Genomic DNA, 144,179 nt, shown 5'->3' on the forward strand with positions numbered 1-144,179 from the left:
CAGGCAGGTCCCTTCCTGTCTCTGCTCCTCAGTTTCCGAAGTCTGTAAATTGGATATGATAATAGCTAGTTTTTATTCTAAATTTTTTTCTTGTTATTTTGAAATATTTTAGGCCTACAGAAAAGTTGCAGAGTTGTACAAAGGATTGTATAACAAATTCCCACGTGCCTTTCATGTGGATTCCCCACATACTAACATTTGACTATATTTGCTTTGCTTTGTCATTCTCTTGGTATTTATTTATGCATAAACAATTTTTTGGAACTGTTTTGAGAGTAAGTTGCAGACACGATGTCCCTTTCCTCTAAATACTTGTGTGTATTTCCTTTTTAAAAAAAGGGATCATTTTCTTACATTACTACATACAACAGTCCAATGTAGGGAATTAACACTGATACAGCACTCCTATCTAATGGACAGATCTTGCTCACATTTTAGCAGTTGTCTCACTAATGTCTTTCATAGAAAAAGACCTGGCCCTCGGCCATGGTGTCTCTCAGTCTTTTTCAGTCTTTGGTCTCCTGTCTTCCCTTGGCTCTCCTGTTGTTTGAAAAGTCCAGGCCCGTTTTGTGTTTTGTTTTTCTGTCCCATGTGCCCTCATGAATGGATTCAGACTCCGTATTTTGTCAGGACCACCTCAGAAGTGTTGCTTGTCCTTCTAGGTGCCGCACAGGAGATCCGTCGTCAGGCAGGGTTGTTAAACGGGGAGCACCCAGGAGCAGGCGCGGGTGGAGCGGGGACTCTGAGCGTTGGGAGCCGGGACGCTCGGCCAGGTCTGGGAGCACCTGACAGGCCCGAGCTGGAGACGCCTCCGGGAGGAGGGAGAGGCTAGAAGGGGGATCCGTGCAGAGCCTGGGGTTCCTGGCTGGTGCCAGGTGTGGACAAAATGGGCTGCAGGGATCCGCCCCCCCCAAACCCTCCTCCCCAGATCTGGGCTTCAAGGACCTCACGCTGCAGCCACGGGGCCCCCTGGAGCCCGTCCCCACGAAGCCCGGGGCTCCCCAGGAGCCGGGGCGAGGGCAGCCGGACGCGGTGACAGAGCCCCCGCCGGTAAGCTGCCGCTTGCGCGCCCCTGCGCCCCCGACCCGCCCGTCTGTCTGGTCTCCCTGCGCTCACCGCTTCTCTGTCCCCAGGTGGGCTGGCAGTGCCCCGGCTGCACCTTCATCAACAAGCCCACGCGGCCCGGCTGCGAGATGTGCTGCCGGGCACGGCCCGAGGCCTACCAGGTCCCCGCCTCGTACCAGCCGGACGAGGAAGAGAGAGCGCGCCTAGCCGGCGAGGAGGAGGCACTGCGCCAGTACCAGCAGGTGGGCGCGGAAGTCCCCGGACAGACACCTGCAGACTGGACGGGGGAGGCATAGGCCAGGAAGGGAGGCATCACCACTGCATTGCCGCTCCTCCCCCCTGTTGCTGCCCCATCCTGATCACACCGTTGGTGGTGACCTTGCACTTGACTGTGACCGGCCTCTCCCTGAGGTCTTCCTGTCGCTGAGACCCTGCTCCCCGGCTGTGATGCACATCCAGGCTTATCTGCCCCCCGCTCCCCGCAGCGGGCCGTGGCACGGCCCCTGGCTTTGACTTACACTCTCATTGTGCACACGAGAGTACCTGGCTCTGACCCCAACATCCTAGCTGAGACCGTGACCCCTCCCCCATCCGCCAGCCCTTGATCCGCCTGTGACCTAGCTCTTGCTCCACTCAGCCCTGACCTCACCCTGAATCCTTATTCCTGAGCTTCCCTTCCTCCCTGGCTGTGGCCCACCCTGACGTTCTAGGACCCTGGTCCTAGCCCTTCACTGCTCCCCGGGAGGTTGACTCCGCCCTCTGTCCCTTCCACAGTCCCACCCCCATCGCCTTAAGCACACGGTGATTACACAGATACCTAAACCTGAGCGTTCCCCTATTCTTTTCGGAAGCCCCCATCCCCCACTTGGACCCAGTGCTGCCCTTGTCGCACCCCGGCCGTGACCTCACTGCTGGTCCCATCTATAACCTTGGTCTGGACCCTGTTCTCTCTCCCGCCTTGCTCTGCTCCCTCACTTTATCACCAGCCCCCACATTCCTGACCTGTTCTGTGACCTTGACCCGGTTCTGCCTTCACCCGCTGGCCCTAGCCCAGCCCTGCTTCTCGGCAGAGATGGGAGCCCTGCTACCCCTGACTCCCCACTCAGACCCTGGCCCGGTCCTTTCCAAACGCCATCGCTCCCTGGCTTGACCCCAGGTTGCATCCTTAACCTGCTCCTGCCTGGCCCGCCTCCTGCCCTACCCCAACCCAACCCCACCCCACCCGCCCTGTTTCCTCGCCTCCCTGCCCTGCTCCTGGCCCCCCCCCCCCCAGCATCTCCTGTGCCTGCTCACTGCCTGCCCCCTAGCCCCAGCCCCAGCCCCACCTAGGACCCTGTCCCCGCCCCCCGTTTGCTCCCCCTCCACTGGGTGGTCTGACCCATTCCCTGGTCCTGCCCCCTTCCTGCTTTGGCCCGCCCCGAGGCCCTGACCCGCCCCGCGGCCCCACCCCCGTGTGCCCAGCGGAAGCAGCAGCAGCAGGAGGGGAACTACCTGCAGCACGTGCAGCTGGATCAGCGGAGCCTGGTGCTGAACACCGAGCCCACCGAGTGCCCTGTGTGCTACTCGGTGCTGGCGCCCGGCGAGGCTGTGGTGCTGCGTGAGTGTCTGCACACCTTCTGCAGGTGCGGCTCTGACCCCACCCCCGCGATGTAATTCCTCACAGCTGCGCAGTATCCGTGGCTGAAAGGGGGTGGGGCGCAGTGCTCTCACATGTCTGGACGCCCACGAAAACCTGCGAGGTAGGCACTGTCTCCCCATTTTGCAGAGGAGGAATGTGAGGTACAGAATGGCCAGCAACTTACTCAAAGCCACACCGCTCAGGCATTCCAGCGCCAGAGCCTGCGCCCTTCTGCACAACCGCCCAGGCCCCTGCAAGGGCCGTGAGGCCCTGGCCCAGCAGCCTGTGCCAGCCCCCGCCTGCCCCTCGCTGGTGGACAGTCTGCCCTCTGAGGCGCCACTCCTGGTCCTGGGCTGTGGAGAACGTGTCCTCCTTAACAGCACCCATTTGATGAGCTGCTCTGGGTGCCAGGGACTGGGCTAGGCCTGGGGATCCAGGAGTGACCAAAAAGCTCGGTTTCTGCCTCCTGAAGCTTATGTTCCTGTGGGTAGGCCGATGTTAATCAAATAATCACTGATACAATTGTAAATTGTGTCAAATGCTAAGTACCAGTGGATTATAATAAAAGCAACAGAGGCCCTGCCCTAGAAGAGGTCAGGGAAGCTCCTAGGGAGATTGCTCTTGAGAAGACCGGGGGTCCAAAGTGGATGTGTGCCTGGCCTGCCTGTGGCAGCAAGGGGTCAGTGTGGCTGGAGCAGAGGGATGGAGGGGGTAGGGGATGGGGACAGAGCGATATTAGGGAGGGGAAGTCACCAGGGCTCTCAGGTTTGCCCTGGGCCGGACGGGATGGGATGGGAGGCTGCGGGGAGGGACATGGTAGACCGAGGGAGCCAGTGAGGAAGCTCCTGCAGTCCTGCAGGTGAGGGGTGATGGGACCTGGGCTGGCGCAATAAGGGTGGCAGTGGAATGGACGGAAGTGATGGGTTGGTGGGAGGGACTGGAAGGAAGGGGGGTATTAAGGAGAAGCCTGCCTGGGGTCAGGCCTCACCATGTGAGGGCTGGGGTCCTGGGGGATGCGGTTCAGGTGACCCCTAACCTCCACCCCACCCCCCCATCCCTCCCCCAGGGAGTGTCTGCAGGGCACCATCCGCAACAGCCAGGAGGCCGAGGTGGCCTGCCCCTTCATTGACAACACCTACTCTTGCTCGGGCAAGCTGTTGGAGAGGGAGATCCGAGCGGTAAGCCCTGGGGGAGGGAGGGGTACACCCTCTGTCCCAAGGAACTGGGCCTCGAGCTGGCAGGGGGGAACGGGTTTGAGCGTCCCAGTCTCAGGCATCAGACATTTATCAAGAGCCTTCTCTGTGTAGGATGCTGGAGGCCTAAGCAGCAGGCAGGACAGGAACTGGGTGAAATAGCTAGTAAGGAGACCACCCTTATGAAGAAAAGACAGCAGAGCAGTTAAGGCAGGGAGGGGGGGAATTCTGGGCCCAGATAGCTTGGTGATCTCAGGTCAGATATGCAGCCTCTCTGTGCCTCGATTTTCTTGGTTGGGGTCAAAGAGTTAGTTTCTGTTTCAAGGGTTATGAAGATTATAGTGGAAGACATGTATGAAGAATTCAGAGTAGTGCTTGATATGTGGTAAGTCCTTGTATCAGTTAGCTTTTGCTGTGTAACAAATTACTCCAGACTCAAAAAAAATCACCATTTATTTGGCTTTTGAATCTACAAGTTAGGAATTTGGGTTGGGCTTAGCTGGATGATTCATCTGGTCCAGTTGGGCCTGGCTGAGCTCAACTGGGCTTAACTGGCAGGTCCAGCTAAGTCATGGACTGGTTTGATGGCCTTATCTGCAATGGCTGGGATGACAGGGCCTCTTTCCATTTTGGTCTCATCCACTTGAGGCTGGCCAGGGCCTACTCATGTGCTCGTGCGGGGAGGGACATAGTAGACCTAGGGAACCAAAATGGAAAGAGGCCCTGTCATCCCAGCCATTGCAGATAAGGCCATCAAACCAGTACAACAGCACTATCCAAGGCTGCTCACTTGCTCCTGTCCCTTTGGCCACACGCTTAAGCCCAGAGTTTGTATGGGAGGGAACCACCCAAGGGTGTGGAGCTGGGGCGACATGAACAAATTGGGGCCACTCCTCCAGCAGCCTTTCACAGGGCTGTACATGTCTGCATGTGTGTGTTTGCTATTATTACTGTTATTAATGTCATTATTATCGAGTTATGCCCCTGACTGCTGGTCATCTTGAGCAGGTGCTCTCCCTTCTCTGGGCTTCCATTTAGCCATCTATAAAGTGGACTCTTGGGCTTGATCAGTGGTTTTTAAACTGCTGGGGAATGGCCTTTCCAGAATTGGGCATCTTGGAATTGCCAGGCCAAAACATGAAGCAGGGCCAAAGGTGGCTGAGGTCCAATTGGGAGACCCCCACCACCACAGATACAGGACCTCATTTCTCCACATCACTTCTGTCTGTTTCCTACGTCGCTGCTTCTCCTCAGAACCCCCTAAACTTTACCAAGTATTTCCTGGAGCCCAAGGGATTCTGCCTCTGGGGAAATAGGGAGGACAGAAGGGGGTGGGCCTTTGGGAACTCCCAGCCTTTATACTAAGAGAAGCCCCATTTTTAACTGTCGTTTGTGGAGCACCTGAGAAGGGCGGCTCTGGGTAGTTGTTGAGTCTTCCTCACTCTAGCCCAGAGAGGCCCCAAGACGTAGATCATTCCATATGTCCTGGTGCCCTCAGTTGCTGCCAAGAGGCTTTCCCTGTAAAATCCACCCCTGCCAAGGGCTCTGTGCTGGGGTCAGAGTTCATGCCAAAGGGCTGCAGGGCTCAGGCTTCTCTGGAGCCCCTGGGCGTTGGCCCAAGCCTCAGAGAATAGTCAAGTGTGGCAGAAAGAGGAACGGCAGGGATCGGCAGAGTCATGCAGTGCAGGTGGTTTTACAAAAAACATGCCTAAACCACATAGAACCAGAACAAAAATCAAAAAGAAAAATCACCCACAACCTTGCCATCCCAGGAAGTCTCTGATTGTGTTTTCTCCTGTTTCCTTTGGTGTCTCTGGACAGACGTGTTTTTGTTTTTTTGTTTTTTTCCTTTTTAAATGAGCTATTATTAGGGTATACTTTGCACACAATTAAAATTCGTCCGTTGCAAGCATGCAGTTAAATGAGTTTTGACAAACGTAACTCTTATGACTACCACCCAGTCAAGATACAGAACATAGGCATGGTTTTTACCTCATTGTTAACAGTGTAGGTACAACAGCTTTTGCTATTTTGCTACAAAATCTTTCCAAAGATTATTATAAATCTCTGTGGCATACATCTTGTTTAGTTCTCTTAATGATTCCAGTTTCTTGGTTTGTAAGGAATACTTCAAGGAACATTTTGCATGGTTTCTCTTCCTTCTTATATATTATTTTCTTAGGATAAGCTTGTAGAAGTAGAATAAGTTTCAAAGGGTCAGAAAAGTTTGGGACGGTTGAAACATTATTGCCATGTGGCTTTCTCAGAAGTGCGATGTGCCAGGATACTAGTTTAACCACATCTTTCCAGCATTGCTTGTTATTATTTTTGTCCATTTTTTCCCCTTTTTAAAACATTGTGATAAAATATACATAACAAAATTTACCATTTAACCATTTTTTAAGTATACAGTTATGTGGCATTAAGTATAGCCATATTGCTATGCAATCATCCATCTCTAGAACTTTTAACCCACTTTCTGAATGAAGTTTTTAAACACTGCTGTGTTGGGTTTTATGGGTTGGGGACTTCCTGAGGGATATTTGGTGGCCAGGAGGGCACATATCAGGTGTTGTGAACCCCGAGCACCAGGGTTCTGGTCTGCTGGCAGCTCCTGAGCCCTGAGGATTACCAGCGATTTCTGGACCTGGGCATCTCCATTGCGGAAAACCGCAGCGCCTTCAGTTACCACTGCAAGACCCCGGACTGCAAGGGATGGTGCTTCTTTGAGGATGATGTCAACGAGTTCACCTGCCCTGTGTGTTTCCACGTCAACTGCCTGCTTTGCAAGGTGGGGACAGGGACCCACACTGCCCAGTCACTCTGGTCCTGCCAGGAGTTCACTGCAGTTCTGAGCTTGTTCTCCTGGGAAGGGAGCTGGGATACTGACCTGGTGGCCATGACTTAGAGCTGCATGTCAGTGGCTGAGCCTGGCTTGGGCCCTGACATGAGCCTAAGCATTAGCCTGAGCCCTGACCCCAGACTGAGCCCCGATCCTGGCCTCTGACTGAAACCCAGTATCAGTCACAGGCCAACCCCCACCCTGGCCCCAGACTGAATGTCAATCCCTGTCCTGAACTGAGCCCTCACCCCAAACCCAGACTGAGCCCTGCCTGCCCCTCACCTCAGGTCGTCCCTGCCCTTATCCTCTCAACAGGTGACCACTACAGAGACTGGTCTTGAGCTAATAGACAGGGCTGAGCCTGTTCCCAGCCTGGAAGCTCACTCTCAGGGCGTTAGGCCTGTAGCTGTGGCAGAATCCAGCCAGGGACGAGGGGCTGCGGCATGGGGGAGAGGTGGTTTAGGGACTTCTTTGCCTATCAGGACTTAAAATAAATGGGTATATATATTTATTATCATATGTGATGACCCTGGCTTCACCTCCCTAGCCTCAGTGTCGTCTTCTGTAAAATGGGTGTGTGGTTTACAAAGGAAGCCTCCATCATTGACACCATCCAGAGGCATTAAGTGCTTGTGTGGATGCCTGCTCTGGCCCTCACCTCTCTAACTTCCTGGGGAGATGTCTCACGAGCGCCTCATCCCACTGCAGGCCATCCATGAGCAGATGAACTGCAAGGAGTACCAGGACGACCTGGCGCTGAGGGCTCAGAATGACGTGGCTGCCCGGCAGACAACGGAGATGCTGAGGGTGAGGCTGGGTCAGGGCTGAGGGCCAGGGATTTGAGTTTTGGGGAGGGATGGGGCTTCTCAGAAAGGGTTGTGGTTTATACAGCCCTGGAGGCCCTGAGCTCCTGCTGGCATCACTGTCATCCAGAGATGGGACTCAGGTCACGTGGTCAGGTGGTGAGCAGCAGGGAGCTTCCAGCTGGAGGGAGGAGACTGCAGATGCAGAGGAGAGGAGGCTGCATGCAGCTGGGCCTGGGCAGAGCAGCGTGGGAGAGCGATTCTCTCTGCAGTGGGGCGGGGGGCAGGGAGCGAGGCTGGGCCCAAGGTCAGCACCTGCTCTGCTCCAGACCATGCTGCAGCAGGGCGAGGCCATGCACTGCCCACAGTGCCAGATCGTGGTGCAGAAGAAGGATGGCTGTGACTGGATCCGCTGCACTGTCTGCCACACCGAGATCTGCTGGGTCACCAAGGGTCCCCGCTGGGGCCCCGGGGTGAGTGCCCCAGGAGCAGAGGGCTCAGGAGTGCTGTGGGAGGATGCCTGAGAGTAGAGATTGGACAGGTCAGTCCACGGGCCAGATCTAACCCCACTGCCTGCATTTGTGCAGCTCGTGAACTAAGAACGTTTTTCATATTCTTTAAAATGGTTGAACATATCAAAAGAAGACTATTTCGGGACATGTAAAAGTTACACGAAATCCGTGTTTTAGTGTCCATAAGTAAAGTTTTATGGGAGCCCCGCTCACTTGTTTGCACACTGTCTGTGGCTGCTTTTGTGCTCCAAAGGCAGAGACCGTCTGGCTGACAGAGCCTCAGGTAACTGTCTGGCTCTTTACAGAAACGTTTGCCCACCCCTTCCCGAGGACAGCGGCCAAGGGTGCAGGCCGGAAGCAGAGGTGGAGGATGGGTCCCGGCTCTGGCACATGTTGACATGTGGTTAGGCTGTTACTCCCTTCTCTGAGCTCAGTTTCTTCATCTGTAAAATGGAGATGATAGTAGGGCCTATCTCAGGCTTATTGTCAGAATCAAATGAAAAAATGCAAGAGCAGTGCTTAGCATGGTGCATCTGTCACAAAGCGAGCACGCACATGGTGGCTGTCATCGTGAGGAGTGTTCCTGGAACTGGAGCTCGTGTTGTTATGTACAGGCGGACAGTGAGACAGGTGGAGGCGGAAGGAGCACACTGTCTCATGCCACCAGTGTGCTAACCCACCCCAAATATGCAAAAATCCATCAGGTCCTTTCTGGCTTCAGGTCTAGGCCTGGGTAGATGGAGACCACATACCTGAGGGTGCTTTAGGAGCCCAGAAAGGCCTTAACGGTTGCCTCCATCGGGTGGCTGAGAGGGTCATTCTTAGCAGGGGAATGAGCCTGAGTAAAGGCCCAGGGTGGGAGTCTGCTTTGGGGGTGTGATGGAGTGCACGGGGGAGGGGGAGCGGCCCTCTGTCTTCACTGCCCTGATCTTCTCTTCTCTCCCTCATCCTCTAGGGCCCGGGAGACACCAGCGGGGGCTGCCGCTGCCGGGTGAATGGGACTCCTTGCCACCCCAGCTGTCAGAATTGCCACTGAGCTGAGGATGGCCTGGTCCCCATGCTGACCCAGACCCACATCTGCAAGCTGCTGTGGGACAGGGCTGGTGCTTTGGCTCTGATTTCTGGCCTGGGAGATGCCTTTGCGCTTGGCTGAGACAGGGGTGCTGAAGAGGCCAAGGCCCCTGAGCTGCATGGATGGCCTTGTTTGCTGTGGACATTGCAGGGGCCCTGCCTGAGCTGGCAGTTGTCCACGGCTGCATCTGCCCCAGTGCCTTTGCCCTTCCCCTGGGGCTTGCCGGCCAGACCTTCCACCTCCTGTCCGCGGCTCCCATCTCTGCCTAACCCAGCCTTAGACACAGCCCTGGCCAGAGGCCTTGCTGGATGGAGCCTCTGCGAGCCCCATGCGAGCCCACACTTCCCTCGTCTACCACCCTCGTCTGCAGGACGCTGAGCACTCACAGCGTGCCACCTCTCCTGTTGGCTTTCTGAGGGTGACTTTTCTCTGGCTTTGCTGTTGGAGGCCTGGGGCCTCTCATAATTGCTGCTAATTCTGCTCAGAGCCGGGAGGGAGACCTGGCAGTTTCTAAAGACAGCCAGCTGGTTCAGCTTCCGTATCTCCCTCTTTGCTGCCTGTGTAAACTGATTAAAATGGTTTTCCAGGAAGGGATGAGTGTGATGTCATGAGAGGGAGCAAAAGGGTCATGGGCTGGGACTCTACACAGAGCCAGGCAGGATCCCAGGCTCTCCAGGAATTGCAGCCGATACGTTGGCCCCTGTCAGTGTAGAATGAGGGTGCGGCTGAGCACTGGGGTCCTTGCACCAGACTTGGCACCCCTGCGCCCACTTGAGGGGCAGGATGCCCTGGGTCAGGGTTGTCCTGGCCAGACAGCCTGCAGTGTGTTGAGAGTCCCCAAGGAAGGGTCTGCAGGTCAGCGTGGGCTTCAGGGGGAGGAAGGGGCTGAGACAGCAGCTGCAGGCTGGCAGGAAATTCTTGCTGCAAACTTCTGGCCTCTCAGTGGGCATCCAGTGTTGGAAACAGAGAGATTTCAGGAAGAGGTGAACCTGCTGCAGTTGCAGGTGAGGTGGTAATCCTAATTTTTAACATCTCAGACAAGATGGCACAGTATATGGTCCAGTGCTATTCACTAAACCCACTCTGGGCTGGTCAGAGATTAATAAAACATGGTTCCGGGCATCCATTCTCTAAGTTTTTACCTCATTCTCTGACCCCTCCTACACCCCTCCCAGCCCCCACTTTGAAGGCCAGCACACTGTCTGAACCAGGATGTGGATCGTCATTACCGTAGGCGGAGGGCATCTCTACAATCCAAGGTGTGGGCTCCTGGGAGCAAGAAAGTCAGGCAGAGCCACTGACGGGGGGAAATGGCAAGCTGAGCAGAGTTGGGCTGCAGGAGAGCGCAGGGCCCAGAGCAGGCCCAACCGATTACTCTCTCCAGTCCCTCCCTTCCTCTCCTGCCAGGGCCTGTCCTGGCGAAGCTTAGGGGCCTGTAGGGGAGGAAGGCAGACCATTCTCTTGGGCACAGGTAGGTACAAACTGGTAAGCCACAAGCCACAATCTACCCAGTATTGTTTTAGAAATTTGAATTGGTTGCCAGTATTTTTAAATTGGAGATGCTACATTAAAATCTAGATGCCCAACTTCTCTTGAAAAAGTCAAAGCTTGGTCATCCTGAGTCCTCATTTCCACATGGCAAGTCCAGAGTCACGTGATGCTCTTTGTCCAGTTCGCCACAGTCCTCATCACCCCAGCACTCCTCACATGGAAGCCTTTCCAGTGCCCTTGCACCATTCTTTTTCCAATGAGTACTAGGAAGTATTAAACATTTCTTTACCCATGGCAGTATCAAAATCGAGGACAAGGACTTCCCTGGTGGCACCATGGTTAAGAATCCGCCTGCCAATGCAGGGGTTACGAGTTCAAGCCCTGGTCCAGGAAGATCCCACATGCCGTGGAGCAACTAAGGCCGTGCACCACAACTACTGAGCCTGCGCTCTAGGGCCTGTGAGCCACAACTACTGAACCCACGTGTCACAACTACTGAAGACCACGAGCCTAGAGCCTCTGCTCCACAAGAGAAGTCATTGTAATAAGAAGCCCACGCACTGCAACTAAGAGTAACCCCTGCTCGCCACAACTAGAAAAAGCCTGTGCGTAGCAATGAAGACCCAATGCAGCCAATAAATAAATAAATAAACAAATAAATTTATTTTTTAAAAAACTAAGGACAAAACAGGCACAGCGGGGGCACTGCATAGGCTGCATCTTTCGCTTGGCCCACTCCTTCTACACCAAGGTGGGCAGCAAGTTTATATCTGCGGCAGCCAAGTGGGGGGTCAGGAGGAAATGGAGGGTGCATGGCTGTCCCAGGGTTCTAGCCTCCAGTACCATACTTCACATGCCAGTGGGTGAAGGATCTAAGATGGGCAGGCTCACAAGTGCTCTCTACTGCAGGGACAAATGGAGGTGCCTCCCCTTCCCAAGGAGTCACCCCAAACGGCACCAGGACCAACTCTCCAGGGCGGACTTGAAACCAAACCCCACACGCTTTGGACTCAGACCATCTACCTGAGGAAGCAGCAGGAGGTCCCAAATGTACTTGTGTGACACAATCTTTCTCTCCAGGGACGGGGGAAGGTGAGAGGAAGCACACTGCAGATAAAGAGCAGCTGCTAATGTGCGCAGGAAGTGGCAGATGGGCCCACTGCCCGTGTCACAGTAACACGTGTCTTCTTCTAGTGTCTGGGGCTGCCACGAAAACCACTCACTTAAAAAGCAGGAAGCTGGAGGCAAGCCCACAGCCTTGCCAACTCACAAAAGCTGCTTGGCAAATCCCAACTATATGTAAGTCTGGAGAAAAGACTACTAGCAAGTAAAGGGTTTTTGTGAGGACAGGAAAAAAGGCAGCAGGGAGCCACCAGCAGCAAACACGGAGGGGACGGAGCGGATGGTAGGGCAAAGGGAAAAAAGAAAGCCAGGCTGAGCCCCAGGCCCCATCATCTCTTAGTTGGAATAGGCCTCTGGCCTATTCTTCCTTTCAGTCACCACTTAATCCAGGGATGAGCTCCCGGGGCCCAAGTGCAAGGCTGGCTTAAGGCATTTATTGATCCATAAATGTTCACTGAAATGGAATCAAAACACTTGTGCAACTTCAGTTGGTAAAGCATTTTCACAAACATCAGTTGATTAAGCCATCCATGTGGGATGGGGCTATCCCTATTTTACCGTCACTGACAATGAGTTTTAGAGATGTGGTGACTTCGAGAAGCTCACACAGCCAGGAGGGAACACGTTTGCCATCATGTCGCCAGGAACCCTCTCCAAATTCAGTTTTGATCATAGCCCATCCTCACCCCCCAAACTGCCTACAGAGAGAGTCCCAACTCCCTTCCACAGAGCTCAAAGTTCTCCTTGGCCTGAGCCCCAAGTACCCTTCCACTGAAATAGCCCACTCCAGCTCTCTACAAAACACCTACACTTTTTATTCAGCTATTGTTTTTACACTCTTTTCCCCTTAGCCTTGCATGTTGTACAGTATTTTCTGACACCACTTCTCTGATTCTCCAACACCACTGGGTGTCCAACAATTCGATTCAGTTCTGATGCTAAGTACCTGGAGTTAGCATCAAATGCCACAAGTTAAAGGACTCAGTCCCACAAGACTGTCCCACTTCAGATCCAGCTGCAAATGGGGTGCCCAGACCACCCACAATTCTGCCGACCAACTACAAGTTCAGTGGCTTCCACAAAATCCTCTCAGGTTCAGTAATTTGCTAGAAGTGCTCATAGAACTCAAGAAAGCACTTTACTTACATGTACTGATTTATTATAAAGGACACAACTCAGGAACAGCCAAACAAGAGATGAATAGGGGAAGGAATGGGGGGAGGGGGTGCAGTGTTCCCAAGCCCTCTGGAGCCGTGTCATTCTCCCAGCACTTTGATGTGTTCCGCAACCCAGCAGCTCTGAATCTCTGAATCAAGAGTTTTTGCAGCGCTCAACGTCCAGCCTCCCCTCCCCTCCCAGGAGGTCAGTGGTGGGGCTCAAAGTTCTCACTCTCTAATCACTTGGTCTTTCTGTTGACCTGTCTCATCCTGAAGCTATCTAGGGAGTCCCACTTTAACTTACCTCATTAGCATAAACTCAGGTGGTATCAAAAGGAAATCATTATGAACAACAAAAGAAACTCCTATCACTCAGAAAATTCTAAGGGTTTTAGGGGAATTGGGGACAAAACCCAAATATTTATTGCACTACACGTATCCTTCCTTCAGTTTTCCATTTACCAAAATTCTCTTTATATTCAAGCAACTATGAAACTGCCACTGAAAACAAATTGCTCCTTCAATGCCACTCTCTGGTGAGTTCCCAGAGGCAGGGCGGTGTCCTGGCCAGCCCTGTGTCCTCCACGAGTCAAATCAAAGGACAGCAGGGGCTTCCTAGGTGGCGCAGTGGTTGAGAATCCGCCTGTCAATGCAGGGGACATGGGTTCAATCCCTGCTCCAGGAAGATCCCACATGCCACGGAGCAACTAAGCCCGTGCGCCACAACTATTGAGCCTGTGCTTTAGAGCCCGGGAGCCACAACTACTAAGCCATGTGCTGCAACTACTGAAGCCCACGTGCCTAGAGCCCGTGCTCCGCAACAAGAGAAGCCACGGCAATGAGGAGCCTGTGCACCACAATGAAGAGTAATCCCCACTCACCGCAACTAAAAAGAAAGCCCACGCACAGCAAAAAAGACCCAACACAGCCAATAAAATAAATTAATTAATTAAAAAAAAACAAACAAAAAACAAAGGACAGCATGGGCAGCTGGCCTACGGTGGTGGGACACGGTTAGGGAGCCAAGCGATGCCTGCCCAGCCTTCAGCCCCCTTGTCTCCCCTCTGAGCCAAGGAAAGAGCAAACCGAGGCAACGTGGGTTCCTGCCTCAGGAGAAACAGAAACAGGACTGTAGGTATTGTCCAAGCTCTCTGGGCAAGTCAAGGCAACCAGGAGTCCACACAGACTATGCTCCAGGTCAGGGGTGGAAGGGAGGGAGCATCGAGGCCAGATGTCTAAAGCTAGAGCCACTCCAACAAGGAAGGAACGACAGAAGAGATGAGTAACCACATATGGCTGTTTATTTCATACAGGGCTCTGTACAAAATATTTACACATATTCTTTACAGAACAGTAAACCATTTGAAGGTAAAAAGATAATGCTTTCTTCTCATTGGCAGGGGATAATCCTGATGTCAGCAAAGCTATAAAACAAACAAACTTTCTCCTTCCTAGACCACAACAGAAGCCAATGCCACCTGCTTCCTGGAATCCAAAAGGCCATGGCCTTGGGACCCTGATCACATGCACCTCCCTTCCTCTTCCCCATCAATTCCTTCAGTATTTACAGACAGGCCAGAAGGTTTGTGGCAGAAGGGGCTGATGCTGTCCATTTGGAAAGATTACAAGAGGACAAACGTTGCGGGAGAAGACTGGGAATATCTGCCACATCAACTGGATCCTGGAAGAATTTTCTTTGTCTTGATGAATCTACCACTTTATACATCAATCCATCCACATCACACTAACCCCTGGTGGGACTCCTGCTATGGAGGATGACCCACCACTCTGAGCTTTTTTTGGTTGTAAAGTGCTCAGTGTAACAGTGTAGACAAATGCCTCTCCTAACCACCTTACACACCGTGGGCATACGGGGAGGATGTGGAGGTCTGGGTGTGGTGGGGTGGAGTGCTTCTGGCATGTCTACTTTAGGAAAACACCTGCCAAGAGAACAGTGCCCATGACAGACCAGGAACATAAAAGTACATGGCTGCTTCATACTATACACCCCAGTTCTTCCAAGCAGCAGAAGGCACTTTTTTTCAAGCCACAGTTAATATAAAACAAACCTGGCTTCGCTTACAGGAAAAGCTGTACCAGAAGAACTGAATATCCATCTTGTTCCCTAACGCCTGGAGAGGCCTCAGGAAGCCAGCAGCAGGGGGGCTGGCTGTCCCAGGCTCCCACCACACTTCAGGCTGCTTTGTCCCTTTCTGGGTGCTGACAAGTTTCCAATGACATTTCCAACCAGGAAGGAGAGACTAGCAGTTGAGGAGATAAGTCAAACCCAAAACACACAAAGCTGAGGTTGTGAGTGGATGCCTATTTGGGAGGGTGGCCTATTTGGGAGTAGAAGGATGACTGGGGGAAAACAAGAAAGAAAGGAAAGGAAGCTGGACAAGAAGTGGCCACTTTGGAAGTGTGAGGCTGTTTACAAATAGCAACTCTGGCTAAAGTGAAATGTTAAATAATTGAGTAGAAAGGAAACTTCAGGGTTTTAGAAGTTCATCCTTCTGATGAGAACTATTTTTTGTCCCATGAAGGAACTATTATTTTCAAAGTGAGGGTACTTTACATGTTGGGTGTATGTAATTCTAAAAATAGTAGTAAGTGTCTTTTATAAGCATCATCATGTGGCTTGTGGAAGAGAATAAGCAGGGGGGAGAAAAAGGCAGGCAAAAACCAGCCTATGTCTGGGCTCTAAAACTTAGCATTCCTTCCTGTTTGACTGGAAATGCCCAAGTGATTTCTAGGCTGAAAATAGATACGATTTACCTAGTAACCTAGTTTCTCATGTGTCTCTCAGATTTCTCACCAGCTATTGGAGCTGTTTGTAACAGGGGCCAATCTTGCTCCCAGGACAGCCTCCTCTGCCCCTTTGCCTTCATTCCAAAGTCTCACTTCTTTAGCAGCAGCTCCATCCTCTTTGTCCAGCTGAAGCAGACAGAATGGGAGGAGCTGCCAGGAGGGCATTCAGTGGTCCAGCTCACTTACTACCAGCAGCCAAGACGCTCCCCATCAACCAGGCCCAGCAGGTTCCAAAGACAGCCGGGGAGCTCAGAAACCCACTTCCTTCAACACAAGAGGAGGCGGCGAAGAGCCCACTCATAAGCCCACTGTGAGGGAGAAAGAGTTCTGTGCTTGGGCCCCCAAGTGCCCAGCATCACACAGGCTCTGCTACTGGCCTCTGAAGCAAAGGCATCCTTGGGGGGGGGGAAGGGTGCAGGAATAGAAAACCCTTGACAGAAACCCTTTTAATAAAGGAAATTCCACCCCCTCCCAGTCTGTCTGTGGAAGGGTGAGACCTTGATGTCATGTAAGAGGAAGTGTCTTCTCAGGCATTTAGGGAAACAGCTGCAGCTGAAACTTTGGGGCCCACTCCAGGGCACTTTTCACCACAGCCAGAGCAGCCGCTCCAAGCGCCACCGTCAGCCCCATTACCGCCAGCTTCACAAAACGGTTGGTCCTTGGTTTGGTCAGGACATCTTTTGTTCGCTCCTCAGGCCGCAGAAGTCCCCGAAACCGCTGCCGCAGTACCATGTCAGGCCTCTGCTGGGCTGATGCCAGCTCAAAGTCTTTGAAGGTAGAGGCTGCTGTTCTGCAGAGGAAAAGGAGACAGAAGGGAATGGGATGAGAGAAGAAGGGAAAAAACCAGAGCCATCCATTGCTCAGAAAACGCCTCTTGATAAAAACTCATCTTGATAAAAACTCATGAAGTCTCAAGTGGGGATTCCGCTGGCATAAGCATACGTCTCTGGAAACACCACTCCCAGCCCTGTCCCCACCAGACACAATCTTCCATCATTTCTGCTCACTAACAAACACCCCTGTTCAACCAGTGCCTTGGCCCCACTCACTTCTCGGCTTGCTGTTGGGCAGCTGCCTCCCGAGCAAGTTCGGATGGGGGAAACTGAACAAAGAGGTCTCCTGCTCTACTGATCAGTGTCTCATAGGGCAGGTCCTGAGGGATCTGGGACAACAGGTGGTGGACCGAGGCCATGTCGCAGTCACAATCCAGGACTTCCTGCTCTCGATACAACACGATCTGTGGGGAGCAAGGCCTTGCATCAGAGACCAGAACATACATGGCCTTGGCCACTTCATTTCATTCTCCTTGGAGGTGAATTTAAATTGGTACCAAACAGGGCTCACCCCCAAAGTGCAGCAAATTCTTGTATCCATCTAGGAAGTAATGATGTACATATCTGAGCACGTTTCCCACTGGGCTAGCCCTTCCTACTAGAGGCAAATTTGCACCCCATGACATAAAAGGCTGACCAATTAAATGAAGGAGGTTCTTTCAGGAGGAAGGAAAGGAGAGGGATTACTGGAGATTCCTAGAGCTCCAGCACAGAAGAAATGGTTCAAAACAGTAGAAAGAATGGTCTTGCTCCCTTTAAAGAACAATGAAGAGCGCTGTGAGTCCCCACCTCCACCCTCACATCCGATGGTTCAGGCCCCTCTAATAACCGGCGCCCCTCACCCCCGACGAAAAGCCATCTCAGCTTTCTATCATAATACCACACCTCTTCTTTTCTTAAACCCGGAGTTAGCCCTTTGTACTAGCTCCAGGAGTTGTCAACAGAAACCCTGGTCACAATGCACAAGAGCATTTTAAAGGTTCAGAAGAATCAAGCAGTAAACAAATCTAACAACTCTGTTTAACCAGCATTACCCAAACTTATTTTTACACAGAGCAATTTTTTTCTCCCACATCTCTGCCCTTAACATTCCACAGAATAGTGTCCAGGGATGGCAGCCCAGGAAGTGCTATCTTTTGCATCTTTCCATAATCACCAGGTTTCCCTTTAGGGAAGATGATCAAGCTGGACTGGGGGCTGCACACCAAAGTGCTGGCTCATGGTCTGTACCTACCACAGCTGCAAAGTAAATGGGCATGAGCGGGTGGCAGGCCAGGAAGAAGTCGTATAACCGCACGACGTGCCTGAAGTCACACAGGACGTGCCCAAACCAGGTGATGAGCCAGCTGAGCGCAAAGATGGTCCCCACCTCGGCACTAGAAGCAAAGAAGTTCAGATGTTAGGTTCCCTGCTGAGGCATCTCTTCCCCTTCTCTGGGCCTTCTTTGTTCTCAGTGTTGTGTGAAAAAAGCATTTGGGAAACACGCTTTCTGGAAAATTCAGCACCTTTTCCTCACAAAATAGAAAGTACAATATACCCAACATAACGACACTAATAACACAATAGGGTCCTGGCTGCCTTATCTCCCTGGGTGCTCTACTAATGGCCAACAAATGTCAAGGGTCAAGAATTAGCTGTTCTCAGAGAACCACACCACCATTTGCCTTCTGAGAAAGTCACATCCTTTGGGGGGCACAGGCACATATTCTCAGGCTTGAAAACATAACTGAATTAGTTTTACAGCTAACAAGAGATGACTGAAATACCATAAGACACAGCCTTTTTTTTTTTTTTTTTTCTTTTAAGAGAGGCAGACATTGGCGAAGGACACATTTCCAACTAAACAGAAGAGAAAAATCACACAAGAACTGCAAAGAAGTATTTCTTCTCCTTGGTACGTGGTGAATATAAAACAACCCCCAGATGGCCTTGTCTTTCTCACCTCCGGATCCTATAGGACTCTGTACTTCTGTTGTAGCAATAACCTCAAAGTCTACCGTACTTACCTTGTCCACCTCTCTCCACTAGATGTAAACTCCTCAAGGACATGGGCTGTGACATCTCTTGTATCCCCCAAAGAGCACAGCACCCAAAAAGTGTTCCAAGACTGTGTACAGAACTGAATTTTCCAGATTGCTGGTAACTGGAAAGGACAACTCAGAAGAACTTAACACTAATCAACATAAGATGATGGTGCAATTGAGCCAGACTTGTGAGGAATAAACAAAGGCTAGGAGAAAGCTGAAGGGTGTGTGTGTGTATGTGTACACACATAAATGCAGACACATATATACCTCTGCATGAAGTCATGGAGTTCTGGATTCACCTGGTCAATGATGGGCATCAGATAGTTTAATATATGCTTGGTGTTGTCCATTGTTGGATCCATGAAATCCCTAGAAGGAGATAATTCAACAAACGTGGTCAGACCAAACACTTGGATCGGGGGGGGGGGGCGGTAGGGTGGAGCAGTGCTCAAACCATGGAAAGCACTGACTAGAAAAGGCTGAGGAATTATCCCCAGGGGGACTTGAGTGATACCCATCCTCTTAGGCTCCTTTGTGCTGGTACCTGAGGTGATGGGTAGACAATTTTTCTACCAGGGATGTTGCCAGCTTCTCACCCACCACCAGCAAAAATGTGACCACGATGTCGTGGTAGCCCTGGTAGTAGTGCAGCTGAGGGTTGCGCTCCAAGATGAGGAGGATGATGTCGATCAGTTCTTCCTGGAGCCCTTCTCTCTGTTCTTCTGGCATGCCTGGGGAGTGGAGGGGAGGGGAGATGCCCTTGAACATGGCAAGCAGCCTATTAACATGGAGGTTAGGAAGATGGTCAGCCGTGGACTGGCAGAGAAAATGTTTAATAAGAGAAAACTAACTACAAACAACTTGGCAACACACTCAAGATCCACACACTGTTGATACCGCCTGGCATGTAGGAAAGAGTCACAGACTGGCCACCTTACAGTGGGAGAACCCAGCCAACACCATCTTAACCAAGTCTCCACAGGTCATGCTGCCAGTACTGTGACTACTGGACAGCATGTGCCTCCTGATGTGCTGCAGTGAAAAAAACTCAGCATCTCTTTGGTGGAATTCCTATCAAGAGTGCATCACCTAAATCTTACAAGGAGGAAATACCACATAAACCCAAACTGAGGGAGATTTTATAAAATAACTGGCTTGTCATAAAATACAAAGGAACTATTCCAGAATAAAGGAAGCTAAAGAGAGATGAAGACTGAATGGGAAATGCATGAATTTGTATTTCCTTTTCCTGTAAAGAACATTATTGGAATAAATGGTGAAATCTGAATAAAATCTGTATATTAGACAGCAGTATTTTTCAATGTTGTTACTGATTTTGATTGTGATTGTGTAATAAGAGCCATGTTTTTAAAAAACATGCCCTGAAATATTTAGGGATAAAGGGGTGCCACATGTGTAATTTATTCTAAAAACATTTATGTGTGAGCATGGTGAAGGAGAAAGAGAGAGCAATACTAAAGCAAATATAGTAAAAGGCTGACATATAAGGAAATCTGGGTAAAAGCTACCTGGGGAATTTTTTGTCCTATTTTTGCAACTTTTCTGTAGGTATGAAATTATATAAAAGCAAAAAATATAAGAGATGTAGGTTCCCCTCAGAACCAAACCAAATATCACAGGAAATACTAATCTTGAACCAAAGATACAACTGGAAACAGAGAAGCCTGTCTCAGGAACTCTTGCAGCACATGCACCTAGTTCTGGCAGTGGTCTATGTGGCTCCTCAGCTCATTTGGCTTTTATTTTTTTTACTTATTTATTCAGTTATTTATTTATGTATTTATTTTAAAAGGAAATGTATTCTATTTTTTTAAATTTATTTATTCATTTATTTATTGGCTGTGATGGGTCTTCATTGCTGCACGTGGGCTTTTTGTAGTTGCAAAGAGCAGGGGCTATACTTCAGTTGTGGTGCGCGGGCTTCTCAGTGCGGTTGCTTCTCTTGTTGCGGAGCACGGGATCTAGGCACACAGGCTTCAACAGTTATGGCACATGGGCTCAACAGCTGTGGCTCGCAGGCTCTAGAGCACAGGCTCAGTAGTTGTGGCACATGGGCTTAGTTGCCCTGAAGCATATGGCATCTTCCCAGACCAGGGCTTGAACCCGTGTCCCCTGCATTGGCAGGTGGATTCTTAACCATTGCGCCACCACGGAAGTCCTCATCTGGCTTTTAGTATAAACATGCCAATCCTTGGCCTCATGACCTGCTTTAGAAGAACGGCACACAGCACAGCTTTCCTACACCATTAGGTTTTCCAGTCAAAAACAGATCTTGTGAGAGAAAACAGCTAATGCAAGGGCCCAGACTAAACTGAACAAAGATTTTTAGGTGAGAGTGAAGCTCATCTCTTGTCCATTTTTACCCGCCCCTTCTCAAAAAGGCATACTCTAAAAAAGAATACATGGAGCACACCAAGTATCATGCATAGGTAAAGTAATGAAAGTAGTGAGAGAAAGAAAGTAAACCTTATTTGAGTTTTCAGTATACAAGTGGTCAGCTAAGCTCAGAAGAACATGAATGTAAAAAGAATATGAAACCACACGGAAAGCTCAGCCTATGAGAATAACATGTCACTGATATCACATAAGTGGAAGACGAATAGAGGGTTCAGGGGGAAAACAGATTACCTAGGGAAAAATATGGGATGCCTCTGTCCTATGTGGTCTCCTCAAGACCAGCAGGATAGGAAAAGGGAGCTATAGGCATATGCGCTTTATCAAAACCAAGACAGCAGGCTACTGGCTACAAAGGAATCACAAGAGCCTTTCCAGGGACCAAGGGTGCAAGCAAGAAAGAAGCCCTTTAACAGACAAAATCTAATGCCAGAACATGGGTTCAGAAGAGTGAGGCAATGGGTTTAGAGGCTCTTGTTCCCTCTAGCAACTCTCCTCTTCACAGCCCTAAAGGTGGAGTTGCCAAAGAGAGAGAAATAGATGAGGCTTGCTGCCCGGTTTCCCTCAGTGTGAAAGTGGAGACAACGGTCATTCTTCTCATTATTCCTGAGAACGGGGAGACAATTTTAGGGAGAGATTCTTTAAACATGTAGGGATTGGCCATCCTTTCCGTCCAAGGGCCCCAATATATGTATATGCAAGACACCATTATTGATATATGAAGATATTAATAGTTCTTGTTAGTGACCATTTCCAAACCAATCTGCTCTTTAAAGCGAGACTGATGGCTCTTGCAATCCCTATGAAGTCTCCTCTGTGGCTCTGAAGGGGGGAAAACCCCTCTTCTCTCATTTACCACCTCTAGGCCAAGAGAGACTATTTTGGGCTCAGGCCTTCACAGTGGGGGTCTGAAGGGACTGAGACAATGAAAGAATGACTCAGCAGACTGGGAGCACAATGGGTCCCTGAGGAGGCAGGCTCCTGCATGTGGTCACACTCTGTGCTGGAATGGAAACTTCCGGGGACAAGCAAGCCCCAACACAGGAAAGTAAGTGCAGCTGGGACAGAAGAACCGCCCCCACCCCCAGGAAGACTCAGAGTGTGTCTCACCAGGAGGGAACCGCCGTAAAGACCGTCTGACATCCAGGAGCACTTGCTGGTAGTCCTTGCTCATCTGTCGTAGGTTTTTCCCTATTGGACGAAAAAGGACATGTTACTGCAGGATTGTCTGGGAAGCCACATCAGGAGCAAAACATCCTGGCATGACATAAAAGCCCTGAAAGACATACTTGGGCTTTTTCTTGAAGGGGACATGACTCTAGGTACAGTATTTGGAGAGGAATTCCTGGTTTAGTTCCAAACATGCTGTTTCACGCAAGTCATGATGACAGTAAGAGGAGGGACCACAGATTATCCAGGAGGCAATAGAGAGACGTGCAAAGAGCAGCAGAGGAGAAATCAGGAGGCCGGAAGCCCTGTGCAGGCTGCTACTGTGTGTTACCGGGAACTGCTCTGAATTTCAAAGTACACAGCTGCAAAATGGGGATTATTCCCTTCCATAGGTACGTCTCAGATTACTGTAAGGATCAAATAAGACCATGAATGTGGAAACCACAGACCTCTGGAAAAACTCTAACATCTGCAAAGTCTAGGGAACACTAAGCTGTTCAGAAAGGAGTATTAAGATAAACTCATGTAGAGAAGAACCTAACCTCTCTTGACCCTGCAATTCTAAAACTAAGACACTGCAAACAGGACATAGTACTTATGTCCACCTGCTAAGACCAACTGAAAGTAAGGAGGCAGTCTCTAATATATATAACAAGTGTGCATTTCCTTCATAATCAAAATCAAAACTTACCAGAGAAGCCTGTACATAGTTTCCCACACACAGACTTCATTTTATAAAGATATGGGAAATCTGGAATCTGACAGAACACCATCTCAGGATTTAGAGTGTGAATATAGCAATGTCTTTTCCTTCCAACAAAAAGATCACTGCTCTGAGGTAACCCGGTTCCAAAGATAATAACATGCAGCAACTTAAAACATCTACTTGGCTGCACCATGACACTGTGAACTTTTTATCAGCAGAGGCTGCTTTAATCATCTCTAGTACCTGGCACACATTAGGAGCACAATTAGTACTTGCCAAATGAATGAAAGAATCCTCAGCATCTGGACTTTTGCCAAACATGGCAGGAAAGCAATAAATGTTTGTGGAGTGAATGAATGACAAAGTGGAGTCACCATTTTGCTGTACTTTCTTTTGTATTCTGTACTGTATTCTAAGGAACTCTTTTTTTTTACTACATGGGTCTTGTGAATAAGTTAAGTATACTTGTCCCTTCGTATTCGAGGGGGATTGGTTCCAGGACCCCCAAGGATACCAAAATCCACAGATGCTCAAATCCCATACATTAAATGGTGTAACATTTGCACATAACCCATGCACATCCTCCTGTATACTTTAAATCACCTCTAGATTACTTATAAAACCTAACACAATGTAAATACTATGTAAATAATTGTGCCAGAGCACAAAAAATTCAAGTTTTGCTTTTTGGAAATTTCTAGAGGTTTTTTTTCCAGAATATTTTTGATCCATTGTTGATTGAATCCTTGGACTTGGAGGGCCAACTGTAACAGCTTTTCATAGAATTACAGAATTTCAGAATTCAAAATGGCCTTAGTATTTCCCCAGAAAAAGTTTTTTGGTTTTTTTTTTTAAGGGCCGTAGAGGTATTATCTCTCCCCACTACCCCATGTTTCTCAAAATGTAGTCCACCTGCATTAGAATTAGGTGGGATTCTTGTTAAAATACAGATTCCTACAACCCACTTCTAAGTGAATGTAAACTGTAATGTACATTTTGTCTGTTCGTTTGTTTCTTGGCTGCGCTGCTTGGCTTGCAGAATCTTAGTTTCCTGACCAGGGATTGAACCGGGGTCCCAGCAGTGAAAGCGTGGAGTCCTAACCACTGGACCACCGGGGAATTCCCGGAATATACATCTTTAATAAACTCCCCTAACTAGCCAATAATAGCTAGCTACCTACCTGCCTAATAAAAGCTCATTCCATTTTTTTATTAAAATTCTACTTACCAGTTTGGTCTTACTTTCAGAGTAGGCCCAAGGATATCCTAAAATGTTTTAGGAGTTCATCTACCCTTGGTCTGAAATGAGCATAAAAATCAAAGACCCTGGAATTCTCTTTCCCTGCCTCCCCTCACAGCACCTCACCTCCTAATTACCTGATATAGGAGGCGGATCATTGGTGTTGACATTCAGGAGCTTGGGCCACACTTTCCGCCTGATCTCATCAGTCAGGAGCCCTCCTTCACTGATAGCCATGCGTCTAAGGGCAGCCACATCAGCAGGATCACTGCTCAGAGCCTGGTAGATCTCTGCCACTTTCTTTTTCCTTTTGCCATTAAAGTCTGCAAAACAGAAGGGAAAAGGGCATTAGGCACATATTCAGTATGTATATATTTTCTATTCAGGGCTCAATCTCCTTACTTGGTTTGACGTAAGGTAGGTATATTTAAAGTCAATCTACTGATATTTCACTAGCACATAGTGTGTAAAACAATAAGGAGATATGCCATATAAGTAACAAAAAACGAATTACAATTATAATAAATGCTCAGTACATTCAGGCATATCTAACAGTTAATGTTTATGTTTTCCTAATATAATGCTTGTGCTTTCTTAATGCTAAACTTTACAGAGCATACATATCTCTTTAATATAATAAATTTTCTCTGTTTATAGAGGAAAAACTTATATACATGTCACCAAAATTCAATATTACATTTTAAACAAAACCACATGTGGAAAAAGTCTCCAGTTACACGCTAATACAACTGGTAAAACATCAGAATCACATGGAGATATTTTCCAAAGTAGAATGTCAAAGGGTATACTTGGGTCTCCAGCATGGTCAGTGGTAAGAGAGGCATGATACTGCATACAAAGCAACTGCTTCTCAAGAACCATATTAATTACTGATGATCAGGAAGCAATGTTTTTTTAATATATATAGGATTTTTTTTAAAGATTTATTTTATTATTTATTTATTTATTTATTTTTGGCTATGTTGGGTTTTCATTGCTGCACATGGGCTTTCTCTAGTTGTGCCTAGCAGGAGCTACTCTTTGTTGCGGTGCGAGGGTTTCTCATTGCGATGGCTTCTCTTGTTGCGAAGCATGGGCTCTAGGTACACGGGCTTCAGTAGTTGTGGCACGTGGGCTCAACAGCTGTGGCTTGCAGGCTCTAGAGCACAGGGTCAGTAGTTGTGGCACACAGGCTTAGCTGCTCTGTGGCATGTGGGATCTTCCTGGCCCAGAGATCGATCCCGTGTCCCCTGCATTAGCAGGAGGATTCTTAACCACTGTGCCACCAGGGAAGCCCCTGGAAGTAACATTTTAAGCATCTTACATCCTTATGTGTTATTTACACACTGGCATTTTGCTGTGTTTAAGTTACTTTTTTAGGAGATTGGTTGAGAGTCTGTGGTTAACATGCATCATATTATAATTTTTCTATTTAAAATAATGGGGTAACAGGCTGTCAGAGTTTTCATGCAGTATGTCTAATTTTAGGAACAGCAAACACAAGAAAAGTAAAACCAGACAACACCAAAGAGATGTCACAAAGCAGTGCACTATAACTGCCCAAAAAAGGTATGTGCAGACACCAAGAGTTCAGATGGCAGTGGGTCAGGCTAATCTGAGAAGGCATTACTGAAGAGTGCAATTTAAAAGGAAAGAGAAGGATTCTGAGAAGCTGGGAGGAGAATAGAAGAAAGGCTTGGAGACAGAAACATAGGCCCTTTCATTTAACCTATAAATGAACTCACTGAAAAATATTTATGTAGCATATACTAGGTGCAGGGCACTGGAGTTACTGTAAAATGTAAGATAACACTGGAAGGTAGGTTAGGCTTTAGAAGTGACTCACATCAGAAGGTAGATGAGGTTTTAGAATAGACACTAGGCAGCTCTCCTCAGTAATGTTCTATTCTGAGGCACGTCTACAAATTTTTTCCATGACAAAGCTGCACATTATTAACACAAATGAAAGTTGGTACTAATGGCCCTGGTTACCTATCAATGAGAGTTGTGACATAAACCATATAAACAGAGGCACCAACTGGTTTGGAGTTACATGCAACTGGAGGTATGGACAGGACCAGGTGCGTTTCCATCCAGGTAAACCTGTTCTCCTGGCTAGCTGTTATCTTCCCTAGTGACCTAGTAAGTGACCATCTGTTCCAGTTTGTTTGAGAGATTTCTGGTTTACACCTATAGTCCTGGCATAATTGTTCATAGCAAACCCCTCCTCCCATCCGCACTTTCAAAAATGTCCCAGGTTGGATGCTAAATTAAATGGTTACTTTACCTAGAAATCATGAAAAATCAAGTCCCAATTCCCTGTCAGCATGGCACCTAACTAGTCAAATGTTTATTTACAAGGTGCTTCAAGTTCTTGGCCTGGGTGTGTCTTCCCATCCATCCATCTTTCCATTAATCTATCCATTCATTTATCAGTCCTTCATTTAATGAACAACTACTCGTGGTAGGCACCACACCAGGGATAAAAACATGAATGACTCCCTCCCAGCACTTGAGAGGCTCACAGCAGGGAGGGACATAATTATTACACATGATATATAACAGAATCATGAAGAATCATGAAAACCCAGAGGAAAGATTGACTACTTCTGAGGCAATCGGGAAAGGCTTCGCCAAGAACATTTTGTGGTACTTCCCTAAAAAAAAGTTTGCACATGGAAGAGTGTGTTGAAGCGAGAGCATTCCAGAGAGTATGTGCAAAGACCTTGTCACATGAAAGAAACATCATGCCCTGAAAAACAGACAAATTCCTAGAGGCTGAAGTGTTAGGTAAAGGAAGAGAAGAGAGGCTGGAAGGACTGTAGTACATGCAGATAGCAAAAGAATCTGGACTTATCCTGCACTGAAGAGGAAAATAGGGAGGGATTTTACTCTGGGTCAAAGCACCATCCTTTGGAAGAGAAGGCTGTATGTTTCCAAAGCGGGATCACAGACACACAGGAAACAGAAGAGACTTTATACAACATAGGCTGAGACACAATATGAGCAGGAATTGAATTAATTTCCAACAAAGAAAACAATCATGTACTAAAAAAAAATTTTTTTAGAGTGTTCTTGTACTTTCTATATGTCATAAATTTAGAACACTTAAATGGTAATACTAAATATTTCTTGAGGTAGCTGACATCTAGAAACCTCGTTAACCTGTTTGCTAAGAGTATGGGAAATTTTCCTCACTTTTTTAAGACATGTATCTACCCTGCCTCTCTTTCCACTTAAGCTATTCAGCAATCTGGGGGAAAAGGAAAACCACTGTTTATATCTTGGAGGAAATACCACTGCAATCAGCTGGATTTCCAGTAGATTTTGGTAAATAATATGCTGAAATTTTAACTAATTCTGAACCCAAACCACAGCACTAATACTTATTTCTCTAAAAATTCTGTTTGGGGACTTCCCTGGTGGTGCAGTGGTTAAGAATCCACCTGCCAACGCAGGGAACACGGGTTCAATCTCTGGTCCAGGAAGATCCCTCATGCCGAGGAGCAACTAAGCCCATGTGCCACAACTATTGAGCCCGCATGCCTAGAGCCCATGCTCCACAACAAGAGAAGCCACTGCAATGAGGAGCCCACGCACCACAATGAAGAGTAGCCCCTGCTCGCTGCAACTAGAGAAAGCCTGTGTGCAGCAACAAAGACACAATGCAGCCAATAAGTAAATAAATAAATTTTTTTTTTTAATTTAGGAAAAAACAAAAAACAAAAGAGAATCTGCCTTCCAATGCAGGGAAAGAGGGTTCCATCCCTGGCCAGGGAACATAAGATCCCACGTGGCGTGGGGCAACTAAGCCCGCTGGCCACAACTAGAGAGCCTGTGTGCAGCAACTACAGAGCCCACACACTCTGGAGCCCTTGTGTCACAGCAGTGGATCCTGAGTGCCACAACTAAGACCCAGACAAAAAAATATATATATAATAAATTAAATAAATATTAAAAAAAATAATAACTCTGAATTCTACTTAATTCCTGCATTTCAAACTGTACTACTATCATCTTGATTCTGATGCTCTGTGGGAACTCAACACATATGAGTGGAACAGAACAAATAGCTTGGCTATTGTTCCTCCGGAAAAATTGGCCTACAGTAAATGGCACTATTTTCCCCATATTACTGTTAAGGATATCCACACTGTACAACACCAAATAGATTTGTAGGCGTTTTGGCCTTTTTCTAAAGCTACTGGTGATTCCCAGAGCAGAGTGCTACTCAACTGTGGATTTTAGCGGCTGTCTGCTCAGACCCCGATATCGCCTTTCTCAATCCCATAGTTAGCGATTGAATGTTAGCGGCAGATGAAGAAAGCACTCCTACGTGTACTACACCCACAAACAAATATTTCATTGCACCTAACGTACATACAGGCTTTGATTGTGACATTAAAAGGGAGGAGAAAAGAGAAAACTCAAGTGAGCTAGAGATGTATAAATTACATAGTGATAAGGTCAACTGCTAGACTACACAGTGAGCGAGAAAAGGTTATGCAGAGTCTCAACTGAACAGCTAATTTACACATATCCTCTTCACCTCAGAGAGAAAAATCAGAGCTATCCTTGGGATACCTGGAAAAAGGTTAAAATTAATGTCTAACTATTTTAAGATAAATTTTACATATGGATTTTGGGGTAGGACACATTTCTGGACTTAAGAATGCTATATTTGGGCTTGGGATAAAAGCCCACATTTCATCTAGAGATAGTATATATGTAATTCAACCCCCCTTGAATCCTTTATTCTCCAATTTTTTAATTGCTCCACTTAGAAGAGGGATGTATTACATATTCCAAAGCTGATACCTCCCAAATTCCTTTATAATAAAGGCCTTGGCTTTCATAACCACGACAGGATAAAATGACTATCCTACAGCTGGCTGCAAAATATAAGACTCTGCTATAAATAAATCCCTGCTGCCTGAAAAGTAATTCACTCAACAAAGGAAAAAGGAATGATATTGGCACTACTTGGCCTGCTCTCCATTAAAATGATCATTTAAATAAGGGGCACTGAAACAGTAGTTCTTAACTACTCAGATAAAGATGGGTGAGTCTGTTATTATCTCAAACCTCTCCCTACTCTGGCTAAGGAACCCACGTAAAGATTTCTGCTTCCTCAGAGCAACAGGTATCTCCAAGAATCTGGCTTGGGGAACTTAATATACAGGAAATGACAATGGCTAAAAATGAGCACTAGCTATGCTTCCTCTAGAAGTTTTTCCATATCAGCAAAATATGTATCAGTGACTTAGATCAGGTAAATGATCTATACACTTAATAACTGAATCTTATGCGCGAGCATAAAATTCCATAATGATTATTTGGTTGAAGCTTGCATATGAAGAAATCTTTTCAGACTTTAAACAGAAGTTAAACTAATATAAGCAATGCTAGCCTTAATCAAAGTAATGAAAGAGCCAGTCAGAGAGAGATCCTCCCAGACAGACACCCCCTGCTCCAACCCTTGAACTCCTGATGTTAACACTGGAAATTAACTTAAAAATTTATGCTTGAAAAAAAAATTTATGCCTGAACTTCATATCTGTACAGAGAAATACAGGGGGAGAGGAAAACCTTACCTTATTCTGAGTAAGGTTTCTATTAACAACAAAATAAAAGAAACTCTGTTTTGGGAGATACTAATTAGTTTCAACAAACAGTATCCAAATTAGCAGAGACTCATTTAACTACCTGAAAAATAAAGACAAGCATGTATAAAGGCAGGCTGCTCTACCCCCAACATGGAGAAAAATATTCTAGAGAGTAAACCAATTTAATCATAACCTCTACAAAGGAGATTTAATAGCATTAGTAACTTCACCAATTCTCCAATATGATTAAAAACAAAAACATATGGACACCAAGTGGGGGGGGGGAGGGAGATGAACTGGGAGATTGGAATTGCCATATAGACGTTACTAATAAGAAAAAAATATCAAACCGTATGCTTTAAAAAAAAACAAAAAACAAGAAAAACAAACAAAAAAACCCCTCCCAAATCTAAAGTCCTCCCATTTATCCAGAGAAGCCAAATCAAGGAAACAAGGATAAAGTCTTGCAATCTAAGCACAGCTGCACTACAACAGGTCACAAGACCCATACCACTTGGGGCAATGCCTATTATGCCAAGAGGACAGATGTCATACAAACACCAGCAAAGGGTTACAAGGCCAAAGGCTCCAAAAGAGTAATATGAGGAATGAGCTTCATTTCCATGCAGAATTAGGAGAAAAAGAATAACAAAATGGACCCAGAGAAATAGAATGAGAAAAACCAGGTGCTTCATCAAAACCTGGGTTGAATATGTGGTTGGTTCTATTATGGGCATCACCCACCAGAGGATGGAAAAGTGGAAAAGATACCTTAGTCTTCCCCGTGTATTAAACTGTATGTAAAACATATGTGAAAACATAGCGCCCAACGAAACCATGATTTCATGGAAATTAACATAAGACAGTATAAACAGAGAGACTCGCTTTTTACACAATTAGATAACATTAAAATAGGTGGCACAGGATTGAGACAGAGGGCCGACTGGTGGTTGCAGGGAGCTGTGGAGAATGGGGCCTGGGGAGTGACGGCCTTTCTTTTTGGCATTAGAAATGCTCTGGAATTAAGACAGTGCGATGGTAGCCCCACCTTGTAAAAATGTACTAAGAACCACTGAACTGTACACTTTTAAGGGTGAATTTCATTGCAATTAAAAGAAATATGTGGTCCACAGACACCGCGTCAATGCAGACGGCGACCGATGAATGAAGTTTGGGAAACCGGCCTGACCACTAGGGAGCCTGCGGACGTGGCCGGACGGTCTCGGTCGGGGGCGAGGCTCGGCCTCGGTTCTCAGGGAGACCGAATTCTCCTCTCCAGACGCGACGAGGTGGGACGCGGGGCTCCCGCTCGCCAGCGCCGTCCTTCCCACTGGGGGCGCGGGTCTGCCGCCAGGGTTCCTCCGGTCCCCTCGGCATCCGCGGACCCCCAATTCCCGGCCCTCTTCCCCTTCAGACGTGGCCCGGGCCTTCAGCCTCTTCCTCTCGCGCATCCCGCGCGGTCGCCCCGGGCCCCCAGGCCCGCGGCCCCTTCCTCCGGCAGCTGTCCCCTGCCCCTCGGGCCGCCCCTGTCCCTCAGGCCGTCCTCGCAGGCCGCTCCTGGGCGCCCCGGCCGGCTTCCGTACCTGCCTTCTCCGCGCCGCCGTCCCAGCGGCTGGAGGTGGGGCCGTCACCCTGCGCGCTGCGGACCGCCATGTCCCGGGGGCCCGGGCCCGGGCCCGAGCCCCGGCCGGCAGCGGAGCCGACAGAAGACGCGACAGGGGCCGCGGGACCCAGCGCCGGCTCCGCGGGGCCAGCTCGGCTCGGTCAGCCCGCGGCGCGCAGGCGTCCCCGCACACGCCCCGCCCCGTGCCAGCACGTGACCATCCGCTACGCCGGGCGGGCGGCGAGCGTCTGGTCCCGCGCGCAGGCGCCCTAAGCGGCGGGAGGAAGCTCCCAGGGAGCGCGCAGCGGAGAGTTAGTTCCATCTGAATTTGTAGAGTCTGGCGCTGTTGAGGAAATGAGTTCAGGAGCAGATTTTATCATTTCTCTTGTTTCTCTTATCTGTACAATGACACTGAGAATTTTAAAAGTACTGAACTCACAAGAGTTCTTGGGAAAGTGCTAAGACTACCAAGCATATAGCAACTACTCCAAAACTGTATACTCTGTTTTTGCTTACCAAGAATTTTACCTCCTGTCCCACCTCACCAAAGTTACTCCTGTTATCGTAGTTGGTGACTTCAGGGTTTAGCAGAACCATCGCATACGGTTATACATGTTGTGCACTGCACAATGCCAAAGGCGCCATTCACATATTTGGTTATGTAAGCAGCATTCCCTTTGAATTGTACAAAACTGGCCATTCATCCAAAAGGAGCATCTGTCTTAACAGGTCTTTGACCTCCTTGTCTCCAGTAACAGTCCTTTTTCTTCAATAGGCCACTTATTCCCTTGGCCCTATTGTTGTGGCCAGAAACTGCCCCACCTGTTAAATCTCCAGTGCTACGCCTCCCTCGTGATTCTGGTTGCTGGTTGCTACCATGACAATTCTTTATTCTGAGGCGTCCATTGCATGGAACCCATTACTACTGTCCTTCTCGGTTTCACCCAGATTCCATGGTTCACCATCACATTGTAAGTCCTTTTTAAAAAGGACCACTGGGTAGCCTTCATGAGCAGAAAAGACTCTGAAATTGATTTTTAAAACTAATATTCAAATTATTAAAATTAGAAATCTCCAAACCTTGTTTTCCCTTAATTGCAACTGACAAATTTTATAATTCCATTCGTAAATCTAGTAAAGTTTATTTTTACTTTTTTATTTTTAAAAATTAACTTATTTTTGGCTGTGTTGGATCTCCGTTGCTACAATTGGGCTTTCTCTAGTTGCAGCGAGTGGGGGCTACTCTTCATTGGGTGCATGGGCTTCTTATTGTGGTGGCTTCTCTTGTTGCGGAGCACAGGCTCTAGGCTCGTGGACTTTAGTAGTTGTGGCACATGGGTTCAATAGTTGTGGCTCGCGCAGGCTCTAGAGCACAGGCTCAATAGTTGTGGCACAGGGGTTTAGTTGCTCCGCGACATGTGGGATCTTCCCAGACCAGGGCTCAAACCCGTGTCCCCTGCATTGGCAGCCAGATTCTTAACCACTGCGCCACCACGGAAGTCCCTAGTAAATTTTAATTATCACTTCTTTGGTACTGTAACTAAGCAGGACCCTAAGGGACCTTCTCAGGGCAGAGACCCTCCTCCTCCTCCCCCTACCTCTCCCCCTCCCCCTCCTCCTCCTCCTCCTCTCCTCTGCCTGCCTCTTGCCTGTAGAAAAACTTTAGCCTCCTAGGCCTTCCTCAAGTTCCAAAGAATAAATTTAATCAGAGAAGTGAGACAAATTCAGAAAGAAAGGAAAACAAACAAGAAAAAATAATAATGGTTTAGCCATCGAACAAAGTCAAGGACCTTTCGTTCCTCCTCAAGGGCTGTAGATAATATTCTCCAGCCATATCCTTTGAGTTGTTTTACAGATACTGAAACCCCCACCAGGTGAAAGAAATTAATTGTATACTGCCTACAAGCACGTAGACCCAGACCGGTTGGAGCCAGAAGGTTGATGATGTTGACTCCTGACGACCTCACCACCAACCAAGCAGAAGAATGTCCACAAACTAATCATGTACTGCACAACTGCCCTCCCTCACCCTGTCTTTAAAAACCTTTCCCTGAAACCCATCAGGGAACTTGGGTCTTTTAAGCACCAGCTGCTTCGACTCCTTGCTTGGCGCCCTGCAATAAATGCTGCACTTTCTTTCACCACAACTGGTGTCAGGAGATTGGCTTTACTGTGCACGGGCAAGCAGACCCAAGTTTAGTTTGGTAACAGTACCATTAATAAACTCAGTCAATTAAGTTCCTTTGAACATTTGAAAATGCATTTATAAATTTAATAATTCATCTTCCTTTTTACAATACTACAAAAATATTAACACTGGGAGTTTAACATTTCTAGTTTTGATTCTAAATCATAGTTGAGGTTAAAAGATGTTTATTGCTTTGAAGAAAGAATTAAGTCACCCCAATTTGGGAGTAACATGCTCAAGCAATTTGGGGTATTTATTCCCTTCTCAGTTACTGTGCTGGCCAGTGAGCCAGCTGGATTCTTGTCTACAATAGTGATGGGACAGTGACTGACTCCCTTCTCCACCATCACAACTCTAGGGCTAAACAGTGTGTGGTAATTGTGAGGCTTGGGCCAGCTCACATCCTCTGTAAAACAGGGAAATGGCTGGCCCACAGGGAAAAGGGAGAGAAGGCCAACTACTGTGAAATGCTCAGCAAGATGCAGAACAAGGTGTCTGTTGGAGATAACCAGTTCCTCTCCCAGGCTGGTACCCCATCTTCTGAGCAGCACTTCTCTCCTTCCTCTTTCTTTTATACATCTTTCTTGGAGTATGATTGCTTTACAATGTTCTGTTAGTTTCTGCTGTACAACAAAGTGAATCAGCTATATGTATACCTATATCCCCATATCCCCTCCCTCTTGAGCCTCCCTCCCACCCTCTCTATCCCACGTCTCTAAGTCATCACAAAGCACCAAGCTGATCTCCCTGTGCTATGCAGCAGCTTCCCACTAGCTATCTATCTTACATTTGGTAGCGTATATATGTCAATACTACTCTCTCACTACGTCGCAGCCTCCCCTTCCCTCCCTGTGACCTCAAGTCCCTTCTCTACGTTGAGCAGCACTTCTAATTACAGTCCACCACCATGGAGCTCTAAATGACAAGATGAGCAGGAATGCCAGTCATTTTGCCTCATAATTCCCCATGCCCACACTTGCTGAAAGAAGATTTAGGTGGCAGATGAGAATTTTTAAAAAGCCTTCCTGGGCCAATAGAAAGTAGCCTATGATTTGAGCACTGTGATGGTCGTGCCCACTGCCCTGTGGTCTGGGCTTGGAGCTTGCCGGTAAGCCAAAGCCTGCTGGGCTGGCGCCACTGACACCAGGAAACATTAATATCTCGGAAGACCCCAAATCACAAACATGGAGGTTAGTGAATCCACTTGTTTGTTCAATAAATATTCATGGTCCTTCCCCAGACCAAGCTCATGCTGGGACCTAACATAATGAAGCTTTATTCTCTGCTCTCCAGAGAAGCTTAGGTCGGTAAGTGAGATGGACTCATCAAGGGTGACAAGTTCTAGGAAAGGGAGATGCGTAGAGGGTGATATAAGCCTAAAGCGAGGGACCAACCACATGCAAGGGCAGAAGAGAGTGATGAAGGAAAATTTCCTGGGGTAGTGATTTCTAAACTTATATAGCGGGATGGGTAGCCGTAAGTCAGCTGATGTAGGGAAGAGCATTCTAGGCTGAGAAAATAGCACAGGCACTATCTTGAAGCTACCAGAAAGCAAATCAAAGTCTAGAAACTAGAAGTGGTTTAGTGAGGGCAGAGAAGTGTACAGGGACAAGTTAGAACCTTTTAAACCATATTCAAAGAATTTGGACAGGATGGAGCCAGCAGGGTGAATTAAATAATTTTTTAGCATTGAATGTGATCTTTGATGTCATCTGGATTAATCCTTATCTCCAATAAGAGTCACCTCCACAGGACTTCCCTGGTGGTCCAGTGGTAAAGAATTCGTCCTGCAATGCAGGGGATGAGGGTTCGATCCCTGGTCAGGGAACTAATATCCCACATGCCACAGGGCAACTAAGCCTGCGTGCCGCAAACTACAGAGCCCTTTGGAGCCCGCAGGCCACAACTAGAGAAGAGAAAACCCGCATGTCACAACTAGAGAGAAGCCCACGCGCTGCAGCAAAGAGCCTGCACCCAGCAATGAAAGATCCTGCATGCTGCAATGAAGTTCCTCTGCAATGAAGTTCCTGTGGGCTGCAACTAAGACATGGAGCAGCCAAAAAAATAAAAAAATTAAAACTCGAGGTTTGGGGGGGCGGGGGGTGAAGGGGAAGCTGAGACGAAGTGAGAGAGTAGCACAGACATATATATACTACCAAATAGATAGCCAGTGGGAAGTTGCTGTATAACAAAGGGAGTTCAACTCGAGGATGGAAGGTGCCTCAGAGGACTGGGATGGGGAGGGTGCGGGGCAGTCGAGGGAGGGAGGAAAAATGGGGATATGTGTATAAAAACAGATGATTGAACTTGGTGTACCCCCCAAAAAATAATAAATAAATAAATAAAATTTAAAAAAATTAAAAAAGAAAAAATATATTAAAAAAAAAAGAATCAGGCAAAAAAAAAATTAGGAAAAAAAAAAAAAAAAGAATCACCTCCACTTATCCATACACCAGATGTTTATGGAGCAGACAGCTAGGCTATAAGGCAGGCCGTAGCGTGACAAATGTTGAGTTGCTCAACTTCTAAAGGGGAAGAGACAAGTAACTAGGCAATTGCAAAGCTAAGTGAAAAGAGGTCAGACAGAGGACAACCTAGAAATCTGGGAGAATATGGAAAATCCCAGAAACCAAAAGATTTATGATTGAATATAGGGCACAGGAGCATCTGTTACGTCTCTGTGGCAGGCAGGATTCTAAGATGATCCCCAAGCTTCCCACCCTGTGGTGTACAGGCCTGATTAATTCCCTCCCCTTGAGTGTGGGCAGGACTTGTGACCATAATGGGATCTCAGTCTCATGATTCAGTGATGTTACATTGCAAAGATGAAGGGATTCTGCAGAGGTAATGAAGGTCTCAAGTCAGTTGGCCCCGTAGTCGAAAGGAAGATTGGCCTGCGTAGATCCAAACAAGCAAGTCCTTTAAAAGAAGGAGGTGCAGGCCTTCCCTGGAGAAATTCAGAGCAGCAGATATTCTCCTGCAGGACTTTAATCAGTTTGTGGTATTTTGTTACACAGAAAGTGAAGGAAAATTTCACTCTCCCCACCGCCCCCTGCCAAAAAAAGGCTCCTGCAAAAGATTTATTGGCTCACATAACTGAAAAGTTCTTGCCCTTCTGCATCTCCTCTATCTCTCAGCTGCCCATATCTTCAAGTTGACTGCATTCTCCCCCAGGCCCTAGATTCATAACATGACTCTGGCAGCTCCAGGTCTCACATAATTTCTCCATCTGACCCTGAGAAATACAGCTGAATCGTCTTTGTCTCAGCATTTCCAAGAAAAGTCCACAAACCCTGGGGCTCAGAGTGGGAAATAGGTGGAGATTAATGTGATTGCCCTAGGGTTTATAATACATAGTTAATCAATTTGCCTTCGAATAATATCCTGCTTTCATGGACAGTAGAAAGACCTCACAACAATAGATTCCCATTTCCTCCCTTCCGTTCTTCATGCTGTTGTCATATGCTTTGCTTTGCTTCTGAAATCCCTTCCTTCTCTTCCCCTTCTATCCTCAACCCTGCCTCACCTTACACACCTCACACTTGCAGACTTAACTACATTCTGTCACTAGATTGGTTTGCGTTTTCTAAAATATTATATGGATGGAATCATACAGTATGTAGTCTTTTTTGTCTGCATATTCTCTCAGCATAATTATTCTGATTGATCCACATTGTTGTACATATCAAGTTTATTACTTTTTATTGCTTAGTATTTCATCATATGGATATATCACAATTTATTCACATTTTTAAATTTTAACAAGTTATAAATATACAATTCATTGCTAATATTTTTGCTTTAGACCTAGGTCTAGCAAAGAATGACCCATATGCATGCCCAAACCAGCTCACTGACTGATTTTATATGGCCATTGAGCTAAGAATGGTTTTTACAATTTTAAATTACTGCTAAAAAAAAAAAAACCAAAGTAGAGTAATTTGCAGCACATAAAAATTATATGGAATCCAAATCTGAGTCCACAAATTAAGTTTTACAGAAACACAACCATGCTCATTTACCTATTGTCTAAGACTGCTTTCATGCCACAACAGATTGCTTGCAATAGAGATCATATAACTCACAAAAACTAAATTATTTATCTGCTCCTTTACAGAAAGTTTGATGACCTCCTACTTTATACTTGTTATTTTTTTAAGGCAATTAAATTTTGTAAAAAATTTTACTTTCATTTATTCCATTTCCAGTCCTCTTAATTTCATTGTGTAGATCTAAGTTTGTCTGCCATCATATTCCTTCTGCCTTAAGAACTTCCTTTAATATTTCTTTAATATTTCTTCTGGCAGTATATTCCCTCAGCTTCTTTGTCTGCGAATAGGCTTTATTTCTCCTTTATTCTGAAAGATATTTTCAGTGGGTATAGGATTCTAGATTGACAGTTTTGTTTTTCTTTCAGCACTAAGGTCACTCCACTGTCTTCTAGCTTGCATGGTTTCTGATAATTCTTAGCTTCCTCTGCATGCAATGTGTCATTTTTTTCCTCTGGGCTGCCTTTAAGATTTTTGTCTTCTATTTTAGCATTTTAGATATACCTAGTTGTGTGTGTATAAATTTGCTTGTTCTTAGAGCTTCTTGGATCTCTCTGTGGCTTGGTGTCTATACTTTGGCCTCTTGTGCCCCAGCAATCCACCCTAAGAACGTGCCCTGGGTAGTTGCCGCCAACTTCAGCATGGGACCCAGAAGGAACTATATGGAGCAAACCTGAAACCAATCAACAACAGCAGCCCAGTCCAGCCCAGTCAATCCTCAACCTGAAGCAGAGCTGCTTGGCTGAACCCAGTTTAGATCAGTTGAACTATAGTTGACCTAGAGATCAGCGTGAGGATAAACGTTTTTTGTTGAAAGGACCAGAGAGCAAAAAGCAAGAGAAAGAAAGTTTATCTGTAATGCCTGGTTAGAAACCTGAACAGGAATTCCTGGAAGCACAGCTATGCAAAGGCAGTCCAGGAAGCACAACTAAGTAAGACAGATGGGTTCTGATCTCAAGTGCGGGCCCTGGCAGATCGAACTAGCTAAGGCTGTGCCTCTCTCAAGCCAGCTCCAGCAGCCCCTTCAGAAGGCTTTCTGAACCATTCTCCCTCCCCCAAGAGTTCAGGACTTTCTTCCTAAGGAGTTTTTCTCACAAACTCACTTCCCAGAAGCAACTACAGCTGATATTTTGTTTTCTTCTAATCTTTTTTCCTGGAGGCAGCCTTTTCAAGTGCCAGAGAATTATTTGTTTTTACCTTCAAAGGCACTGCGGTTGTCCCCCATCTCCCTAGGGGCATCCAAACCCTAGCCCCTAGCCTGAGGCCCATCTGTATCCAAGCCTGGTGTCGGGGGTGCACTGTGATTTCAGTACCCACTTACCTTCAGGGTAAACTGTCTTCCTTTCTGCCACTTGGGAATTTCCACTTCTTTCTTTGAAACTGGCTAGTTATTTGAAAGTAAATTACGTCAGTTAGCATTCTCACATATTTGGAGCGGGAGGTGGGTACCTATCTGAGTTAGCTCAATCTACCACGCTGAATAAGAATATGGCTTTTTCCTGGGGAACAATCTGTTTCTTGCCTTTCTGTTTGACAATAACACATTTCCCCATGGTCTTGCGTCTCATCTCTCCCAATCTGCAGTGTTTAGCATAGGATCAGGCTCACAGACATCAATACATGTTTGTTGAGGGGCCTATTTTATAAACAAATTTTGGAAGGACCAGTCAAGATGAGTCCATGAGGAACTCTGATTCTGGGCTGAGGGGACAGAGCTGAGTGGGTAAGCAGTGCACAGAATGAGGTGTGGAGAGCTGTGGGTATTTAGGTTTCTTTATAGGAAGTTTACCATGGAGTTCCCAGAACTGCTCAACACAGAGAAGCAAAGTCCTCCCTTTTTAGATAAGTCTACAAATGTTTATCTATAGCTGAGACGCTGACTCACAGGATGAAATCAGGAAACTACCTGCCAGCTGTTGCTGCTTTTCCTTCTCATCATTAGAGGAGCCAAGAAAATTTTGTCGAAGCAGGTGATGCAACAGTGAAGCTGAATGAGAAATACCCAATCCCCTCAGGAACTTCTCTAAGAAAGGGATTGGCCATCCTATGAACTCCCATCTGGAGGTGCCTGGGGAAGAGCTTCTTATATTGAAGCCAGTAAGAATCCCTGGTGATTATGACCACAGGGAAGCAAATCCAGACTGTAATTTGCTATAGTGCAAAAATATTTGGCTTTCAGCAGAGAAGTTAAAAATTCAGAGGAGACAAGAGTGATAGAATCGTAGAGGGGAAGAGTGAGAGGGGATGAGAACAGAGCAATGATGGCTTTCATACAAATTAGAAACAACTTGCATGTGTTGAAAACCTGTCATATGTAATGCATGGATTTTTTTTTCTTCTGGAACTAGATACTTTACAGCCATCTACTGTAAAACTGTAGAAATAAATGCACAAATCTATGGCATTCCTATAGATGTGGCATCTTTTTCTGCACATAATTTGCCACAACTATACAATTCAGAGTGGAAATGAGTATTTAGGCCAACTCTACTATGTGCCAGACACTGTGCTGGGCACTTTCCAAACATTTATCATCTAATCTGAATAATCACCTTATAAAATAGGTATTAACACCCAATTTCACACATGAAGAAGATATTCGAACGTCTGGGGCAGGAAGGAAGAGAAGAGGAGCAGTAGGGGCTTCATCTGTATTGGTAATATAGACTTAACTTGGGCCATGGGCTCATGAGTATATTATAGCCTCTTTATAACTTGGTACATCTAAAATGTTTTACAATAATTAAGTCATTTGTGAGGATTCAGAAAGGTTAAGTTACTAATCTAAAATGACACAGCCTGACAGAACTCTCATTAGAACCAAGGCATTTGTAGTTCTATTAGGTTGCTTCTCTGAAGTGCTTAAATTTAGCACAGAATCATAGTAGGGTAATAAAATCTAGAAAGCACTTGTCCACATTAAGATTGACTCCATAACCAGACTACCTTGTGACACCCTCTATGTATCTGTTCTACTTGGAGCACAGCCTGAACTTCACATTAGTAAATACCAATGGTGGAAAGCAGGGATACTGTAGCACCTAAGTCTAGGGTCAGGATCATTGCTCAGCCTTCAGCCCCTTAAAATTTCACCAAGGGCTCATTAAATTATTAAATAATTTAAATAAATAAATAAACATTAAATAAATATCTTGTCATGCTAATCCAGTCTGGCCTGTGGCTTATAATTATAGCTGCAAACCTATGAACAAGGGTCTTCTGATCTTGAGATGTTCTTTACAACAACACTCCCATTAACTTGTGTGGGGGGGGAGGGGAAGGTGGAACTGGGAGTGGAGGATGGAATTACTATTTACTGAGCATCTATTATGAGCCTGGTATGGTGCTAAGCATTTTCCTTGTGCTACTCGGTCTGATCCTCTTTAATTCCGAAGGATATTCACACACACACACACAAAAGGGTTTTTATGAAGATGCACAGATTAGTAAAACATACAAGGTCATCAGGGAGTTTACATGCAGGTGGGGAGAGACACAAAAATAACATAAGTTCAGGTGTTACAAGGAAGAAGGGCACAGGGGTAGTGACGGCAGTGGTGGAAGCAGAGAGGTGACTTTCTATAGGGTGGAGCATCAGCACAAGGGAAGAGGAAATTACCATCAGGGAAACAGGCAAGGGCTGTTAAGATTAAACAACTACACAAACCCAATTCCAATCTCAGGAGAGAAATCTGCTGGTGGGAATGATGACAAAACTAGATTTTTTTTTCAAGAGATACTCAAATGGTCAGTTCTAATTGTAACCACATTTGACAACAGGGGAAACAAGATGAAATTTAAAGATGGAGAGGAAACAACACTTTGAAATTGTCAACCAATCCACAATTTTCTCTACTACTTTAGGACTATAGTAATTAGTCATATCCGGAAGATCTAATTTTACAAAATATATTCCTTTGTCTCTAATAGGCCCATTCTAACAATTTAATCTAATCTTGCTATCTGTCTCATGGATAAAATAAGAGTAAATGTTAGAAATTCATGTTCATGTAAGTCAGGCATTTCAGATACAAGATATTACACAATGGTTCCTCTTATCTAAACCACACTTCTCAACTCCCAATATTAACAACATAGGGATGCACTGGACATTTAAAGGAAACTAGGAATTTGGGATAGCAGCATTTCCTGATTTCAACTTTTCAACGGTGGTTAATTGAGAAAGAATAAATGACAATTCCAGTATATACTGTTGTAGAGTTTATTCATTTGACATTAATAAGCAAGTAAACTCTGTTTCACCTCTTTTACCAGCCCTTTTGATAGTTTCTATTAAAGCTGCCAAATATGTTCCCATAACCTCACCAGCATATCTTCATTTCAGGCACCAAGACTGCAAGTTGCCTCCTGCACTGAAAGTATCTCCTCCATTCACTGAACACTGGTCTTTTCTGCTAAAGCACCAACTGTCTCTATGGACCTCTGTATTTACACACCAATTCAAACTTTTTAAAATCAGTGTCAGAGCTGATAAGGAACTCAGAAAACATCTCATCCGGTCTGCTCTGACTGAACACACACAGAGGTTCCAAAAGAGCCAGAGGAGAGATCATACTGTGAATTACTTGCAAAGTCAGGGCCAAGGACTAGTCCTCCATACCAGGGGCTAGGGGAATTAGATTTAACAAGGGCATAACAGGTGCCAGATACTTGACATTTACTCTCAATTAATTCCAAAGAAGCAGTGGCAACATTGTATACATGATGAAACAGATTCAGAAGTAACCTGCCAAGTAGCCAAGTATGTGATAAGGGGAGGAATGAAACCAGTCCTGTTTAGCAACAACATCATGCCCTTTTCACTGGATGTCAGTGTCAAAAACTCCTACACTTCAACCAACCTTAATCCATCCCACTTCACATTTCCATCAACCCAGTTCTAAATTCAAAGCACGTGAGAACTAAGCCATCTATCACACGACGTCGGTTGGAGAAGCATATTGCTCAGGCTGCAGGGACATTTCATTTGTTTAAATGTTTTTATTAAAAAAAAATTAAAGACCTTCATGGCACAACTTCTTCCCAGCACAGTTATGTTTTTAGTTATACCAATTACAATACAATTACAACCAATAAATCATCAAGGTGGGGAGGGGGAACTTATGACCTCAAACTTAAAAAGGGGGGAGAGGGCACTTCAAACAAAGTTAAAAAATACTTAAAAAACCTTTCAGAGTAATTGCCAACACAATTGTCTTAGATTGGCATTCCATTTCCTGCCATCTACTCAATGCAGAGGCAGGTAGTGCTGAGAAATGAAGTGTCCCAATACAAGGTGTACAGATGAGGTAATTTACAACAACGCATAAGTTGTTACTCTGTAAACCCTTGCCAACCTTCCCCCCCCAACACTGGGTCTTTTTTTTTTTTTTTTTCATGCTTCTGCAATGACTCCTTAAGTAGCATTTTAAAAACTTCTATTTCTTTTAAAAGGCTCTTGGGTAGCATTTCAGAGTCCTCAGCATTTACTTTCCCTTTCTTGCAAGGTCTGATGCATGTTAGGAGGTCTGGCTGTTTGCAGCTCCCCACATCAGCCTCAGCTACATCTAGGTTCTCTGAGCTACCAGGGTGGGACATGAAGTCTTGATTTACAACCCTCCTCCCCACCTCAAAAGAAAAATTCATTAGTCATAAGTGTCCTGTTCAAATCACAATCCAGTGCAAACGTAATCACAAATTGCATCTCTGGCACATCCGGTGCTTTGAGCTTCTGCACAAATTCAACATGGTAACCCCCCCCCACAGCATTCTAGGGCATAAAAGGGTCAAGAACAATAAATATCCACTATAAGTGGCCACAAAGAAGAAAATCACCCTGCCACACAGTCAGAATGTTTTCCCTACAGTTGAGAAGCATTACAAAGGAGGCTTTAGCTTCCTCTACAGTTTACCATTATAATCACTAAAGCCACCACCTTGATAAAGTTACTAGAGCCAAGATGGGTTACAAAGTTAGATAAGTTCATTAAATTCAACTCCTCAAACAATTATGTTTATCTATGACGCCCGGGTGAGAAAGACTTGTGAATTTATAAAGGTAGGAGAATGGGGAACTAAGACTTCAGGCTTTAAAATATGTTGGAAGAATGTTTCCTAGTCCCCACAAGCAGCTACTGTAATGAAATAACAGGAGAAAATACAGAGCTGATGGTTTCGCTATTGTGCTTAAAAAACTAGGCTTCCTCAGTGAAGCACCTGATAAACTTAGGTGGTTGGATTACAGTGGAAAATCCACTTTACACACACACAAACACACTAAACTGGCGACTTTTCCCATCCCCAATCCCTGCACTGCTGAGACACAAAATGAATTTTATGGCAAAGGATCCTTAATCCCCAGAGACGCTTTGGCTTGTGGTGCTTTTTTAAGGCCTCTCTGCCCTGCCCGGTACCATGGGTCGAACGAGGGATGTATAAAAATGGGGGCCTTGGGAAGCCTCCACGGTACAGGGCTGCAGGCCCCTCAGATGTGAACGTGAGACACCCACCCAGCGAGACCTTTACACAGGGAACTTAAATCTAACCTTGATAAATAAAACCAAACGTTTATTTACACCAAAGAATTTCAACACGGGATCTTTCACACATGAAGGACAAAGTATTATATATATACACACAGCAAGGGGTGGCAGGGCTGTAACAAGAGTTTCGTTTTCCCACAATTACAGGTCTACCATTTCAGTTTCACTGGAGATAGTGGCTCTGCTCCTACCTCTCAGATACATTTAGGGGGCAGGTCTTCTCACTGGATGGCATGTGAGGGAAGGGGAAGGTAGGAGGAAAAGAAGGTAGAAAGCTTAAAATGAAATGCAGTAGCCACATCTCTCATCAGCTCTTAAAGAGATGCTAGCATGAAACCAACATAGACTGTTTTTTTTTCCTTTTGTAAAAAGCAATAAGTTACGCCCAGTAACTACTGAATTCAAAAGGGCCAAGTCAAAGAAAACTGAATTTTGCCTTCCTCCTCCTACCAGCTACAGAGCATGTTGGGAGATGAAAGGGGAGAGGACCAAGGTAAGGAGCCCGGGAGGGACAGTAGTGAAGTTTTAAACTAAACTGAAACTAAATTATAAGTGAGTTGGATTTAGGTTAGGTCAATAAGACATGATTCATACTGAACAGAAGTTTTCAGGACCTGTCTACACTTTGGGTAGATTTTCAGCATCTCAGTGTAACTAAGACATATTTCCACTAGATTCACCAGGATAACCTCACTGAAGCACTTTTGGAGTAAAGTGATATAAGTGACTAGCAGTATACTGCTCTTACAGGTTGGGTCCTCCCTTCCTCCTTCCTTCCCACCTCCCTTGAAGAAGCTACATTTTTGTAATCTCTGGAGAAGAGCATGAGATACAAACCCCCCAAAATGTGGGATGGTAGGGGAGCAGTGGTGGGCATGAGAAGAAATCTCCACCCAAACGCAGCAGCCGGAATTGAGGCTGGTTTATCTTTGTTCTTTAGAGATGAGGAACTGAATGTGGAAGGGGAGAAAAAAATTTGTCCGTGAAATATTCCACCTGCAGATAATTTTTCAGGGAATCCCCTGAGTTATGAAAAGTTCAAGTTAAAAAAAAAAGAAAGAAAGAAAGAAAGAAAAAAAGAAAAAAAAAAAGAGTATCAGCCTATTATAATTTTTTTTTTATGACTGAACTACTATAAATCCACAAGCAACGGTTCAGACACGGTGCTTCTGAAGTATGTCACCCCTCCCCGCCAGGCGCAAGCTGCATCAAGGGAGAGACTGGACTCCCCAACCTCTGCTCAGGCATCAGGAGACAGAAGGGGCCATTACTGCTGAGCGCCAGCGGCAGCTGGAACAGGCATCCCAAGGGGGTTGGCAGCAGCAATCACTGGTGAGCCTGCCAGAGGTCCAAGGGGTGAAGGGGTTGGCACTGAAGAAATCCCTGAAAGAAAACAGCTGACAGTGAGCTAGAGACACCAACCATGGGAATCTTGGTCACTAGTTTTTCAGAGGACCAATCTCAAAAGTGACACAATAAACAAATTCTCATTTTATTGAATACCTCTTCTTACATTTTTACAAATTAAATCTAATTTCAAATTAAATCCTCACAAATTAAAATGACAAGTTCCAATAAATTTAATAAACAGGTAAAAAAACCTAAGTTTGGAGAGTTTAAGCAGTTTGTCCAAGGTGGCAGCTACACCTGGATTCCAACCCAAGCCTGTCTAGGGCAGCAATGTCCAACCAAACCGTCTGCTCTGTAATCTGTACTAACATGATGGCCACTAGCTACATGTGATTACTGAGCACTTGCAATGCGGTTAGTGTAACTAAGCAACTGATTTTAAAATTTTATTTGCTTTCAGTTAATTTAAATAGCCACGTGGCTAGTCACGATGAACTGAACAGCAGAAGGTTAGGTCGAAGCTCACGCGCGTGACCACATTGCCTAGAGTTAGCCGGCATTTTCAGAGCAGGAAGGATCGTTTTTCATCTTCTAAATAGTGTTTTAGGATTTATTTCCATTTAGTTTCTTCCACCCGTGATCAGATTACCTGTTAGATTACCCTTCATCAGCTAGTTCTTTACACTTTCAAAATGTTATATATATTTTCTGAATAGGTAATATAGCCACAGAACTCAAAAATAGCTGAAAAGAGTATACAGTGTGAATTCTCCCTTGCCCTGTCACTTGGCCAACTTATGGCACCATTTTTGAAGTGTATCCTTCCAGAAATACTTTATGCATATACTTAAATATAATTTTATAAAAATATGCACATAAGAATCACATATAAGAATGTGATTATATATTCTTGCCCATTCCTAGTCTTGGACATGGTTCTACATCTTGCTTTTTCCATTTCACATTACTACCTTGGAGTTGAAGCTAGAAAAGAATAGGAAACAATCTTTTTCTGGCTATATAGCATTCCACTGAATGGATGCCCCATAATTCATTTTATCAGTTCCCTACTCTACAGGGAGCTGTTTTTAATATTCTGTGATTACAGATAAGGCTAGAATGAGTAACCTTGGATATATATCATTTTGCACATTGGCATGATACCCAGAGGATAAGCTCTAGAAGACAGCCAGTTCTTTAGAAAAAGAACTGAGACAACAGCAATTCTTTGACGGTTTCTGAGTAAGTGCCCTCACAATCTCGAGTGCATCCATGTGGACGCTGCCTACAAATATAATTCTTAGGGGACAGGCCTATGGTTTCTTCTGGGTAAAAACTCACTCTAAGTCATAATGACTCAACAACAATTGAAAGTAATTTCATATAAACCATTATGATTTACTAGGCACACCATAGTTGCTCTGGAAAAACGCAGAGAACCATTCTTATATGCCTATATACCCATGTACAAATCCCATCTCTGTTCTCCCTCATTTTCTCGCCACCTACTGTCACTGTAACCTGTGAGATGAAAGGATCTCTTTACTCTTCATGGCTTGTTGAGACTTTCAAGTCTCAAATAATTTTTGTGATTCTGGCCTAGAAGAGACTGTTGATGCTCTTACTCAAGGCAGAGCCACTAGAGTATACCAGGTTTCAAAACCATCCTGAAATATGGTGGGAAGAGCCATATGGGTCAGTATGTCAATAAGGTAATCATTATAGAGAAGAGGGAGGGCCACAGAAATCAGGCCACAAAGAGGGAGCAAAATTAAGAATAACTGCTATCTTTTTTTTTTTAAATGGAACTCTTATTGAGATATAATTGACATATAATAAACTGTATATATTTAAAATGTACAATTTGATTATTTTTTGATATTTTTTTCTTATTAGTAATGTGCTATCTTTTTTTTAAAAAAGAAATTTACCAATGAACTGACCTGACATCATATTGGCGCTGCTGACAGGCGTACTGCCCCCTGGCATGCTAGATGAGCCCATTCGAGCCTGGTCCTTCACAACAGTGTCTAGAAAAGAGATGAAAAGGTTAGATTCTGTTATGCCTGAAGGATTAAACTAACAGTCTGGGGTCTTAAAGCAGTCATCCTCATTTTTTAAATTTTATTTACACTCCATATTATTTCCTTAATAATAGAATTAAGGTGTCAACTGCCTTCACTATGAATTGAACAAGTAATATAAAATAGAACTATCTTCCCTGTCAAACTGTGGTAAAAGCCAACTATTAGAATAAATAGTAGGAAAAGGAGGTAATTATTCATAGTAGAACTAATTTAAAACAAAACCAATCTTGTTAAGAGTTTAATGAGATAATACAATCTACCCTTACCTAGACAGTAATATATTATCAGTGAACTGGTTTTACTGCAGTTCATAGCTCAGCTGGTCAAGCACGGTGCCAAACAGGCCAAAACCACAGCTTTGTGCAAGTTAGTGCTATGACCACAAACTTCACTCTCCGTCTCGATCGGCTTTGTCAGTCTGCTTCAGGTATGGGAGACTGAGCAAGAGCATAACTGATTCACCAAAAAACCATCCGCCTGCTCCCCAAGGAACAAGCTAACACTGAAGCTAACACCACAGCGAGGAGGGGGTAGAGCTAAGTGGCATTTTCATTCAAGACAGCAGTTAGCTGTACTTACAAACCTAGGTCAAGGTGTTCATACAACAAGGTTTTCAAGCCTCTTTGGCTCTCTCCGATGAATGATTAACAGGACACATATAGGGCTGTATGTTCTAATCCAACCACTTCAGACTAGCCACTGAGAAGGGTAACCCACACAGTAGGAAAAGCAGTTTATTTAGGCGTGATCATGTGTCAGGTACTCTGTTAGATAAGAATCCTCTCCACAATTCTGCAAGACAGTTGCCATAACTGTCCCCATTGAAGAAACCAAGGCTCGTTGTGGGTGAAGTAACCCTGCAACAAGCTAAGTAAGGGAGGTTGGGATTCCAATTCTGTTCTGTAGGGCTCTGGGCCCAGAGCTTTCTTCACAGCATATATTCTCCCCTGCCTTGTACATCCTCCTGGGCAGGCCTGCACAGGCTCCGTGGACTGAACAGCTGGACTCACAGAAATAGGGGTGCTCCATGGCCTCTCTTGCAGTGAGCCGTGACTGGTGGTCGTACCGCAGCAGCTTGTCCAGGAAATCCAAGGCCTCAGGGCTGACAAGGTGCTGGTTTTCACTGTGGACAAAGCGTTCCCATCGCTTACGGGAATGTCTGCAGAGCCAAAAGGGGAAATGAGAAATGGACCAAGGGGCAAAGAAGCCCAACATTTCACTCCTACATTTTCCTTAGTGGCTAGGATTCCAGCAAATCACAAAAAGATATCAAAACTCAAGAGACTAGTCTTATACCACTCTGCCACTGGAGAGACAACAAAGCTAATTGGAGAGACTGGAAATAGCAGTGTTGCAGAAAAAAGAAATCTGGGTCCCCACAATTTTGAAACAGTTCAGGTTACTTTACAGAACTGAATGCTTCTGCACAGCAAGGAGAGTCAGGTGGCTGGGCTAACCAGGCCTCCCCCAACCCTTTCCTGGCATCTCTGTCTCTGGGCCAGCAAAAGCCTCTGTATCAAGAAAGTCCACCTCTTCCTGTTAAGTGATGAATGAATTAGTACTGTGCTTAGTCACTATTTTTAGAGTCTGTTGTCTGCACATCAGTCTTGAAGCATGTAATTTCTATGACTATTTCTTTCTCTTAGAGAGGGTTTTGTCATTTAGAGAAGGAAGCTAAATCAAGAGATTTTGATTTCTGACTCAACTGTAACCCCTTCTACTAGACTCTACTTTGCGTTCTGTAGCAGCGGACCGCAGACACCTCAGCAGTGTTGGCAAAGAGAATGTAACTATTTTCGGGATCCAAAGTACCAGCTTATACCCAAAGTGCTTAAGGTACAGATGCAAAGATTTTGTTTTATGACTTACCTGCCCAAGATATCGTTGAAACGTGGATCTAATTCAATGTTGTATTTGTCAATATAGTCATATAAATCTTCTGTCCCCAGAACCTTGGCTATCCTCACCAACTAGGATTGAAGAAAGACAAAACCCACACCAAAAGCATATTACATGATTAAATCAACAATTAACCATGACTGAATCAACAGAATGGGATCATCATGGCTATAGGTATGAATGTTACACCAAATTCTCTTCAGATTTTTTTGTACAACATGAATGTATTTCCACATAACACTGCCTAAATTATTACTAATGTGAAAGTATCAAAAAGAAACCAAACCACTTTATAACCTGGTTCCCTCCCTCTGGTGAAGTCTTATTTTTTTTTCCCCACTTACAACCCAGCTTAAGATGTCACTTCCTTTGGGAAGCTGCCCCCCCATATACTCAGACCACTCATTCCCAATACAACTGCCTTTTGTATCCTGTCTATACTTCTACTCTGACATTTACGACTGTAACTTATTTTCTTACATGTTTGGTTCCCTTACTAGATAAACTATGAAGAATTTTTTGAGAGGAGGGGCTATTCTTTGTTTTTTTTCTATATTCCTCAGTCCTGCATGGCACCTGACAAAGAGTTGCTGACTTTAACTGAAATCACCTGGTATTCTTTGACTCACATGAGAAATGGTCATCATATTTATATAACATTCTTGAAATGATAAAATTGTAGAAATGACGATTACACAGAGTAGCATGAAGGAGGGGGAGGGGAAAGTTGGTGTGACTATAAAAGGGCAAATGAAGGATCCTTGAGGTGACAGAGATGTTCTGTACCTTGGTGGTATTGATATTAATATCCTGGTTGTGATACTGTACATAGTTTTGCAAAAAGTTATACTAGGAAGAAACTGAATAAAAGGTACACTGTATCTCTGTATTAATTCTTACGACTTCATAAGAATTTACATTATCTCCAACTAAAAAGTTTAATTTTAAAGGTCACTGTCCTCAAACAAGGCAACAGTGCTTTCCACAAGGCCCTAGAATCATTCCAGCTTCTCTTGAATGAAATGGGCTGTTGATCTTCATCAAGGGGAAGTGCAGCTAGTATAAAAATACTATATTTCTACTGACAAACATCAACTCAATCCATATGATGAGACAAAAGGATCATAGAAATACCACATGTAAACCAACATGTTGGAGAAAACATTCCCAACCCTAATGAAAGCTCACAGTAGGAGATTCTAAGGTAATATCCTATATTTTAAACTATTATTCTTTTAATTGTAAAATATTTTATAAAACATGTATATACAAGTATATCTCACAATTAAACAAGCCATGCAAAGTAAAGACTAGGGGAAAAACTAATTTCAAAAGCTAAACCAAGACACCAACCTGAGGATCAATATCAGGCTGGCCGAGCAAGCCATCAACTGAAAACTATTCTAGGGTCCCACTCTCAGAGATTCTAATTTATTAATTTAATAGCTCTCAGGTGGGGGCTGGGCATCTGTATTTTAGCAAGATCCACTGCAGTTTCTAATGGGTAAGCTGATTTGGCCATCGCTAGGTAAGATCAGTAAATTTCCTAATAGGAACAACATATATCACCTGATCATAATTGTCATGTCCATGGAAAAATGGCTCCTTCCGGAAGATCATACTCGCCAGCATACAACCCAAGCTCCACATATCCAAACTATAATCGTACATCTGCATTAAAGAAAATGTCGTCATCACACAGGAAATGACAAGAATGAATCTTGTCACTTCAAATTTTTAAAGAAAAGCTCTTTATTAAAAACAAATCACTTCATTGACTTCAAAGTCCAAATACCAAAAATATCTTTTTCTTCTATGCATTCCCACCCATGCTCCCTCACCCTCTCATTTAAAATCTGTACATACTATTTTGAATTACTTTCTTTACTTACATAAAGAACACCCCAACTGTTAGCCTATTAGCCAACTGACACACCTTTTAATGTCATTTTATTGCATGAATGTTTCAGAATTTAATCTTTAACTTTCCCTATAATAGGATAGTGTTTTGTTTTTCACCATTATAAATAATGTTGTAAAGAATATTCTTATGTATAAAATGTTTTTTGAACTCAGGGTTATATCCTCAAGACCCCAAAAAAGAATTTCTAGGACAGAGTCTGAACTTTTTAAGGTATCTGATAATAACACCTGGGAGGACTGGGGCAGGAAAGGTACTCCCAAGGATTTTGTTTCTGTGAGAAGAGTCCTTTTTTTTCTTTTTTTGGTAGAGGGGAGGTCCTTATATCTAGAATACAATTTAAGAAGAGAACTTTTTTAGTTTACTTTTAAGGTTGGTTAAATCTAGCTTACAATTCTCAAGGTAGCTCTGTGTCTTTCTCTTCAGTTAGGATCAAATGCAGATCTATTCATAGTCTACTGACATTATGACGATACAAACATAAATTGTGGAAGATGAACTGAAGTGATTCATATTTTACTTCCATTTTATAAAAGTGATAGCCATGGATGTGTGCAAATGGCCTACTTAAAAGTTCAAAATGACATTTTTCACAAATTATGTGCAAAATAAACAAAGGACCAACATTTTATCTGCCCTTCTCTTCTCACCTGATAGTCTACAAGTAGCTCAGGACCTTTGAAATATCGGGAAGCAACTCGGACATTATATTCTTGGCCAGGATGGTAAAACTCAGCCAAACCCCAGTCTATTAGCCGTAGCTAAAAGAAAAAAAAAGGTAATAAATAATGAGTGGTTTTATCTTTCAAGTTACCCCCCACAATGCCATTAGAGTACTTTTTTTTTTTTTTTGGTTGTGCGGTTTGTGAGATTTTAGTTCCCTGACCTGGGAACTCGGCAGTGAGAGGGCAGAGTCCTAACCACTGGACCACTAGGGAACTCCCTACTCTTTCTTTTAAAAATAACAGCCATGTTACTCTCTATTGAAACCTCTTCAGTGACCACCTATTGCATTTAGGATGAAAATCAAATTTCTTAGCTCGAGATACAGGGTTCTCTCCAATATCTAACTGCCTTGCTCTAGTGAGACTTATAGTTCTTGAAAAATAAAATCTCATTCTGTGCTTCTGCAAATTTCTTAAACTGCTCATTTGACTACAATGTCTCCACTATCCAATCTAGACTCCTACTGTGGTGAACACCTCATCTTTTGAGTTAAGTTAGCTCCTTTAATTAAGTCTTTTCTAATTATGCAAATAGAAGCCACCATTGTCTTTGATCTGCCCCACCTCCCCCCAACAACCTCAGATAAATTTCTTTTAACAGAACCTACAACTTGTTGCTAAATATTTGTTTTCTATCTTTTTAAAAAATATGGACTGTAAGATCCTTGGTGGTAGGGACTGTTTATTCACCTTTGCTAATTTTTAGAATTCAACGTAATGCCCAGTACACAGGAGAAATATAAGAACATTTGCTGAGTGAATGAAGTAAGACAAAAGCCACACAAAACAGCTCTTACCAAAATGTATCCTGAAAGTGGAAGTAGAAGTAGCAAGGACAAGAGACAACCTTAGCAACTATACTCCAATTAAAAAAAAAAAAAAAAAAAAAAAAAAGTGGCACCGTTATTTGCTCTTCCTGCAAAGCACGACCATGATCTGAAGTGTGAGCAGTAGGGTCTAAGCAATGCCTGACTGCTCCAGCATTGTCTCCAAAAGTTCACCGTTAATTAGGTTCAGTGTCTTCTTTTAGTAAACAAAGGGAAATATAACAAAAGGTATGAAAGAAAGTAGAACTTTTTAAATAATCTTTCTCTTCGACTTCTTAATACCAGTGCTCCAGAGCTGTCCCTGAGCTTCCGGTCTTATCACTAAGTATTTCCAGATGACTATTTCTGGTCTTGTGGCTTCACACACAGCATTTCTGCTTTTCCCACCTATTTAATTTAGCTCACATCTCTCACCAGCCATCTCTCTGTGATCACCTAACAGACATCTCAAAACTAAACCTCCGATTAAACCCTGCAAAATCTGTTTCTCCCACAGATGCCTCCTCCTCTGTTACCTTACAGGTAATTCCATTTATCCTATCATTCAGGTCAAAAACTTCACCCTGGATTCTCGTCTCCCTTCTACCCCACATCTAATCTGCCAACAAATCCTGTTGGCTCTACCATATTCTGACCATATCATCACATCAATGGCCACTGCCTTGGTCCATACCATAACCAATCTCTGATTTACTGCAATAGCTGCTTTTCTTAACTAGTCTACCTTTCACTTTTACTCTCAGTTCTCCACAGAAGAACTGATCCTTTTAAAAAGTATTCTTATTTAAAAATGACTATAAATTCATAGGAAGTTGGAGATGTTCTGTGTACCCTTCACCCAGTTCCCCTGATGGTAGCATCTTATATAACTACAGTACAATATCAAAACCAGGAAACTGACACAATTCAGAGATCTTTATCAGTTTTACATGCATATCACCATAGATGTCCTTTGTGCTATCCCTTCCTCTCACTTTAACCCCTGCAGCCCCTCTGTTCTCTAATTCTATCATTTTGAGAATACTATAGAAATGGAACCATCAGTTTAACTTTTGAGATTGCTTTTTTCCACTCAGCATGAGACCCATCCAAGTTGTTGCATTATCAACAGTTCTTACTAATCAGCAATAATACTACATGGTATAGATACACCAGAGTTTGATGAATCATTTACACACTGAAGGTTTTTGTGTGGACCTAAGTCTTTGTTTCTCTGGGATAAATGTCACTGCTGGACTCTTTGGTAAGCCTATGTTTAGCTTTTAAAGAAACTGACGAATTATAAAACAATAGTTTGACATTTTCCAAAATGAGTGTGCCGCTTGACATTCCCACCAGCAACATATAAGAGATTGAGTTACCCTGCATCCTTGTCTGTATTTGGAACTGTCACTATTTTTTATATTAGCTGTTCTAATAGATGTGTAGTGAACTTTTAAATACGCAAGTGAGAACTTACCAACCTTCTGCTCAAACCCTGCAAAACCTCTGTGTCTTCAGAGAAAAGGTGATCTTCAGGGTTGATGTGGTTCTATTTCTCTCTCTGATCTCATTTCCTTCCCCTCTTCCCCATGTTCATTCTGTCCCAGCTCTAGCCTTGTGCTATTCCAACATGCCAGGCACATTCTTGTCTCAGGGGTTTGCATCTGCTATATCCTCTTCCAGAGACTGCATGGCTGATTCCCGTCAAATGTTCTCCAAAACGTCACCTTCCTAATGAAACCTTCTCCTTGCCACCTTGTTTATAACTGCAACATCCCCTGCCACTCCCATTTCTGTTTTATTTTTCCTCCACATCACTTTTAACTTTCTATCCCACCAGTCTCCCCCAAATGCAAGCTCCTATGGACAAGAATTTTTTGTCTAAATCAATTGGTTTGCAAGGCAGAAATAGAGACTCAGATGTAGAGAACAAACATATGGACACCAAGTGGGGAAAGTGGGGTGGGGGGGATGAATTGGGAGACTGGGATTGCCATATATACATCACTAATAAGAAAAAAAATACCAAGTTGTTCACTTAAATATATGCAGTTTATTGTATGTCAACTGTATCTCAATAAATGTTCTTAAAGAAAAAAAAAAAAAAACAAAAAACAAACAAAAAAAGAATTTTTTGTCTATTTTTGCTCACACATATATCCCCAGCCTCCAGAACAATACCTATTACATAGTGTGTGCTTAAAAGAATATTAACTGAATGAACAAATCACCTATATCCCCAAAGCCTGCAACAGACAGCCATCACTGCATACAAAAGAGGGGCTTGGGTCACCTTAAAAAACAGAAACGTTATATTGTAGCTTTCATCAAAAGTACTTGTAGAACTCAGAGGCCTCATGACACTTGCTAATAAGCAGCAGCATTTTCTGAATATTTCATCCATTTCACAACTATACACAATTCTCACAATAACCTAGTGGCATGCAAGACAATCATTACTTGTATACACACTGTACAGGTAAGAAAAAAAGAGGCAGATGAGGAGAAAGACGTTTCCCAAGAGAGTAGTTTTTCAATAAATGAGACTAGAAACCAGGTTGCCTGCCAAAACTAGTGTTTTTACCCACTATACTAATCTGTTTTCTTTTTGATAGGAATATGAATGAATAATGTTTTAATCGTGATTTTTAAAAAAAAAATTTTATTTTATTCTTGTTGACTGACAATGTTGTGTAAATTTCTGCTGTACAGAAAAGTGATTCAGACACACACACACACTCTTTCAAATTCTTTTCCACTACGGTTTATCACAGGATATTGAATATAGTTCCCTGTGCTATACAGAGTAGGACCTTGTTGTTTATCCATTCTATAAACTCCCAGTCTATCCCTCCCCCTTGGCATCCACAGTTTGTTCTCTATGTCTGTGAGTCTGTTTCATAGGCAAGTTCATATGTGTCAAATTTAGATTCAACACTGACTTGTTCATTCATTCATTCATTCATTCATTCATCAAATATTTTTTAAGTGCCTAATAGGCACCATGGACTATGACAGATGCTAGGAATAAAATGTTGAAGATGGGCTGTTAACTCTATCACGTTGATAAATAAGACTTGTCCGTCTATTACTACTTTACCTTTCTGTGCTCATGATCAATCATGACATTATGGGGCTTTACATCTCTGTGCATAATCCCCATGCTGTGACAATAATCCAGGGCCTGTGGGAGGAACAGGTAAGAAAAGAAAGTGTTAGCTTGTATAAGAGTGATTTCTTAGTTGAAGTCCCTTACTTTTTCCTCCATGGTTTTCCTTCTAGACTCACAACACACCTGAGAGTCAGGGTTAGGATAATCACTTCCTCATGTATTTTTCAGAGACTTGTGCGAACCCACGCATGGCCTCTAGACTTCAAATCCTGTTCTTGCACAGCTGTTTCAACGTCCCTTTTGTTAAAAAGACCCAAAGTGTACACCAACTGGATCACTTCCAATTTCTCCCCTTTACCCAGAGTCTGGATTATTTTCACAAACTTGAGCCCCTCAAAAGAAGAAAACTCATCTGTACTACAAAACTCTTATTCAAAGAACAGTAATTCTTTAGCAGCTAAGAGTCTGCAATACAGGTCAGCAAACCACAGCCCATGAGCCAAATACAACCTGCTGCTTGTTTTTGTGAATGTTTTATTGGAACACAGCCACATCTATTTGTTTGCATGTTGCCTGTGGCTGCTTTCATGCTACAACAGCAGAGCTGAGTGGTGTGACAAAGACTCTGTGGCCCATAAAGCCAAAAAGTTTACCGCTTGTCCTTGTAAAGAAGTTTGCCAACTCCTGATTTATGACATCAAATCCAATTTGAAAACCATGTCCAATCTCAAACTAGTGAGTGGCATGACCTCTGGGGCTTGCTAATTCATGCCTTCAAGCCAGCTGATGTCATTGGCCAAGGTCTTGTCCTTTCTGAAGGGCAACTTGGATTCCTATAGTTCCCAGGGTTAGGCAAGCATATCCTTAAGTTTGTGAAGTTCTGCTTGCCACAAGATTGCATGAGCCAATGGAAAGATCAAATATTTCTGCTGGCATAGTCTCTTTAGGGTCCTTCTAAGGTTCAAATGCAGGCTTTATGTAAACCCTCATTTAGTAAGACACTAGCCAACTCAGCAATCTTCTTATCTATAAAGCTGATGTTGTGACTACTGGAAGCAATATATTTAGTGATCCCATTATAGAAATCAAAGTTCATTCTAAATCAGCAATCTCTACACAGAGATTTACATAATCCTTAGAACAACGGCTCTTTGAGGGCTGCGTTAAAGTTTACTGTTTTACTTGTTCAATTTTAAGTGAAATAAAGTATCTCAGAAGCCAGTACACCAGGAATTATGTTTTTACAAGTTTTGACAATATAACTAACTTTCATGAGAGCAAGACAGAGATTACAAATATTTGTTAAGGAGTCCCACCTCTCTTCTTAATACCCTTCCCAAAGCATTATAAATTATATTCCTACTGGACCCTATTCCATAACCTTTACATCAGCATAAAAGTTCTGATGCTACTAATTTATTAAAAATTTATATAAACAGGCCCCCCACCCCCCACCCCATAATATTTTACAAAGTTAACCCACTGGCTTTTCTACACTCATTTGGATTATTTAACAAAGGGGAGCTCAATCTAAAGATATTTAGTATTCAAGGTTCCCTTACCTTCAGAATCTCATACATGTAAAATCGAATATCATAGTCTGTTAACGTCTGGTACAATTGCTGTTAAAGATAAATACAACATTTGAGCCAAGAAACAGTACTGAAAGGAAGGCAATTTCTCATCCTCATTTGTAGTAATTCAAATTACAACTTGGCTCATTTACCACTGTTCTAAGATCTGTCTGTTCACCAGTCTCTACTTCTCCAACATAACATTAAAGAGATACTTTGGGTCTTTAATTCTCCATATAAATGTGAAGAATTACTTAAGCTCATATTGCTAAAGCTATAATCTACTTTTGGGAACATACCAATTTATATACACAACATTCACTGACATATGTTTGTAATTTAATTTGTTTTTCATTTACCTCCAGATCTTCTCATAAAACACACATGGACAAATACATAACCTCCTTAGTAGGGAATTAAACCACCTTTGGCCTACACAGTTATAGGCACTATCGAACCAACTGAACAGAACTATTCCTATCCCAATTTGAAAGTAAACTCTGAACACGTCATGTATCTTTTCCAGTTTCCAAAGAGTTTCAGACTTTAAAAAAAAAAAAAGTATATATCATTAAATGGTCAATCATGACCTCTGACAACAGTTTCCTTGAAGTTATCATTTTGATTCTAAAACAATTCTTCTTCCTTTTTTCTCCTCTCAGCAAAAGAACTCACCCATTTATTGATACCTAGCATTCTTCACACTGGACTGGTGCAAAGGCAAGTCAAATACCTTTACAACTTATAACCCAAGAGAGTGCCCACATTCTTCTGTTGTACTGGAACTGAGAATTGTTTGAAATTGGCTAGAAGTCAGAGATATCTGTTGCAGAGGTTTGTGTTTTAGCAGAATTTACATCACCCTTCCCCACCCATCTCTTTTTAAGATCTAGAACCCAAAGTTTCTGAGGAATCCTAAGGTATAAGCAAGCAGTCCTTGCTTTTATATACACAACATGTTCCTTCTCCAACTTTGTCATTTTAAGCCGAAATGCCCTAAGGCCAGATACCAACTGAACATGAGCTGTTGCTTTCAAGTTTGACATCACTGGAAACTGTCAAATGGTGAGAAATAAATGTATCGGTCACTAAAAAGAGCATGAAACAAAAGTGCAAAATACCAAATGGGGAAAGTGGGCACTGTTTGTACAAGAGTATGTTTATCTTTAAATTTAGGACTGTAAGGAAGAAAAGCTCTTTTTTAAGCAAGTTAGAAGAAAGCTCTTCTAACAGTAACATCCCTAAAAGACTTTCTATGTGGTCTAAAAACCCAGCAGCTTGAAATGGTTGGTTATACATCATACCTTGAAGTCTGTGTTGTTTACGTGTTCAAAAACCAAGGCAGGAGTTCGTGACTAGGGGAAAGAAAAAGAAAACACACATTAGTAATAGTCCTGGCAGTTTTAGTGGGCACAATGTTTGTGGACACTACGTGGTGAATTTGGCAGTCCTCGCCTCAGTAGTTGGAAACCCTCTAATGCTACAAGCCCTCCCCACTCTGATCATCACCACACTTAGGTCATTTTGGGGATGGATTTCAAACAGAAGACATGGAGCTGAAGTCTCACCAGGCCCTAGGCAGCCCGACAATGCGCCCATCGCCCATCCGCATCGGACCTGAGTTTGCAAAATGGATTAACACATTTCAGTTTCCAGTGCTATCAGTCTCTTAGCCTAGAAGAATAAGAAATAGTCTGTGGGTGGAGGTCTCTTTGAAAGAAAGACCCAAGCTAGTTAAGTGGTATAACTGATTAAGCACTTTTAATGCAGGACTTAATGGTCGAGGAGGGAACAAACAGAGGCCAGCTGTGCTCAGGGTCAAAACACTACCTCAGCCCTGGTGGGCCTTACTAGTGCCTACTATACTCACCACAGGGTCTTTTACAATGTCTGCCAGGGTGATGATGTTGGGACCACCTCGCAAATTTTCCAAAATCTTTATTTCACGCTTGATTTTCTTCTTCTTTACTGGCTGAACGGGTAAAAGTACATCATTAAAATAATTATTTCAGGATATTTCAACAGGTAATGTAATATATAAATGGCTTACTTATGAGCTCCTTGAAGGAAGGAAATGTATCAGACTCATCTCTGAATCCCCTTCTCCTAGCCCTGTGCCAGGTACTATACAGGCACTTAGCAAATATTGAATTGAAAGCAAAAGATTTTCGCTCCAAAGACCAGAACTCTGCAAAATTATCATTTAATCCCAATCATCAATCCAAAAGTGTTAACTTTTAAAAACTATAAAAACTAGGAATGTAAATGGTAATACAAGGTATATCTAGAAAAATCTTTTTATTAACTAGATGAAAGATGGGGCTCTTTCCATTCCTTCCTCTAAGTCTTATAAACAACCTACAGAGGTGAAGAAATTGGGACCAACAGCAAAGATAGCCACATCATCTTTGTGCAGTATAACCTTCTGGGTTAAATATGGGCCTGGGACTCAGACTGCCTAATGTGAATCCTACTTTAATTACCTGCGAGCTTTGTGCCTATGGAAAAGTTATATATCTTTCATCACAGGTAAAATGATCAAGAGTAATTATATCATAATATTATTGCAAGAATCAAATGAGATATCTGAAAAGACCTTAGAATATGGCTGAGACACAACACATAATATCTGTCTAGCCTTCTAATCAATATATCTTCCATATTCCTTTGTCTTCACCCATCATTTCCACATCTGCTCTGGTACAGAAATTACTTTCATTTTTCTGAGAAGGGCTTTGGTCCAAATGCATCTCCTCTACAAAGCCTTCTTTCTAAACAGTCTAAAACAGTGCTGGTCCAAAAGAAATATAATACGAGCCACATGTATATTTTATTTTTTATTTTTTAATTTTCATGGCCATGCCTCATGGCTTGCGGGCTTAGTTCCCACACCAGGGATTGAACCCAGGCCACAGCAGTGAAAGTGCTGATTCCTAACCACTGGATGGACTGCCAGGGAATTCCTCATGTGTATTTTATTTTATTTTTTTTAATTTATTTATTTTTTCTTTAAGCTCTTTATTAGAATATAATTGCTTTACACTCTTGTACCAGCTTTTGAGGTACACCAAAGTGAATCAGCTGTATTTATACATATATCCCCATATCCCCTCCCTCCCACGACTCCCTCCCACCCTCCCTGTCCTGGCCCTCTAAGTCAACACCCATCATTGAGTTTATCTCCCTATGTTATGCAGCAACTTCCCACTAGTTATCTATTTTACATTTGGTAGTGTATATATGTCAATGCTACTCTCTCACTTTGTCCCACCTTCCCCTTTGCCCCCTCCCAACCCCGTGTCCTCAAGTCCGTTCTCTACATCTGCATCTTTATTCTTGCCCTATCACTGGGTTCATCAGTACCATTTTTTAAGATTCCATATATGTGAGTGAGCATACAGTATTTGTTTTTCTCTTTCTGCCTTACTTCGATCTGTATGACAGTCTCTAGGGCTATCCACCTCATTACAAATAACTCAATTTCATTCCTTTTTATGGCTGAGTAACATTCCATTGTATGTATGTGCCGCAACTTCTTTATCCATTCATCTGTTGATGGGCATTTAGGTTGCTTCCCCCACGTGTATTTTAAATGTTCTAGTACCCACGTTTAAAAAGTATAAAGAAACAGATGAAATTGATTTTAATAATACATTTTAGTTAACAAAAATATATCCAAAATCTTATCAACATGTGCATCAATATAAAAACTTACTAATGGGCAATTTTATATTCTTTTTTTGGGGTACAAAGCCTTTTAAATCTGCTGTATTTTATCCTTACAGCATATCTCAATTTGGACCATACACATTTCAAACGCTCAATAGCCACATGTGACCTGTGTTTGCCACACTGGACCATGCAAGTCTTTCCTACTGGTGTTGGTCACCTCAGACTACTGACACACTCCATATGTTTCTTAGAAATTGTTTTAAGTATATATCATCTCTTCATTAACAAGACTACTGGTTACTAAACTTTGAGATCAACCTGGATTTTTTAATATACAAACTATATAGACCTACTGAATCAGAATCTTGAAAACGGAGCTGGAGATCTATTTTTAGACACTTCCCAGGCTGATGATCCAGATCTAGGAACTACCAAACAATACAGTAGACTCTTTAACCTTGAGTCCTAAGCACATGGTAGAGCAGAAAACAAGCATGTTTTGGAAATAGACTGTCCTCAAAACCTGGCTTTGTAGCTGTGTAGCTTTGGGAACAGCACTTAAGTGCTTCTGAACTTTACACTTGCCTTACAGAGTTGTGATGTACTACAGCTATAAAAGGGCCCAATGCAAAGCAGACAGTCAATAAATGGAGGCTGGGAATTCCCTGGCAGTCCAGTGGTTAGCACTCTGAGTTTTCACTGCTGAGGGCCCAGGTTTGATCCCTGGTCAGGAAACTAAGATCCCACAAGCTGTGAGGCACACCCAAAAAAATTAAAAATAAATAAATAAACGGAAGCTGTTTTACTAATAGTGAATTCCACATTTAATTCAATCCATAGCCTCAGGCTTGCTTCTGTGAGAACTCAGTACTCTGTCTGGGACACAAGCTGATCATAAGTTTTTTTTTTTTTTTGCTTCAACTATCAGATATCTCTAATCTGCTAGAGTATCTAGGAGATGTTTTTACTCTCCAGGAACGAATCTATCAATCTCTCTCCTGTTTTCTACTAAATCACTATATCCCAACTGCTGCTTGATGGCAAAAAAGCTACTGGTTTACAAAACTTTTATTCTACGGAATCCTTAAAATCTATAAAATTACAAAAGCTAGTTTGTGATAGACCAGGCAGGTCACTTAAACCCTAATTTAAAGTCATCAATGAAAATTTTGTCTTAATAAATGGAGGGAGATTAAAAATTTAAATATAGTTATGAATGAACTTAATCTATAATTATACCATTTAGCTACATAGTTACAGTAACATATACAGTACTGTTAGGAAAAGACTTCGCTAAAAAAAAACCTTTCAAACCACCCATCACTCAAGACCATCAATGGTTCCCAACAACCTAGAAGAGATAAAATTCATATTTTTTAAGGCTGGAAAGAAATGCAGAGATTCTCTTTTCCAGGCCATCACTAATTTAATCTCCCTTTTCTCCAAGTTTACTTCCCACGTATGGTCACAGGACAGCTTCCATATGAAACATTTCTCTCACTTATTTCTTCCTCTTTTCTTGTGCATTCTAGATTATGCTTCCCTTCCACACTCCCATGCACACCAATCCAAATCCCTCTCCCACTCAGGGCCTGAAAACAGTTCCACGGAGCTTTGCCTAACCACCACCACTCTCTTGTAAACTTTAAGACTATTTGTGCCTTTCATATGACTCTAAATAATATATCAGCTCAGTCTATCATATACTCTCCCATAGGAATATCACCTTACAATTACACAGAACTTCAGTCTCCAAGGTATATATGTATATACAATTTTATATTTGATCCTAATAACTCTGAGAAAGATAGGTAAAGCAAGATTACCTCATTTTCACAGATGAACCAACATGTCTTAAATAGTTAAAAGAGTACCATAACTAATTATTTTTAGAGTTTGGATTAGAATCCAAATGTCCTAATTTCCAGCCTAGTTCTCTTTCTACACACGATAAGATATAAATACTTAAACTCTGGTTCCCGAAAGGTATGCCAAAACACTCTAGCAAATTCACAGGTGCTCTACAGGATTTTTAATTTTTGAGGGTAACAACAATGAATACTTGCTGTCTGCCACTCACAGAGTATACTACCATCTTGAGGTAGCTCACAGTTTTAATATTAGATTGTACTACATGCCCTTTGTTGGTATATTTTTGTGAAGCTGGGTTTTCAGCAGTTGCTGTAACAAAAGCAAGTATTGTGCAAAATTCAATGTGAAATAGGAAACGAGGCTGCTGGTGTCCAATCTGATTCCAACATTTGAGAAGTCTGCAGTGACTAATAGGTATACATATCCCAATAGTAATTAATTATGGTTATATAAGAATAAAATTACTTTTCTCTTTCAACTTTCGTGTATAATTTTTTAAATGGCTATCAAGTTGAAACACAAATACTTCTTTTTAATTATTTGGACTTAACTACAAAGGTGAATTAAAAATTATCTGCACTCCGGTTATATTAAAACTTCTATTGGCATCACTGTCTTATCAGTGCTTTCCGTTTAAGGCTACTGTCTCCCCAAGTCACTGCTGTGCATGTGTGAATCAGTTTATTTGCAACTATGGTCTAAGCGAAAATGAATGCCCCACTTGTGATCTACACGAAAGAAGAGCAGTGTTCAGTGATTTGTTTTTTGTGGTCTGAGGGTGTGCACGTCCACACACTTCTGCCCACACTGTCGACACTGCGAAAACTTCGTTTTGAGGTTTTTAAAGAACCCTCCCTATAGTCCTGATCTTGCTCCATCGGACTTTCACCTGTGTGGTCCCCTGAAAGCAGCCCTACAAGGACGAAGATTCACTTTTGGTGAAGAAGTGAAGACGGCGGTGCATTTGAGGCTTGCCGCTCAGCCTAAAACATTTTTTAATGAGGGAATACAAAAGCTTGTTGACAGATGGACAAAGTGTATTGAAAAGCAAGTAGAAGGGCTTCCCTGGTGGCACAGTGGTTAAGAATCTGCCTACCAACACAGGGGACATGGATTCGAGCCCTGGTCCGGGAAGACCCCACGTGCTGCGGAGCAACTAAACCCGTGTGCCACAACTACTGAGCCTTAGCTCTAGAGCCTGTGAGCCGCAACTACTGAGCACACATGCCACAACTACTGAAGCCTGAGCACCTAGAGCCCGTGCTCTACAACAAGAGAAGCCATCGCACTGAGAAGCCTGTGCATCACAGTGAAGAGCAGTCCCTGCTCACTGCAACTAGAGAAGGCCCTCACGCAGTAACGAAGACCCAACACAGCCAATAAATAAAACTAAACAAATAAATTAAAAAAAAACAGAAAAGCAAGGAGATTATGTTGAAAAATGATGTGCTTGTCTTTTCTAAAAGTTAATTAAAATAAATCCTACAGCCAGAGTGCAGATAATTTTTGACTCACCTCATACTTAATAAACAAAACTGTGTTTCTTTTGGCTTAGGGGTACCATGAAAATTTTTGAGGCAATATGGGTGCTATAAATTGAGAAAGTCTGGGTCTCTCTGCTTCTCATGTTACATATGGAAAAGTTCCTGTGGTAAGGAACTATATGCTAAGCTCCTGGTATGTGACAGTGCACAGCACAGTTGTAACTAAATCACAATTTGCATACCAGTAGCCCATTGGCCAAATCTGGCCTGCGGCGTTTTAAAAGAAACTCGAGCCAACATTTAAAAACCAGGAGAATTAGTATACAAATATAAATGTCTACCTTCTTTTTTGCAAAATAGTACCAAGCAACACTAGACCTGCACTATTGCTGGGCAATTATCAGCTGGAGCTGGAGCACATGCCTTAGTATCCATCACTCACATTTTCTAATCATGGGCACTTAAATCAGACTAACTGTGTTAATGTCATTATCTGTCCTCTAAAAGCCTGCATTTGTGACTCTTCATCCTCACACAGTAGAGCTAACAACTTATTGAAAGCAAAAGCATGGAATAGAACTAAAAATACAATAGGAAATCAGTGTCAGGCAAGCCCTAGGAGAGAGAAGACTGAATCTTTACTCCCTCCCTCTGCCACAATCTAGCTGTACAATCTGAGGCAAAAACTTCTCTTGCTTCAGTTTCCTGATCTGTCAGATGAAGATAATCTCTTCTATCAACTTCAAAGGATCAATAAAATAAGTGTTAAGCACTTCAGAAACCCTTTCAAATGCTACTTTAAAAAAAATCCAAAACTCCATAAACCTCTGAAGTTATAGTCTCTCTCTTCTTGCACTTACCTTGAGAATTTTAACAACAACTTTTTCATTATTTGTGATGTTGATGGCTTCAAATACTTCACTGTATTTACCCCGGCCTAATTTTCTAACAAGCTGGTAGTCATCTTGATTTCTGGGAACAAAAAGAGTCAAAGTCACAATGATTTAAAAAGTACAAATTACCAAGCACTAACTCAACTTACAAAACTATAGCCAGTAGAGTAAAAGAAATAAGAGGTATTTCAAATAATTCCCAAATTGGCTTCTTTGTATTTTAAAAAATTTGGCCAATTAAAAATGTGCGTTACAAATCCTAGAATTAAAAAATTTAAGCCTTTCAGTTATTCTTTCAAATCCCAAGTTGCTCACATCTCTACTGATTACCACACATGGATAGCTTGTATTGGGGTTTGTTATATATGTTTGTCTCCAACAACAGGCGGCTTTCCCTTGGAAAATAATTTTTATATATTCCTGTGCCCCAGTGCCTGGCCCAGCATCGGCATCTAGCAGGAAGTCAATATAAGAATATTTCAATTCAGCCACACTTTGGGAGCAGCCGATTTTTAATGGGCTTCTTTGCAGATAAGTGGCTTTCAAACATATAGGTTTTACCACCAACTTGCCCTCCAAGTAATGGGGTTTGCAAACCACACTTACAGATCATGAACCATAGTTAGGTGTCCCTTCCCCTACTTTTACCCATATTCCAAGACCACTAAGCAACATTAGAGGTGGGAAATAATAAGGGAAATGCCAACATTTTCTCCCTGCCTCTGCTTACAACTTAGAGAGGTTTGCTCTAAAGAATGATAGTCTTTTCAATAAGGCCTAAGTGCTATTCTGCTAGAGACACTGAAAATTCAACATATAAAAAATCAGCCATTCATTTCAGCAAGCAGCTAAAAAGAAAGTGAATGAACAGAAAAGGCAAAGGTACTAAGGACAATGGACAATATAATAATCATGGCAGGTCTAGGTAAGGAAGCTCTTAGTTCTGCTTGAGTTCTTTTCCCGTGGAAGGGCAAGGAAAACGAATGCAAGCAAACAAATAGCACCCATGCCAAAAACTCAAAAGGGCTGTTTAGTGCCATTTAAGCAGAACTAAATGCAAAACACTTAATTTGAAGAGAGTGGTTGAAATTTCTGCAGTAAAACTCAGGTATTCTAGGGTGCAAAGTATGTAAGAGGAAAATTGTTAGATTATCAATAATGATAACACCTACTGGCATTATACCAGGGTTCTTGATGATATCTTTGAAGCACACTGTGCCTTCTTGTGCAAAGGTAATGTACTTACTGCTACGAATCATGGCCCAATTAGGATTAAAACACACCCTATACAATTACTGAAGACTATCTTTAACCATTTATACACTATGAAAATCACATGTGGACAGAATATAAAATGTAGCGTATGGGAGCTGCAGCTTTACTGAGTTTTCAAATTGCTATCCTTTGCATTTGAATATCAAAATAACTTTATCATAAAAGGTATGACCTGATCAATTAAATACACACTATGTTGGGACAGGAAACGCAAACATCCAAATGAGACTGCAAAGAGAATTAGGAGGGCAAACACAGCTGTTTAGGCAGACCGCAACTCTTCAGGATGGAATCTGGGCTGAATTTCATGTTACATATGGCTAGCCTCATGATAAGGGCAAATGTTTTAAGGGTTTAAGTTTGCTTCTTATCAGAAAGAGGACACTGTTCTGGAGAAATTTTATCCTTCAGTATCGTCATGGGACAACATTAGCTGACCTCAAAAATACTTTATGTAAGAGTTTGGTATTTTCAGTCTCTTAAGTATTAATTCTCAGCTAACTGCAAAGCCCTTAGCTGAGTAAGCTAATAGGTAACTCTCTGTTAACCAGCTTTATATACAGAATATATACATCAGAGAAAAGAATAAGAGACTAATGGGTTTAAAGGATAAATCCACCAACACTGTTAATTTGCCAAAGCCAATACCCAGTTTCTTTACTGTAGAAGAAAACAAAAATTGGGTTCAATCTTGAGGTTTATAAATGCAAAGTCAGGGAAGTTTCCTGATGTAAATTACTCAACAAATCCACAAGAGTCAGCCCTTTGGGTGATACAGTGAAGTAAATGGAAATTATTACCCCCATTCCACCACATGTGACTCGTAATCCCAGTACTCTCGGGGTCTGTGTGTATTAACATCTGTGTAAACTCTGGCCCTGCTTGGCACGGGTCCCGACATGTCAGACAGGTTGGCGGACAAAGCTGGACTTGATGTTTAGAGAGCTGGCAGTCACTGTGTTGAGAGGCAGCTGGGGGCAAGACCTTCAGACCTGTTTTCTTCAAACTGCAGAAACAAAACACACAAAGGCCAAGGAACCATGTTTAAAAAGCATATGGGAAATAAAAAGATCATCCTACAGTGATGGCCTCAAATATACCTCTGGCTCTCCTACCTGTTAACCAATGAATATATCCCAAGTGTGCCAATCACAGTGTTTCCTAAAACATGGGGAAAAATTAATATACCAAAACTCCAAGAAACATATTTAAACCTATACTGGCCCTAATCGTATTCTACAAAGTAGTCTGTTACCTCTTTATCTAAAGTTCAGATGCTCTTTATAAGACAGCCTGAAAGAGAAGAATGGCACCAAGGATAAACCCATCTGCATTCCTACTGTTTATACATTCTACAAAAAGTATTAGCAAGAACAGTACTTTCCTTTCAACAGCTTTCTACAGCTCAAGGAGGGGTGCTACAAGGCCCAAGAACACAAACCTTAGTCTGACTCTAATATTTGATGAAACCAGGAAGAGAACAAAGACTTGTTCTCATATATCAAAGTTCAATGTCATTTTATTATTTGGGGAACCTTATGTAATAATCGGTAGGCGAATGATCACCATTTGAAAGACATACTTGATTTCATTAAAAAAAGAGAGAGAGAAACCAGTAATTTCCTCCTAATTTATTTAATATAGGAGCAAGCTTAATAAAACTAGTAGAAGACAGTAATATATATTGGCTGAACTAATGCAGAATTTGATAAAAGCTGGTGAAATTTTAGAAATGTGTTTTCTACAAAATCAATAAACTAAGTCTCCGTTATCATGTCTTCCTTGACCACTCCAATCTGGTTATCTCCATTCTCTGAGACACCTACAGCATTTGTTGATTTCCCTTACTCTGCATTTAGTTACAAATGTACTGAGGAAACATCCTTTTGTTTGATAGGACGCTGTCCGATGCATAAATCACTGAATAAAGCCAATCATTTTTAAAAAATATATTGAGTCTCCAGATGTTATAACCTGAGGAAGACACATCACCCATGCACTTTCTGGCCAAGATTGTGTAACCTCAACCTAATTACATGGAAAAGACAAACAGAAAATGAGGAGGCTTCTATTAAAAAAAGTCAGGGGTGGGGAGTAACATACTGTGCTCTTCAAAAATGTCAATATTATAAAAGATAAAGGAAGGTTAAAGAGACATGATGACTAAATACAACGTCCTACCCTAGACTGTATCCTGTGCTAGAAGGGAGAAAATACTATTAAAAAAAAAATACTATCAAATGAAATGACAAAACTGGATTTATATTAGGTGTATACACACATGGTAAAACAAATGGGGTAAAATATTACAATAGGTAAATCTGGGTAAATGGGGATACAGATGTTTGTACTATTTTTATTTTGTTGAAACGTATTTTTAAAAATTGTGGTAAAATATACATAATACAAAATTTACCAATCTAACAATGTTTAAGCATACAGTTCAGAGGCATTAAGTACATTCACATTCCTGTACAACCATCACCACAACATCTATCTCTAAAAATTTTTCACCATCTCAAACTGAAACTCTGTACCCATTAAACACCAACTCCCTCCTTCCCCAGCTCCTTATATAATCACCATTCTATTTTTCATCTCTGAGTCTGACTACTCTAGGTACCTCACAGAAGTGGAATTGTGGAATATTTGTCCTTTTACATTTGGCTCACTTCATTTACCACGTCATCAAGGTTCATTCATGTTGTAGCATATGCCAGAATTTCCTTCTGTTTTAAGGCTGAATATCTCCATTGTATGTATATACCATATTTTGTCTATCCATTCATTCATCAATAGACACTTGGGTTGTTTCCACCTTTAGGCTACTGTGAATAACACTGCTATGAACACTGATTTACAATTATCTTCTGGAGTTCCTGCTTTCAACTCTTTTGGGTGGACTTGTGGGTCATATGGTAATTCTATCTCTAACTTTTTGAGGAATCACCACACTCTTTCCCACCATGGCTGCATCATTTTATATTCCCAGCAGCAATGCACAAAGGTTCCAATTTCTCCACATCCTCCCCAGCAATTATGTAACATTTTTTTTAATAGCAGCATCCTAATGGGTATAAAGTGGTATCTCATTTTGGTTTTGACTGGTACTTCCCTTATTGATGCTGAGCACTTTCTCAGGTGTTTACTGGCCATTTATTTGTCTTCTTTGGAGAAAAAACTATTCAAGTCCTCTATTTAAAAAAAAAAAATTGGGGGGGGGGGGTTTGTTGAGTTGTAGGAAGTCCTTATATATTCTGGATATTAATCCCTTATCAGATATGTTATTTGCAAATACTTTCTCCCATTCTATACGTTGCCTTTTTATTCTGTTGATGGTGTCCTTTGATGCATAAAACTTTGAAATTTTGATGAACTCTAATTTGTCCATTTTGTCTTGTTGTCTGCACTTGTGGTACCATATCTGTACTATTTTTATTTGTCCCTTGTAAATTTGAAGTCACTAGCAAGTAAAAAGTTTTTAAAAATGGGTATAAGAAAACTGAGGCCCAGAAAGGGAGAATTTACCTATAATCACATACCTACTTAACAGCAGATCAAGGACAAGAAACCAAACTTCTGATTCTTGTGACAGTAATCTTTTCTTGCCACGTAATCATAAATTAGTTAGATAACAATAGCTAACATCTATAAGAATTCACTTTGTGCTTTATGCGAATTATTTTGTTATCCTTACTACACAAGCAACTGGTAAGGAAGGTTACCATTATACCCACTTTACATATGAGGAAAATGAAGTATAGAAAAGTTAAGTAAGTTGTCAAAGGACACACAGCTAGAAGGAGCTGATGACATTCAACCAGACTACAAAACAGAGATAACTGTATTCACCTCTCAGGTTTGTGGTGAGGATTCAATGAGCTAATGTAATAAGCGTAGTGTTTAGAACTGTGCCTATCTGAGAGCTCTATGAGACTCATTTACAACAATCTGCATGTTCTTTCCAATGCTGTATTTAAGCTGGAGCTTAGCTACTACACCAAAAAGTCAGTCAGAAGAGATGTTTCCTCATGCCCAGTTTCAGTGGCTTAAAGCTTTTAGAGGAAGAGCGAGAGAGACTGGGATGGGTCCTAAAGTGTGGCAAACAATGAAACTCCCACTCCTCCCATAATACATGAGATCAAAAGAGCCATGTGTCTACTTATGAATTCTCCCATTCATAAAACCCCCTATAACTTGCCTCTGTTCAGCTCTAGGGTCCCATATGTGTATAATTTAAATGGCCAGAAAACAACAAAATCGTTCAAATACTTATTAAAAAGTGGACCGAAACTATCTTTAAAATTATTTCCAAATATTTATTTCTTTGGTTTTATAAAACAACCTGGGTGATAATAACCTACTGTATCTTTATCTAATATTAATTCATTATAAACAGACAGACACACACACCCCCCCAAACAAGCAAAAAACCAGAAAGCAGACACTTTTATTATCATAACTTTTCTTCTTCCCAAAGAAACAAGGTCATTTGTGCTTTAGGAATGCTGGCTTTTTTGGTGACTATTATCACTGCACTAACAATAGCAAAAGATACTAGGGAGATGGGTAAAGGTGTGTGTATGTGTGCAAACAGCCAAAACAGTACAGAAAACAGCACTGAACCAGTAGAAATACTGTCCCAGGAATTTATGAATTTTAGTAATATTAAACTTTTAAGTTCTTACCTTCTCTAAAAGAGTATCTTTCTCTTCAGTCTCTATATTCCTTTATAGGTATTTTATTCTTTCTATTGATATTCTATACCTATAAGACACCCTTTAACTGTGGATCTCAAAGCTTTTCCCCAATGAACTTAAGAAGTTTGTAAAATCAGCACAAATTTAATAACTGGGACTAGATGCAACAGGGTGATGAAGCAAGCAGTGGAGTCCTGGTTCAAAACTCTAATTGGCTACAGACCTCTACTGGGCTTCTTCCAGCTTTTGACTCATCACTCATAAAACCTGCCCAGCTGCACTTGCAGACTGAAGGGAAGCTCAAATGAGATGATCTTCCAGAAAGGGCTCAGAAACACCAAACGTATGTAAATTATTATCAAATGATTACTATGCCATTGTTTGTTATTGAAAACTAATAAGCAGAAGCCTACCCTTAAAAGGCTACGATCTTCATTCTTAGTATTCTTCAAAATACAAAAATTATAAGAGCTGTGGTTAACTCCCAGCTTCTGAGGGCCAACTCATGGGTGGACATGCCATTACAAAAAGACCTCATTTCTCCATGGAAATCATCTGACTTATATGGAAAATAATCCCCAACTCCCATTTATTAGCCCATGTATCAGTCACACGCTTATCACCCAATCTTCTTCTGCTCTCATAAGGCCTTGGCATTCTCAGAGAAGAGCAGAGCAAGACTATTCACTAATGAAAACTCCTGAGATTCTCAAGTACTTGTTTGACCTTTGCAGCTTTGTGCCTCATCAACTGGGACCTAATTTATGAACTGGTGAATTCTGATTCTCCACTGGGAGGACAACTAGCTACCTTGCAGTAACCCAAAGAGGTGCTTCATTTTACTGTCATGCATACCAAATAATCTGCTTAGAGTAAGAGAGTCATTTGTATAAATATTCCAAATAGTTGGCCTTCATTAAATATGTGGGGAAAAGAAAATGGGGGTGGAGGTGGGATGGGGAGGGGTGTGTATGTTCTTAAACTATAGCTCGACAACTTCAGATAAATAAAATGGTGCAAGGAGGGATGAGGGAGGGCGATGGAATGGGGCAAAGAGGGGATGTGAAAAGAAAGAAAAAAGAAGATAAACATTATTCTACTCAGAAATACTATTTCACTTGTACCGCTGTAAACGTGTATGTATATTCGCATGTAGCCTAACAGGAAGGAAATACAGGGACAGCCTAAACCTCTCAATTATAGATTTGGTTCTTTCAGGCATTCCTTCCTTTGTTCATCCCTTAAATATATGAACATCTACTATGAAAAAGTATTATGCTAGGTCTCGGGAATATAATGAGAAAGGCAGAACAAGGGTGAGACAAATATGCCTTTTTAAGATTTTATCTGCAGGTTAAGGATAATGGAAATTCAACGAAGAATTTTAAGCAGAAAAGTGACCCATATGTACATTCTGAATAAATTTACTCTGGCTGAGTGTGAGACAGGCAGAGAAAATAGTTTCAGGGAAACAGAAAGCTATCAACAGTAGTCCCTATGTGAGAGAGAGGATGAAGGCCTGACCTGTGGTGGTAGAAATGGCGATAAGTGAACTAATATGATGAACAAAATTAATGGTGTAATAAAATCAATAGCTCTGGGTGGACTGGATAATGGGGTAAGGAGTGGAAGTGACTTTTAGATTTCTGGCTAGACTATTGATGCCATTCATGGAGACAGAAAACATTCTGGAAGAGAGCTCACAAGTCAGGTTTTGAACATAAGGTTAAAATGGCTCTTTGACATATTGAAAAGAGTACTGAATAGGCAATTAGGTATTACAAGTCTGGAGCTAAAAGAATTTTTCAGCTTTAAATATTTACCCCCCCCCCCCCCCCACCTCTGCCCCAGCATCCTATATGGCAGGCATTTCTCTTCCTCATCTACAGATAAGAAACCAGCCTAAGTAAATTCAGTAGCTTTACCAGAAATATCCAGTAGAGATGGAGCTAGGATTCAAAGCCATGGTGGCTGGCCTCCAAGGTTCATGTCTTTCCATTCCTATCAAACCGAACTTATCACTTTTTACATCATATAGTTGTCTTCAAACCTTAATTTCCTTATTAGACCCTTAGCTCCTTGAAGTTAAGATCCACTATCTAATTCATCTTTTTACTTTACAGCAAGCTCAAGGCTTTGCATTTTGTAGGATGTTCAGTAAATATTATTCATCGATCAAATCAATGCTGGTTTATTTTCAAAAGATGAAATTGCCTCCAAAAGGTAGTACCCTTAAACACTTCAGGTCATCTGGTACATAGCTAGGAAAACTAAAAGACTAACTCAAGGGTTCTTGAGTAATTTTCCCTTCACACTCTCTCGCCCCTCCCCCTCCCCATATTATAGCTTCTTCTACTAAATAACAGGGCCATAGTTAAGATTTGTCTTTTTCTCCCACAACAATTAGAATTAAGAGAATACTGAAGAAACTTTAGTTTAGCAATTTTTACAATGGCTTATCTCAAAGTTGGGAAAAGTGCTTGAGTCCTGAGTATCCTGAAGGTTAATTCTCCTATCCACCATCCACAATACAAGTATACCTTAAAAAAATATAACTTACAGAAAGAGTATTACCTTTCCTTTTAATTTCCATTTTAAATGACTTTGCTTAGTCCTTACTGTCCCCATGTATTGCATAAAAGGAGATGTAACTTTTGTGGCTAACAATTTCAGATCACTACTTCTATTTTAAAAGCCCTCAGACTTGACTGAAGACATGGCTAAGTTTTGTTTGTTCAATGCTTAGCCTAAAAAAAGCCAATTAATCAACTATGAAAAATTATCCTGTCAACAAAATTTTCCCTACTAAAGTCAGACCATACCTGCAACCAAAGCCAATTATTAATACATGGCTCTGCTTCACCTATTCTTTAATAAAATGCAAGGAAATGAAAACTTCATTAAATCATCAGGCTAAAATATGTACTGCCAAAGTAATAAGTTTATTGACATAAGTGTAACAGAACTAATTAATTTCAATAAAAACTCCTTTTGCCCTCTTCAGTCAGTCTCTCCCTCTAATCTCTTCTACTCCATGTGATTTCTGTTTTTCAATCTGGCAACTAAAAAAAGAAAATTAGAGGCTTAGTAAATGGTCCAATATCAGAAAACTCAACAAGTCTAATCAATCATTTGTGCTAATGTATTTTTATAGATCAATTTTCTAGTATTAGAACTGGAAAAGATTATTCTGGAACTCTAAAAAATTTTTCAAGCTGTTAAACAGTTTTATTATGTCTTTTAAGCCTAATGTTTATTAATGTTTCTTAGGGTCTCCATCTTAAAAAAAAAATTCCCCCACCCATCCCTAGATCAACTGTGGTGAATGAAGAAAAACTCATATTCATCCAGACTGGACAAAGAGTTCTATAGCAAAGAATGAGAAACGTGCTTATATTGCACTGACTGCATGACTTGACCACCTGTTTAAAGGAAAAGCAGTTGTATGAGGAAAAAACACCTTTGAAGCACTGTGGCAGACAACGAACTCTTCTTAGCAATCAGGCAGCATAAACTGGTAAGAGGATTTGTGGAACAAACTATGTATATGTTTTTGCCTTGTTGTAGAAGCAAAGACATTTAGTCATACAAACTTGTCCTTTCCTCTTTTAAAGTGGCACTGTTTAGAAGGCCAAATGAACACAAAAAAAGCATAAGTAGTTATTACTATCTGAATTACTTATTTCAAATGTCTATAGTTGCCCTTAATTTCCAATTATCTCCTTTCAAATCAAGAGCAGAATGTTCATTAAGTATTTATCTAATACTTATTATGTACCAGGAAACATGCTTGATTGCCAGGAAGGGATCCTTTCTCTAGGCCCTGGAGAATAAAGAGAAAGTAATTCTGCCCTCCAACAAAGAAAACAGACCAGTACAATCTCAAGTGACCAGTGCTTGAAAGAATCAAGTCAGGGTGCTCTGAAGGAACTGAAGGGAATTTAAGTCACCCACCAACCCAGTATCATCCATTCAACAAATATTTATGGAGTACCTCAATGTTTTGAAGGATGCACAGGAAGTATTCAGATGAAAAACACCAAAACAAGAAATTGTAAAGCACAATTCTCTAAGTTAGGAATTTTAAAGACCTACAATTTTGTACCACAAAATGACCTAAAGCTGGCACACCTTGTTATCCTCTATAACAGCGGTCCCCAACCTTTCTGGCACCAGGGACTGGTTTCATGGAAGACAATTTTTCCTCAGACAGGGTTGGGGGGTGGGGTTCAGGCGGTAACGCGAGCAATGGGGAGCAGCAGATGAAGCTTTGCTTGTTTGCCTGTCAGTTACCTCTGGCTGTGCGGCCCAGCTCCTAACAGATCACAGACGGGTACTGGTCCGCGGCCCAGGGGTTGGGGACCTCTGTTCTATAAGAAGCACATCAGATCAACAACTTTTTAATATCTAATCTGGGGGACTTCCCTGGTGGCGCAGTGGTTAAGAATCCACCTGCCAATGCAGGGGACACGGGTTCGATCCCTGGTCCAGGAAGATCCCACATGCCACAGAGCAACTAAGCCCATGCACCATAACTACTGAGCCTGCGCACCCTAGAGCCCATGTGCCACAACTATTGAGCCGGGGTGCTGCAGCTACTGAAGCCCGTGAGCCTAGAGCCCGTGCTCCGCAACAAGAGAAGCCACTGCAATGAGAAGCCTGCGCACTGTAATGAAGAGTAGCCCCCACTCACCAAAACTAGAGAAAGCCCACACACACCAACAAAGACCCAACACAGCCCCCACCCCCCCCCCAAAAAATCTAATTTGGAAAACACTAGTGTACTCTACTGCACTGTTACTGTATGTGCCCCTCTTCCCCAAAACAATCATTAATTTTCAACCATTGCACTTTAGATCTCATTCTCTTCCTTTCTCCACTCCAAAAAATCAGTTCTACTGCAGAGGTCACAAAGCAAAATGCCTGGAAAGGACAAGTAGCTGGAGTGTGTAGATGATCCCCAAAAGTGTGATTGCTTCTCAGTTTTCAAAGTAAGAAATCAAGATTTTCGCAAGTAACTTTCCTGTTTTGAATAATGGCGGGCTAGGTTACTTAGGTCAACTCTCCTATCGAGAACCAATGAGAATGGATTAAACGTACACACACCCCCCCCACACACCCATCTCTCTCTCACATTCTTAAATAAGACAGATAAGCATATAGCCAAAAGTGAAGAGAAAATGAGAACTCAGAGAAGTTAGCAAGCAAGGAAGCCCAAAGGGTCTTTGTTGATCCCTGAAAATTAGAATTTTATTCTGACAGATACCAAAGCCCAGGGCTCTCACAAAGCGAGGAGTCCCTCTTCATGATAAATAAATGGAAGGAAGGAAGGAAGGAAAGGAGAGAGGGTGGGAGGGAGAATAAAGAGGAGGCCCTTATCACAAGCTGAGACTTGAGCGTTACAATCTTAGGGTGGGAGTGAACAGGGAGTAGAAGATCCAAGGAAGAATTATAGCCCTATAGAAGGAGTATCTGTTCTGAAGCTTGTTTTAAGGTGGCCCCTGGATCAGTAATGTCCACAGATAACTGACATGAGCAAGCTCGCTGTGGAGAAAAGTACCTTGCTGTGGGTTTCAAATGAATCCTACAAATAATTTTTCAAACACAATATCCAGCTTGTAAACAAACATAATTAGGCGCTGAAGACTCCAAGAGTAAGAACTGGCAGAAAAGAATAGACAACAGAAAAAAGCCCACAGAGACTTGACAACTATGTTGACTATGCCTATAGAAATGACGTAAGTTTCAAAATATCTGCAGGGAACAGGATACTTCAAAAAGTAACAGCAGATTTCAAAATGTGGAAGAACAAAATAGAACTTTTAGAAATAAAAAGTATCTGAAACAGGCTGATTTAATAGTAGATTCAGGGAGTTCCCTGGCGGTCCAGTGGTTAGGACTCTGTACTCTCACTGCCAAGGGTGCGGGTTCAATCCTTGGTCAGGGAACTAGGATCTCACAAGCTATGTGGCATGGCCAAAAAATTAAAAAAAAAAAAATTAAACAAACATGGATTCAACAAGGATGAAGAGAAAACTAAGGAATGGAAAATAGGCTAGAAATTATCCACAGTGGAGCAGAAAGGTCAAAACCATGAAAAAATAAGAGAATAATAATACTACGAAGTGGTTTGATATACTTTTATTTGGAACTAGAAGAAAAGAAGAAAACAGGACAGGGAGGAGGAAATAGCTGAAGAGGTTAACAGTTGAGAATTTTCCAGAAACAATTAGACATAATCACATTCCAGAAGCCAACAAATACCAAACAAATCAATAAAAAGAAATCACAACTAAACATACAATAAAACAGAAGAAAAACCAAAGATAAAGAGAAGACTGCATTCAAAGAAGCAACATTAGAACAGTTGTTTTTCCAAAAGCAACAATAAAGCCAAGACAGTTTAATACTTACAGTGTGCTGAAGGAAAAAATCCTGCCACATTAAAATTCTACATCCAGTAAGTATCTCTAAAGAAAGAAAATAAGGGACAATAATTCCACTTGCAAGATTTGAACTGAAAGAGAAAATAAAGAGCAAAATTTATGGAAAAATTCAAACACTGAATAATGATTAACATTAGACTTTGATAAGTTATGGCTCCAAGTTATAATATCTATGATGGTATCTTACTTATAGAACACAAATACCAGTATTTCCAAAACAGAAATATTGGAGGGCGGGGAATAAAATAAGAATCCAAAAGATGGTGAGAAAAAAAAAACCTCAGAACATAAGAAACGGAGAAAAAGTTAAACAGAAATATGACTAATTATATTAAATAAAAAAGAAACTAAACATTCTGGTAAAAGACAAAAGACTGTCAGACTGGATTACAAAAGGAAATCCAAATGAATCAGAATAACCAAACCTGTCTTGAAAAAGAAAAATAAAGCTAAAGGAATCATACTTTCTAATTTTAAGTTATTTATTACAAAGCTTACAGTTATAAACACTGTGTCATTAGCAAAGGCATAAAACATAAATCAATAGAACAGAATGGGGTATAGAAACAGACCCACACAAATATGGCCAATTGATTTCTGACAAAGATAGAAAAGCAGTCCAATGAAGAAAGGATAATCTTTTCTATAAATGGTCTTGGGAAACTTGGACATCCATATACAAAATCATGAGCTTCAATCTAAACCTCACACCTTCCAAAAAAAACAACTCATAATGGATTGTGGATCTAAATATAAAATGACCAAACCTTTATAAAAAAATCTTGTGATGTGAGATTAGGCAGAGTTCCTTACATGACACCAAAAGGACAATCCATGAAAGTAGAAATGGAAAGACTGGACCCCATCAATACAAAAACATTCCCGCTCTGTAAAAGACACTGTGAACGGGAAGAAAAAAATACCACAGATAGAATATATTTGCAAATCACATATCTGATAAAGGACATGTATGAAATACAAAGAACTCAACAATAAGAAAACACTCCAGTTAAAAAACAGTCAAAAGATCTGAACAGACACTTCACAAAAGGTCAAATTAAAATGAGATCCACAACAGAGCTATTAAAATAGCTAAAATTAAAAAAAAAAAAAAAAAATGACAACACCAAAAGCCGGTGAGGATGTAACAGAAACTAATTCAGAGCAACAGAAACTAATTCTTTCCTGATGAGAATGCAACATGATATAGCAATCTTGGAAAAATTTGGCCACTGATTATAAAGTTAAACACCATATAACTTAGTATTCCCACTCCTATGTATTTACTCAAGTGAACTGAGAATCTATGTTCACACAAAAATCTGTATGCAAATGTTGACAGCAGCTTTATTCATAATTGCAAAAACAAGGAAACAACCAAGATGTCCAACAGGTGAATGGATAAACAAATGGTGGTATAATCACACAACGGAGAACAAACTATTGATTTGTGCAACATGGATGAATCTTAAATATATTTTGTTAAGTAAAGGAGCCAGATCCAAAAAGCTAGATGTTGTATGTTTTCATTTATATGACACATTGAAAACAGCAAAACTATGAAGACAGAACATGAGTGACTGACACATGGAAACGCAACTGTTCTGTTTAATACTGCAGAGGTGGATTTATTTCTCTAAGTATTGTCAGAACCCATAGAACCGTGCACCACAGAGTGGACATTACTGGATGCAAATTCCTAGCTCTGTCCACTGAGAGCGTCTAGAAGCAATGTCAATGAGTAGCAACAAGAATAACTAGTGTCCAAACCTTGGTTTCTCAATATCTTTCTCCAATAAAAGGAATGAGGACTCTTTAGACAAATGGCTGATTCTAGGATCAGGGCAGGGAAAATATAAGATAGCCTGGCAAATCTTGTAGTCAAAGGGACATAGGAGCCAACCTGAAAGGGCTCCAACGGCAAAAGCCTGAACAATTTGAACAATAAAATATAATGACAGTATTAGATGGTAACCCCAAAGAATAAAATAAACATCCATGAGCCCACACTATATAAATGATTTAACAAATTAAAAAAATCTTTCTTACACAAGAATTCAACTTACACATGTACAAAGAAAAAAGGAAACAGAAAGTTACCACTAGATCAGCACAGTAATTGCTGCAGGCAAGATCTACTGACTGATGCTAAAATCAGTCAGTAAAACTTTTAAGAGAATAGGATATTTGCATAGCCTCTAAGTATCTCCTCCAAGATACTAACTACTATGTTTTTAACATATGTCCACAAATTATTTGATATGCCTCCCTCAAGGAGGTGGAGCTTAATGTTCCTCCTCTTGAAGACGGATTGGACTTAGGAAAACCCTTCTAATGAATAAGTATGGAAAGGGAGAAATAGCAACTCTACAGTGCAGAAACCTGGCAGACACTATCTAAACCTCACTATGTTTACATTAATATCTTATCCCCTAAATATGTAATGAGAAGAGTATGTCACCTCTGTGGCATTCTCAAAAAACCATAACCATAATCTAATCATGATTAGAGATTAGATTAGAACCTAAATTGAAGGACATTCTACAAGTCTCACCAGTCTTCTCTAAAACTGTCAAAGTTTTGAAAATCAAGGAAAGACTGAGAAAATGTCACAGATTGGAGGAGACTAAGCAGACAAAATGACTAAATGTAATTTGGTATCTTGGACTGGATCCTGAACAGAAAAATGACATAACTGGTAAAATCCACCCAATAAAGTTCACAGTTTGGTTAGCAGTACTGTATCAGTGTTAATTTCTTAGTTTTAATAAAGTGTCATGGTTATGTGATATGTTAATATTAGGGAAATCTGGGTGAAGGGTATATGAGGATTCTATCTTTGCAACTCTTCTGTAATTCTGAAATTATTTCAAATTAAAAGCTAAATACAGACAATACTAGGTGCTAGAGAGATGTGGAACAACTGAATACTCTTTTACATTGCTAGTGGGAATGTAAGAAAGTACAGCAAGGCCCTTCTGGAAACAGTTTGGCAATTTCTTACAGTTGAAAATTTTCATATAACCAGGCAACCCCACTCACTATGTTCATAAAAGCCTATACATGTACATTTTAAATTTTATTTATTTATTATTTATTTATTTATTTTATTGGCTGTGTTGGGTCTTTTTTTGCTGTGTACGGGCTTTCTTTAGTTGCGGTGAGTGGGGGCTACTCTTCGTTGTGGTGCACAGGCTCCTCATTGCCGTGGCTTCTCTTGTTGCAGAGCACGGGCTCTAGGTGCGTGGGCTTCAGTAGTTGCAGCACATGGGCTCAACAGTTGTGGGTCACGGGCTTAGTTGCTCCGTGGCATGTGGGATCTTCCTGGAGCAGGGATTGAACCCGTGTCCCCTGCATTGGCAGGCGGGTTCTTAGCCACTGCGCCACCTAGGAAGCCCCTATACATGTACATTTACAGCAGCGCTATTCGTAATCACCAAAGAATCTTAAATGGATAAGCAAACTGTGGTCCATTCATACAATGGAATTCTACTCAACAATTAAAAGGAACTAACGCACTGATAACACACAACTTCAATGAATCTCAAAAGCAATAGGCTGAGTGAAAGACGCCAGTTTCAAAATATTATATATTGCTTGATTCCATTATATAACATTCTTGAAAAGACAAAACTATAGTAACTGAGAATAGAATAGTGGCTGCCAGTGAATAGGGGTGGGAGGCTGGGTAATATGAGGGAGGTGATATAATTGTTCTGTATCCTGGTTGTGACAGTGGTTACTTGAATCTTTGTGTGTTAAAATTTATAGAACTGTTCATACAAAAAGGAATCAGTTTTACAGTATATTAATTAAAAAAATAAAATTAAAAAAAGGGGGAAAATCCTATCATATGCTGTATCCTAAAACATAGGATAACATGAAGAACTTAAAATACTTACAGGAAAAAGACTTAGCAAACTGATACAAGAAGAAATGAAAATCCTGAATATCCAGCCATTTCCATTTCGATCAGCATTGCAACTGGCTATCAGTTTTCAACCTCATTCTACCCTAATGTCTTTCTACTGCACAGCTTAACATTTCTATAACACTTTTTATGGACCTACTCCTGTTCAAAACTGAGAAAAGCAGTTTGGCTGTACAGGTATACTGGATATTTGATCTGCAGCTGATTTTTAAAGATGTTCTCCAGTCTTGCATGTACATTTTACCACATCCATTACTGACACCAGAGGTAAAACAGTCATACTATCATTTCCCAATGAGATGCGAAGCCAGTCAATATGTGTGAGAGATGTTTTTCTGGAGCCACAGAGGCCATGTAATTTACCAATGTGATGAGTACAGTGCTGGACAATCCTTGATGGAGCTACAGAAACAGTTCAGTACTCTATTACTGAAAAACATGAACCCTGGATTTATAATGTATCATGAGGTTGTAGAAAGAACAGGAACACTGGAGCCACTGAGACCAAATATGACCTAGGATCTGTCATTTAACCTATCTGATTACAATGAGGAAACTGAAGAATATAAGGCATAATAGTCTCTCCCTCTCCCTCCTTTACAATCATGGAAGTAGGTTACCCAGGAGACAATCATAGTGCCTGCAGGTGATCAATAAGCAATAATTAATAGGGTGGGTTGTCCTAGCTTGCTAACAAGAGATAATAGGCTGGAACTGAGGGCAGCAAACATTTTCCAGCTTCCAATTCTAAAGAAGTGTGAATGCCTATGCCTGTACTGCTCCTTGGGATTTATATTTATCACTTTTAAACCTAACAAGTCTAAGAGCTAGGTAATACCTTTCCCACTTTACAGAAGGTGAGTGAGCAATTTTTACAATGTCACAGAGAGGTGGTGATTTTAAAATATTCTGTCTAGATTCACAGCCTCTTCATTCTGCTTTATAGCAAATATTTATGTTCTGTTTGGCTCACACAGTATTTTTTTCTTCCAATATTTTTTCATATTTATTTATTTTATTATTATTATTTTTATTTTTTGGCTGCAACAGGTCTTGGTTGCGATGCACGAGCTTCAGAGTGCGTGGGCTCTGTAGTTTGTGGCATGTGGGCTCTCTAATTGAGGTGCGCAGGCTCAGTAGTTGTGGTACGCAGGCTTAGTTGCCCCACAGCATGTGGGATCTTAGTTCCCCAACCAGGAATCAAACCCGCATCCCCTGCATTGGAGGGTGGATTCTTAACCACTGGACACCAGGGAAGTGCCTTTTCTTCCAATTTTAAAAACTCAGATAAAATCCACACAACATCACATCCATCATTTTAAAGTGTACAATTCAGTGGTTTTTCGTATGTTTGTAATGTGCAACTATCACTCCATATGATTCCAGAACATTACCTTCACCTCCAAAGAAAGCAATATCCCATGGCACTCACTCCTAATTCTCCCCCACCTCTTAACAACCACTAATCTGTACAGGAAAGATTTGCCTATCCTGGACATTTCATAAAAGCAGAATCACACAATATGTATCCTTGTGCATCTGGCTTCTTTCGTTTGGCATGTTTTTAAGGTTCATCCATGATGTAGCTTTACAGTAGTTCATTCCTTTTTATGGCTGAATCCACTGTAAGGATATACTACATTCTGTTCATCCCTTCATCATTTGATAGACATCTGTTTCCACTTAATGGCCATTATGAATAATGCTACTATGAACATTCTTGAGCAAGTTTCCAGTGTTTTTAAAAAGTGCATCAGATATTAAGTTGAATTATGTGTTAAAGATTTTCATAATAAATACTTTTAAGTGTGACTTGGTTGCCAACACTAAAAACCAAATTAACCTTCAGTTTCTCATAAGGAAGGAGAAAGGCTAGGTAAGTCTGTCTTTTTGGTAACGACTCTGCATTCCTGTACTGACAAAATCACTTGGATCTGCTGACGGTGATTATCCAACAATGAGCTCTAAAACCAACCTAATGGAAGATGCCACAGATAAACCTGGACAACTCTATACATTTATCTTACTGGCTCGACTCCTGCAGGTATTTCAGTTAGCAATCCCTGCTCTATACTAAATATATAAATTTATAAATATATAAATAAATTAAAAACTATATATTTTAAAAAGGTAACTGGGGAAAAACATGGGCAAAGAAGACTTTCAGCATTAGCAGATGCAACAACGAGCCCATTTAAGCTCTCAATTTAAGATCATTTGCTCCTTGATTTAGTTTCCATTACTAGTCTAATTAAAAAACAAAAAAACACCTTGGAGTACTTCGCCATGTGCCTTTTGCGAAATAAGAAATACAGAACTGACCATAGATTTACAGAAAATTTCTAACGATCAAAACCCCTTCTTTGTAATGTGCACACTTTGCTTACCTCTTCCATCCAGCACTGTCATCGTACTGTTTACAGAGCTACTGCTCTAGTTAAACAAAGCTCCAAAGGCAGAGAATAGTGCCTTTGTATCCTCAGGAGTCTACCACAAAAACTGACATACAGAATATCATTCAGAAATATTTGTTGAGGGACTTTTCTGGTGGCACAGTGGCTAAGAATCCACCTGCCAACACAGGGGAAACGGGTTCGATCCCTGGTCCTGTAAGATCCCACATGCCTCGTGGAGCAACTAAGCCCATGAGCCACAGCTACTGAGCCTGCGCTCCAGAGCCCACAAGCCACACCTACTGAGCCCGCATGCCTAGAGCCTGTGCTCCGCAACAAGAGAAGCCACCACAACAAGAAGCTCACGCACTGCAACAAAGAGCAGACCCTGCTTGCCGCAACTAGACAAAGCCTGTGTGCAGCAACAAAGACCCAATGCAGCCAAAAATAAATAAATAAATAAGTTAAAAAATATATTAAAAAACCCCCAAAACTATGAGGTACCACCTCACACCAGTGAGAATGGCCATCACTAAAAAGTTTACAAGTAACAAATTTTAGAGAGGGTGTGTAGACAAAAGAGAACCCTCCTACACTGTTGGAAGGAATATAAGTTGGGTGTAGCCACTATGGGCAACAGTATGGAGTTCCTAAGAAAACTAAAAATAGAATGATTCTGCAATCCCACTCCTGGGCATATACCTGAACAAAACTATAATTCAAAAAGATACATGCACCCTTATGTTCACAGCAGCACTGTTCACAATAGCCAAAACATGGAAACAAACCTAAATGTCCATCGAAAGATAAATGGATAAAGATGTAGTACATATATACAATGGAATACTACCCAGCCATTTAAAAAATTATGCCATTTGCAGCAACATGGATGCAATTAGAGATTATCACATTAAGTGCAGTAAGTCAGAAAGACAAACACCATATGATATCACTCATATGTGGAATCTAAAATATGGCACAAATGAACCTATCTACAAAACAGAGACAGACTCACAGACATAGAGATCAGACTTGTGGTTGCCAAGGAGGCGAGGGAGAGAGGGATAACTGGAAATTTGGGATTGGTAGACGCAACCTACTACATTTAGAATGTATAAACAACAAGGTCCTATTGTATAGTACAGGGAACTGTATCTAATCTCCTGGGATAAACCATGATAGAAAAGAACATTTAAAAAAGAATGTATACATGTAAACCTGAGTCACTTTGCTGTAGAGCAGATTGGTACAACACTGTAAATCAACTATACTTCAATTTAAAAAAGAGAATACTGTGACAAATAAGTAACCTGTATTAAAAATAACAAGGGGAAACTTATTTGGACTATACCAATTATTTCAAGATGGAGTTCATCACTGAGATCAGAGGTCCATGAACTCCCTAAAATATATACAAAGCAGCGTGTGCAGGTACATTTTTTGAAGAAAAGATCAGTAGCTTTCATTACAGGCTCAGATAAATCTGTAAACCCCAGGAGAATTAAGAATCGCTTAATTAGACAAAAAGAAAGGCACATTTTTTAACTCTGCGAAATATCAATTTTAAAAGGTTAACTTGATGGGAATTCCCAGGTGGTCCAATGTTTAGGACTGCACTTCCACTGCAGGGGGCACAGGTTAGATCCCTGGGTCAGGGAAAGATCCCACAAGTCATGCAGCAAGAGAAAAAAACAAGGTTAACTTGATAATTTACATAAACACTAAACAATTAAATTTCTCAAGTTAAGTATATCCCATTCTTTCCTGAAGAGGGGAAGACAATGTATCCTAGGCTTCAATTTATGTTTCAGCATGAGACCCACGCCTGATGAATGATTAACAAAATGTCAGCTTCAAAAAAGATACAGTGGCATTCAGAGTCAGGTGAGGACACCAGTTTTACACACGGGAACTGCAGTTTTGCTTTCCGTTACTGCTTAAAAAAAATACAACCTTGAATTTCTTTACAAGTGCCCAAACTTTAATCATTTAGGCTTACATTTTAAAGTTTATCCCCTGAAGTACACATGGAAAGAGAATTACTTGAAGGCCAGGGACTTTAAAATGGTTTTATCTAAATTTAATGCCAAGACTATTTTGAGACTGGCATCCCCTTGAATCTTAAAACTGTTAAGATACTCAATTACTGAACTTTCTAAATTAGTGCTTACAGCCTTTTAAAAAGTCAAAACACAAAGAGAAAATATATGTATGGCAAACTTGTATAAATGATCAAGACCTTTGGACCTAAGGTCATTGGCTTGGAGGCCCTGTACCCTGCACAAATGGCCAAAAGGCTGAGGGGACCAGAATCTCAGCACATCTGTAACTCTCCCTGATATAGTCCACTGGCTGAAAAATTCTGTTTTAATTAACGTAAAGAGATCATGAGCTGAAGAGTCAAAATCCATGCAAGTAGGCTGAGAAAACTATCAATATTTCATAACTCCCCTCTATTTCAAGAGATATGCAATCACCTTTGCAGCTTCCAAGTATAGCTCACTAATATAATTACCATTTCTTCTGGGAGATCATCTATTTGGAGGTCACTGGCACAAGAAAACAAAAACAACAAACACAATCTAAACCTCCTAACTCTATAGCTCGAAAAAATAAGCCAAAAGAAAACGGGCTCATTGTGAAAATGAATATAAGATCAAATGAAACTATCTTTTTTCCTCTACTTTATCAAACTAATGCCATATAAATAATGGTGTTTTTGTTTTTTTAATTGGGGAAAAATACACAGGTCAAAAAGGTTAACAATTAGCTCCTTGACAGTTCCCCATACCCACGCCAACCCTTAAATCCCAAGACTCCAAGTGCACACTGAATAAGCAAGAAAACTACCTGTTCAAAGCCAACAGCATAAGTTTTTTTGGGCCCTGTTAAGGGTCTGAATTCGGAATATAAATATTCACAATAACACCTGATAACTTCATGAAGTTATCAAGTTGCTGCTCACATAAACCTGCAAGATTTTCAAGACATTATAATCTCAACATATCACTGGGCCTTGTTTTTATTCCCATCTATAAAACTTACAAGATTTCTGCTTAAAAGACAATACACTCAAGTATTTCCATAAAACAAACCAGCAAGTATGGAATCACCAAGAAAGTAAGCATTTGAGCCTTCTGTGTGAATTTCATTTCTCCACCTTTAAGCCAGAAAAGGAATCAAAGTGTCAGTGTTACATAAATAACACAGCAACAGTGGGAGGTCTTCCAATGAAGGGATGCATTATAAGAAAAAACCCAAGCATGGTAAAGAATCTGAAAAAAAAAAAAAAATCTATATATAAATATATATTATATATATCTCTGAATCACTTTGCTGTACACTTGAAACACTGTAAATCAACTATATTTCAATAAAAACAAAACACAAAAACCCCCAAGCAGTTTGATTCAAATTAACACGATTATACCTCAAACACTTGGCATAAGTTTGAAGTACAGTACTGTCTCCAATACAAAATATAATAAATGATAGGCAAAGAAGCTATCATCTTGTATCTTTCTACCAGGCAACACAAGTGAAATAAAGTCACAATGTGAAACTTTATTCCACTGGCCACAACCCTCTGGAACCAAAAGATTCATCTGCCACCTAGAGTAATCTAAAGTATAATCCATCTATGTATATAATAACTATCATTTGAATGCCTCATAAACCAGGCATAGTATGAAATGTAGATTCCCATTTTAGAAATAAACATGGATTCAGAGGTTAAATAACCCTCCAAAAGTCACAGAGCCACTAAGTGGCAGAGGCCAGATCTGAACCCAAGTCAAATGTTAGGTTTCAAAGTCTAAATAGGTTATTTTTACTAATTCAACACTATTTCCCCAATTCTGCACACTGATTCAACAATAGCCTACCTTTGTAATACTACAATGACATGGATTGCTTTAAATGTGGAGGCAAGGTGAGGGATGAGAGACTATTTCCACGACCTGGAGTCTTCATTATTCTCTTATCTGAAAGGGCTGGCCTCCAGGCCACAGTGGTATACAAAATCAGGTTTGAAAAGATGGAAGAACAATTCCCAAGACAGATGGCTATTTGTATTCATCCTATAGAGAGTCAGAAATACACAGAGTAAAGTACTGATAAGGCAGGTTCCTGCTCTGCCTAAGGAGTGTATGTATGATTTAAGAATACAGAGCAAAGAAAGCAAGTTAGTGGATTACCTGAGAGAAGACACAGAGGACATTTTAATGCAGGAAAAAGTTCTCCTCCAAACATATCTCTAACACACAACACACAAGTTCATTCCCAAACTGTGATTAAAGAACCACTGGGAATAAGATCTCTGATCCCAGGTTCACAAGTCTATAGGTGAGCAAACCTTGAACTTGCCCGGAGGCTGAGATGGGAAGATTCACTTCTCTGTGTAGAAAGAGAACCCTAGATTCACCAAGACCAGATAATCACTCTGGCAATGTACACTGTAGATGAGTAACTGAGGCAATCTACACTGGACATGCGCTACATACTGACCCACCCCTCAGCAGCAGCAATTCAGTTCCTCACCAACCCAGCAGGTCACACCAGAAACAAGAAGTACAGGTCAAAAGGCCTCACTGACAAATACGAACTCCTGGCAGTAGAAAATGAAAATAAAGAGTAGCAGCACTGGCAATGAACAGCCTATCTTCACTGACAGGGAAGGGAAAGGCACCTGGCATTTTATGAATTATCTCCTTTAATCCTCAGAGTTTTCCCTGAGATAACATTACCTGGCATTTTAGCTATTAATCCTTACAAGAATATTCTGAGGTAAATACTGACTTCCATCTTACAGATGAAGAAACAGAAGGCTAATAAATAAGTTGTCCAAGGTAGTTGTTATCCTAATTGCAGAGATGACAAAATCCAGGCTTAAGAGTAAGTTAAGTAACCTTGGTTACTTAACCCAAACTTGGTCTGTCTCACTCCAAAGCTGGAGCTCTTTCCAACTATCCTGCTGCCTCCCTCCCCAAGTCCCCATAGTAATCTCACTTAAAGAATTCCATTAAGAATGAGAAATTCTCAATCCACTGCCCACCAAATTTCTGCAGCTATTTCAGAAACTATACCTAAGATACAAAGCCAATAGGAGTTTTCATAAGAAAACACTCCAGAAAGCTACTAAGTACAGAATGATATACGCATTATTACAAAATGTCACTCAATTCTAAGTTTGAGGTCAGGGATAATCTAGAGATCCTTAGCACAGCACCTACCTGAAACACAGCAGGCACTCAGGGTTTGTTGAAAGAGTAACATTGTTTGACTAGTTATAAATTCAATAAAGCCAAATAACTATTTTGTACTTTCTGATATGACATGATTAAATTTTTTATTATTTTTAAAAAGTTTTATTGAGATGTAATTCATATAGGATACAATTCACCCCTTTAAAGTACAATCCAAAGGGTTTTGATATATTACAATATTAATGTCTTAAATTTGTGGTAAAACATAGTTTGCCATTTTAACCATTTTTATTATTTTTTATTTTTTTAAGAACTTTTATTGAGATACAGTTAACATACAATAAACTGCATATAATTAGAGTGTACTATTTGGTATCCCAATCTCCCAATTCATTCCCCCCCAACCCTCCCCGCCTTCCCCACTTGGTGTTCATATGTTTGTTCTCTACATTTGTGTCCCTATTTCTGCCTTGCAAACCGGTTGATTTGTACCATTTTTCTATATTCCACATATATGTGTTAATATACAATATTTGTTTTTCTCTTTCTGACTCACTTCACTCTGTATGACAGTCTCTAGGTCCATCCATGTCTCTACAAATGTCCCAGTTTCATTGCTTTTTACAGCTGAGTAATATTCCATTGTATATATGTACCACATCTTTTTTATCCATTCATCTGTTGATGGACATTTAGGCTGCTTCCATGACATGATTAAATTTTTAGGAAAATAATTTACCCATTCATTTTTAACAAGGTTGCTTTCTTTAAAATTACAGAACACTAATGAGACACCTAAATTGAGAAATGCCCATTATGCCTTAGTCATAACTTCAGAAAAACTTCGTGTTCACTTTTCCAAGCAGATTAAAATGTTTCAGCTAATAAAAACCTGTCAGAAAAATCCACAAGACCAGAAACTGTGAAAAGAAAAAAGTAGTCAATATAAAGGTATTTAAGATGTGACACATATAAAATTATAAAACATTATTCTAAGTGCAGCCTGGTATTTAACCCTAAAACCCTCACTTCAGATAACACATATCATCGTTAACGTAAAAAAAGCTTGCCCACCATAGTAACTGTTGCTAAGTACATTTTTTATGTCTAAGGCTGAAAGACACAGAATTTGTAGAAACCCGTGAAATGTCACTCCTAGTATGATACTGTTAATTCTTTCACCTTAAACTTTTAAAAAGACTCAGTCCTTGATTTTTATAATGTGAAGAAAAAGAAGTTTGGTCAACAAGTTGGTCAGCTGCAATCTACCCTGGAGCATACCAAATATTTAAGAAAAACTACCAGTTGTCTATAACCCAATGTAAATATTTGTTACAATTATAAATGACAGCAGTTTCTTTTCTTAATAATCCTAAAGGAATTCCTTCATTTGAAAAGCTAGCCGGCCTAGATTTCTCTCTAATAAGAAACAATGAAATGATATAGTACTATTTTTGAAATTATCCATCTTAGTTCAAAGAAATTTAGGTGTATGAACACACTAACACTCTTGTGAAACAAACTTGGCCCAAGTCACCCAATGAATTGTGACAGAACAAGGATCAAATCCAGTTTCTCATTTTAAATCAAGTATCACAAGCATTATCTTAAAATGCTAAATAAGTCCATACCAAATCCAATGCCAAATCATATCATTCTCAGTTTATGAACTTGTACAAACTGTATTGTAATATTTATGTAAAAGTTGTCATACAGATGTCAAAACAATTATCATAAATGTTATAACAGTGAATATCTTTTGGGCACTTACTGTGTTAGGTACTATGCTAAATGTGTTACATGCATAATCTCAACTAATCCTCACAATGACTCTCATGAAGAAACTGAGGCACAGAGAGATAACCTATCTAAGGTAAACTCTAGAAAAAGCACAAGACAGGAGTACACAGGGATATAGTTTAAAAGTCCCCATTGCCTGGACCAGGATTCTAGGCCAGCTGTAGGGCTGAGATACTTGGTTTAGTCACAATCTTCATGTGGCCCAATTTCCTTTACTCTAAACCTAAAAGTCAAACAGATAATCACAAAAGTCCTTCATACCCTGAAATGTTCTAATTTTGTAATAATCTTTCTATTTAGGTAACTAACTCAAAGAGAAACTTCTTTCCTTCCATCCTCTGAAGTTCCTTTCACTGAAGTTGAGTCCACATTTTATGAATCTAATCAATAACATTCTGACAACAACAACAAAAAAGCCTTTCTTAAAAGCTAGAACTCTATTCTGCAATTATGATTTCCAAATCTTATTATTTTTTTTAAACTGTATTGGCTTTTTTAGAAATTTAAGTATAGTTAACTTACAATGTTGTAATAGCTTCAGGTGTACAGCAAAGTGATTTAGTTATACATACATACCCAAATCTTATTCTTAACCTCAAGTGACAATGACAGGGAGAAAAGACCTTACAACTACTTTGGGTTGGGGTGAGAGGTGTGAAAGAACAGACAGACTGCTGTATATAGGTGGTTATCAATTCATAAAAAATTATCACCCATTTCCATCTCTTCTAAAAAATAGGAAACAAGTCTTTAAAAGTTCATCAAATAAACTCAATGCTTTATTCGGCCAATAAAAACAAATGAGGGAATTATCCAAGACATTTATTATAGGCATGGAAGAATCATCAATTTATAGAAATTCTACCAAAACAGCCTAAAGCTCTAGAATCTACATTTTACTGAACCGGTCATTTAGCTCCTTCAAACTGCATCTAATGGCAACAACAGGATGCTTAAATATCTAGGGAAGAGGTCCAGGCTCCACTCAACACCATTATTCTGTGAAGTCTTCCAGGACCAAATCACTTTACAGAATAATCTTTGCTGCCTTTGTTCTCTAGAAAATAATCCCGCAAAGATTCTTAAATAAAATCGGCAAAATGCCTCTAATTAGTTTTTTTTTTCCTTTTAATTTTTAAATTTTCAAATTAGTTTTCTATTGTTGCTGTAACAAACTATTGCAAATTTATTATCTTACAGTTTCTAAAGGCTAGAAGTGAGGCAGGTTTGGCTGGATCCCCTACTTAGGGTCCTGCAAGGCCCAAAATCAAGCTCTTCGTAGGACTGTATTCCTTGGTAGAAATTCTGGGGTGGGGAATCTGCTTTCAAACGCAGACTGTTGGCTGAATGTGGTTCCTTGCGGACGTAGGACTGAGGTCCCTATTTCCTTGCTGGCTGTCATCTGTGGCTGCCAGCATTCCTTCTTGCGCTTTCCACATGGCCCCCCTCAGTAACGGCAGGTTGAATCCCTCTCATGCTTCAATTCTAACTCCAGCTGGATAAAGTTCTCTGCTTTCATGTGAACACACCAGACCTACCTAGAAAATCCAGGATAATCTTCCTATCTTAGGATCCTTAAACCACCATTATATCTGCAAAGTTCCTTTTGCCACAAAACAGTAACAAATTCGGATTCCAGAGGTTAGGGCACAGATATCTTCGGGGAATCATTCTACCTAACACAGCCCACCCTATTGGCGCCAAAGACATCTCTCCCAAATGCAGAATACACCGATTCTATCCTAAGGTCTCATTCCATTAAAGTATCACCTCAAAGTCCAAAAATTTCATCAATTCAAAATTCCCAAATCTCACCATCTAAATCAGGTGTGGATGAAGCTCTGGGTATAATACATTAAGTGCAACCCCTGGAGCACAATTCCTAAAAAAAAACCCCAACAACAACAACAATAAAAACCCAACAACCAAGTTACTTGCTCCCAACATATAACGGTGAGACAGGCATAATGCAACAGTTATTGACATTCCAGTTTAAACAGGGAAAATATAAAAGAAAGCAGGGAAAATATAATAGAAAGCAGATCCATCGGTCCAAAGCAGTTTCAAAATGTGGGCAAACTCCATCCCATTTCAAAGCCAGGGAAAACTCTTCTGTGGCCTTTGGCTCCACCTCTTTGGGCTCTTGGTTCCACCCCCTGAGTCACTCTTTTTTTTAATGAAAAGGAGCACATTCACATTTGGGTAGTTTTACCACCCTGCTTCCTACCAGTAAAATTTGGGGGTGGGGGTGGGGGAGGGTTGTTGTTTAACTTACTACTCTGTGTTTTTCAATCCAAGCTGTCAGTTTTTGTAAGTATAAAACACTCAAGAACCTAGTAGGCTTTACACGAGTTTCACAGGAGCTCAATGAGACTCACACCCACAAAAAACCAGGCTGTACCTTCAATACTTTGGAAATCTCCTCAGCTAAATGCCCAAGTTCATCATTTATAAATTTTCTTTTCCACATGACCACATGACACAATTTTAAGCTTATTTGCCACTACGTAACAAAGATCTTCTTTCCTCTAGTTTCTGATGTACACCTCACTTCCACTTGAGCCCTCACTACTTCTACTAACAATCTGTTCTATCATGCTCAAAATTTTGCTGGCCTCTTCGACGGCCACTTCCACATTTTTAGGTAATAGTACCTCATTCCTGGTACCAAAATCTATACTAGTGTTCCACTGCTACCATAACAAAGCCACAAACATTGCGGTTTAAAACGAAAGAAATTTGTTATCTCACAGTTTCTATAGGCCAGAAGTTGGGTGGGCTTGGCTAGGTCTTCTGCTTAGGGTCTCACAAGGCCAAAATCAAGGTGTTATCCTTGCTGCAAACTGGGGAAGAATCCACTTTCAAGCTCATTCAGGTTGTTGGCCAAATTCAGTTCCCTCGTGGTTATGGGACTGAGGTCTCCATTTCCTTGCTGGCTGTCAGCTGGGGTTGGTCTTTGCTACTAGAGGCACCCCACATTCCTTCTCATGCTTTCCATGTGGCCCCTTCTAGCAAGAGCAAATGGAGTTCCTCTCATGATTGGATTCTCTCTGATTTCCCCTTCTGCCCCATCTCTCTTGACTCCTAGCTGGAGAAAGTTCTCTGCTTTTAAGGGCTCATGTGATTAGATTGGGCCTACACACTAAATCCAGGATAATCTTCCTATTTTAAGATGTTTAACTTTAATTACAACTGCAAAGTCCCTTTTACCATGTAACACATTTACAGATTCTGGGAATTAGAATTTGGGCATCTTGGGGGTGGTGGTGGTAGTCATTCTACCTACTACAGACCCAAACCCTACATAAGGCTTTAAACTCAGTTCCCAAAGAAAACGTCTCCTTTCTCCAAAGAGTATGTAAAGTAAAGGTATGTGTTCAGACACAGACAATGGTAAAATCAAGGATTCACCCTGGAAGAGAGTGACTAGGCAACAGGAGAACTAAAAATACACTGTAAAAAAGAAGCTACTTGTTTCATGGCTAAATAGCTAGGAAATTAACCCATTAGGTAGAAACTAACCTACTGCTCCCCCCTTAATGTGTGCTTCTCTTCTCTACTGCACTCCATATAAGAGGATATAACTAGGCATGTTTGGTTTTTGCATTTAAACAAGTTACCTCAAGGTGACCTAATTTTGTAATCAGTTGATTAACGAATCTAAGCAAACTTCAAATATTTTCATTCTTTCTTCAAGTCATAACCCTCCCCCAAAAGTAAATGAAAGTCAAATACTTCAAAGTCACAGAAGGACAAACCTGCCCAGGTAAAACTGCAGGTGAACTTTTAAAAACGACAGGAGGGAAAACTAGTATTGGTCCTGGTCTTTCAGCTCAAGGTTCACCAAGCCAGTTATGCCAAGTGACTTACAACAAAAGAAAAACACCTCAACAACTATAAATATAATACTCTGAAGCTTTGTCTATTGTCACATTACTGACTGTAAACTTTACTTAGATTGGAGGAACTCCATATATACCAGCTAGTCCCTTTAATAAAAGTGACAAGTAAGGTCTATCAAGCACTTACTACCTGCCAGGCACTGTGGTAAGCACTTGACACAAATTATCTTATTTACTCCTCACCATAAACTTACCATCTAGGAAATATTATCACCCCCCATTTTACAGATAGGAAAACCGAGGTTTACAGAAGTTAGGTCACACAGGTAAATAGCAGTGGCACTTGATTTGAGAATCCCGTTATTTACTGCCGCTCCTTAGATGGAATGGGGTCTTTGAACTTTTAGAAAAATCTTCCCTTTCTAGATTTCTTTTCATTTCCTCTTCCCACACCCACTTCTCAATAGAATTTAGCAGTGAAAAGATAATCAGGTCTTTCTCAATTAATCTGCCACCTCGTTTCCAGAACTCTTTCCTTCCCACAATAGCAACTGTCAAGAAGCAACTTCTCCTGACCCCGACTTTGCTTCCCAAAAACAAACTATATAAGCTCCACCCTTCACCTGCCAAAGCTAGAAATGTTCCAACGCTGCAAAAAAAAAAAAAAAAACAACAACAACAACCGAAAAACAAAAACAATATAAAAGTCTTACTCTTCAAAAGGTCACAAACTAACATGAATACTCTTAGCCAACCTTTCATTCTACATACCGTTCCTCTTCCATCCAGGTTCCCAACTAACCCTTAACTCCAACTCCACCCTTTCTGCCCCACTTCGTGGTCCCCTTCCCCTTTATCCTCAGCGACCTCGCCGCGGGTCCCCTCCACCTTGCACCCAGTGTGCAGGTGGGAAGCCCAACCTCGCCCAGAGGGACCTTAGAAGGCCCCCGCCACAGCTGTTCTGCTCCGCGGGAGGGTCCACCCCAGCCTACACTGCAGGCATCAGTCCCCTAGGCACCCTCCCCCAGCATCCCCCCCCTGCGGCCCCACCCCTCAAGCTCCCTTCCCCCTCTGGCGACCCCCTCCTCCAAGTTGCCTCCTAGTCCCCGCCCCAGCCCAGCCCTCTCCCCCGCAATAAGCTGCACTCTCGAGAGCCAGTTTCCACCCTCATATCAGCCTATGCCCCCAAGCCTCACTCCCCGCCCTGGGGGGTGGCCCTGGGCCTCCCCGATGGGCTGCAGGGGCCTCGGCTGGTGTGTGTGTAGAGGGGGGGCAGGGGAAGGCGAAGGGCCGCTCGGGAGTCTGCTGGAAGCGCTGAAAAGCGGCCGCGCCCCGCTGCCCCATCCTGGGCCCACCCGCACCCCCCAACGACCTCGCCGGGCTGCTTCCACGGTACCTGTGGTGGAAGCGGCAGCGGCGGCGGCCGCTCTCCCCTCTCCTCACACAGACAATATGGCGGCGGCGGAGGAGGAGACACACGGCTCGGCCGCCAGCCGCAGGGACCAGAGCGAGGCTGCAGCCGCCGCTGCCGGAAGCGGAAACCCCCTCCGACCGGGAGGCGGGGCGGGACCGCTTCCGACTCCGCCCCCAGCGGAATCTAGCAGAGTGCGGCCATGCTGGGGTGTCTCATTGTAGCCCTGGGGGTTCAGTTTCGGACTGGGGCGCAAAATGAAACAAGTTCTTAACGTAAGCATAATAAGGAGACTTGAAATAATTAAGCGCATTTTATTTCAGTGACTGTACGAACTGACGAGAGAGAGAGCACGAACCTCCCACTAAGTGTGCAATTGGTTTGCCCCGAGATAAGATGGCGGTCCCTAGGTTTCATGTAGTTCACCCAGTAGGCGAATCCTACCAGTCTGCAAGCCGGCCTGCCTTTCTTGGAAGGAAGCATGCGCGACCTGCAGAGCTGGAGAGCGAAGCATTTTGGGAGTTGAAGTCTCCTACTCCGGCCCCTCGTGTAGGGTTGGGGTTCCAGCAGCACGTTTTTTTCTACTCAAACTTCGAGTTCCGGAAAAAGTGAACGAAAGTCGGACCCCGGGAGTGGTGTGGCGCAGCAGTCGAGGAAGTGACGGTACTAGCCCTCTAGAGACTGAAACCCAGTTCCTGCCTCTTACAGGAGTCCTTTCCAGAGCTGCCATCCAGAATAAACTGTTTTCTCCCTTCGATCTGCCTCCCTCCACCCTGCTTGCCCAGGCAGCTGCCCGCAAGGCAACTATCGGGCACTTTCTACCGTGCAAAACCGATCGTGACGCCCTCTTGGGTAAAAAGCTCCCAAGTCATTCCTTTGTGCACCACAGATAGCCCAAACTCTCGTCTTGACATCCAAGTTCCTGCATAATTTGGACACTCCCGCCACCCAAGCCGCCTCTTCTGCCCCTCTCATTTCAATTTCCTGAAGCTCCCACCCACTAAAACTGCAGACTATTCCTGGAACTTGTCTGTGTTGCCTCCCTCCCTTTGCACTGGCAGTTACTTCTATTACTGTCACCTCCTGGACTGGCTAACTTATGTGTGTCCATCGAGCTAACCCAGGGGTCCTTTCCTCTCGGGATCTTCCCTCCCTGTAGTTCCCCCAGAGACCTAGGCACCATCACTCAGCAACCTGACTGGTCCCTAGCCAGCCTGTTCCATCAGACTGTGAGCCCCCAGTGGACAAGGATGAGTCTGATGATCACGTTGTTCCCTGCAGGCCCTGCTAAAAGCTGGTGTTTGTGTTACTGAGAGGAATTCAAGTGTTAGCCTCACCTCTGGTAGGGCAGAGCTGTGAGGTCTGGAACAAGAGTGAGAAGGCTGGGCTATTTTGGTACCTGCTTTTATCCCTGAGCTGCCTCAGAATAGCTGCTTGACCCAGGGATGGGCCTCCCACCCTCTCCAGCCCTCCTTTCACAACTCACCGGCTGACTGGCACCTCTGCTCCCCAAAAGACAATCTTCTCCCCTGTGGGATGGGCTGGTGGCAGCTGCAGACATACAGTGATGGCCTCAGGGAGGTGGCCATGACCTTTTCTGGGCCTCATCTGTCAGACAGGTCTGTGGCATTTGACCCCAATGGCCTTCCACAGAAATGGCTCTCTGGGTGCCCTCAGGCTGGTTATTCCTCCGTTATGGGTCTTGGTTTCCCCACTTGTGGACCGAGAAGGTTAGACAAGATGATTGTAAGATTTCTGTGAGGCCATCTTTCAGGAAATGAGGACTCAACCTAGCTTTTGGACCATGTCTTTTCAGCTCTTGTGGCTTCTTTCCCCCATCTTTATTCACATTTATTCAATTCACAGTTGTTAATCACTTGCCATGAGCCAGACAGTGTACTAGGTGCTGGGGATGTGGTAAGAGCAAGACAGATACCAATTCCTCATGAAATTCACCTTCTAAAGTGATAAATAATGCACAGGCAAACAAATGAACAAGTGCTATGAAGGAAAAAGATAAGTAGCTGTGAAAAAGAATGAAAGAGGAGAGAACTTTAGCTTGAGTGGTTCAGAAGTTCCCTCTGAAAAAAAAAAACAAAACAGTAAGAACAAAAGCCCTGAGGCAGGAAAGAGCTTGATAAGTTTGAGGAAGGAGGCGAGGGTGGCTGAAGCACTGTGAGTGAAGGAAAGAAAGTTAGGAAATATGATGGGAAAGGTGGCCAGGCATTCAGGCCATGATTAGGAGTCTGGAATTTCATCTGAAGAGTGGGGATGAGTCCCAAGACAGCCCTCGCACCTTTCCTAAGAGCTCAGCCCCTCCTATAGCCTCAGTTTTTCATTCTTCTACCCAGTTCTAGCCTCCACCCCTGACGTCATTCATATGGGTTAGGGATGGATCACCCAGGCACACACATACAACCCTTCACACTATGTAGGACACAGTTGAGACCCGACCCCTGCCATCTCCCAGGCCATCCTGGTATAGGTCTCTGGTTCCAAAAAGTTCTGTCTCCAGTGTTCACTGGTTACAGAGCCTCCAAAGACCAGCTCAGTTATCTTTATTTTATTTATTTTGGCCACCCCGTGCAGCATGCAGGATCTTAGTTCCCAGACCTGGGATCGAACCTGCAACCCCTGAGGTGGAAGTGCAGAGTCTTAATCACTGGACTGCCAGGGAAGTCCAGCTCAGTTATCTTTAATACTAACTCTTCTTGACCCCCCATAGCACAACTCTCAGGCTAGACTTCCTTCAAACAACAGTAACAACAGCCACAACCACAGTTGAAATGTTCATAGTACTTCTCCTGTGCCACACACTGAATGTTCATCATCTCATTTAATCCTCACATCAGCCTGATGAGGTAGGAATTGAAAGTATCCCATTGTACAGACGAGGAAACTGAGGTTCAGTCAGATTACAGGACATGCCCAAGGTCACATGCAAGAGATAGAGCTTGCATTCCAACCTGGACCATATGCACTGCATAAGAACCTCAGCATATCAGCTTTCTATTGTTGCTGGCTTAACAAATCACCCCAAAACAGAGTGGTTTAAAACAACAATAAAAAATAAAAAATAAAAACAAAACAAAGTAAATAAATAAAAGGACAATGAGAGACAGCTCTTTTCTGCTGTATATGGTCTTGCCCAGGCTTACTCCTGCATTTACAGTCATTTAGCAAGCCAGCAAGCTCACTAATCCTGTATGGCCTCATTCACAGGTCTGGCAGGTGCTGCGCCTGCTGGCTTGAGTGCAGGTTCTTCTCCATGTGGCTTCTTCAGCAAGCTAGGTCAGGCTTCCTCATGATGGCCTCTGAAAGGAAAAGAACCAAAGCAGCAAGGCCTCTTGAGGCCTAGGCTCGGAAGTTCTGTAGCATCACTTTCACTGCATTTTATTGATCAAAGCCTGTCATGTGGCCAGCTCAGATTCAAGGAGACTGGAAATAGACTCCATCTCTTGATGGAAAAAACATCAAAGTCATATTGCAAAGAGTCACGTGTGGGGGTGGCGGGATCATTGTGGCCGTCTTTGTAAACGACATAGCACACCAAGTGACCATGGGTACAGAACTGGTAAAGTACATTATGGTACAGCTAAACATGGCTAGATTAACAAGGAGAGCTGATGTGTTTTGAGCACTTAGTATGTGTCAGACACTATACAAGATGCTTATGTGTATTAACTCATTTAGTCCTTACAATAGCCGTGTGTGACGGGTACGTATTTATCCCCATGTACAGATTAAACACACCAAGTCTCAGAGAGATTAAGCCACCTGCAAGGTCACACAGCTAGTGAGTGGCAAAGCTGCTAAAAGTGATGAGGATCGTTTAATTTCTGGATATGGAAAGCTGGCCTATTATGTGATAAAAGGTAAGAGACAAAGCAAAAGTTTGGTGAGAACACATTTTAAAAACACACTTAAAAATGGGTATGTGTATATCTATTGATATTATATAGTTTTAGACAAAGTTCAGGAAGGATTTTCCACAGACGCTTAATGGAGCTTATCTAAGGAGAGAGGACGAGGAGGGAACTTTTACTTTAAACACTTCTGTCTGCAGTGTGAATTTTTTGTTTGATTTTTTCTTTATAACAAACGCATTTTTATTTTGACACCCAACAAAGAAAAAAGCATTTTTAAAATGTTCTTCAGCTTGTCTCTCCCTTCTGTCTTTCTATTTGATTTTTACATTTACTGTTTTCCGTGTTTTTGTTTGTTTGTTTGTTTGTTTGTTTTCTTTTTTGACATTGCCCCATCCCAGCCCCTTATCAATTCTGGCCTGAAGTTTCATGACTACCGTCGGGGGTCCTTCCTCTCTCCCCCTCCCATGTGCTCTGCATATTGCTACTGGAGGAAAGTTTACTAACTACCATGTTCCCTTCTTGCTGAAGAGTTTTCAGGAGCATTTTATCGCCTTCAGAGAAAGTCCAAACCTCTTGGCCTTGTGTACGTGGCATGTGTGAATGTGACCCCGAGTTGGTTGGATTCCAGCTCTGTCGTTTACTAGCAGTATAATCTTGGAGAAGTTATAGTATTTGACCTCTCTGATCTTAGTTTCCTTATCTGTTAAGAAAGAAGAGAGAGAGAGAGGGAAAGATAGAGAAAGAAAGAGAAGGAAGAAAGAAAGAAAAGGAAGAAAGAAAGTGAGAGAATATAGCATGGCGTATGTTTTTATTTTTTTCCTGTTAGGATAATATGCTGATTGCATTTTTTTAAGGTTTCTATCTTTTTTTTAATTGAAGTATAGTTGATTTACAATATTGTGTTAGTTTCAGGTGTACAGCAAAGTGGTTCAGTTATATATATGTATATATATTCTTTTTCAGATTCTTTTCCATTATCAGTTATTTCAAGGTTGAATATAGTTCCCTGTGCTATACAGTAAATCCTTGTTGTTTATTTTATTTATTTAAAAAGTATTTATTTATTTATTTATTTATTTATTTATTTATTTATTTGGCTGCATCCAGTCTTTGTTGCAGCGTAAGGGATCTTTCATTGTGGTACGTGGGCTCTTCCTTGCCATGTGTGGGCTTCTCTCTAGTTGTGGCACGCAGGCTTAGTTGCCGCACGGCATGTGGGATCTTGGTTCCCGACCAGGGATCAAACCTGTGTCCCCTGCGTTGGAAGGCCGATTCTTAACCATTGGACCACCAGGGAAGCCCCTTACCCATTTTATGTATGGTAGTGTGCATCTGTTAATCCCATACTCCTAATTTATCCCTCCCCTCTTCCCCTTTAGTAACCATAAGTTTGTTTTCTATGTCTGTGGATCTGTTTTTGTTTTGTAGGTTCATTTGTTTTATTTTTTAGTTCCATGTATAAGTGATATCATATAATATTTATCTTTTACTTCACTTAGTATGATAATCTCTAAGTCCATTCATGTTGCTGCAAATGGCAATATTTCACTTATTCTTTTGTGGCTGAGTAATATTCCATTTTGTGTGTGTGTGTGTGTGTGTGTGTACAAACACACATACACACCATATCTTTCTTATCCATTAATCTGTTGGTGGACACTGAGGCTGCTTCCATTTCTTGGCTATCGTAGATAGTGCCACTATGAACATTGGGGTGCAGCATGACCTATCTTGCAGCAAATTAGATTACTGTTCAATGACTCAATCTTTCCCCCAGTCAGGACTGATTGACACTGCCTACTCCATTGATATTAGATGTGGCCACACAATTTGCTTTGGCCAGTGGAATGCGGATGAAAGTGACAATGTGCAAGTTCCGCCTAGGCCTTAAGAGATCTCTCATGTTTTTGATTGCCCCCTTGGAATTTCCACCTCTGCTGTAAGCATGGGGCTGTCATTAGTGCATTCCATCTTTTGAAACAGAGTCCCAATCAAAGTTGCCATAGGATAGTTTGTATTAATTTTTTTTTTTTTTGGCCAGCAGCACCACACAACCTGCGGGAGTTCCCCAGCCAGGGATTGAACCCAGGCCCCTGGCAATGAGAGCACTGAGTCCTAACCACTGGACTGTCAAGGAATTCCCTGTATTAAATTTTAAATTGTTATTTTTTCCCCATGAACTCTGTGTCTTTTGAATGTCTGGAATATAAATAGGTAGGAAGAGAATGCTCTGTGTCAATTTAGGGAAGCAGTAGCTTCTGTCCAAATCCCCACCATCAGACAGGCTGGTCCAGAAAAGTGAGAGACACATGTAGTAGCCAAACCCAGCAAAGCCCAGCCGAGATCAGCCAAACCCGGATGACTGCAGATGAGAGAGGGAGAAGTCAAGATTTGCTGCTGTAAGGCACAGACATTTGGGGTGGTTTGTTATGTAACATTATTATTATGATATACCCACCTCATAGGGCCCTTATTAGGATTAAATGAGTGATACAGTAAAGTCATTAAAAATATGCTAACATATAGCAAGGGTACAGTCAATGTGAGTGATTATTATTGAGGGTGCAATTGTGAACAAAGCAGTCCCTGTTCTCACAGGTCTCCTGTTTTGTGGAGAGATGTATGCTCTGTGAGATGGGGGTGAGTGCAATGGAGAAAAGTAAAGCAGAGAAGGGAGAAGGGCGTGCTTGGTGTAAATTCAAGTAGGTTGTCAATGGAAGCCTTGCTGGGAAGGTGATTCTTAAGGAAACACCTGGAAGAGGTGAGGCAGGGAGTCACGAGTGTATATGGGAGAAGATTGTGCCAAGCAGAGGATGACCGTAAAGGGGACTCGTGCCTGGCAGGTTTAAGGAACAGCCAGTAGATAGGTTGGCTGAGCTGAATAAGCGAGGGGAAGATGACATCAGGGAGATTCCCCTGGGACTAGTTCGTGCACGCTTTGTGGGTCATTGTAAAGACTTTGGCTTATGCTATGAGTGAGGTGGGTCCCACTGGTCCCACTCCCCCAGAGAGAGGACAGGACCTGCTTTGTGTTTTTACAGGATCTCTGTAGCTGCTGGGTGTACAATAAATGGAATATGAATGAGGGCGTAAGCAGGGAGACCAAATAAGAGGCTACCACCACAATCCAGACGAAAGATGGCAATGGGTTTGAACCAAGGTTAACCTTGGGGGTTATTTTGCAAGTAAAGCCAAAAGGACAGATTGAGTATGGAGTGTTTGAGAAAGAAAGGAATTGAGGATGACTCCAAGGTGTTTGCCCAGAAGAATTGAAAGAAGGAATTTGCCATTAACTGAGATGAGGAAGGCTGTAGGAGGAGAGCTTTTTTGCAGGGGAAAGGAGGGGAGAATTAACAGTTTCATTTGGAACTTCTTAAATTTGAGGCACCTATCAGACTTCCAAGTGGAAATACCTAGTTAGAAGTTGCATGTAGGGATCCGAGCCCTGGCTGGAGTTATAATTTCAGGCTTGAAACTCTAACCCCGCAATATGACTGTGTTTGGAGATAGGGCCTATAAAGAGGTAATTAAGATTAAATGAGGTCATAAGGGTGGGGCCTTAATCTGATAATCCTTATAAGAAGAGGAAGAGACATCTGAATGCCCCCCATCTCTTTCTGTGTGTGTGTGTGTGTGTGTATAGAGAAGAAAGGCTATGTGAGGACACACAAAGAAGGTGGCAAACCAGGAAGAGAAAACCAACCTGCTGGCACCTTTATCTTGGCCTTTCAACCTCCAGAACTGTAAGAAATAAAAAATAAATTTCTGTTTTTAAGCCACCCAGTCTGTGGTATCTCGTTATGGCAGCCTGAGTAGATGAATACCAGAGTCATCATTGTGGAAATGGTTTTTAAAGCCGTGAGACTGAGTGAGGTCTCCAACAGCATGAGCATAGACAAAGGACCAAGGACTCTGACCCTGGGCCCCCAGCATTAAGAGACAAGGAACCAACAATGGAGCCTGAGAGGGAGAGGCTAGTGAGGTAAGTGTCCTGGGAACAAAGCAAGGAAAACAGTTCAAGGGGAGAATTGCAGATCTGTGTCAAATGCTGCTGAGAGGTCAGGGAAGAGGAGGACCAAGAATTGATTTAGCCAAGTGGAGGGCGTTGTTGCTTTGACAGGGAAGAGTTTAGGTAGAATGGTGTGAGCAAAAGCCTGATTGAAGTCAGGCTAAGAGAGAGTATATAAAGATTAAGATATAAATACATACATACAGACACACATAAGGGGCAAGGAAAGCTCTTAACAGTAAAAGGCCAACTAATAAATGTAGAAAAAGAGGAATTAGAAGTTTACCATTTGGCAACCACACTAGTAATAATTGTTTCAGGAGAGAATCATTAATGGATGCTGCCATAGTGGATTAAAGTTTGACAAGAAACAGGATATTCGCATAGTCTTAGAGTATCTCCTCACAAGATACTTATTAATTATAAAGGGTGAAATAGTAACTTTACAGTGGAGACCACATCAACCATGGAATGAAGAGAGCATCACCAGTAATGGGGCAAATTGACCTCATGACCCTCCTCATGTGAGGCACTGAGTGGGGCATAGCATCCTTTCAGTGGTATTTCTGCCAAAAATGCATAACTGATTCATGAGGAAACATTAGACAAACCCAGATTGAGGGCTGTTTCTGCAGAATGACTGGCTTGTACTCTTCAGAAATGTTGAGGTCATGAAAGACAAAGACAGCCTAAGGAGCAGTTGTAGATTAAGCAGATTAAAGGGACACAAGAACTAGAATGTGATGTGAGATCCTGGACCAGGAACAAATTGTTTTCACTTACTGTAAAAGATATTAGTGGGACAACTGGTGAAATCTGAATAAGGTCTGTAGATTAGATAATTGTATCTGTAAAAATTTCTGATTTTGGTTATTGTAAGAGAATGTCCTTGCTTTTAGGAAATACCCATTTGCTTTTAGCAATAAAGGGAATCCTGTCTGCAACTTACTATGAAAGAGTTCAGGAGAAAGGGGAAGAGAAAGAGAGAAAATGATACAGCAAGGGTGGTAAAGTCTGGGTGACTGGTATTTGGTTATTCTTTGTACTATTTTTGTACCTTTTCTCTAATGGAAGAAGAGACATGGAGGCAGTAGGTACAGAAAATTTTTGAGGTGTTTTGCTGTGGAACTGAGGTTGGGGTGGTAGGTGGAGAGCAAAGTAAGGTCAAGAGAAGTTACTTAAATGCAGAAATACTAGCATGTTTTTTATGTTGATGAGAATGATTCAGTAGATTGAAAATGATGATGATGCAAGAGGCAGAAGGGAGTAGCTAGAAGAGAGAGAGAGGATACGATCTGTGCGCAGTGGAGGGTGGACCATGGCTTGGAGCAAAGGTAGTTGGTCCCTAGTCACAGAAGAGAAGGCAGAGTATTTACAAGTGGGTACTGGTGAGGATAGGAAGGTAGCTGTATAGTGGAAGTTTGTGGAAGTATTTTCTGATTGCTACAGTTTTCCCTGTGGAATACAAAGGCAGGTCCTCAGCTAAGAGTGAGAATGGAGGAGAAGGTGATGGAGGTTTGAGGAGAAAAGAGGAAGGAATTGCCTGGGGAGAATGAATGGACAAGGGAACGGTAGCGTAATTATCAGGCAGAGCTGAAGACCCCATTGAGACTAGCCATCATGTCAGTAAAGTCAGAGCAGCCCACATGGTGGTGTGTTGGTCCTCAGCCACATTCCATCACAGGGGAGCAAGCACAGAGGGACAGAGGGTGTCAGTGAGTGGGTTGTTAGCCAGAGAGGGGAGGGCCATCTCAGGGGTGTGCAGTACATGGGAATAATGCTGCCCTGTGGGCTTTTTGTTTGTTTGTTTTGTTTTTAGCAATTGTACTTAAATGTAGTTTAATGTGCTTTTTATTATGTTTAAAAATATTGTTCTGGGAAGGGTCCGTAAGCATCACAAAACTGCCAGGAGTCCGCAGCAGGGAAAAAGTCAAGAACACCTGTATCTTACAGACAGGCCGCTCCACCAGCAGGTCCTGGAGAAAAGACCACAAGGAATGGAGCTGCCACGGACTCTGGGGACACGGGGGTGAGCAGAGCAGGCTTCAGTGGCCACTGAGATGGACATTGTCATCACAACCTAACCTACACCCTCTCTAGCCTCCATGCGGATTCTTAGATGGTGGTCCACATCTTTCACGCCACAAACAGTTTTGAAGTGGCAACATGGACAGCAGCAGTTGAAGGTCCTCTCCCCAAGGGTCGCTGTTTGTTCCTTTGACTCAGGGGGAAGAGCCCTGACAGGGGGTTTCTGGGTGTCATTGCTGTCAGTGGAGGGAGAAGTTGGTTTTGGAACACTATTATCTAGTTTTGAAGCCGGCTGCCCCACCACCTCTGGGGCCTCCTCAGCGAACTCCTGGCGCTCAGGCTGCAGTTCCTCGGAGCTAAGACGGTGGGGCCTGGCCTGCTTGTGCCGCGACATGGTGTGAGGATCGGGGCTCTGGCGGGTCCCTGCGACTAGCCAGCCTCACACTGCCATGTGGGCTTTAATCAGCGAGCAGAGAAGTGAGGACAGAGGGAAGAGGTGGTGGGCTCAGTGGGTCAGAGGTCCCAGTGAGGGTAAAGGGTCATTGGTGCTGGAGTATTGGAGACAGTGAGCTGGAAAGATAGGAGGTGACCGTCATCAAGCTGGCTGCTAGACATTGAGATAAAGGAAGGGGTACAGGTAAGGAATGTGACACGGCGGCTGCCCTGGGCCACCCTGGTAGAAAGGCCACGTGTTGGTGCTCCCAGCCAGCAACCAGCCATTGAGCCTTCAAATAAGCACAGCCCCTGCCAACATCTGACTGCAACCAAGCAAGAACTGTCCGGCTGATCCTTTCAAACTCCTGATTCACACGATAGTGAGAAAGAAAAATGGTTGTTTTAAGACACTAAAAATTGGAGTGATTGTGATTCAGCAGTAGTAACCAAACAGAACTGCTGGGTCCACTCGGGTTTCAAGGGAGTGTTAAGTCCTAATGCCCTAAGGCTGTACTCAAGTAACTTCTCCCATTTGGTAGTTGGGGACACCAAGGTTCAGAGAGGTTTAGTGACTTGCCTAAAATTGCACAGCTAGTGAGCAGTGTGTTGGGCTCTGAGCCATGGCAGTGCGGCTCAGAGCTTGTTCTCTCACTAACCCAGCATCCACATTGTCCCCAGCACACAGCACGACTTCTGGCATGTGTAGGCTCATGCCGAACAGCAGACTGAGCTGTGCCCGGGGTTTCCTCTGCTTCCCATCCTCACTTCTCTCCCCGCCCCCAAGTTCTTCTTCAGGTTGTCCTGGGTGTCTTAGTCCACATGACGGAGGAGATGGGCAGCCATGTCCTTCAGGTGGCCATTCATGCCTGCAGTCTACCATTCAGCAGGTTTTCCTGAGCACCTACTCTGGGCAGACACCTCCAGGTTCTCAGTACACAGGGGAAACAAGTCAGCATCCTTGGCTGGTGGACCTCAGTCAAGTGTGGAGAAGATAACCAGACAAACCTAACATCACAAACTGGGATTATTGCTGGGTGATGAGCGAGTGGGGTATGAGCGAGCATAACAGGAAAAGCTGTTCTAGGGGAGGGAGGGAGGAAGATTTTGCCCAGTGAAGGCAAGGAGGGGGCCATGACTGGCAGGAGGAACACCTTAGCCACAGATCCTAAGATAGGAGCAGGCTGGTGCATTAAAGGCACGTGGAGGAGGCCAGTGCGGGGTGGGAGAGTTAAGGGAATATTGGGGGAAATGAGATGAGGGAGGTAGGCAGGGTCATGTACACCATACAGAGGCATTTGGCTTAAGAAAAATAGGGAACCATGGAAAGTTTAAGCAAGGGAGTGACTTTATATGATTTTACACTTAAAGCAGGTCTCCTTGGGTGCTGGTGGGGAGCATGAAGGAGGGGAGCAGGAGATGGGCCATGTGAGAAGTGATGGTGTCATAGACTTGAGTGGAAGCAGTAGGGGAGATGGAGAGGAATGGATTGATTTGGGCTCTGTTTTGGAGCTGGAGTCCAGCACAGGGAAACTGAGGTCCAGTGCTTCCAAGGACAGCCCCCAGCTCTCCCAGCCCATTGCGGGCTTTCAGATACTTCTGCCTTGTGGCAGTCACATGTAGGTATTTGGATTGGGGGATGGGTGTCTAGGTTAGGTGACCCCTGACCTTTGCCTGGTGACCAGTGAGTCTTGAATTGAGCTTTGAAGGAGCCATGAGGACCTTATGGGGCAATGGAGTGTGTCCTTAGAGGACCATCCCATCATCCCTCCTTTCACACTGGGTAGGCCACTTCCCCTCTGTGAGCCATGGTTTCCGCATTGGTTACATGGGAAGGGACAGTACCTACCACACTTTGGTGACATTACCCCCATTTTACAGGTGAGACCACTGAGCCTCAGAGAGGGGGAGCGACTGTCCCAGGGTCACACATGAGTAAGTGACCCAGCCAGCATCAGAACCCAGTCCAGAAGCTATGCTCTTGACCTCTCTGCTCCGCCACGTGCCTACACCCCTTCCTGGGGCCTTGAGGCTTGGGGATGATGAGCTCACACAACATGATCTTCCCAGGAGGTCCAGGAAATCCAAAGCTGGATGCTGGGGGTTAGAAGCATGGATTTGGATTCAATTTCCAGTCCCACCCAGAGGCCTTATTCTGTTTGAACCTCAGTTTCTCCCTCTGTAAAATGGGGTAAGACTACACACTGTGTAGCACCTGATAGGGGAACTGTGTGGATGTAATGATTCATACTTGCAAGTCGCTTACCTAGCACAGTGCCTTTCGAGGGGCAGACACTCCTCAGTGCTTGCTGTTGCCATGATTGTCATGTGGCATAACAGTGGGTTGAAATTGGGACCCAATATTCCTTTTAACCACAATTATAACACTTTTCTAAAATGAAATTCACAAATAACCTGCTGACACATATGATTTTAAACATAAATGGACTTCCTAGGTGGCGCAGTGGTAAAGAATCTGCCTGCCAATGCAGGGGACACGGGTTCGAGCCCTGCCCTGGGAAGATTCCACATGCCTTGGAACAACTAAGCCTGTGTGCCACAACTATTGAGCCTGTGCTCTAAAGCCCATGAGCCACAACTGCTGAGCCCATGTGCCACAACTATTGAACCCCATGCGCCTAGGGCCCGTGCTCCACAACAAGAGAAGCCACTACAATGAGGAGCCTGCACACCACAATGAAGAGTAGCCCCCGCCTGCAGCAACTAGAGAAAGCCCGTGTGCATCAACGAAGACCCAACACAGCCAATAAATAAATAAAATAAATAAATAAATTTATAAAAAAACATAATACCTTAGCTGTAATATAAAAGAAAATAAAATGAAAGTAATTTAGAATAAATCAACACATAAATATTTGGGCACAGTAATGTCACAAAGTACAGTCAGTGCTCTGTATCCAAGAATTCAACCAACCTCAGACTGAAAATATTTAGAAAAAGAAAATTTTTTTTCCAGAAAGTCCTAAAAAGCAAAACATGAATATGCCACATACTGGCAACTATTTGCATGGCATTTACATTGTATCTGGTATCATAAGTAATCTAGAGATGATTTAAAGTATATGGGAGGATGTGCATAGGTTATATGCAAATACCACACCATTTTAGATAAGTGACTTGAGCATCCACGGATCTTGGTATGTGAGGGACGTCCTGGAACCAATCCCCCTCAGATACCAAGGGACGGCTGTAGGTGGGCAGGCATGGCTGTGGGTAGAATCACGGAGTCTGTGGGCGGGATCAGGAGCTCTGACGACTCAAACACCACAGCTGCATGATTGTGATGATCCAAAATGTGAGTGGTTCTAGGTAACGTTTTGAACCAAACACAACCTGGTGTGTTCCCAACTTACGTGGAGGTTGCTTTTTTGGCAGATTCACTGTATATTAAAACCAAGCAAATACTATTCCGGAGAAGGTAAAATTATAGACAATAAAAAGATCAGAGCTTGCTAAGGATTTGGGGGGAGGGGAGGAGGCATGAATAGATGGCACCCAGGGTATTTTTAGGGCCATGAAACCCTTCTGTATGACACTGTCATGGTGGATATAGGACATTATGCATTTGTCAAAACCCACAGAACCTTACAACACAAAGAGTGAATGAATCTCAATGTAAACTATGGACTTCAGTTAATCATGATGTGTCAGTATTGGTTTATCAATTGTAACAAATGTATCACTAATACAAGGTGTTACTAATAGGAGAAACTGGGCGTGTTGGGGAGAGGAAGTGTAGAGGTACTTGGTATACTTTCTGCACAAATTTTCTGTAAACCTAAAACTAAAATATTAAAAATTAACAAAACAAAACAAGCCCCGCCAAATTCCCTTGGTGGTCCAGTGGTTAGGACTCTGTGTTCTCACTGCTGGGCCTGAATTTAATCCCTGGTTGAGGAACTAAGATCCCACAAGCCGTGTGGCGTGGCCAAAAAACCAGAAACAAAACAATAACAACAACAACAAAACACCCCTCCCCCCCCCCAACACACACATTGTGTTTGCTGTGAAATAGAATTTGTTCCCAGGCTCAGATCATTAAAAACAAGGTTTTCACCTATGCTAATCAACGAAGGGATGTTTGAATACCACATACTACTTGAGATCTGTTGCAGGATGTCTGCACTCCTGCTCCCCTCCTGCTCTATGTCTGGGGCACCCGCCCCCCCCCCCCCCAATCCCTGGGGCTGCCCAATGCTCCTGGCAGTGCTGTCCCACTTGAGATCTTGGCACTGGATCCTTGCCCTCTGATCCTTGGCCTTGAAGAACATCCTTTAGAACTCACAACTGCCTGCTTGCTGACCTTGAGTGATGGAGGCTTGGTGGCCAGATTGAAAAGTCTCCCTAGCCTCAGGAATGCCAAGTTGTCACCATGGACATAGCTCACACCTCAGCTTCTAGAACTCCTACTTCGAATACAGATCCTGGCTTGAATGAGCTTGAGTGAGTCATATCACTTTACTGTGCTTCAGTCTCCCCATTGATCGGAAAGAGGGTGATGAGACCTGCCTCACAGAGTATATCATTTTTTCGGTAAATATCTGTTGAGCACTTACTGTTTGTATTAAGGCTGTAACAGTGACCAGAACAAACATCCCTCCCTTATTGGAACTCATGGTCTCATAAGGAAGACAGACAAAAATCAAATAAATATATAAAAATATCAGGGAGGCAGAAAAAGGAGATAGTGTCATAGACAGAAAGAGAGTAGGGCTAGAGCTCCTTGGTGAGTATAGTCAAGAAGGCTTCCCAAAGGAGGTAGCATTTGAACAGAGATCTGATTGAAGTGAAGGAGTGAGCCATGCATGTCTGGGGGGAGAGCATTCCAGGCAGAGGGAACAGCAAATACCAAAGCCCTGAGGTGAGAATATGCTTGGTGTGTTTGACAAACAGCAAGGAATCAAGCTGGCAGGGAGTGTGTGAGTGCAAGGAGAGAGGAAATGAGGACAGGGAGATAGGGAGAGAGCAGATTGTGCAAGGAATCTGGGTTCTATCCCAAGTGTAGCAGGGAGAAAACTTGAAGTTATTCACTGAGGAAGCCCTCCTACATTGTGTGTCCTTGCACATGAGAAAAGTGGGCAGGCACACTCTAAAGCCATCCTTCTGTCCATGACCATGGTCTGTGTCCTTTTTGTGGCAAGTGTCCTTCCTCTTCTTGCAGGCTGGTGGTGGAAGTGGCAGCCAGGCTGTAGTTTCCACAAAATAACACCAGGTGGCGACTCTGAGTCGTGTTTCCTAACTTGCAAGTTATTGATTCCACAGCCCTGGTTCCAAACTTGTACATCGTCAGAATCAACTGGAGGGCTTGTTAAAACCCAGATTGCTGGGTCCCACTCTTGGAGTGTTTGATCTGTAGGTTTGGGGTGGGTCCCAAGAATCTGTATTTCTAACAAGTTCCAGGTGATGCTGATACTTCTGGCTCAGGGACCTCACTGTCAAAATCCCTGGTGGAGCCCTGAGGTAGAAGCCAGGACTGCTTCCTTCATTTCAGAGGTGGGGTAACAGAGGTGTCTGACCAAAACACTCTAGTACCTTCCCATCATATTTAGAATTAAATCTAGGTCTCTGACCACCCCAACCACGATTCAGGTCCTGGTTTCTTTCCTCACCTCATCTCCTGCCACTTTCTAGAAAATGGCCACACTGTTTTGCTCTGTTTCTTGAAGCTGGTTCCTGCATCAGGGCCTTTGCATGTGCTGTACCTTCCACGTGGGATGCCTTTCCCACAGCCTTTTCATTGGTTGGCATTCCTCGTACCTCAACTTGAATGTCACCATTCAGGGAGCTTTTCCTCTGCTAGCGAGGAAGCTGGCGGCCCTGCTCCTGTTCATCCCTGTTCTTTTCCTTTGGAGTGTTTGTGGTGATTTGTAATTGTTTAGCCTGTATCTTGGTTAATTGTCTCCAGTCTAGATTCTAGGCCCTTGAAGGCAGGGACTGGATCTGTCTTGCTTTCTGCTTTGTCCCAAGTACCCAGGACAGTGCTGGCAGAAAGTAGGCCCCCAGGAAATAATTGTTGAATAAATAAAACTAAAGCCTTTTCCAGACTCTCCCAGAGAACCAGTGGGTGAGCGGGGACTCCACGTGAAGGTTACTTTTGGATTGTGTGATGTTCAGCTTCACCGCATCCTAGTGCCAACCCTGACGTGCAGGGTGCTCTGGAAGGAAATAAAGACGAGTAAGATGACGTCTGTAAGTAGTTTACGGTCTTGTGAGTGTCCCTCACTGGCTACTGGGTTAGTAGCCAGTGGTTAGTAGAGGGGCTGCTGGGAGGCACTCCCTCAGAGTTCTGGGTTTGGTGGGCAGAGACATTGTGCAAATAACATTTATAAATCCTTTCTACTTCCATTACTGCATTGCATCCTCAGGTTAAAAAAAAAAAAAAGTATCCCAAACTTGGCAATAATGCAAAAGGAGAACTGCATGTCCTTTCAGAAACATGCTGCAGCACTGTCCAACCGGCCCACCCAAGGATTATCTAACTCTCTAGGGGAATAGATCTTTGTTTGACTTGCCATTTATTTATTTGTTAGGGACTAAATGCGGGGAGTTATGTGTATGTTCACTTGTAGATTTATCTTGCAAATGATTTTTGTCTGAGAAAAGATCACCCCAAAGGTTACAGTTGTTTCGCCAGTGTCACTCTGCAATCATATTCCAGCATTTTGTCTTTCATTGATTATAAACATTTCAGACTCTCTTATAGGCTGTGAACCAGCTTCACTGTCGTGCTGATCAGTTAAATGCTAACGAATTACATATAATTTTGGCACATGCTTACTTTTTATTTGTATGAGAGCTATGTTTTTTTAATTAATTAATTTATTTTTATTGATTGGCTGTGTTGGGTCTTCATTGCTGCACGTGGGCTTTCTCTAGCTGCAGCGAGCGTGGGGGCTACTCTTGTTGTGGAACACGAGCTCTAGGAGCGAGGTCTTCAGTAGCTGTGGCTCGTGGGCTCTAGAGCACAAGCTCAGTAGTTGTGGTGCACAGGTTTAGTTGCTCCGCGGCATGTGGGATCCTCCTGGACCAGGGATCGAACCCGTGTCCCCCTGAATTGGCAGGCGGATTCTTAACCACTGTGTCACCAGGGAAGTCCCAAGAGCTATGTTTTTAACTTTTAAAAAAGTAAGCTTTTGGGACCAGCACCATCTTTATGAGAAGTGCTGATCATTCCTGTTTTCCAGATGAGTCTGGCGAGGCTCAGAGAGGTAGAGTATTTGTCTCCACAAGCTGGGACTTGACCTTAGGCTGGCCTGACCTCAGCGATGCCACACTCGTGTGCCCAGTGCTCTTCTGGGCACTTTATAAAGTCTTCAGATTTAATTCTCACAGCTCAACAAATGACATGTTACTCTCTCCATTTAAGAGATGAGGAAACTGAAGACTAGACTTGGGAAAGCAATCACCCAATGTCACTGAACTCTTTGAAGGCCAGCATCAAGCCTTTGGGAGTTAGACAGACCTGAGTTTCAACTCTGGCTCACACCCTCTCTAGATATGTGACCTCAGGCAAGTTGCTCACCTAACTTCTCTGAGCCACAGTGTAAGATGGGAAGGAGAGCCCCTTCCATGTGGTGGCTGTTGGTAATATTTACAAACAAATCTAGGCCTGGGGTCCCCAGGCTGTCAGTGACACCAGCTTCTCATGTTCTGGAATCAGCAGGGCAAGAGCAGTGGATCTGGCATTGGCCATTCCCAGGCTAGCTGGCATCAGAAGGATCCTAGAAGGACGGGCCAGTGCCTGGGGAAAACTGGAGTCAGGAGTTGCTGAGCAGGAGTGTGGGGGAGCTTGAAGGAATCCCCAGGGAGCTCAGGTGGGCACAGGTATGGACCGCTGGTCGGGGACTCCAATCAGTCAGCTGGGGACTACGATGGAGCCTGGGCTTTGGAGTCAGGCAGCCTGAAACTCTCTGGGTTCCAGCTTCTGAATCTGTAAAATGGAACAGTAATGACTCTACTTTTGGATTGTTGTGAGACTTCTGGGGACAGTGGACTTAGCTAGAGAGGTGCTATTTTAGAGTGTTCCCTGGGACCTTAACCCTGTATAGAGGAGACAGACCCTTGACTGTGGCCTTTCTGAAACCTGAGGAGGTTATTGATCATGTACTGATGAGGATAATGGTGGTAGAGTACAACTGGGATAGATTAGGAGACACTGGGAGGTTCCCCCTCAGAGTTTTGGGCTCGTTGGGTCAGAAACATGGCATGAATATACAGCCAAGTGTCATTTAGGGCTTTGCAATTTACAAGGCCTTTCCACATTTAACCCCTGTGTTAAGACAAACTCTCTGGGTCAAGCACTCTCTTAGGTGCTCGACGTGCTTTATTTTACTCTTCCAGAACACTTGAAATAGGTGGCGTCTTGACCCTCATTTTTCAGCTGAGGAAACGGAGGCACAGAGAGGTTAAGTGACTTGCCTAAAACTACACAGCTAACAAGTGGCAGAGTGGGGCCTGGAGCACAGACAGCCTCGTTCCTGAGCTGGCCTTTGAGTGGAGAGACCACATGGCAAGTTGAGGCTCAGAGGCCTTTGGAGGGACCTGAGGCTCCTCTGGCCACTCCTGCCTGGCCTGCTCCCCACTATGCCACCTGGAAGTGGCTGGAGGTGAGGAGAGAGCCTGGGTGGGGCACTGAGCCCGAAGGGGAGGCTTTAGGGCCCAGGCCAGGGAGGCAGAGAAGGAAAGGTTGGAGGGAGGGCCTCTGTCCCTCCAGAGCAGCTGAGAGGAAGATAAAGGCCCGAGGAGAGACATATCTAGGGCCCAGATAAGGAGGAAAGGAAGAGGCCCTGAGGCGGAAGGTACAGCTGCAAGGGAGGAAGCAGAGTCTGGAGTCCCAGAGGAGAGGCCTGGGGGTGGGCTGGGGACAGGCCAGGCCCTTGGCCGGGGGTTCTGGACCCCTGCCACTCCAAGTCTGGAGCCCCACAAGCGGCAGGACCCCGGACTGGGCAGAAGCTTTCCCTCAACAGATGCCCGCTTCACTCCTGGGCTAGGCGATGCTGGGGCCGCCAAGGTGAGTCCAGGGTCCCTGCCCTCAGTAGCTCACACACTCTGGGCTCAGCTAAGAGACCAGATAGGCACTGGCCAGGGCATTCATTCGTTCATTCAATAAATATCTATGGAGGGCTCACTATGTGCCAGGCTGGGCTGCTAGCAGGAAACTAAGTCCCTCTGAAGAGACACTAAGTTCCTCGTTAAGGAGTCTCCAATCTCATGGAAACATGGACAAAACACAGAAAGCAAAACAGCTGTAAAGCCTGTAAGGAGAGCAGAGCTGTTTTATGAGGGTAGTCCGGAAGGGCCTCTCTAAGGAAGAGACGTTTGTTTGTTTGTTTGTTTTTTAAATATTTATTTATTTGGCTGTACCAGGTCTTAGTTGTGGCATGCAGGACCTTTAGTTGTGGCATGTGAACTCTTAGTTGAGGCATGTGGGATCCAGTTCCCTGACCAGGGATCGAACCTGGATCCCCTGCATTGGGAGTGTGGAGTCTTAGCCACTGGACCACCAGGGAAGTCCCAGGAAGTGACATTTGAACAAAGACCTGAAGGAGGGGAGGCAGCAATGTGATCTGGGGGAAGATAGTCCAGGCAGAGGGAATAGCCAGTGCAAAGGCCCTGGGGCAGGAGCATGCCTGGCATGGCAGGGGATGGTGAAAGGCAAGGAGGCCAGCATGACTAGAGGCACATGAATAAGGAGGTGATGGAAGATGAGGGCAGACAGGGGTGGCATCAGCGGCAGGTCATGCAGGGCCTCAAAACCTCCTATAGGCGACTGTTTCTCACGTGACATGGGGAGATGTTGGCGAGTTTTGAGCAGAGGAGTGCATGGCCTGACTTGGGTCTTAACAGGATTCCCCCCATCCCTCTGGCTGCCACTGGAGAAAAGATGGGGAGGTAGGGCAGCAAGGGCTGAAGCAGGGAGCCCAGGAGGAGGCTGGTGCAACTGGCTGGTCATCAAGGATGGCAGCCTGGCAATAATCAGGGCACTAACTTTCCATGGAACCAAGAACACATTATAATATAGGTCACGTATTATTCTAGGTGCTTGATATTTATTGCTCTTTTAATCCTACTACAACTTTCTTTTTTTAATTTTAAATTTATTTATTTATTCGCTGCATTGGGTCTTCGTTGCTGCGTGCTGGCTTTCTCTAGTTGCAGCAAGGGGGGCTACTCTTCGTTGTGGTGTGCAGGCTTCTCATTGTGGTGGCTTCTCTTGTTGAGGAGTGTGGGCTCTAGGCACGTGGGCTTCAGTAGTTGTGGCACATGGGCTCAATTGTTGTGGCTTGTGGGCTCTAGAGCACAGGCTTGGTAGTTGTGGCACACTGGGCTTCGTTGCTCCTCGGCATGTGGGATCTTCCTGGGCCCCCTGCAATGGCAGGCGGATTCTTAACCACTGTGCCACCAGGGAAGCCCCAGGTAGGTTTTTTCTTAATGTGTGTGTCCGTTTATATCTGCACAGGTTATCTCTTTTTTCCCTTTTTTCTTTTTTATCGAGGTGAAATTCATATAACATAAAATTAATCTTTTAAAGTGTACAATTCAGTGGCATTTAGTATATTCACAGTGTTGCACGACCATCTCTATCTGGTTCCAAAGCATTTCCATCACCAAAAGAAAACCCTGTGCCCATTAAGGATAAATCATATTTTAATCCTAATTTTATACATGTTTACATTTTATACACGGAGGCCAGCAGGTACAGGCACTTGCCCCAGGTCACCAGCCAGGAAACGGAAGGAGCTGGCTGCAGGTGTGGGAGGAACACACCGACCAGCTCCCTCGGTTAGACTCGAGCCCTTTGGTCCCCTTCAGTCACCCCCAGGTGACAGCATCAAACTGCCTTCTAAGGAGGGTGCACCTGTGTCCCTGCTAGGCTTTTGTTTTGTGAAAGGGGTGGGGAACCATCGGGAGGGCGGAACAGTAGCCCAGTAAGTCTCCCACATGGCATAGGGTGGGGAGTGGGGGCTGTGGAGCAAGACTGAGTTCAAGTCCCGCTTCTCTCACCCACCAGCTGTGTGATCTTGAGCAAGACCCCTCTCCCTCCACTATTTTCCTTTTCTGTAAAGTGGGGACCCACTGCACTGAGGGGTGGGGGAAGTGAGTTACCCAGGACTAGAGCTCAGTGCTGTCCCTAGTGTGTGCTCAGTAAAGGGCAGCCCACCTTCCCTTCTCAGCACCCTGCACTCCTAGAAATAAGTTGAGCAAATACCTAAATGAAGCTCAGCGTTGGACCTCGTGAGCCATCTGGGAGGAGGCACCCTCCATTACCAGAAAGAACGCAGTCCATCTTGTAAGCAATCATAAATTCTCAAGGTTGAGAGGGTGGTGCAGATTATGTCAACTGTATATAATTAATATATTATATATAATATATATGAATATGTAACTATATATAATTAATATAAAATCAAAGGTACCCATGTTATCCATTTAAAACACCTCTTTCCATGAGTTTTGACAAATGCGCACCCTGTGTAACCACCACCGAATCAGGATGCAGAACATTTCCATCACCCCAAAACTCTCCTGTGCCCCTCACCTGTCACTCCCACCTCCTGGCCCCAGGCCACCACTAGTCTGATTCGTCACTATTGCTTGGTTTTGCCTTTTCTAGAATTTCATAGAAGTGAAATCAGACAGCAGGTACTCTTTTGTGCCTGGCTTCTTTCCGCATCTTAATATCTCTGAGATTCTTCCATGTTGTTGCATGTATCAGCAGTCTGCTTCTTTTTATTGCTGAGTAGTATTCCACCAAGTGTTACTTAAAGCTTTCCAGCAGGCCATTTTTCATTCTGTGCAGGGTCTGCCTCTAGTGCACGTCCAGAAATCGTCTGCTTTCCCTTCCTGATCCTTGAGTGAAGCTCCATCCCACTGAAGGAGAACCCAGCTCTGGACAGGTCCCAGGAGGGCAGGAGAAGCCCTCAGTCTCGGGGCAAACTGACCTCACTCTTGCCTGCGTCGATTACTCTCTCCGTAAAGCTCTGCCGGCTCCTCTCCTCCATGGTCTCACTCCCAGCTGGCGTCCCCCAGGCCTGTGACTAGAGTCCACCCATGCCCTGATGACTCAAATGTGGGGAATTCCCTGGGGCTCCAGTGGTTAGGACTACACGTTTTCACTGCTGAGGGCACAGGTTCAGTCCCTGCTCAGGGAACTAAAATCCCTGTAGTGTGGCCAGAAAAAAAAAAAAAAAAAAGAGAGATCTAATATGTAGCTCCAGGCTCTCCCCTGAGCCCCAGATGCCGATGTCTGGCTGCCCATCAATGTGCCCACACCTGTTCCTCCTGCAATTCTCTCTGACTCCGTAGAGGGCTGCCCTTCATGCCATTGCTCAGGCCCAATACCAAGGAGGGACCTCCCTGCCTCCTCCTATCTCACCCTTGTTTCCTGTCTATCAAGTGGTGCTGCTGGTCCCACCTCTAACATACATCTGGAATCCCATCCTATCTCCCCAGCCCCACCGTCAATTTCATCTGTCAGCTGGACTTTGTTGGCAGGAACCCCATCCAGCCACGTAGACAACATCAGTTTCAGACTTGAGAGCTGACGGCCAGGGGCAGGTGTGGGCTGGTGAGGACACAGCTGGGGACCCCAGGTCCAAATGTGAGTCCTGCCTGTGTCGCTATGTGTTGTGTGATCTTCAGTAAGCTGCATCCCATCCTGGTCTCAGTTTTCTCCTCCCTGAAGTGGGCATGAATGTGTCTGCCTCACCGGGCAGTGGAGAAGGTCACTGAGGTAACGTTGTCCGTGGTGAGGGAAGGGAAGGTCTCCAGCAGGAGGCAAGGATTTTATTCCGTGGGTATTTATTGTGCACCTACTATGTGCCAGGCACTGTGCTTGGTTCTGGGGATGTGATGGCTGACAAGAATGTTGCTGTCTTTGTTCTCAGAGCTTTACTGGTGGTAGGAGAATGGGGAGGCAGAGGAGGGCATCCCTGGCAGGGGGCATGGCATAAGCAAGGGTGTGGAGGTGGGATGGCAGTGCAGGGATGGGGAGCCGGAGGCTCAGTCTCCAACCCTAAGCCCAGGGGGGACCCGTGAGAACCTCAGACATCGAATTCAGTTCAGGGCCCCCACCCAGCAACACTGGAGCCCCCTTTGTAGAGGCCAAGGAAGGAGCCCTGGCTGCCAGGCTGTGGGGAGCCACCTTCCTGCTCCTGTCACACAGTGGCTCCTTGACTGGAAGCCCCAGGTTAGGACCCTCCCCAGCAGGGACACCCCTCCGCAAGAAGCCACGACCTGGCAGAGTGTCTGGGGTGCTCGCGACATTTCGCACCTGGGCCCCAGATCAACTCCTGGTTGGCCTCTGTGTAAATCTCACCTCCTTGAGTCCCCAGGGCCCAGTTCTCTGCCTCTGAGGCTGGAGGTAAGACCATGCCCTGGCCTAGGAGTTAGCAAAAGACCCGTGTGTGTGTGTGTGTGTATGTGTGTGTGTACGTGTGTGTGTGTACATGTGAGAGAAAGAGGTGGAGACAGAGAATGAGTCTGAGTGTGAGAAAGATTAAGGTGAGTGTGTGTATGTGTGAGAGAGAATGAATGTGTGTGTGTGTGTGTGAGTGAGCGAGTGTGTAGAGATGAAAGATCACCCTGGCCCAGGCCAGGCAGCTGGACTAATGGTCCATTTCCCCCTGGTCTAGAGGCCTCCTCCAGGCCCCCAGCTGCCCTGATGGGCCAGGTCAGCCCCCCCATGGGAGCCCCCAGCTGCTCCCCACTCGGCTTTCCTTGTATTGTGCGCAGCCTGGTTCCTCGAGGAAATGGGGCGGCTGCTGGGTGCGGGGGCGGCCGCCAGCAGCCCCACCCCCTTCCCCCCATTGTCACTCCTGGCTTTGGCCCCTGGCCCCTGCTGCCGACACTAAAAATAGTCTTGTTCACAGGGAGACGGCCGCACCCCTGAGCGGGCTTCCAGGCTGGGCGTGAGGTCGGGGTTGCCGGGACAGAGCTGTCCCCAGGGGGCAGGGGTGACGTGCCCCCATCAAGTGACCTGGGTCAAAGCACAATAGGGCTGTGTGACCTTAGGTCACCTCTTCCCCTCTCTGAGCCTCGGTTTTCTCATCTGTCAAATGGGGATAAGGACACCTACCTGCCAAGGTTGCTTTTGAGAGTGACAGAAGTGTGACTGGGTCCTGAGGGCTCTGTTCTTGTCCGGCCGGCGGTTAGTACTGCCTGAGTATCTGGAGAGCTTGAGATGAGAGGGTATAACATGTCTTCATCCTTGTTCCATTTCAGTGGCTGGCAAGGGCCTCCAGTTTCCCCCCAAACAAGGGAGCTGAGGAGCTGAGGAGCCCGCCTGGGAGTCTAGAGGCATCGGCAGGTGTGCCGTGTGAGACCTGTCAGGTGCCTTCTCTCTGAACCTCCAAGATCTGTGTGAGCTCACACCATGAGTTATGTGGCCAGGCTGGGACTCGAACCTGTGTCTCCAGCTTCTGAGGACTGTGTTTTTTCCGCTTTGAGGGGCTGCCTCCATGCTGATGACTCTACAGACTTCCTGGCTGGATCACCTTGTTTTTAGTCCACAAACACATGATTCATCGTGAAGGAAGACGCTGGGCAGTGGGCGTTAAGGCCTCAGCTGGGGGCTGGGCAGCTCCCCTGGAGCCAGTGTGAGTGGACAGCTGCCCTCACTGTCCTGTGGCCACTGAGATGGGCCTGCAAAGGAGGGGTTATCTTTGTGCATGTGTGTCTGTCTACTGGGCTCTTTCTTTCTTTCTTTGTTCTTTGCTCTTTTTTTCAACCATGATATATTTTAGACATGGGTTCTGTTGTATACTTTCAGGATCTGGGACTATTAGAATTACTCTTGTCACAGTTGCAGTTTTATATGTGTTTCTGTGATTATCTGTGTCTCCCACAGAACCCTGGGCCCAGGGCCGGGACTGAGACTTCATTATTCATTCACGTATCCCTCGAGACAAACACAGAGTGAGTGTTCTCCCAAGCAGACCCTGATCCTGTGCAGGTTTGTCTCCATCCACTTGTATATGGGGATTCATGGGGACACCTTGTCACCTGGTTTCGATGTAAATCTTGTCCACGGGGCTTGCTAACTCGTTGCTTTGCCTGTTTTGAAGTGGGGATTTGGGAAGATTCAAAACCTGTGTTTCCACCACAGTCACAGCCACCTTCCCAGAATCCTGACTCTTTCTGAATATTTATGTACATGGAAAAAAAAATCAGTACTCAAGGTGTTGAGTGATGGGTCTCCCTGGGACCCTGGAGATGACCAGTGTTCCCAGTTTGGGGCTCCTTGCACATCAAACAAATGTAGGTATTCAGCCTGGTTCTTACACAGACACTGGCATATCCTGCTTTTTGTATGGCACTTAGCACTGTGTTTTGACTTCGTTCTGAGTCAGTATACAGAGGACTTCCCCATTTAAAACTAAAAATGACTGCATATAAAGCAGGGGTTTTTAGCTTCTTATACCATGGACCCCTTTGGCATCTGGTGATAGGATGGACTCCTTATCATAATCATGTTTTTAAGCACATAAAATAAAGTGCATAGGATACAAAGGAAGCCAGTCATACTGAGATGCCATTACTGCAGTAGCAACAAGGGTTTGTGATGCAGTAATAGACAAGCTTCTTTATTAGCACATTAAATAAAAGGTGTGCAGGCAGGTTTGGGGTCTCGCTGAGCTTAAACAGTATGTGGAGGGGTCTGCAAGCACTGTGATGTCAGACTTAAGTGTCTCTGACTTCTGTTGTGACAAGGCCACTGCTGACCCTGCCAGGGCTCATGGTCCACATTCGTACTTGAAGAAAATGTTGCATTTCAATTAGAGGTTAGTGAATATAAAGTTGTTATTTTGTTTCTAGCCAAGTTCACAGAACCCCTGAGTTCTGAACCCCAGGTCCAGAACTCCTGCTAAAAATTGTGGCTGCCCTCGCTTTATTCAACCAGTGTCTTATTGAAAAGTCACCATCTCAGCATTTCTCTAAGCCCCACTGTTACACAGACGGGGAAACTGAGGCCCAGGCTGGCGAGTGGACGGGGGTGACAGGGCGCCGGGTCCTGACTCTGGGCCCAGGCGCTTGCCCAGCTCCTCCCCTGCCAGGCTGGTAGCAGGGAGTCCACCAGGAGCAGGTTGGCAGCTGGTGTCCTGTCCCGAGAGTGACCCGGCCCCGCCTGCACCCTGCACCCCGCCCTGGCCGGCACAGCTGTGGATGTGACAGGAGGCTTGGCTCCGATTCACCCAGGCACATTCCTGGCCCAGCCACTATTTTTTTTTTTTTGGTGACTCTTTCTCCCACACCCCCAACCCTCACCCCCCTTTTCCTCAAAAATGCTCTGTCTCTCCCCAGAGAGTCCCTTTGGGCGGTGGCTCCTGGAGGGAAATGCGGCCTGGATTTCCTGGAACATGCGGAGCTGGAGTCCCAGCGCCGGGAGAAGGGAGGCTGCTGGCAGCCGAGTAACACCCCGCCCCCAAACATAACTGGGTTCTCCAGAGAAAGGGGGTGAGCTGGAGCCTCCGGATTCCCATTTCATTGGGCCCTCCTAGAAGAGGCACCTACTGCTGCAGTGATGGGCTGCTGTAAGACCACCCCCCAGCGCTGCCCCCCAGCAGGAAATCACGGCTCTGTGACCTTTGGGGCTCTGTGACCTTGGACAGGCCACACGTTCCCGCTGAGCTCTGGTCTCCTCTCCCCTTAGCGTGGGGCCTGTGGATGGTCCAGTGGGGATGGCTGTGCACCAGCCATTCCCAAACCCCAAAGCCCAGCACCAGCAAGCGAGGTGTTTGGGGGATGCTGAGGGTGCAGGTTTGGGGGATACACTGGGGCAGGGGTGGGACTGGAGGCCCTCTGTTCGCCTTCATTTGTTCACGTGACAAATACTTGTTGAGCACTTACCATTGTGCCAGGTACTGGGGCTCAGCGGTGAACACAAGAGACCAAGGCTCAGACAATCAACAGACAAAAAGCCGCCACACAGTCAGGAAAAGATGAGTACTACGAGGAAAGTAAAGCAGGGTGCGAGGGTGAGGGGAGGGCCTCTGCTGGGGCAAAGGAGAGCCAAGGCATGAATGAAGCGGGCGGGGCTGCACTGGGAGCAGTGGGCACGGAAGTCGCGGAGGTGGGAGAAGGTGAGGGAGGGAGGGAGAGGGAGGTCTGTGCGGGTGGTGAGATAGACAGAGGGAGGCTGGGGGCTTGTAGTGCAGCAAGGGCTTTGGCTCCATTCATGGGAAGCCATCAAGGGCTCTGACACCTGCAGGGACACGTCCGTAAAATAACTCACAGGGGTTGGGGGGAGGGGGGGAGCTGCTTCGGGAGGTGTGCCCTCTGCTTCCTCCCTGGCTCCACGCGCGAGGGCAGGGAGCTCTCCCCCTCAAGCCTCAGTTTCCTCCTCCTAAAGGGGGGATTCATAACACTCAGAAGGCTAAGAAGAAGGACCACGAAGGGTGTAGCTGCAGCTTTCCATGGTGGGAGCTGCTCTTTCTGTAGTCTGAAGCCACTCTCTTTGGCAGAGCTGAAGGCTGGCATTGAACGTGAGTGTGGGTGTGGCTTTGAATGAGACGGCTCAGCTCCCGGCGATGTGTGGGGTCACGACCTGGGATGGGGACACCCCTGAGTTGTCCGGGGCCCCCTTCCCTTTCTGGGCACAGAGCTGGATTTAGGGGAGGGTCAAGGAGCCACCTTAAGATGCGTAGACGAAGGAGGCTAGAGGTCCTCCTGAGTATCTCTGCAGTCTCAGGACGCCCTTCCAACTCTTCCGCCTCCCTAGAGGGGGCTGGACCCATTCGTGTGCTCAGTCAGCCTCCCTCTCTCCCCTGTCCTCAGCTTCAGTGAGGGGAGCACAGCGAATCCCAGCCCTGGCAGGATTGGAAAGGAGGAGGGTTGGAAAGGAGTGGTTTGTTGTGCCTGACGTGCTTGGACAGGATCCGCTGTTGAGGAAGGGGAAACCCACCTGCCTGGGCACTGTGCTAAGTGCTTCCATGCATTAGCTGAAAGCCGGTGGGACGATTTCACTCTGCTGCAATCTTCAGTGACTTCCTTTTGCTCTCCAGGTGAAGAACAAACTCCTGTCGCAGGTGCCCAGGCCTCCTGGCTCTTCCTCATTAATGCCAACTTCATTCCAGCATCCAGGCCTTTTCATTGATCCCGACACCCTTCCCCCTTGGCCTAGTAAACTTCTATGTTCTGTTCAGCTCAGTTTAACTGCTTCTTCCAAGAGGAAGCCCACCCTGACCTGCAAACTAGGTTGAGTCTCATGTTGCGTGGTCCTAATGATGCCACCTCCTCTCCTGGCAACACTCATCACTGTTGTAATTTCATGGTACGATTACTTGGTTGTTGACTGTCTCCACGTTAAGACTGTAATGAGGGCAGGGATGCTGTCTCGTACACAACTGTAGCCCAGCATCCAACACAGTGCCTGCACATAGCAGATGACCAATAATGCCTGTGGGATGATGGAGGAATCCTCTTGACAACCAGGGGAAGGAGGTGGTATTATTTCCTTTTCACAGATAAGGAACCAGAGGCATGGAGACGTTAAGTAACATGTCCCAAGGCCACACCACCAGAACACAGGCAGAATCAGATGGCGTCTGTCTGGGGAGGTCTCCCTGCCAGCAGAGCTCAGAAGGTGGGCAGATGGGGTTATGCAGAGAGGAACTAGGACCATCTGGATAGGGAAGGGGCGTGGGGGTGAGCCCCACCCATCCGTGTTTTCTCCTCACTATGGTGGTTCGTGGCTGTTTTCCTCCAGGGCGACTCAGGTGACCTTCAGGTTGGTCCCAGGGGCCGGCTGGGTGGAGGGCCAGGTCTGGCCCAGGCTGCTTTTCTCGCCCCTTTGCCCGCCTGCTGGCTTCACGCACAGATTACAACTTCCCCTGCACGGCTGTCTTACGCAGGCCACCTCCGGCTCGCCATTGTCTCATTGTTTGCCGAGGGAAGCTCCAGGAGGAAATTAACCTGCTGCTCACCCCAAGCAGGGAGTTTCACCCCCAGTCCCCACTGGGAATGCCTGGGGCCTGGGCAGGAGGGGGTGGGGGCAGGTAGTAGACAATACAACAGGCAGCCTTGAAAGAAGTGAGCTTCCCAGCAGGGAAAAATGCAAGTGGAGGCTCCATTCCCTGGCAGATTTATTAGGCCCTATCATGGGCCAGGCTGTGTGTCAGGAACTGGAGAGACAGATGCGAGACAAAGACCTTCTTAAAGGCCCTGTAGCTAATGAGAGGTGCTGTGCAGGGCCCTCCGGGTCAAATGCCCCTGAGGGCCGGGCAGGTAACAGAAATCTGAAGGCCTGTGGGCAATGGGAGTGGTGGGGCGTATGGCAAAGTGAAGACTGGGGGCATCTCCTAACGGCCTTTATTTATGTATTTATGTATTTTTTTATTTTTATTTTTAATTTTTTTTATTGAGGTAATATTGGTTTATAACATTAAATGATTCATATGTACAATATCATGTTTCTACTTCTGTATACACTACACATGCTCACCACCAAAACTTTCTAATGGCCTTTAGATTCTGATTTCATTTTAACAAGGTGGTAATGAAACAAAATGAATCCCCCAGATTGGTGTAGGCTGCAGACTCCCAGTCTAGACCTTTAGAAGGGAATTCTTGTTCTCGGGTGAAATTGGGTCATTAGTTGTTATTGGTGGCCCATAGCTCATTCCCACAGCCCACTACTGACTTTAGCTGGAGCTGTGATGGGCACTTCCCAGCATACTGACGACATCCTATCTCAAGTACCTGTCAGTCATTTGGCTTCTCTGAAGCCTTGGGAACTCTCAGCCAGGACTTGGGAGGAACTGACCCGCCCAAGAGCAGCCCTCCATCACGGGGGTGAGGGTGGGGGTGGGGTGCGAGGGTGGCGGGAGGAGGGATGGGAGTTGGTAGATAATTGTCTCAGCCTCTATCCACTGGAGGTGATTCCCCTTGGCTGCTCAGAAGGTCAGCAGTGAGACAGGGCATCCGTCACCCATGTTGGAAACTGGCTCAGTCACTCCCTTTGTTACTGCTTTTCCTCCCTTCCTCGTTTCGCTCTCCCATATCCCCCTTGCTTCCTGGGCTACTTGGCACCCAAACCCTTGTCTCAGGTTCTGCTTTCAGGGGAATCCAAACTAAGACAATCTCTAACATTCTTTCTGAATACAGTTTATGATTCTAACCTTATGTGATTCTAAGACTGAGTGACTTTAACTCTGTGATCATAAGTTTTCATAAGTTAACCCATCTGTGATTCCAGAATGGCATCATTCTAATGTGGCCAAAACACACCTCTCAGCCATGTTCTCAGACGTGCAAGAAATGTGACGCTCCATTTTCTATAAGGATTTGCTCCTCCTGAGCTCCTATTTTTCCTGATGCCAAAAAAATGCAAACTTCAATCACATCTAGACAAAAAAAAAAATTGTCATTTCAGATTTGAATGAAATTGAGTGAGTCAGGCTTTCCCCATCCTCCCTTTTATCCTGGGTTGATTTAAGCCCCAGATGGGTGAGAGCATCTTGATATTGGTTGGGGATTAAGGAGGAGGTCTGTGACTGGTATTTCTCAAGATGTAGCAGCCAACCTGGCCCTCCAGCATGCCTCCCCCATTGGCATCCACTGGGAAAAGCCCCACCCATATTGATACTTTGACTTCTAGGGTCAAAGAAACATAGTTCTTCCTGGGCCACTAAGTGTAAATACAGTCACAGCCACTCCATTCTTAGTCAACCTGGGAAAAGATTTGAACATTTTTTGCACCCCTCGAGGCCCTGGTACACAAACTCATCATTCAATCTAATATATTTGCTGAGCATCTACTGTGTGTTGGACATTGTGCCAAGCAATGAAGCTACACAGATGAAAAGACAGACATGGTCCCTTCCTTCGTGTCGTTCACAAACTAAATAAAGTGTATATACTTATAATTTACATATTGTGGTGTCTGTTATGAAGGAAACAAATAGGGTGGGCAGAGAATGCCTCTTTGAGGGGTTATCCTTTAAGCCAAGACTAAGAGCCTAAGGTCAGGAGAAGCCACCAAAAGACCTATCAGGAAAGGAGATGTCTGAGTTGCACCAGTAGCTGTAAACATTTTGTAATGTTGAAGGCATCTCCTGTATTTATCTTACACCTTACCTTTCCCCTGTTTGTTAGTGGCCTCCATCACCTTAGAGAGGGGATAGTGAGGCAGAAATGGAAGAAATCCTTTTCTGAGTCTCAAAGCGCCAAGCTTTTGGTTTGGAAAAATCATGGAAATTTAGTCAAAGCCCGGAGGAATTTGAGGGTGTGCAATTTATGCTGTAACTATAGACTCAGAAGAATAGATGAGTCAAAATTGGTTTTCCTCTTTAGGAAATAAGATAAAGATTATCTTGGAGGTGGGGAGAAAGGAAGTGTAGCAGAGAGATTTAGTCGTCATGCAATTATCTGACTTCCCTTTCTTCTGCAGCTGCAGATGGCCATGCAGCTAAAGACTACATTGCCTAGTGTCCTTTGCAATTGGATGTGGCCACATGACCAGGTTCTGACAAAGGATATGTGAACCCAATGGTGTATGCAACTTCTGGGTCATGTATTTAAAGAAAAAAGGGACATTCTCTCACCACTGCTCTTCTATTCCTGCCAGCTGGAGTTCGACATGGTGGCAGAAGCTGGAACAGCCATCTTGGACCACAAGATGGAAGCCACATGTGAAGGATGGAAGCCACATATGAAGGATGTCAGAGGGACAAAATGGAAGGAGCCAGGGGCTCTGACACCATGGGACTCCATATTAGCTGCACTTTTTACCCTCTACTGGTTAGTGAGAAAGAAATCAACTTCTATATTATTTAGGACATAGTTTGGCCTGTGTTACACTAGCTGAATTAGCATCCCAAGTAATACAGAAGATTGGATGTAGAGAACTATGGAGTGTGACCCTGAAGAAAGAATACAGAAACCTCAGGTAATCTCAAGGGATCAGAGAGCAGATCTTAAGGTCCCACTGCTGGGTTAAACCTAAGGAAGCCGTGAACCTAAATGCCTGAGTAGATGTGCAAGCCCCTTGGACCAGGACCTTTTCTACACACACAAGGAGGTGGGGGAGTAGGTGACCTGAGAGGAGAAAGTGAAAGAAAACACCCAGAATTGATCACAATTAAATTTCTACCACTCAGTAGAATGGAGGCTGTTTATTTTGGGTATGGCCTGAGAATTATACCTGCTTCGCTTCTCCCCCCTCCTCCTTCACTTCTCCCCACCTCCTCCTTTCCCTCTTCTTCCTCTTCTCCTTCTCCTCCTCCTTATTCCTCTTTTTCTTCTGCTCCTTTTCTTCTTCTCCTCCTTTTCTCCTTCTCCTTCTTCTTCTTCTTCTCCTCCTCCTTCTCCTCCTTCTCTTTCTCTCCTTCTAATAGATTTTTGACTGAGCACCATGTCTCAGTTCAGGTCCTAGCTCAGCCATTAGCCTGCTGCATGGCCTTGAGCATGTTGCATCTTTTCTCTGACCCAGGGTGTTCTCACTGGGAACATAAAGGGGTTGAACTCCAGGATGTCCAAGGTGGCTCTTTCTTCATTAATGTTCTGTGGTTCTTCTCTGTATCTCATACTGAAAGGGGTTCAGGAAAAGTGTGACAAAGTGTTTCTCTTCCAATTCATGGAAGAATTGGACACAAACGCATGGGTGTATATATATATATATACACACACACACATATATACACTCAAATAAACGTGGATAACCAAACATCACAGTGACCAAGAGGAAATATAGCATCAAGGTTTAAGACTCAGTCTTTGGAATTAAATAGACCAGAGTTTCACTCCCATCTTCATCACTAACTACCTGGTGACCTTGGGCAAGTCACTGTACTTCTTTGAGTCTTGACTTTCTCATTTAAAATGAGGGTAATAATAGCTACCTTTAGGGCTCCCATGGGCAGAAAATGAGGTAATATATGTAGAGCACCAAGCTCAATGCCGAACACATGGTGGGCACTCAATAAATGGTTGTATTGATGAAAACTGTGAATCATGGTGGGAACCAGTGAAATGTGTAAAGGGCAGGGCGAGGAGGTCTCAACTGTAGGATAGAAAGCTCCCTGAGGGTCAGGGTGGGGGGCCTCTTTGAGGAAGCAAGCCATGAATTGTACAGGGATGTGTAAAATGGTTAGCAGAGGGGATGAGGTACTACTAGAGGGAAAAGGAGAAAAGAGACACAGAAGCAAGGTGCAACCAGGCTTGAGAGAATCTCTTCCTCCCCCTGGACCTTATTTTCCTCATTTGTAAAGTGAGCGTAATAATGTCTGCTTTGCAGTGTTGTTGCAGTGATTACTAGACATGACATAAGTCAAGCACCCATGAAGACACGTGGCTCATGCGAGCTTATCAAACATCAATTTCATTCCTCTCCCAGGAAAGAGGGAGCCACAAAATATCAGGGTTAGAAAGACCCTCAAAAAATATTCATGGTGATACACATGCCTGTACATGGACTGTTCACACATCATCCATCAGTCTATCCAGCTATCATTTATCCATTTTTCATACCTCCATTCGAACAAAAATGATTCATGTATCACCCATCCACCATCCATTTAGCCAAATGTCTGTTCATCCTTTACCCACCACCTATTCCTTATCCATCATCTTGCATTCACTACCAAGCCACTATCCATCTACTTATCATCCATTCCATATCCATCCTTCATCAATCTATTTATCACCCATACATCCATTCAACCAGCCACCCAGCCAGCCATCACAATTCCATCTATCCATTTGTCTATCATCCATCCATCATTCATCTGTTCACCATTCACCAGCCATTAATAGCCATCCACCATCTTTCATGCATTCATTAGTTCCTCATCCACCCATTCTTTATGCATCTATTGATCCCTCATCCATCCATCCATTATTCCACTTGTCATTAATCTTCCCACTGTTTCTCATATATCAAGTATCCACCCAACATATATTCCTCATTCATTTCTTCATATCTATCACTCACAAGCCAATCATCAACTTACGAATCTATTCTTCACCTATTTCTCTTCCATCTACCATCCATCCTTCATTCACTCTTTTACTGAATCTCCATCATTTATTAGCACACCTATCATCATCTATGCAACTGACATCTATAAAACCACATACAATTAATCTAAACATTTCATCATCCATTTGTATCCGTCTATCCAGTTGTCCATCCATTTATGTTTCATTTTCCATGCCACCTGTCAGGTCATCTGCACCAGGGATACAGACCAAATAAACTACAATCTGTCCCGAAGTAGTTCAGTGTCTAGTAAAGAAAGAAAGAAAAGCCAGCAATTAGTTAAACATAATGTGATGACTACTGTTATAGCGAAATGATTGTACCAAGCACTGTGGTGGAGAGCACAGAGGATAGAGCCATAAACTCTGTTTGAGGGAATGAAGGAAGGATTCGCGAAAGGGGTGGCTGTTGAACTGGGTCTTGAAAGATGAGTAGAAGTGCAACTGGTGTTTTTGTGGGGAGGAAACTGAGTCCTAAAGCGGGGAAGGGAGTGTACAACCATACTGAGAGCAACAGGGTAGAGACTTGTAAATAGGTCTGCAGGCTCCTAGACTAGTGTTTCCACTTCCCAAATCTGGGAAGACATGTAAGTGAAGAAAACCCACCGCAAAGCACGGGAGAGGCTGCTGTTTCAGGATGGGGTGGCGAAGGGGATTTCCTTAGACCTCAGCTCTTCATTCAGGGAGAGTTGACAGCAGAAACCCCAGGAACTGGCATGGATTTGACAAAGGGAAGAGAAGAATGGCCTTGGGTGGGAGAAAGGAGACAGGGAGCAGGTGAGGTGAGAAACAGTTGTTAGCGTCTTAGGTGAAGTTGGATCAGAAAAGAGACCTGTAGTATTTCCTTGTTGCCTTTTCTCAGGTAATTATTAATAATTTTGTTACACTCTCACAGCCATGTTTATTCAGCACAGACTATGTGTTTAGCTTTCCATGCATTATCTCATTTTCTTTGCCACCTCCAGAAACCCTAAGAGGTAGTTATTACTTTTATTTACATTTTACAGATGACGAAACAGTCTCTGAGAAGGTAAGCTAGGATTTAAATCTAGTTCATGTGGCTACAAATTATTCCCCATCTTTCCCACTTGGCTTCCTCTCTCTCATGGTCCTTTGGGCATAGTGTATGGTTATGCTAGTCACTGAGCAGGGACGGAGTAGGGATGAGTAGGGAAGGAGGAGGGCAGTAGGAAGAAGAGAATCATACATGACTTAAACAAAATTACTCATGTACTAAAATATGTGCTCCATCACATTGGAGATTCTCTCTGTATCCCCAGACTTTTAAACAGTGCCTGGCACATGGTGGAAAATAAATATTTGCTCTTGTTTGAATTCTATTGCAAAGAAAATGGATGACCAACTAGAATATAGAGCATATAGGCTCATTTGATCTCACACAAATCCTAAGTAATGATAGCATAAAGAAGGTAGAATTTTATGTCTCTCAGGTCCGGATGTAAATAATCCAGGACTAGCTCAATGGAGTTGGGGTCCCAGGCAGCTTCTACCTTGTAGCTCTGCTATCCCCAGGGTGTTACTTGGTCCCTATGGTCTCAGATGGCTCCCCCACGTCTACATCACAGCCAGTGGGCAGGGGTAGGGGGGTGGGGAAAGGCACAGTTTGCATACCATTGGTCAGAATTTAGTCACATGGCTAGAACTAGCTGCAAGGGGGAAGCTGGGAAATAGAGTCTATTTTATGTGGCTAAATGTCCAGCTAAAAGTCAGGTTTTATTTCTATACGAAAAGGAGAGAATGGGTATGAGGGGCAACCAGTGGTCTCTGTCACAAATGAGGAGCCTATATGTGGGCACCAGTATTCTTCATGGTGTAAAGACTCCACAGGGACAGATATGGTCTTTCCCACTAGACAAGCTCTTTGAGGGCAGGAGGCTACATTTAATTACCCTGATATCCCTGGCAGCTTCTAGCTCAGACTTAAGAAAAAGGACCTCTGAGACCTTGGATAGAATTTTGATGATATGATGGAATCAGAACAAGTGGGTTAGAGGGCTTTTGCCTGGTGATGATCAAAATGGAAAGGACTAAGGTCAGGCTGGGCGTCTGGGAGGCGGCCAGCAACAGTGGAGGGACTCAGGAAGGCAACATACAAGAGGGCTGAATTAGGTGAAGGGGCAGAAAAGAGTCTGGAAAGGAGGAGGCAGCGAGGGGAGCAGGAAGGGACAGTGTAGTAATCACAGCTCTTCCTCAATAAAATGCTCAGCAGCCCACAGAGCATCTTGGCCTCTGCTACCCCATCAGTGAGGATAGATGGTGCCTGAAGTTGAGCAGGGGACAAGCAGTGTGTCTTGAATGCCACCAGCCCATCCTGCTCCTATCAGGGGACTAGCACTGGTTTCCTCCCTCCCTCCGTCCCCCCTTTTTCTTTCTTTCTTCCTTTCTTCCTTCCTTTCTTTCTTTTTCTTTCTCTTTCTTTTCTTTCTTTCTTTCTTTCTTTCTTTCTTTCTTTCTTTCTTTCTTTCTTTCTTTCTTTCTTTCTTCCTTCCTTCCTTCCTTCCTTCCTTCCTTCCTTCCTTCCTTCCTTCCTTCCTTTCTTTCTTTCTTTCTTTCTTTCTTTCTTTCTTTCTTTCTTTCTTTCTTTCTTTCTTCCTTCCTTTCTCTTTCCTCTTTCCCTCCTTCCTTCCTTCCCTCCTTCCCTCCTTCCTTCCTTCTTTCCTTCCTTCCTTTCTTCTCCTTCTGTTTAGTTTATCCCAGAAATTTGAAAGCATTCCATCTTGTACTGAGAGATTTACAGAGGTGTCCAGGTTTATTCTAAACTGGGCAGCACATAACACATTCTCTCTCTCTGTATACACACACACACACACGTATATATATATATATGACGTATACATATACATGCATACAAGCATACGTATATGTGTGTATATAATCACCTACTATGTGTCAGTGCTAGTCACTGTGCTAGTCTCTGGGGAACACAGTGGGGAGGTCGGGAGCAAGTTGGAAAAATTCCTTGCTTTCATGGAGCTTACGGTCAGGAGAGACAGATAATATACAAATGAATGCACAAATAACTATAAATATTAAATGATTAAATCAGTGCTACAAGAAGTACAGAATGCTATGAGAACATATTCACTATTCACTCCAGCATTCATTATATAAATATCTAACAAGAGAGATTATATATGTTAAAAGATAATTTTTGCAATAGAATAAAATCATGCCTCTCATTCAAATATAAAATGAACATGTGTCAAAGTTTTTATTTAAATTATTAATTCATAAGGGAAACAATAAGATGTTACAAACTAATTCAAAGGAGAATCCAAAGCATATATATACTGAAATTAATTTGCTAAAGATGCAAAACTATTTTCTTCCAAGAGGGATGGGGAAGGGGATTGGGCAGAACAATTGTATCTCCAGCTGATAAAACTTATTTGCTTCTCTATGACCAAGAATTATTTGTATCACTATCAGTCTTGTTACAACTTACAGAGATGTACAAATAGCTCAAAGGTAAGGAAGCGCGTCCACCGTAGAATCAGTTAACCTGAAATGAAGTGAGACAAGGCATAGCATTCCATAGGACAACCACTTGTGGGTTTTGATTTGTTTTGTTTTGCTTTTTGCCGTTTCGAAGTCTTTTACAATTTTCCTTGATATGAGTCAAGGAAAATTACTAGGTACTGGTAATACTGAGGTAAACCATACAGACATAATATCTCCTTCAGGGAGAATGTTATGATGTTTCCTTATGTTCTAATAGTGGGGCAGAGGGCTGGGGAACAGACAATTTTGGGAAGCCAAACTGAGTCTTTGCCATTTTTGTCTAATAGTCAGGTCAGATTATACAAGCACTTTATACCCTGAGAAAAACCAGGGCTCCTCTGTCTAGTCTAAATCCCTAAATAATCAAAGCCTTGAGGCTTTACTGTGAATTACTGACTCCCTAACAAAAACAACATTATTTCTTACTTCTGCAAAACTATGTCCAAAAATATGTGATTACCTTTGCAGGTATAATAATCTGGTGAGAAAATTGTTTTTTCTACCTTGGACAAACTAATCCTTGGTAATTTTTCTTCCCTTGAAATATCTGTTGTATCTGTTATTTGGTGATTTATCATTCTAAAACTTGGATCCTCTTGTAAAACTTCTTTTCAGGTAAATTTTTGTTTGCTTTCTAACTGCTTTTGTCTCTAAATTTTCTTTGAGGCAACAAATTACATACACACACACAAAACAACCAGGATGATTATAAACTGTTGTAAGTGCCATGATATAAATAAATGTAGCGATCAATCAAGATGAACTGGGGACAACAAGGTCCTACTCTACAGTACAGGGAACTATACTCAATATCCTGTGATAAACCATAATGGAAAAGAATATGAAAAAGAAGGTATATATATATATATATATATATATAGTTATATATATATATATAGTATAACTGAATTCTTTGCTGTACAACAGAAACTAACACAACATTGTAAATCAATTATACTTCAATTAAAAAAAAGGAACTTGGAAAGAGAGAAAGGTTGCTTTAGATCTGGGGTCAGCAAACTTTTTCTGTTAAGGGACTAGATAGTAAATATTTTAGGCTTTGAGGGACATCCAGTCTCTGTCATGTTCTTAGCTCTGAGTTATAATGGGAAAGCAACCATAGACAATATGTAAATGAATGTGCATGGCTGTATTCCAATAAAACTTTATTTATAAAAACAAGTGGTGGGCCAGATTTGGAATATGGGGTATTGTTTGTTAATTTCTGTTTTAAATAATGCAGTTTTGCAAGGACTTCCTGAGAAGATGATATTTAAGATGAAGCCTGAAGAATGAGAAGAAGCTAGCATCCCAAGCAGAGTGGACAGGATGTGCAAAGGCTCTGGGGTAGAAAAAAGTTTGGTGTATCTGAGGAACAGTAAAGGGGCCAGTGGCAGAAACACAGTGATAAAAGAATGAATGAATGAATGTATGAATGAACTCAGTGCCTAACACAAAGTCTGTTACATAACAGGTGCTAATAAATGTTTGTTTTTTGTTATTTAAAATTTGAGCTGGTAATATATTCATATGGTTCAAAAAGTATAAAAAAGGGATCCTGTGAAGAGTCGCATCCCACTGTTTCCCATCTGTCTGCTTCCCACCACTTTTATTAGTTTCTGATCCCCGCCCCCCCACTCCAGCTTCTTCATGCAAATTTATGCAAATGAAAATGACATCATTAACCCCAGGCCACGCTTGGTGTGAGTAGTTGGGACTGAGCAGGCAGAGACTCCTCTGTCCATGAAACATGAACTAGAGCTCCAAACTCCACCTTGGCTGGTTCTGACTCCCACAACCTGGCCCATGTGCAGGGGAGGCACGGCCCCTCCAGGGGAGGGACTGCTTCCTAAGACTGGGACAGGTCCCACCTGAGCTGTTGCCAGGTGGAGCCACTCCCAGCTTAAGAACAACTGAGCCCAGAGCGGAATTTTCCTCCCTTTCCCGTTTTCCTTCAACTTGTTATTGAGGAGAAAGTCTCTGTTGAATGCTGGTGTGTTTTTAACACCTCTCTTAACACTTACTTCCCTTTTTAACAGAGAGCAGGCCTCCACCTCCAAGCCTTCAGCAGGCAGCCGGATCTGGCAAGAATTTAATGACATTGTTTTGTTTTCATTGTACTTATTTTTATGGTTACCTTCTATTTATGGCATGAGATACTGGTTTTCCATTTATGGAGGGATCTAAAGTTCCCTTTTGAAATGACTGTATCTATGTTTTTAAAAGAGGGTTCATTTAAAGAAAGAAAATATTATGTAACTGGCAGCACAGGTGGTACCCAGACACGGAAAAAAATTGTAAAGAGGGACGTGATGGGCTGAGAAGGAGGAAATGCCTCTCAGGTCAAGTGCCTCTTGCAGCCCCTATTGAACAGAAAGGACCACGAGGCTTAGCAAGGGGAAGGGACTTTTTCAAGGTCACATAGATGACACGGACTAAGAACTGGACCTCCCGATCCCCTTGTGGTGGGGACATTCTGTGCCAGAGGGGTGCAGCAGAGGTCGGGGATCATGTGTACTCCCATGGGCCTGGCCACTGCACTGGCCAGGGTCAGGGTTTTTCCAAAGCTGCCCAAACACAGACGGAGTGCAAAGAGGGCCCGGGTCATGAAGGAGAGGAGGGAAGCATGCTAGTGTCCATCAAGTAGACTCCATGTGCTAGACCCTGGGCTGGGAACTTGCCCCAAGGGAACTCACAGATTCAGGGGGAAGACACATCCTACAAAAATAACTCAAGTTCCTGATGGCAGTGTGGCCAGTGCTCCAACAGAGGCATGGCTGTTGCGTCTATAACTAGTAACATCTGGGGCTTTTGTCTGCCGAGTGGACATTTCTCTTGGAAAACCACCCCTTCCCCACTCTTGGTTCTTGTAGCTCAGGCTAGGCGAATCCCACACCCACTTCAGAGATGGGCGCAGGACTAGGCCTGGCTTTGTCCCTCTAGCCATAGGGGTTGGCACAAGGTTGGGCATGTGACCCAAGGCAGGCCAATGGGGGTCTTCTCTTGGACTTTGGCTGGAAATACTATGGAAAGGGCCCACTCCAAAGGGGTTTCTAAAAAGGATAAGTCATGATCTAGAGTTGCTGGCAGCCATCTTTGACACCAAAAGAAAAGAGACTTGAGAATGAAGGTGACACCCAGGAAAGCAGGGATGAGAGATGGAGAGAGAGAGTTCTAACGATATCATAACATCACCTGGATTCAGCCATGAAGTCAGTGCCCTGAACTCAGTTCTGGAAAACATTAACTTACCTTTTTTTTTTTTTTCCCATTAGCTACTTTGAGCTGGATTTCTATCACTTATGACCAAAAGAGACCTGGCCAATTCCAGGCAGAAACACAGTGTCATGGGAAAGATGAAAAGTGAGAGTGGTTGGAATGATGACGATTTGTCTGGGAATCTATTCTTGTGGAGGTGGGATTGAGCAGGCTTTTGAAAAATGAAGAGGATTTTGATGCTTGAGGAAGAAGCGATCTTTCCAGTGAGGGGAGCAGCTCAGGCAGTGGAACAGTGCCCAGAACAGCACAGTCAATGTGGCTGGAGAGGGGAGGGGGCTAGAGAAGTGGGGGGCAAGGGGAGATGTGCCCAAATTGTGCAGAAACGCAGTCTGTGTCCTTCTCTGGAAGAGTGCCCTTCATCAGTTAATTTACCCACAACCACTTGGTGAGCATCTACCATGTGCCAGGTGAGGTAGCAGTAGGCAACAGGCAAAGTCTATGCCCTCTTAGAGCTTCCATTCTAGTCAAAGGAGACAGGCAGTAAATGTCAGGCAGTAATAACTTATGAAGAAAAACTAGGACAAGTGAAGTTGATGAAGATTGGTGGAGAGCTGTTTGGGATGATGAAATGTTCTGAAAACAGATGGCAGTGATGGTACACAACATGGTAAAAGTACTTAATGCCACTGAATTGTACACTAAAATGGTTAAAATGGTGAATTTTATGTTATGTCTGTTTTATCACAATTAAAAAAATAGTTGCTATTTTAGTGAGGGTAGTCAGGGCAGGTCTCCTTGAGGAGGTGACATTTGAGCAAAGATCTGAATGAAGGGAATTAGCCTTGAGAATATATAGGGGAAGAGCAGTCCAGGCAGAGGCAACTCCAAAGCCAAAGGCTGTGAGTCTGGAGTGTGCCTGGTATGTTCTAAGAACTGCTAGGAGGCTGGAGCACCTGGAGCCCAGAGGGCAAGTGGAGTGGGGAGCAGAGAGCAAGGGGGGTGGGGAGGGAGGGAGATGAGGGGTGGGATGGCAGGGCCTTGAGCACAGGGAGAGACCTTTGGATTTGGTTGTAAGAGTGATGGGATGGACTTCCTAGGTGGTGCAGTGGGTAAGAATCTGCCTGCCAATGCAGGGGACACGGGTTTGATCCCTGCCCCAGGAAGATCCCACATACCGCAGAGCAACTAAGCCCGTGTGCCACAACTATTGAGCCTGTGCTCTAGAGCCCTTGAGCCACAACTATTGAGCCCATGTGCCGCGACTACTGAAGCCCACATGCCTGGAGCCCGTGCTCTGCAACAAGAGAGGCCACCACAATGAGAAGCCCGCACACCACAAGGAAGAGTAACCTGTGCACCACAAGGAAGAGTAGCCCCCGCTTGCCGCAACCAGAGAAAGCCCGTGTGCAGCAACGAAGACCCAACACAGCCAATAAAATAAATAAATTAAAAAAAAAAAAAAGAGTGATGGGAACCCTTGCAGGTTTGGGCAGGGGTGGGGTAGGAGTTGGCCCTTTGCACTCAAGTTTTCCCTCTCTCCAGTACTCAGTCTCTTAATCAGGGCAGTTATCTCACCTCTGTTTCCTGAATATCTCTCCTAGGCTGCTGCCCTCTTCTGCCTAGCTACATGACCACTACCTAGTTGAGGTTATCGTTTTTACATGGGTGACCCAAGTAGCCTCCAACCAGCCTTCATGTCTCCTGCCAACTGGGCTTCCACCATAGTCACCAGGGGCTTTTTCTACCTGTACCTCTGACCAGTCCTTCCTTTGGTGAGAGCTGCATCTTCCCACTTTGCAGTCCAGCCCTATACAGCTCTCCAGCCTCTTCTCTTCTCACCCTCACCTCCCCACACCTCAGCCACTCTGAGCCTCCCCAGAGGTCCCCCGCTGCCTCGGTCTCTGTTCTCAAGGCTGGTGCATGTACTCTTTTCTACACAGGTTCCTTGTCACCCAGAGAATCTCCACCAGAATCCTTCAAGAGTCACCCCAGCACCACTTTGCAAAGAATTCCCTGACCATCCCCACCCCAGGCTGCCTTAGCTGCCTCTTCTTCTGTGTTCCCTCAACCCCCTGCCTCTTCCACTGTCGGAGCCTCGAGCATGCTGTCACGCATGGCTGCTTGGTTTGGTTTGATTTTTTTACAAGCCTCTCCCTCTCCACACCTCCCTGAACCCCTAAGTTCTCTACCCATAGTACGTTTTCAATAAATATTTGTTGAATAAATGAATGAGTTTGCAATGTATCTTGCAGAAACAACAATAGTTAATCTGGGTTAAGGACTTGCTATGTGCCAAGCTAAATATTAGGCTGGCCAAAAAGTCAGTTCAGGGCTGTCCATAACATCTTATAGAAATACTTCAGCGTCAATACTTTAGAGTCTGGATCTAATTTATTTTTCACAATCCTGGGAGGAAGCCACTATAATTAACCCCATTTTAGAGATGAGAAAACTAAGACTTGGTGAGATTAAGCAATTTTCCCATGGCCCTGTGACTTAGAAGCAGTGAAGCTGGCAGTGCAGAGTGCCCAGTGCAAAGCCACGGGCACATCACATGGCCGTCTTGGCATTATTGTGCCCGTGGTGGAGATTCCAGGAATCTCTGAACTTCATACAAAGCTCAGTTGTCCATGAGCTGAGTTAAGATAGCAGGTTCATTGCTTTCCTCAGAGTCTCAGAGGGGTTCTTGATAACCCCTATGTTCAAGAAGCCGTTCTGCATACAAGAGAAAGGTGGAGAATTTTTTAATAGTGTACTGATGAAGCCCGAGTTATGCTCTGGAAAGATCACTTTGGCAATTCATTGCAGCATTATTCATAAGAGAAAATATTGGAAACATCCTTAATGTCCACCCAGAGTGGACCCGTTAATTATATGATGGTAATCCTTCTATAGAAGGGAATACCACACAGCTGTAACGATGAATGAGGAATCTCTTTATGCACCAATTCGGAATGATTCTAGAGTACATTTTTAAGTAAATGAAGCAAAGTGCAGACCAGGGTGTATAATAAGCTTGTATTTTTTAAAAGGGAGTTGGGGGTAAGATTATAGATCTAGATATGCTTCTATATGCATAAAATATATTTGGCAATATTCACAAGAATATAGCCAATGGAAACCCTACCTCACTTGGGTTTTATGAAGATTTAACGCGTTAATATTAGATAATTGCTTAGAAGAGTGCCTGACACAGTAAGCACTAGAGGAGATTGTGCTGAGGAAAATAAAAGAGGGATTGCCTCAGGGGACAGACAGGAGGTGGTAGGAGGTGGGGGAGAGACTTGCTTTTACCAGATGCTCTTTGGTAACTTTTCAATTTGGTACCGTGGGCAAATCTTATTGATATATATTTTTAAAGTTAAAATTAAATATACCTAGATAGATAAAAGATAATCTGAGGGGATCAGAGACTGGAAGGAGGTCCCACCCAGAATCCCCGGGAATTAGCTGGAATTGGTCAAAGGCTGCATTGTGTGGTGTGAAAATCAGGACGTGAGGAAAAAGAGGAGGGGGGGGGCACCAAAACACCCACACCCCAGGGCCCACTATAAAAAGCACATTTAAAAACACCAGACTGGAAACGGTTTTTTTTTTTTTTTATTATTATTATTATTATTTTTTTAAATAGCAAAAGCTCGTCCCCCCAGGAGGCGTGTTGCAGCTGCGGCCCTGGCAGTTCCCAGGTGATGTCAGTCCTGGCCCCTCGCCAGCCCCGGCCCCTTGGAGACGGTCTTGGTGGGTTCAGCTTGACTGTTTTTCCTTCCTGAGACTTGAGGACACCTTCCTGTCTCAAAGAAAGCAGCCTTTCCAGGGCTTTCTGAGGGCCAGGGGCGGGGGAGGTGGTGGGCCTGGGCTGAGGGGAGGGGGGAGGCAGGGGGAGGTGGGGGAGGCGGGGGGAGGGGGGAAGGTGGGGGAGGGGTGGGGGGAGGGGGAGGCAGTGCAGAGAAGAGTGAGGGTGGGAGAGCTGCAGAGAGGCCCCGCTCCGCGTGGCTTCTTAACCACCCCACGGGGACAGGAGGGGGTGTGCTCCTGGGGACTATGAGGCCCGCCTCCCTGACCCTTTCCTCGCCCTGCCCTGGCTGCTGCCTGGGGGGATGCACTGGGGTGGGGTGGGGCTGGGGGCAAGAGACGTTCCCACGGAGTTCCCAGCTGGTCAGCGCCTTCTCTCTTCCCTGAGCTCTGGGCCCATCCCTCTCTCCTCTATGGCTAAAGGCCCGTTGCCAGTATCTTCCGAGCTTCCAGGCGTGGGTTTCTACAGATGGGATGAACTGCAGGGCTGGGTTCGAGGTCTAACTACACTCCTAGCTGTGTGACCTCAGGCCAACAACTGCTCTTTTTTGAGCCTCATCTGTGAAATGGGTAAAACCCACCTTGCAGGGTGGATACAAGACCACATGATGGGATGCAGGTTCCTGGACCCAAACCCAGACTCTGAGTCCCCCCGGTGTGGGCTGGGCTCTGGGTAGGGGTAAAGACCCAGGCTAGGGGCATGACCTTTTCTGTCCTGATCTGGAAGCCCAGCCTGTTGGTCCTTCAACAGGTGTCTGCTGAGCACCCACGATGTGCTGGCACCCTGAGAGGCCCTGGGATGCTGCCTCATGGCGGCAGATGAAGGTATTGTGAGCAGGGGGTCTGGCCCAGCTCAGTGGCCTGGGGAGAGTTGCCACCTGCCTTGCATGCGTGGGCAGCAGAGGAGGGAGGTTAAGGGGGTGTCTCTGGACTCTGTGCGCCTGGGTCCAAATCCTGGCCTGTTGTTCAGTGGCTGTGTGACCTTGGGGGGGCCTGAGGATGCTAATGGCCGCTGCCTCACAAGGTTGGAAGGAGTAGATGAGTTATGGGGCTCATACCATGCCTGGCATAGGTGTAGTGCTCCGTGAGCCTTTGCCATTATTTTCTCCATCTGCAGAGGCTCGCCTTGCTTTGACTACTTCACAGAGCAACCCTGGGCGCTCAGAGGAGACGTGTCAGGGATTTTCAGGTTATGTTCAGGGCATGTCCAGGGACTCAAAGGTGCCCCATCACTCATCTCATGCAGGGGTGGCCTGGACAACTTTGCAGAATCTTTCACACTCGGCAAAGTCTTTTCTTGCCCCAGAGGCCTCATCCTTACGTTTCCTCTACTCTCTTCCACGCACACATCCCCAAGTACCTTGGAAGCTCCCATCATAGTTTTACTGTTTGCTCAGAGCCTGTTGTTCGGATAGACTTCGGCCTCCATGAGAGCAGGCACCACATCTGTTTTACTCTCTGGCCATCCCTAGAGCCTTGTGTGGTCCACAGAGCAGGTCAATACATGTTTGGCTGATGACAGGCTGAGCCAGCCACCTTGAGTTGGTCTATGATGTTCAACTCTATCCTGTGCCCCCTGCTGAGGTTCACCTCCTTGCTGTGGCTCAGGTCTTGGGATCCGGAGCCAGACCCTCTGGGTTCGAATCACATCTCTGCCATTGCCAAGCTGGGTGACCTCAGCCCTGGTTTTCTAGTCTATGAAATGGCGATGACAGCAGCACCTACTTACATGGGTGGTTGCAAGATTAATGAGGCCATTCTTGTGAGTCACCCAGAGCGGTACCTCCGACTCTCATGCTTATTGCTGTTCTTCGGGGTGTGTCACCAAGAAATGAAAAGAGTCATTTGTTCTGGCCCATCTCTGACTTGCTGTGTGAGGTTGGGGATGTGTCTTGCCTGCTCTGGACCTCAGTGTCCCTATTGGTGACCTGAGGGGTTCTGAGGAAATGAACTCCAGGCCTTTCCACTTAAACCCTCCAAGAGCCTGTGTTTGAGCCTCTCCAGTTCTGGCAGTGTTGGCAATGCTGGGAATCCCTGGGAGATGCAGGTTCCTGGACCCAAACTCAGACTCTGATTCCCTCAGTGCAGGCTGTGCCGAGCCTGCTGACCCAGGCTGCGGGGATGACTTTTCTGTCTTGTTCTGGATGCCCAAGATCCTTACAGGACTGGGTACATACCTGGTGAGGTGGTGTGGGCCAGTGGTGGAGAGCCCAGTGGGGCCCTGCAGCCAGAACACCTGGTTCAAATCCACTCGCTTTACCTAGGGCCATGTGAACGTGGACATGTTCCCTGTGCCTCAGTTTCCTTATCTATAAAATGGAGCAATAATTTGTAGAGTAGGCTACATTGATTAACTTATATAAATTGCATAGACCAAGGCCTGACACCTAGTAGGCCCTCAAAAAAGTCAGGTACTTTTCCAAGCCTAGAGGATCTGGGCATTCAGAAAACACCAACTCTTAAATTTTACCAGTCTTCCCTCCCACAAGGCCAGTCTGTCCCAGTTTACAGAGCCTTTCTGGTCTACTATGTGTAGACTGTGCTAAAATGAGGAAAACCAAGGTCCAGAGAGAGGCAGACACCCATCCCAGGTCACACAGGAGCAGTGATCAAGCTGGACCAGGCCAGGTCTCCTGCCTTCCAGCCAGTTCACCCTCAGCACCTCCTGTTTTCCAGGCCCTGTTGGCCTACCCTCTGACCCTGGCCCCCTGGGAGCTGGATCCCAGGCCCGTGGGGTCTACAAGTCTGGTTTGGATTAGACACGCCGAGAAGCAAACACTGGCCGCACCCCCCCCCCCCCCCCCCCGCGTCCCACCCCCCCCAGCAGCCTCCTGGCGGGACTGGTGCTC

At 43.9% G+C, this 144,179-nt stretch overlaps 3 protein-coding genes and 1 long non-coding RNA gene across 10 annotated transcripts in view; 2 read left to right on the plus strand and 2 right to left on the minus strand.

Moving 5' to 3' along the window:
- RBCK1 (RANBP2-type and C3HC4-type zinc finger containing 1) overlaps nt 1-9,695 on the plus strand; it is a 19,125-nt gene extending 9,430 nt beyond the window's left edge. For 3 of the 4 annotated variants that reach the window (XM_057701984.1, XM_057701985.1, XM_057701986.1), the window contains 8 exons: nt 929-1,050; nt 1,134-1,307; nt 2,527-2,687; nt 3,750-3,861; nt 6,488-6,667; nt 7,427-7,525; nt 7,851-7,994; nt 8,989-9,695. In XM_057701984.1, the coding sequence (XP_057557967.1) occupies nt 929-1,050; nt 1,134-1,307; nt 2,527-2,687; nt 3,750-3,861; nt 6,488-6,667; nt 7,427-7,525; nt 7,851-7,994; nt 8,989-9,069 (1,073 nt within the window). In that variant the 3' untranslated portion in view covers nt 9,070-9,695. The remainder of the gene's footprint in view (nt 1-928; nt 1,051-1,133; nt 1,308-2,526; nt 2,688-3,749; nt 3,862-6,487; nt 6,668-7,426; nt 7,526-7,850; nt 7,995-8,988) is intronic. The other variant, XM_057701987.1, reaches the window with a different exon arrangement.
- A 4,457-nt stretch (nt 9,696-14,152) lies between these two features.
- TBC1D20 (TBC1 domain family member 20) lies at nt 14,153-31,477 on the minus strand. Of its 2 annotated transcripts, none has more exons than XM_057703136.1 (8): nt 31,264-31,477; nt 24,212-24,397; nt 22,069-22,149; nt 19,088-19,274; nt 18,811-18,912; nt 17,751-17,892; nt 16,733-16,920; nt 14,153-16,473 (listed from the first exon to the last, which is right to left on the minus strand). In XM_057703136.1, the coding sequence occupies exons 1-8, from the start codon at nt 31,331-31,333 to the stop codon at nt 16,218-16,220; spliced, it is 1,212 nt and encodes a 403-aa protein (XP_057559119.1). In that variant the 5' UTR covers nt 31,334-31,477; the 3' UTR covers nt 14,153-16,217. The 2 variants fall into 2 exon arrangements, with proteins under 2 accessions (XP_057559119.1, XP_057559120.1); XM_057703137.1 differs by having other exon boundaries at nt 31,268-31,475.
- A 12,589-nt stretch (nt 31,478-44,066) lies between these two features.
- On the minus strand, nt 44,067-96,590 carry CSNK2A1 (casein kinase 2 alpha 1). Of its 3 annotated transcripts, none has more exons than XM_057701650.1 (14): nt 96,448-96,567; nt 77,850-77,905; nt 67,536-67,741; nt 65,428-65,539; nt 59,410-59,511; nt 58,844-58,894; nt 57,528-57,587; nt 55,954-56,037; nt 51,970-52,080; nt 50,968-51,069; nt 49,369-49,469; nt 48,510-48,658; nt 47,356-47,442; nt 44,067-45,445 (listed from the first exon to the last, which is right to left on the minus strand). In XM_057701650.1, the coding sequence occupies exons 3-14, from the start codon at nt 67,634-67,636 to the stop codon at nt 45,330-45,332; spliced, it is 1,176 nt and encodes a 391-aa protein (XP_057557633.1). In that variant the 5' UTR covers nt 67,637-67,741; nt 77,850-77,905; nt 96,448-96,567; the 3' UTR covers nt 44,067-45,329. The 3 variants fall into 3 exon arrangements, with proteins under 3 accessions (XP_057557633.1, XP_057557636.1, XP_057557635.1); XM_057701653.1 differs by having other exon boundaries at nt 77,850-77,952; nt 96,448-96,554; XM_057701652.1 differs by lacking the exon at nt 77,850-77,905 and having other exon boundaries at nt 96,448-96,590.
- A 416-nt stretch (nt 96,591-97,006) lies between these two features.
- LOC130832612 (uncharacterized) lies at nt 97,007-104,001 on the plus strand. The gene is made up of 3 exons (XR_009048334.1): nt 97,007-97,125; nt 100,205-100,337; nt 103,975-104,001. It is a non-coding gene; the product is annotated as an uncharacterized LOC130832612 (long non-coding RNA).
- The last annotated feature ends 40,178 nt before the right edge of the window (nt 104,002-144,179 follow it).

The sequence above is a fragment of the Hippopotamus amphibius genome, chromosome 12, assembly GCF_030028045.1.
Source record: "Hippopotamus amphibius kiboko isolate mHipAmp2 chromosome 12, mHipAmp2.hap2, whole genome shotgun sequence".
Lineage (NCBI taxonomy): Eukaryota > Metazoa > Chordata > Mammalia > Artiodactyla > Hippopotamidae > Hippopotamus > Hippopotamus amphibius.

Bases quoted from the DNA above. Each gene is read 5' to 3' on its own strand.
- CSNK2A1 (XM_057701652.1), bottom strand. From the start codon at position 67,636: ATGTCGGGACCCGTGCCAAGCAGGGCCAGAGTTTACACAGATGTTAAT. The intron at 56,038-57,527 runs GTAAGGGAACCT...TTCCTCCCACAG, and splicing joins ACATGTATGAGATTCTGAAG to GCCCTGGATTATTGTCACAG. The intron at 52,081-55,953 runs GTAAAGTAGTAA...TTTTTCTTTTAG, and splicing joins TTGATCATGAGCACAGAAAG to CTACGGCTAATAGACTGGGG.
- TBC1D20 (XM_057703136.1), bottom strand. From the start codon at position 31,333: ATGGCGGTCCGCAGCGCGCAGGGTGACGGCCCCACCTCCAGCCGCTGG. The intron at 24,398-31,263 runs GTACGGAAGCCG...TCTGTTTTGCAG, and splicing joins CGGCGGCGCGGAGAAGGCAG to ACTTTAATGGCAAAAGGAAA. The intron at 16,474-16,732 runs GTGAGTGGGGCC...TTTCCTCTGCAG, and splicing joins GCCCAACAGCAAGCCGAGAA to AACAGCAGCCTCTACCTTCA.